At 37.4% G+C, this 131,404-nt stretch overlaps 4 protein-coding genes, 1 long non-coding RNA gene and 1 pseudogene across 5 annotated transcripts; 5 read left to right on the top strand and 1 right to left on the bottom strand.

The window, feature by feature from the left end:
• The first annotated feature begins 10,386 nt into the window (after positions 1-10,386).
• On the top strand, positions 10,387-76,588 carry LOC109091191 (unconventional myosin-X-like). The gene is made up of 40 exons (XM_042757868.1): positions 10,387-10,706; positions 28,190-28,288; positions 41,761-41,919; positions 49,299-49,486; positions 49,861-49,995; positions 50,112-50,236; positions 51,948-51,961; positions 52,181-52,265; positions 52,382-52,488; positions 52,601-52,730; positions 54,644-54,762; positions 54,895-55,041; positions 55,123-55,223; positions 55,418-55,484; positions 55,655-55,747; positions 55,850-55,918; positions 56,008-56,090; positions 56,203-56,311; positions 56,510-56,590; positions 56,710-56,834; positions 56,921-57,050; positions 57,207-57,313; positions 58,414-58,696; positions 59,727-60,518; positions 60,765-60,888; positions 64,957-65,200; positions 65,341-65,436; positions 65,524-65,617; positions 65,700-65,755; positions 66,377-66,519; positions 66,715-66,909; positions 69,442-69,599; positions 69,717-69,840; positions 70,036-70,333; positions 70,444-70,651; positions 70,766-70,902; positions 71,071-71,194; positions 71,933-72,412; positions 72,675-72,866; positions 73,146-76,588. Exons 1-40 carry the CDS (start codon positions 10,686-10,688, stop codon positions 73,248-73,250), a joined length of 6,147 nt encoding a protein of 2,048 aa, XP_042613802.1. The 5' UTR covers positions 10,387-10,685; the 3' UTR covers positions 73,251-76,588.
• LOC122145274 lies at positions 44,199-49,282 on the top strand. The gene is made up of 4 exons (XR_006160221.1): positions 44,199-45,005; positions 45,483-45,603; positions 45,897-45,927; positions 46,163-49,282. It is a non-coding gene; the product is annotated as an uncharacterized LOC122145274 (long non-coding RNA).
• Positions 76,589-78,705: 2,117 nt separating the features above from the next.
• On the top strand, positions 78,706-85,035 carry LOC109086338 (pituitary tumor-transforming gene 1 protein-interacting protein-like). The gene is made up of 7 exons (XM_019100759.2): positions 78,706-79,045; positions 79,561-79,613; positions 80,595-80,703; positions 83,215-83,317; positions 83,549-83,614; positions 83,961-84,007; positions 84,520-85,035. Exons 1-7 carry the CDS (start codon positions 78,910-78,912, stop codon positions 84,564-84,566), a joined length of 561 nt encoding a protein of 186 aa, XP_018956304.1. The 5' UTR covers positions 78,706-78,909; the 3' UTR covers positions 84,567-85,035.
• Positions 85,036-85,886: 851 nt separating this feature from the next.
• Positions 85,887-89,792, top strand: LOC109086325 (small ubiquitin-related modifier 3-like). Its single transcript, XM_042757867.1, has 4 exons — positions 85,887-86,042; positions 86,970-87,098; positions 87,308-87,379; positions 88,703-89,792. The coding sequence occupies exons 1-4, from the start codon at positions 86,022-86,024 to the stop codon at positions 88,763-88,765; spliced, it is 285 nt and encodes a 94-aa protein (XP_042613801.1). The 5' UTR covers positions 85,887-86,021; the 3' UTR covers positions 88,766-89,792.
• LOC109090229 (multidrug resistance-associated protein 1-like) lies at positions 89,714-113,870 on the bottom strand. The gene is made up of 31 exons (XM_042759181.1): positions 113,449-113,870; positions 112,254-112,430; positions 111,690-111,815; positions 108,501-108,638; positions 106,656-106,775; positions 105,381-105,442; positions 105,142-105,273; positions 104,465-104,663; positions 103,409-103,585; positions 102,891-103,052; positions 102,637-102,729; positions 101,466-101,669; positions 101,159-101,305; positions 99,949-100,036; positions 98,827-98,896; positions 98,594-98,720; positions 98,145-98,321; positions 97,794-97,961; positions 97,508-97,700; positions 97,316-97,397; positions 95,020-95,128; positions 94,719-94,926; positions 94,322-94,634; positions 93,989-94,186; positions 93,584-93,710; positions 93,194-93,295; positions 92,888-93,034; positions 92,385-92,543; positions 92,099-92,265; positions 91,741-91,935; positions 89,714-91,205 (listed from the first exon to the last, which is right to left on the bottom strand). Exons 1-31 carry the CDS (start codon positions 113,488-113,490, stop codon positions 91,097-91,099), a joined length of 4,518 nt encoding a protein of 1,505 aa, XP_042615115.1. The 5' UTR covers positions 113,491-113,870; the 3' UTR covers positions 89,714-91,096.
• A 17,160-nt stretch (positions 113,871-131,030) lies between these two features.
• The window catches only part of LOC122145226, a 2,193-nt pseudogene continuing 1,819 nt past the window's right edge, over positions 131,031-131,404 (top strand).

Genomic DNA, 131,404 nt, shown 5'->3' with positions numbered 1-131,404 from the left:
ACTTAATGAATTTCTTCACTGATAAAATAGATAGCATCAGAAATACAATAACAAATGTAGAATCAACAGCATCTTGTAACTCAGCTTCATAAATTGTACCCAAAGAAAAACTGCAGTGCTTTACAGTTATAGGTCAGGAAGATCTAAATAAACTTATCATTTCATCTAAACCAACAACATGTTTATTAGATCCTGTACCCACTAAATTACTGAAAGAGTTGTAACCTGTAGCAGAAAAACCGCTTCTCAATATTATTATCTCGTCATTATCTCTTGGTCATGTCCCAAAACCATTCAAGCTGGCGGTTATTAAGCCTCTTATTAAGAAACCACAACTAGATCCTAATGAACTGGCAAATTACAGACCCATTTCAAATCTTCAATTTATGTCTAAAATTTTTGAAAAAGTTGTGTATTCTCAATTGTGCGCCTTCCTGCAAAAAATAAAAATATATCTATGAAGAATTTCAGTCAGGTTTCAGGCCCCATCATAGCACAGAAACTGCACTTGTTAAAATTACAAATGACTTGCTTCTTGCGTCAGACCAAGGCTGCATCTCATTGCTAGTTCTACTTGAACTTAGTGCTGCATTCGGCACTATTGATCATGACATACTCATAGATCGATTATAAAACTATACAGGTATTCAAGGGCAGGCTTTAAGATGGTTTAGATCCTACCTTTCCGATCGCTATCACATTGTCTGTTCAAATGGGGAATCATCTCAAATAAATCCAGTAAAGTATGGAGTGCCGCAAGGATCTGTCTTAGGCCCTTTGCTATTTTCAATATACTGTACATGTTGCCCCTTGGTAATATTATTAGAAAATACAGGATTAGTTTCCATTGTTATGCTGATGACACTACAGATGAAGACCAGATGAAACTTCTAAATTATCTAAACTAACAGAGTGTGTTAAAAATGTAAAAGACTGGATGACCAATAATTTACTCCTATTAAATTCAGATAAGAAAGAGATATTACTTATTGGACCAATGGATGTACTGTTACTTCCTCTACAGTCAAAAATGTGGGTGTTACTGTATAATAGACAGCAACTTGTCTTTTGAAAATCAAGTTGTCTATTGTAATGCACTGTTAGGTGGTTGTCCTGCATCTTCAATAAACAAGCTACAGTCCAAAATGCAGTGGCTAGAGTCCTTACCAGGTCAGGAAAATATGATCATATTACCCAAATTTTACAGTCTCTGCACTGGCTACACTGATAAGTTCCGTATAAGTTACAAATATTACTACTAACTTTTAAGGCCCTTAATGGTTTAGCTCCTGTGTACCTAACTAGTCTTTTATCATGCTATAATCCATCCCGCTCCCTAAGGTCACAAAACTCTGGACTCTTGGTAGTTACTAGGATAGCAAATTCCACTAAAGGAGGTAGAGCTTTTTCACATTTGGCTCCCAAACTCTGGAATAGCCTTTCTGAAAATGTTCAGGGTTCAGACACACTCTCTCTGTTTAAATCTAGATTAAAGACACATCTTTTTAGCCAAGCATTCACATAATGTATCTCATAACCCTGTACATCTGATCAAATGCACATTAACATTCTTTTGCTTGGGTTGAACACATAATTTTTTGCTTAGTTTGGTTTGAAGATAATCTAATTTTTTTTTTTATTTATTTCTTTGTCTGTATTTAATTAAGCTTTATTTAGTATGGAAATCTTACAATTACATGGGATTGAGATAGAAAAATGAGAAGAGATGATGCCAACCCCTCAGACGACTTCAGATGATGTCAACTTTCAGACAACTTACAAAACTACCAACTTTTGCTTTAAGTTTGGTCGCAACATATAATCATTGCTACATTAAACTCTGTAAAATGTTAAGTTGGTCGCAGTGCCATACACTTAATGCCTCATCTGTGGTCATTCTTCAATAAGGTTCATTACATTAGTTAAAATATAAAAAATAACATAAATAATAATGAACAATATTTCCACAGCATTTATTAATCTTAGTTCATGTTAATTTCAGCATTTACTAATGCATTATTAAAATCACAAGTTGTGTTTATCACAAGTTAAACATTAATGCACTCTGAACTAACATGAACAATGAACAACTCTATTTTTATTAACATTAACAAAGATTAATAAATTGTGTAATAAATGTATTGTTCATTCATGTTAGTTAATACAATGTTAACAAATGACATCTTATTGTAAAGTGTTACCATTAATATTTATTCATCATACTGTTGAACTTGACAGTATTTTCTCTCTTGTTATTTCAGAGGAGCTTCAAAGAAGACAGAGAAAGCCACGGTCTTGCGCCCTGCGTTTATCAGTATCCTTATGTTCGTTGGGTGAAAAAGAAAACCTCAATAAACAGTAAAAAATAATTTGACTGATATCTTTCCCCCCAAGGTTTCTTAGATATCACGATAAATCAATATTGTGAATTCTTATGGCCACAATAACTGTGATATGAAAAATCGAATATCGTGACAGCCCTAATACACACCATAGCCCATATCTCTCCCTCTCACACATGATCTTTCAGGTTAATTTTTTTTACATATTTAATTTAGTTAAATGTGTCTGCCATGTGGCCATAAACCACCATTATTATAAATTAAAAAAATTGTTCTGATTATAAATCATGTAAATATTTAGTTAGGGGGCCTATACAGTTATCCACACTTAAAGAGATAATTCACCAAAAAATTAAAATTCTGTCATCATTTACTCACTCTCAAATTGTTCCAAACCTGTTTGAGATATTTTGAGGAATATGTGTAACCAAACATTTGACAATAGCCATTGATTTCCATAGATTTTTTTCCCCATACTCCATACTTTTTTTTTTTACAAAAACGTTAATTAAATCGAATATAACATCTCATCCATTTGCAATTTATTTCAATCACTTCTCATTATGTACATGTGGTTTTATTAAATAATAGATTGATTTACCTCAAATTCAACTTTAATTTATTATTGCATGAGGAAAATTGGATCAGGAAAATTGCATTACCTTTAGAAAAGTGCTGTAGTGGTGTTTGCAGCAGCACCAACATTTAACACGGATGAGAAACAGGATTTATGATTGTGGTTGTACTGTATTTCTGCATGATTGTCCCGCTGACCTTTGTCCATGCATTAGTGATATTGAGGACTGATTCAGATGAAATTCTGTCGTACTGATTGACAGGAGGAAGGAAGAGAAATGGGGGTAAGTGAAGACCCCTCTTGCTCAGAGATGAAGTCATTCCTCTTGGGACCCTTAATTAAATTGAATTCATGCAGGCTGCTGGGAACCATATGCATCTATACACACATACTCTTACCTACTGCATCTATCACAACCCATATGAGCATTGCACAGTTTTTTTTTTTTTTTTTTTTTTTTAATATTCAAATTTATAGTACATTAGGAAGGAACTAGAATGTTTAGATTTATTCATTTAAATATCAATGCATAATTATTTACTTTAAGCCATGATATATGTTTGTGTTTTTATGTGGTATTATCATATTTATATTACCATATAGAATGGAATTGAACATTTTTGTATCATATGTAAATTGTCAACTTAGCTGGTTAATTAGTTAGCATCAAAACAGAAAGAAAGAAAATTATCTGATTAATTTGACGATTGTTGCTTTGATTAGACACAACTTGCTTTCATAGGGTTAAATAAATTGTGACTTGATATTGTAAGATTTCTGAGTAGGCATGGAATAGAATTAACTAGACATAAGGTTCATAAGGTGCATAAACACTCAAAGTGCATCAAAAATCAGTGAAAGTGTCAGAAAAGTCCCATCATACACAAATATGCAAAGCAATATATTCAAAAATGTCCAAGCAAAATTGAATGTATTTACAATGCCAAAACTAATTTTGGTCAAAAAATAACTAAATGACTATTTCAAACAAAAATACCATCGTCTTCATCAGGATACAATCAATGGCTCAGCTAAAATGTTACTTTAGAAAAAATAAATAAAATAAAGCTTTATTAGATTTGAGATATTTATCCTTTCTTTTTCTCTCTTAGGATGCTGTGTTACATCAATATTTAACACATTATTTGAATATATGCACATATTACTAAAAATGTACCTGTATGTTTTTGGGCAATTGTTAGTCTTAACAGTTATTAGAAGTAAAAAAATAATTAGAACTCTTAAAAGAAGTAAACTCTACCTATGAATACGGACAAATGAAACTAAAAAAACAAACAAACAAAAAAAAACATTTAATGTATCTATTTACAAATAATGTTAGTAACATGTAAATAGATACTAGTTAATCTGGAGTAAACTCTGGCCCTCCTCTCTGGTGCATGTCTAGAACATTTCCTGTTGTCTGTGCTTCAGTCTATGGAGAAAAGTGTGTAGATGTTTGTGAGGGAGAGATATGCTTTATACAGTACTGTATATCACTGGGATTTACTGCTTCAGACATTTTCATATTAAAGATTGAAAAGGATCAAGGTGCATATGAATTTATAGAAGAGAGGGTATGGTGGCGGGCAGATTCCTTTTTTTTTGTAATAAATTTGAAAGATTGGATAATCTTGGATTTGGCATGGGAATGAAGTAAAGATAGCAATGACGAAGTGTGTGTTTTTGTCTTTGAAAGTGGTTTATTAAAATTTGGCAGTGCAAAGCAGCAACATCTTTAATGGCAGATCCCTGGTGATGCATTATAACAGTCCATTAGATACACAGATTAGAGGTTTGTTTTGGTCATAGTGCTTCATAAATTAATTAAATCATAAATCCACTCACTTTCTGTTCACAATGATCTTAAATCCTGTGATGATCCAAGGACTCTCAACGTGATTCCTTCCTCATAGCTCTCTGTTAACACAATAAACTTATTCATTTTCCCAAGGATGTTCTTCCTGTGGACCAGTTATAGTTTTAGATAGCATGCATATCCTTTAATGCAAGCCATAATTGAGGATAGACTTTTTGATCTTTTAATGCATGTGCAAGATGCAATACTTTGTATTTATGTTTTAGTGTAAAGTTTTATACAGTACTGTAAATGAAAAGTCATGGCATTGCATAACCATTGCACATTATTTATTTATTTTATTTATTTATTAACAAGAATTAATGTAAAAGGAAACAAATCTAAAAGCACTGTAAGATTTTTTTACAAACTCACCATGGCGATCAATGAAAATGATTTTGGCATCAAAAATATACCCTCCCTGTCTATTGCAGAACCATTATACCTCCAGACACAACACCCAGCACTTTACAGTCTCATGTCTGTCTAGCTCAATAATTGTAATTGATTTATCCAAGATCAATAGTGAAGAAGTGCTCTGGCTTATTTCTCTAAAATGTCTACAATTCCATCAAAAAAATTAGAATTTTTGTTGTCAGTGGTGCTTGGCTAAGCAATTGTCACTATACTGCTTGGGTTATGGATCTGAACAAACCCTTAACCCCTATTAAACATTTTCTTTTTCCAAGTGATCAGTTCTACCTTGTGAAGATTGGAGAAGAACGAGTGTTTAATAGACTTACACTGGAAAGACCCAAACCATATCTAGAGATCAGAAAATGACTTGGGTCTTTTTTGCCTGTTATTTATTTTATTTTATTTTTTTCAGATATTGTGTGGACATTTCTGTATTGAATGTTTATTTTAATCATATTTCTGAAATCACCATATTACTTCTTTAAACACAAATAGTATGCTTTGTACGCTATGGATAGGGGTGTAGTGAGATTTTAATCTGTTCCTATTCTATAGATAAATAAAGGAAAATCACTAAAGCCTCTGTTTATTCACTGAATCAGAGGGATTTATGGTGATGGCTATTGGCTAGTGCCTTTGACTGACACTAATCTGTTTCTCACCGAATGAAAACAACAGTATCGACAAGTTTTTCTTTACTACTTTCTGATTCCGTACTAAAACGCTGGACTCCACAAAGGAGAGAGCATTTTCAAGTGATTTGAACTCGATGGGGCTGCAAAACTGATAATCTATCCCTGCAGTGACTCAGATGGAACCTTGGACAGTCAAACGGTAAAATAGAAAAGTGCATAAATACTTCCTTATACAGAACTCCCCACTTCATCAACAACCTCTCATACCTGAAAAATGCCACCTGAAGTCAACACATCACAGCCCTGTTACAATAAAGGACTTATTTTATTGGCATAACAACACGGTTATTATGGTTAACTTGTCAGTGGTGCCAAGATGCTATGATGATTGTCTCTTTTTTATTTTTCAAAAACATGTCGAGCCTAAAATTAGTTTTTCCACCGTTTAGGCAAAATTCAGAATTGAACAGTTGACCCTTTTTTCAGTTAACAAGTTGGAATTTGAATTTAATTGACCACACCTACAAAATGTTGAACTGGAATTTGAATCGGAATGCAAAAAGAGGAATGTACTGTAATTGAAAAAAATCCAAATAAATTAAATCATAAAACATAGGGATTTATGCAACATGTTTCCATTAAATAATATTTACATGTAAATGGTCTTACATATGTAATGTATACATAAAGTAAAAACTAAAATAGGTGTCATTTTGAAACACTAATTATTAAAATCATCTAATGTTTCTGAAAATAGGTTATGTGTATATGTTTTATATATATTCCATTTTCATTTTAGAAATTAAATGTAAAATTTGAACAGGTTTTCCATTAAAAAAATGTTCTTGCTAATTATATAACATACTGTACATTAATACAAATATCTATAGGTGACATTTAAAACATTGATTATGAAAATCATCTAATAAAAACTGGATGTAAATTGAAATTATGCTGTGTGTATATCTTTATGGTGTTTACTCTTTTAATTATTTTAATTAGTATTTTGATTTGTGTTTTTAATTTTGTTTTTTTTTTATTTTGTTTTTTTATTTGGAATTTTTATTATAAGTTATTCTCAATTAAATATAATTGTTAACTATTTAAATTCAGATTATTCAATTTAAAATTAAAATCTAAATTCTGCATTCCATTTCCATAAATTTGAAAATATGTGGAATTTAAAAGAATTGTCAGTTAAATTCTAAACGATGCACAACCTAGTAATCCCTGCAAATGTAATCTGGTTCTTTTACACAAAACCAGTTGTGCAGAACATTGGTGATGGTCCAACCACATGGCTTGTCATTTAGTGTATCACATTTTTCTCATCCGTCTATTACAGTGACATCACCCTGAGAGTCCGATTGATGTCACATTAAAATGTCATTTGATTCCTAACTACACTTTTGGGATAAGCCTCTCAGTTTTCTAGTTTCCTCTGTCTCTTATTTGAGTTGAGCCCGGAGCACTATTAACCGGATCTTGCTCTTCAGTTTGTGGCTTTATTGTTTTATTGTTTATTTAGACTTTATGAGCATCATGCAACAAATGCTTGTTGAAAGCAAAGCATCAGTTGAATGATTAACAAGTCAAGCCTTTTCATGTCAAATTAAGTTGTCACAGTAGGGGAGTGATGATAGTGGAGAGGGAACCATGTGGAACTGGCCCCAACACTTAAAAATAAAGCAGCCTCATTCAGTAAGATTAAACAAAAGAGATAAGCTTCTTCTGAACGTGAGGCTCTGTTACAGTGGTGTGACCCCGGCCTGTGTCCCACAATGGGAGGCAAGGGATAAAAGGCTGGAGGAGACAAAGAGGCGACTGCACTACAGGTAGTGTGCTGCAGGCTACACGTCTTACTAGGAGGCCCCTAAGACCTCCAAGGCCTCCATGAGGATACAATAGAGAGGCCTGGAAAGGGGAGGCTCAGACTTGGCTAGAGTAAGGCGCATGGGCTCCATAGTCTGACTGTCTGGAGCACAGACGAACATGCTTCTTGCCATCACATGAATGGATAGTTTTGGCAAGCATAAATGGATGATATATCTATATCTATATCGTATATATATATATATATATATATATATATATATATATATATATATATATATATATATATATATATATATATATGCTATCAAAAGTTCCTTGTTCATTAAAAGCAAAAAAAAAAAAAAAAAGAAATTGCCAGTAAGCTCTGTGTCAATACTAAACTTATCAGTATGAAAACCCGTTTCCACCACAAAATAATAAAATAAAAATGGTAATTGCAACTTTTTATTTTACAATTCTGACTTTTTTTCTCACTACTGTGAGTTTATATTTTACAATTCTAATATGAAAAAATGTGGCAATATATCTAAGCACCTGAAATAATGTCATAAAAAATGATGTAACCCCATTCTCTTTTTTTTCGAATAGGCCGCAGGTTAAAAGCCATAATGGAACAGGTGGTGCCACGCACAGCTTAGTTAATACTCTATTTGACAAAAGAAAGAAAAATAACCTGAAAAGTGTTTGTGTATGTGTGTTTGCTTTAGGGTGTAAAATTAGCATGTCTTTTATTTATAGTGATGTATGTGACCACAGGGATTTCACATTGTTGTCTTCACAGCTTCTTTTGTCAGATGACACAGACATCAGTCTTCAAAGTCTATCTGACTCAAACACGCATGCTACAATGTATAGATCATACTTAAACACTTTGGTTTTTTTTTGTACTGCTGATTATTCACACTTTCATCTGAGACTTTCTGACACCTTCTGAATCTGGAAGTTTTTGTTTTTGTTTTTTTTTAATCCAGCTGAACAGTTACAAGTTACATTTACATGGAGGCATTGAATTTTAGCAGTCTGATGACTCATCTTCAAATAGGGTATGCAAAAAGAATTAAAGTCGCTGTCTACAGGTGAGGTTAACGTTCAGGAATGTGAAAGAATGCCGTCACATGTAAAATAAAACCTCTTACATTTATCACTGTCTTCATTTTTGATGAAGATAACATGCTACTGCATAATATTTTATTTAAATAAAGCTATTAAATGTATCCATCAGTGGAGTGAGTTGTATTAGCGTGTTTTTTAGACATTGTTGTTATCTTAAATATAGGCTATCACATCAGCAACAATCCATGTGACGTGTATTTCTCTGTGTATTATACAATATAACAAACTACATTATAGCACAGAAATGGGAATTTTAGCAAAAGAACATTTTGATAGACTGATTTAGCAGTTCTCCTGGGCTCCCTCTCCTTTTCAAGACATTACTGGTACCCAGATTTTCCCCTAGCATTTTCAGTCAGTCTCATTTCCACTGTAACTTTACTTCTAACTTCAACTGTTCTCAGATCAGCCTCAACTTTGATTGGTTCTGTTCACTAGCTGTGGTTGGATCTGCGATTTTATTGGGTCCCTCTCTTTTTTGTAGCTGACTGAGCTGAAATAATTAATAACCATCAGACTAAAGCATTTTATAGAGAAGAGAGAGGAGATATTTGGAAAGCATTTTTAACTAAATTGCATGTTTTGGATTTTTTTTATTTTTATTAAACTCTCAGGCATACAAGCTGAATATATACTAAAATGATTCAAATAAGAGTAAGGGAATATATAGCATAACTACTGGATTTAGTGGACCCCTTGGGAAATGTCATAAGTTCATATCCTGGAAGAGGTAACCCAGTACTCATAATAATACTGCTCAATATATTTATGTGTTCAGGTCAGTAAGTCTCTTAAAAATCATATAATTTTCCATTTAATGACACAGTATTGCTTTTTATATAGTAAAATATGTTTCAAAAGCTTTTTTTAATGTAGGCTAACTATAATGATTATGTGTCCTAATGTTTTGACATGTAAATACATTTTAAAATAGTTAAAAAAAATGTCAGTGACAAATAAACAATTTCATAGTCCTTCTTAGGATAGCTCACTAATGTCTGTTCTGTGTTGGTTACAGAATCCGGATTACATTTTTTATTTTTCAAGCTGAGAGAGATGAGAGTTTAATGATTTAATACATCCACCATCTGCTTTACTTGACTTTCATGCAGACTGGCACTTTATGTAGTTTGAAGATGTTGCAAATATGAACTTGTTTTTCGGAGTAATAAGCCTGCAGACACTGCAACACCTTCTATAAATGTGTATTGATGAGTGAATCTGCTCTACTCCACCCATTGCACGAGTGTCACTTCAGATGCGCGTGGCGCATGCAGAAATATGTGTTAGAAGTGAAACCCATCGCAGTACCACATCAGGCACATGGGATTTCAGATCATACAGATAATGGAATCTAAAGCATATTGCTCTTTATTTAACGTATAACGCATTCGTTTTTCATGTAGTGTATCAATAACGAACGCTTGACGCATCCCAAACTCACTGATTATAGCACTATTTGCTTTATTTTAGATTAAATATATGTCATATGTCTGCGAAGGCACATTTCTGTCATCTTACTACCGGTATGCACGGTAAAAAAAAGCCGAACTTGGGGGGGCTGGTTTTCGCTGGCGGTTCTCCTGGCTTTGGGGGATGTGCGAGCGGAAACTGGATATTTTGGTGTGGTGCGGACACCGGAGTCAGAGAGGCATGTGTCTGGACACCGGCGTTTCGATTAAGTAAAAAAGACACTTACAGAAACCAAACACCTGAGCGTTTTCTTTTCCAACCGCCATCAGTTGTTTGAATTGCCGCTTCACGCAGGACTGCAGCGCCCTGCTCTTCGTAAGCATTCTTGAATGGAAAGCAATTGCAGAACAGACATACATCTTGTCAAACGTTTCTGGAATCCTCTGCAGATTTGTGATTGATTCGCTGGATCGTCTTGCATCCTTTCAGGGAAGATGGAGACCTTCTTCGCAGAGGTGGGCTCATTTTCTAATGAGGGAACGTGTCATTTCATCTGTTGTGCTTTCTGTGCAATGCAAAAACAATAGATATTGTGCTGTATTTGTGAAATTATTCCTCATTAATCTTATGATGTGAAAACCGGTGGATAATTCTCATTGCCTGCACCCCAGGTTGTTGCATATATTGCTGTCCTCCTATAACAGCGCAATTCCGTTAAAATACAGACGTTTTACTGTTTATCATTTAAAAGTGCTTCATTAAAAGGAACCAGTGAGTTATTTGACACGTTGACAGTAGTTTATGGTGATGTCGCGTGCAACGGTGTCTCGCGCTCGCCTGGGCTGTGGCGCGCGTGAGGGGGGAAGGGACTCGCGCATTGAAGCAGAGGCAGGGTCTCTATCTGAAATTATGTTTCTGGAAGGATGCTATGCAAGGATTTCTAAACCTCTCAGATTTTACAGATTGTTTCATGCATCTGCATTATTTGTTTTGAATGAGATTAAATGTCTCTGATTCCAAAACCAGCGCGTGACTGTGTTGTGAAGGCTGTCCGGATATAAATGAGATGATTACAGAATTCCATACTCAGCATTCACCTTGAGTCTGATAGGAACATATATGCAAGGGCTCATAATGAACCTTTCACCTTGAATGCATTTGTGGTTTTGTTTACATGATCTGTATTCTGCAAAACAGGCCCCACAGCAGCTTTTTTCATCCATTAGTTTCTCTCTGCATCTCTCTCTATGTCAGTTGCTTATCTCTTTTATAGTACAATTAGATACTTACAACTGCTTCTTGATTGGATGATTTGCTCATTGCTGTCCTCTCTATCTGTTAAATGCACACAGGAACACCTGCATTTTATCTAATACTGAATTACAGCATTACCTTTAAGCCATTTTTCCTCTTGAGCAAATGCTTTGTGTCTCAAATGGTTTTAAACAGTTAGCAGTTACTTTAATCTGTAGAAGAGTAGACAGCACACAAAAAGGCTTAGTAAGTAAATAACATTAATTGATGATGCAGACATTCTGGATATTGTATTTATCAGATAGAAGAGAAAGACATTGCAAAAAATAGGCATGTGATGGCCCATAGAAACAGAGCAGGAGAACTTGATCTTTGGATCTTCATAGACATCTGGAAGGGCCATTAATTTAATTTATGAGGCATTTACAGTGAAATCTGTCTCTGTGTAGGTTCTAATTGCTGGTTTTTCCAAGTGGTTCCAAAAACAAAGATGGTTGTGATACATCAGCTAGAACGAGTACAGCTAGATGGTTCTTGCACATGCAAAAATGGCTGCCAAGTTGGGAGTTGGAGGTGGCTGGCAGGTGGTTCTAAGGTGTTTTGAGTGGTTTTTAATGTATTGCTGTGTACTAAATCAACAGAAATCACTCTTGTCTTTTGACATTATATATATGAAGTAAATATCAAAGATTTTAAAGGGGTGCTATTATGCTTTTTCACTTTTTCAACTTTAGTTAGTCTGTAATGTTGCTGTTTGCGCATAAAAAAGATCTGCAAAGTTACAAAGCTCAAAGTCTACTTCAAAAGGATATATTTTAATTAACAGAAATCACTTTTTAAAAACTACAACGAATGACTCGTTTGGACTATAACACATATTTTCCGGGATTTGTGAGATCCCAAATATCGAGGAATGGGACAAGACCTGATTGATCTGCACTAAGGCACCAAGTGTTATCACTATGTCAGAGACATGCTAGCATCCGGGTTTAAATCGCACTCAAATTGATTTGATTTTGACGCAATATTTACACTGAAGCTTACAGCAGGCTGCTATGCTAAGGGGTATGACATTTCCCGACCAGGTGCCGAGTGCTGCCAATCAAAACACAGACTGGGTCAGCTAACCAATCACAGTGCATTTCGTATTTCAGAAGGCAGGCCTTCATTCGATACAGGAACTATTCCAGCCATTCATGCCAGACTGGGGAGAGAGGTGTTGTAATAATTTAAAATATGTGCAAAATAATGTGTTTTTCGAACAACCTAGTATGAGAGCCTGTTTAAGTACACCCCCAAAACAAAATCAAGACCTTGTAAAAGAGCATAATAGGATCCCTTTAATAATAATGCTTGCCTTAGTCAGTGTTAGTGTAGGGGTCAGAGGTCAAACTTTTAAATGGGGTAATATGTGTTAGATGCATGCAGTGGAGCACATAAGTCCCCAAAATACAGACTTAACCCTCCTACTAATATCCTTGTCTCTGGCTGACATCCTAATGTGTCATCACCCAACATCGTCTCAGAAGCCCAGGGGTGTTTCTTGACATCTTGAAAGCTCAGTGACCCTTTAAAGCACAACACACATGCACAAACTGCTCTTGTTTCCATTTTATTCTCCCTCTCTTTTAGCACCCATTTCTCTGCTGTCTGCTCTGTGGTGACAGTTCAGGTTATCATTTTGGTGACTCAACAGTTCACACCTCCACAGCAACATTGGAAGGGAGGCATGTATTGCTGGGTCACCCCATGCTCCTAGTGCTGGGTATTTAATTTTTGAATCTCGAGCATATGGCTCGGAATTAACTAGATTTTCAAATTCAGAGAGGATTGAGATTTCATAGAAAAACCTAAATGTTTATGATTAAGACATGTTATGAGATGTGTCATTGATTTAAAAATATTACAAAATCCTATGCTAATTATATTGTGGACCCACTTTTCAAGGCAATTTTCTAATTTAGGCCAGAGATTAAATATAAGTCTCAGTGCTGACCATTGTAATAGCTCTGTTCAGATGAGAATTGGATGAGAAGGCCTACATCTTTACAGGAGGTTCTATTTTTATGCACCGGTTTTTAAAATCTCAGTTCAAAAAACATCCTCAAACTCTGTCTATTTGAAGTCATATAGAAAATTGTATTAATAAAGCATATCTAATTGGAGCTCTGTTTTATCCAAAAACCCATTTTTTAAAGCCAGATCTACAGCCACTGTATTTCTCCCAGTCTTGCATCCTGTGGTCACAATCAGCCAACTTGGCAAACCCAACCTTGACCTTGCTGTCACATATTCTTGACCGTGATGAAATTTAAACACTATGTGAGAGTAGTATAAATCCTAAAATGATGAATTTTGCATCAGAGTGTTAGAGAGGATATGCAGACAACACTCAAGTCCATTTAAGTGTGTGTGGGTTGTTGTTTTTTAGGTAAAATGTAAGGGTTTGGATGGTTTTTTAATAATTGAAGGAAAAAATATTCCAAATAGCTTTAATTTAGTTTTCATATTGACATTTTCATTTAATTTTAATTTTGTTTTATTTTCAGTATGTCTCATTTTATGTAGATTTACACACACACTTACACCTAGGGCCCTATGAATTCCCCAATGCGGAAAATGCTGATGGAATCGCGGAATCCAGTCATAAAAACGGAATTTACAGTTTAATGCGTAATGTCACAGAATTTGTCAAATTTTTAATGAATTAATCAAAAGTAGGTCATTACACTTAAATCAAATTGCGATATGGACTAGTATCTGTAAATATTAAGCCGGAAAAGTCGATTCAATATGAATCCTGCATGTTCTGCATGTCTCTGTTAATGAATATTGCAGAAGCGCGGTTCATTTATTACACACATATGGAAGCGTGCGTGATGCTCCCTGTGTTTTCAGCATCTGCCGTCTCACTAAATGAGTATGTAAACACATGAACAACATCTCCAGAACTGTTCTGTGAGTGACCTCATGAGCATTTGACCGTTTGATTTGAGTAAAACTGGCGTCATATCACAGACACAGAACTGTATAGGTATTCACAGCAACCTGTCAAAATAAAAGTCTGGTTTAATTTAATAAAAACAAGTATTTGCGAGAAATGTATTACTATTGTTCAGCAGAATGTACATAGCCTACTATTACTAAAAAGAAACAAACATTTTTTTTAAGGAATAATCACACAACATTTCTTCCATGTTTTAATTTTAATAGTAAATTCCCTTTGTTTACCAAAAAAATTTATTTTGCTTAATTTTCAATAATTAAAAGATAAATTAAATTAATGTTTTATGCCTTCATTTGATAACCCAAAAAACTTTTCATAAGGCTATTTTAAGAAAAAAAATAATAAATTAAGTTGTTTTTATGCATTTAAATAATTAGACATACTAAAACACAGAATTAGGTAACAATAAAACATATGGTGAAGAAAAAATAAAACATTTCATAGGGTCCTAAACATGAAATTTTTGTTAAAGTTTTAATAAATTGATGTGAAAATGAAAATTAATGAATATAAGTTTCATGATTTTAATTAATTAGATATGATTTTTGATTAATACAATTTAATTTAACCATTAAAAAGGAGTCAAGAAAAATTAAAACAGAAAAAAAAAATGGAATCGAGAAAAATTAAAACAGAAAAAAAAATAAATAAAACAAAATGTGGAAAATGAAAAGAGAGTGATTCAAAACGTGTTCAGTCTTAATTTTTTTTTTTTTTGTCAGGTCACAGTTTTTCAAGTCAGATTCTGGCTTTAATATAATTCCTTTATAAACCTTTTGTGTCTGTTTGCACTTTAAAATTACTAATAATACATGCGGAAATGCTTGCAGACACAATTGTGCCACTATGGCATGTCCACAATCTGAAGTAATGGTAACTGGAGAGTGCCAACCCAAAATGTCTCTCACCAAACACAGAGATCTATTTATAAACATTGGCTGGGGGGAGAAGTAGAAAAAGGACAGAAAGTCAGAGTAAAGAGTGCTGAAAGATTGAAGAAATGAAAGAAGGAATAAAAGGAGAATTCACATCGATTGTCTCTGAATTTCTGAATGTAACGGATGTTGGCAAGCCATTTACATATTTATGGCTTTTAGCTGTTACTGTATAGGAAATCTAATATAGGACCTCATGATGTATCATATTACCAGTAAATGTTTTATCTGTATTGGCCGGTAATGCATTTTTATTGCATGCTCATCTCTGACATCATCCAACACCAACATATAATAATAATATGGATTCTTGTGAAGTTATTGGTAGATAAACTGTGAGAAAGTCTCTGTGATTTGCTGACAGGTGGCAGGAGCTTCAGCAGGTTTCACAGAGCAGAAACTAAAGATCATTTGAAGTCTCGGTTGAGAAATCTGTATCATTCTTTATTACATGCATTCCAGGTCAGAGCAGAATTCACGTTGGCATCCTTTCCTCCTCATGGTGACATGAATGGGGTGTCCTCTCCCACTGTCTGTGGTTCTGTTGCTGCATGGATCTCAGAAAATCAGCCACTGGAGATGTGTGACCTATATTTCCTCAGCAGCTTCATTTGAAGCGAGTGCCTTGATTCGTTCCAGTGTGAATCTCCCGCTTTTCCCTATCTGTGTATATCATTCTCTCTTCAACATTGCTGTCTCACTGCTGTCTCCCCTGTCTTTTGATTCATCCATTTCCACAATGCACTAATTTCACAGGTTGTTTGATGTAGGAGGCTGTAACATTGACTTTCTTCTGTAAATTATCTTTTGTTATCACAGACTGTAGGGCTTAGGAAAAGATTGGTACCATCAGTTTTCATTCCCCTTTTCTACATCATTTTTCATCGTTTTCCTTTTCTTTACCCTGTTTCGGTTTGAGTGTTCTGTGTTTTCATAGTACTGAAGGAAGCTCTTAGAAAAATTCTCTCTGTCTTGTTTGATTTTTTTCCCCCAGCACCTGTTTGTTTGCTTTTGAATAGCCTAAATGAGGTATGATTGTTGTACTGTGTGCATTACAGCTACATTGTGTGTATGTGTGTGTGTGTTTACTGCCTCTTTTACTGGAAAGATTTCCTTCCTTCAAGGAGATCACTATTGATCAGTAAGTGTCAGATTCTCATTTTCAGATTAGAAATTGCATTCCTTATGGATTCTTCTGAGGTTTCAGTTGAAAGTTGCCCTCTTAAACTTTAATAGCGACTAACATTAGGGAAAATGGTGGACTGTTGAAGCAGCATTGTTCTACAAAGTGAATTTGAGTGCATTTTTATATTGGTCTAATCTGTATATTTTTTAAGTGTTTAGTAGCCATGTAATAAGCAGGATAATGTTTCCTGATCAACCCTGCCAGGATTTATTTTGTGATAATGATTGGCTGACTGCATATTATCCCTCCCTTAAAACATTGCAGCCATACTTGGTTCCAGTTCACCTGCATAACCGTATCATGAACAGGATATACAGTTACTATGAAGGCTCTCAAAATCAGGATGGAGACAGAGACATAGAGAAAGACTGAGATTTAACTGCATGTGTGCGTGCTTGTGTTTCAGTTAGAGAGGCCAGCAGAGAGAAGCAGTGAGCAAAGTTCTCTCTTCTGACCCAGATCAGCTGCCTCCGCCTGCCTGTGAAGAGCAGATCTGACAGACTGCTCCAGGAAAAAGTGCAAATCTCTTTCTACCACAGCTGATGCACTTGTGCCCCTTCCTGTGTCCCCATTCTTCATTTTCCTCTCTCTCTCTGTACATTCATGGCATCATTATATGGTCTATTCATTGTTCTGGTCCATGGTGTATAATCAGAATGGTCTCTCATGAAGTCTCGCTCGTCTGGAGTGATAGCTTTTTCTTTTATTCAAGTCATTGTCTTTGAGACTGTCAGAATATGAACTAAACCCTATGCGGAGAGGAACCAGGGTGCCTCAATCCCAACATTAAGTCTCAGCCTCTGATCATTGCTAGGATGCAGGGTTACTTCAGTCATGGAAAATTAGGGATACTCTCTGTTTCTTTTAGGAAAATATAGGTTTGAAGTGTCTGTCCGCATGACAATGATATTAAAGGGATAGTTCACCCATAAATGAAAATTCCGTCATCATTTACTCACATTTACTCACATTTATTCACATGTAAACACATTATTTAAATAATAATTAAATCTATTATTTATTATTATTATCTATTAAGCAATCGTATTCATATCTCTTCACAGGAGTTTCCCACATTTTCTTGTTTATCCCTCTAAAGCTGCTTTAAAACAATCTGTATTGTAGAAAGCACTATATAAATAAAGGTGACTTGACTTCATTTGTGTTTCAAAATTAACCAAAGTCATATGGGTTTGGAAGGACGAGGTGAGTAAATAATGACAGAATTTTCATTTTTTTTAACTATCCTTTAAGATTTTTAGTTTAGCATTTTTTCAAGCGTTTTTTATCATTTTGTGTTTTTACTGGGAAATTTGATGGACAGACATAAAAACTAGAGAAAGAAGAGGTACTTAGTTAATACACAAAAAACATCCACTAGATATGCAGAGAGATTGGAATGGACTCAAAGTTTAATTTTGTTGGACTAGTGAGGGTACAGAAACTGTTTCTGTAGTTAAGTGATATTGGGTCAGATCATGGCTTATGAATTTTTTAGATGCTTTCCCCCCTCATTTTAACCTATTTTGTTTTATAAGTATTGCCAAAGAAAATAATGTATCAAATTCAATATGGTCTCACTTGTTGAAATCTGACAGGTTCATGATTTATGCATTTATTCAACAGCTGAAGTGTGAGTCTTCTCGATAGCATTTGAACAGCACACCATGTTTGTGTTGTGTGTTTGTGAAGGTTTATTACAGTATTTGCGTTGATATACAGCAGTCCTCACCTGAGACTCATTACAATCTGTTCATACCAAGACCAGACTGGAAAAATGCAAAAATAGGAAAAAATAAGTGGGGAAGGTAAAATATTGATGATATTATAAGTGGTATTAGGGGTACAGTTTAATTGCGCTTGTTTTACTGAGATACATATAGTCCACCATTTGGAATTTATCTTCTGTGGTTTACATTTTGTTTTGCATATTCACACTTTTGACAAAAGTGTAAAACGCTTTCTCAACTTAAAAACTCTTAAGTTGAGAAAACCTGTAGCCTAAAACTTAAGTGTTACATCATAAACATCATAATATCATATGGCTAATATTGTAAATATTTATAGTTAGTTTTGTAATACAGTGTATAGGTACACTACTAAATAGTTTGGATTTGGGGTCAATAAGAAAGTGACAGTAAAGATATGTATAATAATAATAATTATATATATATATATATATATATATATATAATATATATATATATATATATATAATATTTTCATTATAAATAAGCACTGTTATTTTAAAATTTCTATTGATCAAGGAATTCGGAAAAAAAACTTTTTTTAACTTTTTCCAGCATTGATAATAATCATAAACGTTTCTTGAGCAGCAAATCAGCATATTAGAATGATTTCTGAAAGATCATGTAACACTGAAGACTGGAGTAATGGCTGCTGAAAATTCAGCTTTGCATCACAGGAATAAATTACATAAAATGTTAAATTGTAATATTTCACAATGTTACTGTCTTTACTGAATTTGGTGAGCATAAGAGACTTTTTGAAAAATCTCACCAATCCCAAAATTTTGAACAAGGTATATGGTACTTTCTGTATGTTCAAGATGATGAGCTGAGTAAGGTGAGAGGAAAGCCTCAGAATACATGCAGAAGAATATACTGTATGTGTGTGTAAGTGAGAGAGAGATGTTACCCATAATAAATGAAGTGAGGTGGCTTACGCCGACAGTACACACACACAAACATGCTAAAAATACACTCCCGTGCTGCATTTGACATTTCCATACAACATGCACTAGAATATTTTTGATCCGCTGCAAAGGCATTAAAAAAATCAATCCAGTGTTTATCTTTATTCATCTGTGTATTGAATCAGTCCAATTCCCCAATGCAATATTTCAACTTTAATATATAACCTACTGCACTGTCCACTCCACTATTGCCCTAGTTCACACCAAACACCTGCAGCCAAAACTCTTCCCCTCTGTTGCCATGGCAGCCGTGTGCTTGTGCTAAACCCTTTGATGGGGAGGTGGCAGCTCGAGCTCTGTGGGATTACTGTAACGCAGTGGGTTATTATAGTGATTATAGTGCCCTTATAACACTCACAAAGTCCAGGGTCATCTAGCCGAATCTTCATAGGGAAATCTAGTTGGAAATTACTTGTGTTATGTCTATGAAACTGGACAAATTGCACAAGCCTCCGTGCAGCCCTTTGGTAGATTATCAGCTTATGTTTTCTCTATATTGCTGGCTGTATTAGCCTATAATTATCAGAACGCAAACAGCTAGGTGATGCAATTAACTCCTTTTGTCATTAAAACTGCAGCTTTGGCTTTCCTGATTTAGCATAGCTCGTTTCCCCTGTGATGTCACCCTGCTGTGATTAGAGCCAAAATAGTTGACTTCACGAGTGTAGCATGTTAACCCAGCACTTTTTCGGGTCACTTATTATGAGACACTTACTTGCACCCTATAATGCCCATGTCACATTTTATAGCAAAATCAAAAGAAAAAATCATTTTGCATCAAGACAGTTAACCATATTCTATAACAGTGGGTTTAATTTTTATATTATTGGATGTCAATTCTATAAAATCCCATGATTTTAATCTATACAGACATGGTACTTTTTTGTAATTTCAATTATTCTCAGTGGTGAATCTCATTATACTGTAATCTCTTTACTGTAATACTGTAATTTTTATATGTTTTAAATCCACATATATTAGGTATAGAGTACAAACACAACCATTAGGTATAATACTAAAAAAATTAAAAAAATGTAATTGTCCAAAAATGAAAATTCTAACGCCATTTCCTCACCCTCCTTCACCTTGTTCCCCATGGTCTCAATCATTCACTCATGAATTATACTTATCTGGTTCTCAAGTTCTCAAATTCAACTTACAACTGACTTATATGATTACGCAGCAGTAAAAGTAGGTCGATTGTTTGGCACTGTAAAGACATAATGCAGCACTGATGGACTTGCAGAAATACTGCATACAGTAACATCTGCTCTGGTCTGTACCTGTAGTCCATAAACACATATTCCCACCCCGTCCAGCACAGAAACATATATCTTCCATTGATGAACAATTAACTCATCTACTGCCATGGTGAACCACTTGACCGTTTAGATCTCTGTCTCGCTCCTTTTCCAGATGCATAAATCTGTCAGTGGGTCGTAAAGAAAGACATACAGGCATGACAGAGAGGGGGTCTCCAGACAGGTGTCTTATTTCTTGGTTTTCCCTATTGATGTTTTTAAATCAAACTGGAGCAGAGGGGTGAGAGGGAGGAATGGAGAGGATGAAGAGAAAAGAGTGTGAAGATTGGGACTAAAAAACAGCTCAGGAGCCATACCAGCCCATCACAATCCATAGCGGATAATCCTGCATTGTATATATCATATATTGTATGCGTATCTGTCTTTAATATCTGATATTTATTCTTTTATTTAAAAAAACAATAACATTTTAGACACATTTATTAGCTTTTGTCAAATAATATTTAAGGTTTGGTTCAAACCTTAAATTTTGATTTAACAATAATAATAAAAATATATATATTTTCCCAAAGACAAAAACATTAATGCAAAAAAAAATATCATTGTTATTGACCTTGTTCAAGCTGAGAATAAAATGCCCCATAAAACCAGTGTGTATGTATGTGTCTTTAGTGAGTGTTAGTACAGTATGTAGGCCATAAATTAAAGGAGGAGGGGAGAGATGTAGCAATGTGTGACAAAGTCTAGCCTCCTCATTGACTCTCAGTATGGTGGGAATCTCTCAGGCACCACTTTAAGCCTAACAGCTTCATCTATCATTTATTTCTCTCACTCTCGTTCTCTGTACTCTCTCGCACTCCCTCTCCTTCTGTCATGTATATTTGATAGCTGCACAGGAAGTGCAGTGTAATGGCATTTTCACACTGGTATGTGTGAACATACATGAAGCTAGAAGACGAGAGGGAGATAAAGGAAATAAGAGAGGAGGAAAGAAGAAAGGAAGGAAGTGGAAGGTATACCGATGTATAGCTAATCATCAGTTTCATTGAGCAACTGTTTATAAAAGATTTGTGTGAAAACAGCAAAAAGGAAATAGTGGTAGTCTGTTTGTGTGGTCTACATAAAATATATAAATTTGGACCACTTTATTTTAAATATCTCAGCTGGTTTTATTGAGAAGTTCTTAAGTATTTCATGTTATCTACATAAATGTGGAAAGCTTATTTATTTAGCAATAAAATTATAATTTAAATTTCATTTGCTGTGTAATTAATTATCAGTGTTAATTATCAGCAGAAAAAAGCAGAGACAGGAAATATTTTGTATCAGCAGATGTTGTTGTAAATAATTGGATATTGGTATCATCTCATAATTTCTTTCTTTCTTTCTTTCTTTTTTTAATGTTTTTGGCCTTTGTTTGAATATTTAAATTTTCCATTTAATCCAAAGTGAACCCAAGTTCAGTTTTTTGTATTTGTTTTAAAAACTATTTTAGGCACCAAAATATCTGAACTGTTATTTCTTAAAAATTTAAAAAGGGTACCCAAGCTAGAAGCTTATTTGTTTATTTTTTCATTCGTTTGAATAGTATATTTTTGTAGTCTTCAATTGTATGCACTAAATGTGCCATATCTGTAAAATTAACGGTAAATTAACTGTCTGAGCTGTAAAAATGTTTTTGAAACGAAAAGGGGTACATTGAAGCATAAACCTAATAAAAGTCCATAATGATATTCTTGTAGACATTTCTCTTCTGTGAAGTAACTTAGGAAAATTCTGGAAAATAAATATAAATGTGGTTATTACACTAGCTTTTGCGTTCTTTCAGACTTCATTTTAGTGTGGATAGCAGCAGGAATGAAATCCTGACAGGAACTCACAGAGTGAATCATAGTCATTTGTGTCTTCAGGACAGTGTGCCAACAATATGGAAAGAAGCTGCTTTTCAGATCACCTGAGCAGCTAAAATTCTGCCTACAGGGCAGAAAGATGGGTAGAGTGTTGGCATAATAACTGAGTGATGCCTAAAACGGAGCAGAAATATCTCAGAAGGTCATGTTGCAGTAACTGAGACTCCAGTGATGAACACTGAAATGTCAGCATGTTTAGGGCCATAGATGTGGGTGATGCGATGCAACATTTTTCCTAGTGGGATTATTTTCCCTTTACAGTCAATACACTCCTTTCTTTTGCCGTTTGTCTCTCTCCCTGTCTCTTTGTCCAGCTGTATCATGCTTGATTCATAATATCCACACATATGTTCCTATTCTGCATTTCAAACACATTGCCAAGTGTGCCACAATGCTATATTCATCTTCACAGAATCATTCAGGCACTGTTCCACACACAGCCTCTGTTTCTCATTGTCAATGTTATTGTCTGGTGGAACTGGTAAATTCCCCCACTGATGGGTGGTAAGAGGTTGAGAGGCTGTCTGGTGATGAATTACACTGGTCATTAGATGAAGGTTAATATTAATAATGGAAAGTATCTGTGCAGAGAGATTTTTCAAGGTTTTGTAGACTTTAAATAAAAGTTACTTGATGGGTTTAATGAATCTTTGTGCTGTGTTTTACATAGTCGTGGAAGATGACAATGCGTGAAGATTTTCCTGATAAATGTTGCGATTGCAATTTAAAATGCAATTTAAATTTAAAAATCCTAGATTTTCTGTGCTTGTTTGTAAGGCTAACAATTTGGGCATTTTTTTGTGATTATATATTAGTATGGCTATAAAATAATGTAATGTAATAATAATTAATATAATATAGTAAATGATATTAAATAATATAATAATAATAATAATTAGTAGTAGTAATATTAGTATTATTAGTAATAATAAAAACAATATTTTACTGAAATAAGAAAAATATAAAAAATAAAAACAGACCATAGTATATATTACAAGTATGGGAGGATGTTAGCCCATTTTGCATAAAAAAAAAAAAAAAACTACACAGACCAGATGCACAGATGGAGTTTGTGGGAAGCAGCGTTTACTGAGAACTGAGTCACTATGAGATGCTGAGAACAGTGGCGGATAATGAGCTGCTCATAAGAATAAAGTGCCATCCTTCAATACAGTGCATGTATTTATTTAATTAAATCGCAGCCTTTGCTAATTTTACTAGTTAGGGCTGGGCGATATGACCTAAAAAAAAAATCCCCGATTTTTCCACCAAAAATCCGATTTACAATTTAAATCGTTCCCCGCCCCCTACAATATTCAAATGACAAAGAAATTGTTCAAAACAAGTTTTAATATAATTCTTTATTTATTATTTACCAGTCAAATTTATAACTGAGAAGATGAATTAAAAAAAAGCAGTAACATTATTACCTTAATGCTGGAAAGACCTTTATTTATTTTTAAATTTTTTTTTAATTTAATACTAGCCCATCATGCATCTAATCATCCACTCGGCGTTAAGAGCTGTTAAGATTAAAACTGGCAACTACGCAGTGAGTCTTTTTTTTCTTATATAAATTATTTGTAAATAGAGCAGACACTGTCTAACTGTGTCTACACCAGACGTGAGAGTTGTTGTTCCGTGCCCCACTGTGCTAAAAGTCTGTCTAAACTTGACATCACACTACAGTTGCAAATCATCTGAACGTAGTGTCAGAACATTTCGTCATAAATAGAACGAGCATCAGTTTACTGATGGGAATCGTGTCGCATCACGCCGCGTCCAGTGTAGACAACATCACAGGGTTCTATTGTCTTTTATCGGATCGCGCCACTCGTGTCCGGTGTAGACATTGCATGCGTTTTTTAATGGGTTATGTCACAGCCCTGCTTGTTTTTAATGTTTTTATTAAATATCTGTATTGACTGCATGATCATGTCATCATATTATTTACTGCCATGCGAGCCACAAAAGTAAAGCTTGGTGAGCCGCGCAATGAGCATTGCTGCATGTTGCTTGTTGGCGGTTATGCTGTGCTTGTGCTGCCGCGGTCTTGTTCATTTTGTAGGGCAAAACATCTCTCTCACTCACAGTATGTGAGTGGAGTGGAGCGGCAACTATTTCCCTCCACGTTCTGAGCATTTAATAATCACTCCGCTCCAGCTCCACTCTGCGCTCACTGATACCAGGAACACAGCTCCGCCTTCGCTCCGTGGCTAAAGTATTTCAGTATGTTTGAAATGTTATGTTCATAACGTAGCCTATATTAAAATTAAAAATAAATGAAATAACAGTAGAGTTTCAAAGTGGCTTAGGCTATTGTGTGCAAACTTTTTTTCCTACCACATGCCAAACTAATTGTCAGCATTAAAAGGTATAATTGCTGCTTTCTGCTGTGCAAATTTTGTTTGTGATGAAAACAGCAGTTCATTTTCATCAGTTATTTTATCTACAGATCGATGCATTTCTTACAGATTTCAAAATCAGATAAAGATGAAGTATTGTAAGATTACATTTGTTTGAATGCATTATTGGGAAAGCGATTGCGTGTGAATTTGCTGTATCTGTTTAAATCATGCTTTAACCCTAAAATATTCAGTAAAAGGAACAGACAAACTCCTTGAGAACTAGCCTATAACTTCCCGCTCGGTTATTGCCCTCATTATAATCTTCTTATTTGAGAGATCCATCTGTATCAAGCTATAGCTAAATACGTTTAACATGTGAATTATTGCTAAATATGCAGTTATATTATGGGCCGTTGGCATGAATTGTACTCGTGATGGAGCAGTGGAGGAGTGCTCTTGGAGCGAGTGAAAACCACGACGCTCTGACTTTTAAAAAACCCGCGCCTCGCTCCAGTCAAAATCACACCGCTCTACTCCGCGCTCCGCAGAAACATACTCTGCTCGGCAGCATATCTCTATATGGCAAACACGTGGGGGGAGGGTTGAGCCCAATCGGAACTATGGGAGCCCTGAGTGGAGCGTCGGTGGATGTTAAAAAGAAAACATTTTCATTCAAACAATCCGATGTAAACTACACATCCGAGTTAATCGATAAAATAGATTTTTCACCCATCCCTAGTACTAGTCCATATCACAATTCTGGGTTTATTTAATCGTACAGCCCTGTGGTCAGGCCGTTAATGTTGCTGGTTCCTTAGGGTCTGCATCTTTTATTTAGACCCTCTTGCGTAACCTCCTCCAGTAAGAGCATGTTCTCCTTATTCCCTCACGTGCATGTGGTTATTTTTCAGCAAATGAAGCCATTTTCTACTGACAGCTGTGCAAGAGCAACAGCAGAGTTATCTGTTGATGAAGACGTTGCATTCTTCCATCTCTGTTGTGTTCATGCATGATTACCCTCTTCTGCTCTCCATATATGGTCTGAGCTCTCATTAATGTTTTGTTTGTTCAGATCGGGACAAACGGCACAAACCAACAGCCTCTGCATCTGTGTTAATTAGCAGCTCCTGATCCCTGTTAGAGATGCTATCTGCGGCTGTGTAAAGCCAGGAGCTCCTGATAAGAGCATGAAGAATGCTTGAGAGGGAGACAAGTCAAATATCAAAGTCATTTTTAATTTCTGAATTTCTTCCCATGCACACAACACACAAAGTGCCATGTGTGTGTAGGGCTGCATGATGAATCGAAATTAAACTGAAATCGCGATATGTCAAATTGTGATTATCAAATTGCTAAGACTGCAGTTTAAATGAATAAATGCATGCACTGTGTGTTCCAGAGTGAAGTGTGGCACTGTGTTCATTTACTCGCATGTAGCTCATCATCCAAGTCTTGAGCGGCGTGGTTTACAGTAAATGCTATTCCACACAAACTCATCCCTGTATCTGCTCTGAGTTTTGGTTTCTATATAATGTGCATTTAGGATGCAACATGCACCAACCATCTTCCCAAACATTTAATGAGAAGACTTGTATTAGAAAATTCGCAATGGCGTTTTTCCCCCAAAACTATGCAGCAATATATTTTTACTGCTGTTCCACTTGTCACAGTTTCTTCCAGACCAATTGCTGTTTTTAGTACTGTACCATCTTTATGTAAATGACCTTTGTTATAATAGTGTCTGTAAATAGCCATTAATATTAGTTATGGGTGTGATGATTTGATTTCTGAATAACCCATTTTTGGTTAAATAAATAGTTTGTATAGGCTGTGGAGGGAGTTTTGTGTTGTGAATTGAACAATGAATATTTTTCCCCAAAAGAGCAGGAACATTTGCTTTCCATGATGTTTCTCCTTTTAATGTCTTCTGATGGGAATGAAATGTGTAAGTGTGCATTGCTCAGCTGTCTGTTGTGAGTGTTTTTCTGCCTGTATGACTTGGTTCCTTTACCCAGGGGCAGAGCAGCCTGTCTTTTGTCTTCACCACTGTAGTTCCTCTGACTGGAGGTGGGACAGCCCGTCATAGTCAACCATCTGTTGACAAAGAACAGCTTCTATCTGTTTATCAGTCTGTCTCCCAGTCTGCCTGTCTGTCTGCCTATTTCTCATCCAGAAATTCAAAATTCATGTGTAATAGAGAAGGTCATCTGCTTCAGAACTAGTAGGGCTAATGTCCATGTCTGGGAAACTCACACTCATTTTCTGATTTGGGGTGGATTCACAAATTATTCTGTGTTTGTTTGTGGGCAGGAGTGAATTTATGTATGTCCAATGATTCAATTTCAATTACATGGTTGTGTTGTCTAGCAGTGGTTTTCTAGGTTGGTTTCAAACATTCAAAATCCTCTTTAATAAAGTATAATAATATTTGTGAATACTGGCGTGTTATCATTGTGACAACTTACCTCTTATACTGTGAGAATTATAGAATGTTGTCACAAAATAATACTGGAAATGTAAATGGATGTGTCTTCTGGGCCATTTAATGCTTCGGAAGTAATATGTGATTTTCTGTTGGAGTTGGTGATTGTGTATTGAGTTTCCTCTTTGAAGCTAGGGGCTTATTGATCCGTTTCCCAATTATTAGTAGTTAACTTCATACAGCTAGCCATAATTCTGTCCAGCGCTCACATGAAATGGCACTTTACTGCTATGGAGAAGAACTGGAAGACACAGCAGAAATGACATCATTGCTCACTATGCTGGGTGTTATTGCATTTACAAATTATAACGTGGGGAAATTCAGTAAAGCAAACCTCCCATGATAAATCTTCTTAGTCTGAAAACCTTTCATACTTCATTTGTGATTGTTTAATTCTGTTATACTGTGTGAGAAATGTAGTTGGGTCATTCTATTAAACATGCCTTGCCCGGTCTGATGGTGAGAAGTATACTCTTTGAAGTATACATTTGGAAGGTTTTAAACATTTCTTTTGTCATGTATTTTTTAAGTGTAAATAAATTGCCTTGAGTAATTTGAGATTAATTGAATATATTTTAATGTCAGAAAATAATGTACAGTACACTGAAGAAAAAAAATGGTGTAGGATTTACTTTAAACAATTTTTTAAAGTTGGCGTAGGATTTATTAAAATGGTCTTTTGTGTCTAAGCTTTGTGTGTGGGCATCGATGAGTGTTTGTAAATGAAAAGCCACCCACAGGTCACCCTGAAAGTCATACATTTCGATAGTGATTGACTACATGAAGATTTTGTGTTTTATTTTGTGTTTTATTGTTCTATGGCTCTTACAAGCAACTGGGAAATATAATCTGGGATTGTGCTGATTTGTGTCCGACTGCTTTTGTGTGTGTTTTGCAGGGTTCTCGAGTGTGGGTGAATCATAAAGATCAGCTGGTTCCGTCTACAGTGAACTCCTGTGGAGATGGAACCCTGGTGCTCACCACCGACTACGGGGAGGTAAGACTCAGCAATCTGTCATAAACACACACACATGCAAACACGCAGATGTTGCCCTTTATGGCTGAATGGGTGTTGTGTGAGTCAGAGATTACGCTGGGTTGATATTGTGCTCTGAATGTCATCATAACAGGGCTGAGGAGCTGTGTGTGTGCATATGCATGTTTGTGTGTGTACAGAATGTCGGCCATCTGCACGTCTGAGGCTAAATCAATGCATTCACCCTCCCATAAATGTCCATGTGAAAAACACTATATCATATAACCAATCATAATGCACTTCACCAGTCTACATGAGCTTTTGGCCTGTTCTGGTGCAATGTGATATATGCAATAATCACAGAAAAAAATACATCATTGAAAGAGAGACAGTAGAAAAGAGAGAACACTCTTCTTTTAATGCAGAGATATCCACTAACACATGCTCTCATGGTAACAGGGTTTCTTTTGAAAGGTGATACAGCTGGAGAAAACTGTATCAGACCATTTGTATGATACCCAACAAGCCATTGCTTATAACCAGCTTGTATAGCTGCACATGCAACAATGTCATTTAGAGACTGAAAAATTTCTGTTGTATTGTCATATCACTTTCACACAGGATTGCAAGGTGGTGCAGTTTAAGCTTCTATTTGCGCTGCACACTGAAAGAAAGACCTCTGAGGGTCTTTGCATAGTTTATAATAGTTTTAATATGTGCCTCATTCTGTCATCTCAATATAGAAATAAAATTAGCAGCTCCTTTTTATGTCATAACCATTAAATGGTAGCCTATTTGAACTTTGCAATAGTGAAAGTACAGTTAACCTGCCGTGAATTGCATCAGGGACTGAAAGCAGTAGCCATCTTTTGAGATGATCTCAATTCAGCACGCTTTAAATGTTATCTTAGTTTGCTTTGTAAATATATCATAATTGCAAATAACTCTCAAAATTTTGCAAACATCCAAAAAGTACTTGCTTGATAGCTGTTTTGCCATTCTTGTGGTTGTGAGCAGATGTATGATGTGAGAGCCTTATTATATTTCCTTCATAAATGTCCCACTGGTCTTTTGTTGTATTCCCTGTACGTAGCACTATTCTGAAATCTCAAAATGGAAAATATGGATTATATTATCTCATGTAAAACACACCTCAGAGAGTTTGTAAATAGTTTTGTCAATGTTTTGGAGTCTGTTCACCAACCTTTTAGTGTCTATTACATTTCCTTACAATTCAGTGAGCAGAACTGCCTCTGTTTCAAGGTTTAATTGTAATCAAATGGTTGTATTAGCAGTTAAACTCCCACACACACAGTGCTGATAGAGGTAAATAGTTTTGTGATGACTGTGGGTTGTTGGAACTGGCAGAGCTGTGATGTCAGGCTAATAATAACAGCTGTGCTGGCCTGGATTCAGCTCAGAGAGAGAGAGACTGCACAGCAGGGAAGGGTTATCTGGATGTACAGATGCATACAGGAAGCCTGTTTGCATTTGTGTTTTTGTCTACAAACATTTGTGTTTGCATGTGTGTGGTGCATATATGTTCATATATGTGGTGCATATATGTGTGTGCTTGGTAGGGGTGGGCAAGATGACAAGAATATCATATCACAGCTATTTTCAGGCAAGATCACGATCCACAATTTCACCACCATTCTTTTTCATGTTTGTTTAAAGACTATTTTGCAATACTGAGCAGTACAGCCAAACTAAATTCCAATATAGCCCTACAAGGTAACAAAACATAAAAGATAAAATAATTGCAGACCACTTGGTTGATATGACCAGGTGGCGGACTGTGCTGAAGTCCTACATCTGTCATCTAGAATGACTCTTCTAATGACTCCTAAACAGACATTAAGGAGATATTTTCAGCTGACTAACAGTTAAACTCAGTCATTTATGATTATCATTTTTTAATGATTCCCAGTGTCTTTGTAAACCACTGAAGGGGAATTCACACTTGATTTTGCAGCAACAAATGTGATTTAATTTCAGTGAGATTTGGGTTGACATGAGCTGTTGGCGAACAAAGTGCTTGATCAACTTTATGCAAATGGAAGTGATGTCTACTAATGGAAGTTCATGTGATCTGCTACAGTGGACACTGCATTTGAGATTGCTGTAACTTAATGCTCAATACTTTCTCCAATCCCAGTTTAGTATAGAGAGGCAACAAAGTAATTTCTTAATTGATTTCATCCATTGCGACCCGCTTGATATATTAACATTAACTTAACCAAGTTTGGGGCAGGACTTCCATTTGACCAACCAAATACAAATGGAGGGAGATATTTTGAAAAAAAAAAAAAAAATAATAATCCTATACAGTGAAAGTCAGTAGGGTCCAATGACTTCCATTATATGGGCATAAACAGTTGTAACATTCTTCAAAATATCTCCTTTTGTGTTTCATAGAATAAAGCCAGTCATTGAAACAAAGTAAGTGTGAATAAATTATGACAGGCAGAACTTTCACTTTCAAAATAAATTACTCAAAAACATAGTAATAAGCAGCTGTTACAACAATACTCCCAATAAATCAAACTAAATTACTAAACACAACCAATCTAGGGGTTTTATTTTCTAATCATCCGTCATAACACAAAGCAAAAAGCATGTGTAAAATGCTATGTAGGAACACTTTTAAATGTTGACTCACATGAAGAAGTGATATTTTTTTCCCACCAGTTATTTGAAATGGGCATCTGAGTGAACAGAATCTCTAAAATGATTCAGACTGTCCAGTTTGCATGAAGTGAAGTGACGTGACATAACAGCCAAGTAAGGTGACCCATACTCAGAATTTGTGCTCTGCATTTAACCCATCCAAAGTGCACACACACACATACCGTGAACACACACCAGGAGCAGTGGGCAGCCATTTATGCCGTGGCACCCGGGGAGCAGTTTGGGGTTCGGTGCCTTGCTCAAGGGCACCTCAGTCGTGGTTTTGCCGGCCCGAGACTGGAACCCACAACCTTACGGTTAGGAGTCAAGCTCTCTAACCATTAGGCCATGACTTCCCCACGAGAGAACACTCTTCTTTTAATGCAGAGATATCCACTAACACATGCTCTCATGGTAACAGGGGTTTCTTTTGAAAGGTGATACAGCTGGAGAAAACTGTATCAGACCATTTGTATGATACCCAACAAGCCATTGCTTATAACCAGCTTGTATAGCTGCACATGCAACAATGTCATTTAGAGACTGAAAAATTTCTGTTGTATTGTCATATCACTTTCACACAGGATTGCAAGGTGGTGCAGTTTAAGCTTCTATTTGCGCTGCACACTGAAGAAAGACCTCTGAGGGTCTTTGCATAGTTTATAATAGTTTTAATATGTGCCTCATTCTGTCATCTCAATATAGAAATAAAATTAGCAGCTCCTTTTTATGTCATAACCATTAAATGGTAGCCTATTTGAACTTTGCAATAGTGAAAGTACAGTTAACCTGCCGTGAATTGCATCAGGGACTGAAAGCAGTAGCCATCTTTTTGAGATGAATCTCAATTCAGCACGCTTTAAATGTTATCTTAGTTTTGCTTTGTAAATATATCATAATTGCAAATAACTCTCAAAAATTTTGCAAACATCCAAAAAGTACTTGCTTGATAGCTGTTTTTTGCCATTCTTGTGGTTGTGAGCAGATGTATGATGTGAGAGCCTTATTATATTTCCTTGCATAAATGTCCCACTGGTCTTTTGTTGTATTCCCTGTACGTAGCACTATTCTGAAATCTCAAAATGGAAAATATGGATTATATTATCTCATGTAAAACACACCTCAGAGACTTTGTAAATAGTTTTGTCAATGTTTTGGAGTCTGTTCACCAACCTTTTAGTGTCTATTACATTTCCTTACAATTCAGTGAGCAGAACTGCCTCTGTTTCAAGGTTTAATTGTAATCAAATGGTTGTATTAGCAGTTAAACTCCCACACACACAGTGCTGATAGAGGTAAATAGTTTGTGATGACTGTGGGTTGTTGGAACTGGCAGAGCTGTGATGTCAGGCTAATAATAACAGCTGTGCTGGCCTGGATTCAGCTCAGAGAGAGAGAGACTGCACAGCAGGGAAGGGTTATCTGGATGTACAGATGCATACAGGAAGCCTGTTTGCATTTGTGTTTTTGTCTACAAACATTTGTGTTTGCATGTGTGTGGTGCATATATGTTCATATATGTGGTGCATATATGTGTGTGGTTTGTTGGGTTTGTCATTATTATATGTGTATCATATCACAGCTATTTTCAGGCAAGATCACGATCCACAATTTCACCACCATTCTTTTTCATGTTTGTTTTAAAGACTATTTTGCAATACTGAGCAGTACAGCCAAACTAAATTCCAATATAGCCCTACAAGGTAACAAAACATAAAAGATAAAATAATTACAGACCACTTGGTTGATATGACCAGTGGCGGACTGTGCTGAAGTCCTACATCTGTCATCTAGAATGACTCTTCTAATGACTCCTAAACAGACATTAAGGAGATATTTTCAGCTGACTAACAGTTAAACTCAGTCATTTATGATTATCATTTTTTAATGATTCCCAGTGTCTTTGTAAACCACTGAAGGGGAATTCACACTTGATTTGCAGCAACAAATGTGATTTAATTTCAGTGAGATTTGGGTTGACATGAGCTGTTGGCGAACAAAGTGCTTGATCAACTTTATGCAAATGGAAGTGATGTCTACTAATGGAAGTTCATGTGATCTGCTACAGTGGACACTGCATTTGAGATTGCTGTAACTTAATGCTCAATACTTTCTCCAATCCCAGTTTAGTATAGAGAGGCAACAAAGTAATTTCTTAATTGATTTTCATCCATTGCGACCCGCTTGATATATTAACATTAACTTAACCAAGTTTGGGGCAGGACTTCCATTTGACCAACCAAATACAAATGGAGGGAGATATTTTGAAAAAAAAAAAATAATAATCCTATACAGTGAAAGTCAGTAGGGTCCAATGACTTCCATTATATGGGCATAAACAGTTGTAACATTCTTCAAAATATCTCCTTTTGTGTTTCATAGAATAAAGCCAGTCATTGAAACAAAGTAAGTGTGAATAAATTATGACAGGCAGAACTTTCACTTTCAAAATAAATTACTCAAAAACATAGTAATAAGCAGCTGTTACAACAATACTCCCAATAAATCAAACTAAATTACTAACACAACCAATCTAGGGGTTTTATTTTCTAATCATCCGTCATAACACAAAGCAAAAAGCATGTGTAAAATGCTATGTAGGAACACTTTTAAATGTTGACTCACATGAAGAAGTGATATTTTTTCCCACCAGTTATTTGAAATGGGCATCTGAGTGAACAGAATCTCTAAAATGATTCAGACTGTCCAGTTTGCATGAAGTGAAGTGACGTGACATACAGCCAAGTAAGGTGACCCATACTCAGAATTTGTGCTCTGCATTTAACCCATCCAAAGTGCACACACACATACCGTGAACACACACCAGGAGCAGTGGGCAGCCATTTATGCCGTGGCACCCGGGGAGCAGTTTGGGGTTCGGTGCCTTGCTCAAGGGCACCTCAGTCGTGGTTTTGCCGGCCCGAGACTGGAACCCACAACCTTACGGTTAGGAGTCAAGCTCTCTAACCATTAGGCCATGACTTCCCCACGAAAGTTTTACAGCTGAATCCAAGGTGGGTTCCAAAAACACATAAAAAAATCTAATTTAGGTTTTATCTAAGTCTGCATTTCCCCAATATTTCCTGTGTGCTGGTATGATTCATGCCCTGAACAAGAGAGCTTGTGCTGACATGAGAATATTCAGTAGCATTCTCTGCAGTAGTCCAAATCCTCCATAAATCAATACACTGATTCAACGTTCTACTGGGTCTCAGGCAACCTCTTCAGGAAACCCCAACATCTTCCTGGAGGTCTTCTCACCCATTGTTTTGGGCCAGAGCTAATCCTAAGGTCTTGGTCCAAAGGGGTAGAAAAATAGTTTTGCATGTGTGGGAGATTCGTTTAGATGTGGCAACCCTGTTGGAGATTGCTGAATTTTTTTATGTGGGTTTTAAGGCATGGTATAGTACAGGGGATGGATGCAAAATGACATCTCTCTCGCTCTTTCACTCGCTTTATTTCTCTCTCTCGCTCTTGTTTCTGATTTGGTTAATAATTTAGTTAAGGGTGGGTGTGACCCCATTCCTGCAGTGGTTCTGACCGAGTTACTGGGACAGGATGCATGTTATGCATGCATGCTTGTGTGGACTGTACATGTGAATTGAAACATTTTAGAAATGTACTAGAAACAACAACTAAAATATACAAATGTAACCAAGGCCAAAATTCAACCATATGCAACCTGATATGTTTCTGCTAAAAATATGAAAAATGCTGCAAAACATGAACATAATAAAAAGCATTTATAATACAAAAATATATTAAAGGAATAGTTCCCCCCTAAAATAAAAATTTGCTGAAAATATACTCACCCTCAGGACATCCGAGAAGTAAATGAGTTTGTTTCTACATTGTAACAGATTTGAAGAAATTTTGCATTACATCACTTGCTCACCAATGGATGCAAGTGAATGATGCCATCAGAATGAGAGTTCAAACAGTTGATAAAAACATCCCAATAATCCACAAGTTCACACGACTCCAGTCCGTCAGTTAAAGGGGTCATATGATGCAATTTCAAGTTTTCCTTTCTCTTTGGAGTGTTACAAGCTGTTTGTGAATAGATAAGATCCATAAAGTTGCAAAGACTAAAGTCTCAAAGCCAAAGAGATATTCTTAATAAAAGTTTAGACTCGTCCACGTCCTCCTAATACGCCTTGTTTAAACAAGCCCCCACATGTCTACATCACGATGTGGGAAGATTTGCATAACGCCGCCCAAATGTTCACGCAAAGAAAAAAGGCGCAACTTTGATTCTTGCTGTTGCCGCAGGCGCCATGTTGTGGAGACACTGTTTCGTTGTGAAAGCAAAAATACTTTGTTTGGCCTTCCAAAAGAGGACACAACTAGAAATCAGTGGTTAAGTTGTATTTACAACACTGTTCCAGAATAGTTCAACCCAAATATTCAGATGTGTGCAGCACATTTTATGGAAGACTGTTTCCTGATCCTGGGAGAGTAGACTACAATGCCGGCTGTTCTGACTCACAGTCTGTAAGTACGTTTTCATATGTAACGGATTTGCCACTGATGATTCAAACGCGATTTTTGAGCAGTGTAGAGTAGCGCTTGTTGTTTGTCGTTTCTCCAATCACAAATGCAGACATGGTTTTATGTTTACACGGCGCGATGCAACGCAATGCGTAAAAACACAGTATAAGTCATTATAATCAGTAATTATGTCTCCGCTGGATGCAACAAATGGCTTGTTTGTAATGGGTTTTATTGTTTTTGTCTTGTCTCGCCGGTGTTCTGACCGGGACACGCATCACAGTATGGCAAGGGGCATAACATTTCCGTCACACGCTTGAGGCATTTGGCCAATCACAACACACTGGATAGCTGGCAAATCAGAGCACACCTCGCTTTTCAGAGCGATGAGCCTTGTAAAAAATGACACGTTTCAGAAGGCGGGGCATAGAGGAGAAACAATAATGTACAGTATGTGAAAACCTTAAACCGCGTAAACACATTTCATTACACCAAATACACAAAATAATGTTCTTTTTAGCAACATCATATGACCCCTTCAACTTTTTTGAAGTGTAAAGGTGTGTATTTGTAAGAAACAAATCCAAAAGTTTGGCCAAAATATCAGTCAATAATCCATAATAGCACTTCCTCCTGTGAAGTCCATCCCCTATTGTCCTCTTACATTAAAATATATATTTTGGCTGTTTTTGCTTATTTGCTTATATTTTGGTGCTCTATCTGTGCATTGGGGCTGGGCAAAAACAAAATTATTTTTTGATTAATAATTTTTTAAAAAGAGGTCGATTCGATATCGATTCTCAAAAGCCGCAAATCGATCTTTTCCAGTATTTATTTCAGTAAACATTTAAAAGAAGATCTGATTAATGTGAATCTTTTCATTGGTCTTCTCCACTAGAAGTCACCCTCTTATTTACCTTGCGCAATGTTACAACAGAAAGTCTGTCACTCATTTAGTGCTTATTATGGCGGAGATACTGTTGACAAGAACCAAGAACAAAGCAATATGTGTGATTTGCAATGCTCAGGTAAAATTCTTTCGTGAAACTAAAAATTTGCGGAAGCATTTGACATCACGCGTAAATGTGCCATAATTTCCGCAGTGAATGAATGAATGGCAGATGGTGCAATGCACTGTTTGTGTTTTCAGCTTGCGGTGTTTTCAGCCTCTGTCGGCTCACTATGATGATATGAACATGAGTTTCATCCCCAGCTGCTCTGAGGAGTCACTTCATTAGCATTTTACCATTTAAATTGACAAAACTACCATCATATCACATACACAGCAGCTGCAAGTTCCTCACGAAAACCCGTCAAAATAAAAACTTGAAGAAATTGTCAAAAATATATTACTATTTAGCAGTCTTAAGACTCAATGTTGAAACAACAATGCTACTACTACTACTACTACTACTAATCAATATTAATAAATCTTTTTTTTTAAAGGAATAATCACATTTGTTTTCTTTTTAATTTTAACAGTAAACCTCTAATGAAAAAAGAGTTTTTCATTTAATTAGGATAAATTAAATTGTTTTATGCCTTCATCTGATTACCAGAAAAATTAAGAAAAACATTTTATATGGCCCTATTTTAAAAAAGGACCCTGTACAAAAAAAGAAAAGGTTTAAAATACTGGCCTGTGGCACTTAAATTCCTTTTGTAAATTCACCATTTGTAAACTGATGTTTACTGTTCTTTTTTTAGAAATATCAATAGCACTTGTATTAAAATTATATTCACTGAATTTTATAAAAAAAAAAAAAAAAACACAGAATCAAACCAATAATCGAATCGGGAGCTTGTGAATCAAAAGCAAATCGAATCAGGACATCTGAATTGATACCCAGCCCTACTGTGCATATTTCTCTTCTGATTCAAATTAGGCTTTTTCACTGGGGAAAGAAATATTATGGAAAGAGGTTTTATATTTTAGCCAAAAGCTACATCGTAATGATGAATTTGTTTATTACAGCTAATTTGTTTATTAGCTTTTTGCTTCACAAGACGTTAATTGATGGACTAGAGTTGTTTGGATTACTTGTGGATTTTTGTGATGTTTTTATCAGCTGTTTGGGCTCTCATTCTGACGGCACCCATTCACTTCAGAGGATTCATTAAAAGAAATCAACCCATCCACATGTTGAATGGCCTGTGGGTGAGTACATTTTCAGCAAACTGACATTTTTGGGTTAACTATTCCTTTAAGGGAATATTCCTTTAAGTGTTATCATAACCTTCTCATGACTTAAAATGTCAAAAATACATAAATATCATAAATGCCATGACTTAAAATGACATAAAATGTTTTTGTAGTGTAGTAATTCTAGCAGGGTTCTTCTGACTTTGTCACAGGGCTTTATTGTGTTGATAGAGTTTAATTCCGTCATATAAGTTTGCATTGTCAGCCTTGTCCTTTCAGGTTGAATTTGAGGATGTGAAAAAGGTCACTTATAATGTCGGTGGTCATAATGTTGGCCTTGTCCTTTCAGGTTGAATTTAATTCAAGTCAACGTGTTTGTATATTTTGTCAGCATATCAGTAAATCTGGTGAGTTTTCCCATAGTCCCCTGTATCAGCTTGAATAAATGTGTGTGGGTTCTTTTTTTGGTGGGTGTGTATCTGAGTGTGTGCCCTCCGGAGCATTGGTCAGTGAGTATCTCCTTCCTACCATTCACGCTGAGGTGATTCTTCTGCTTCAGTGTTTCTGTGTGTGTGTGTGTGTGTGTGTGTGCAAGTTCACTTAAAGCGTTCACAGGTTCATTATAGGATTTAAAACTCTGAGGCACAAATATAGACGTGACCTAAATTACAGAAGTTAACTATATGAGTTCACATGCAACTCTGAGCTACAGCACTCGAAGGCATCTCACCCACCCCCTCCTGAGATGGCCTTTCTGTGTGTCGGCATGTATGTGAAAGCTATTTCTAATACACTTCACACTGAGAAACATCAGCAGATGCTGAATCTAAGCTCAGTGGATGAGATGAGATGAAAATGGAACATGCCTGATTCATGCTTAATTAATGGCCACCAATCAAATAAAACTGTCAACATGTTGAATATGTTAATAATTTATTGCATTTAATGACATAAACACACATTACCATTCTAAAAGCTTGTGGTCAGTACAATTTTTATTTCAAAAGACTACATCATATTCAGCAAGGATGCATTAAATTGATCACATATGACAGTAAAGATATTTATAATGTTACAAAAGATTTCTATTTCAAATAAATACTGTTATTTTAAACTTTCTTATGATCAAAGAATCCTGAAAAAATATATCACTGTTTTCACAAAAATATAATATAAATAAATTATATTTTAAATTATATTAAAATAGATTGCATTTGTTTTCAAATTGTACTAATATTTCACTATATTACTGTTTTTAATGTCTTTTTGTTCTAAGCATAAGAGATTTTTGAACAGAGGTGTAATTATTTGCAGTTAAAAGGCCAAAATTCAAATAATTCAAATAATACATTTTTGTGACAGATGAATGCACTGAATAAACATGACAAAAATGGCTTTAAAAATCCATATATTGTTGTTTTATTTCCACATCACTGAACATAATATGGCTAAACACATCACTGGCCTACAGTCCCCAGCAATCCAGCTGTTTATCAGATTGTCTAAAGGTAGACTCAGAGATTATTCACACAGGACATGTTCTTTTATTACTTCTTAGATATCACTTTTGGTCTGTGTGCACAGACAGACAGATGTATTTAACCATCATGTCAAATCTAATTTTTATACAGAGTCTCACTCCATGTGGGCCTTGTTTTTAATTCAAAATTAAACATGCATCTCTGGACCCCCACATTCTGTTGCACTTCTGTTTCTCTATACGTGTGAATTTAGGTCATTGGTGCTTATAGTCTTTCTCTCTCATGCTCTTTTTTCAGCTTTCGTCTGAATCATGCAAAGCGGCTTCAAACATCAAACAGATTTGCAGGAATATCCATGCACCGAGGGGAGAGAGATGGAGCGGCTGTGTGCTTGTGTGTGTGTGTGTGTGTGTGTGTGTGTGTGTGGGTGTGGGTGGAGAAAATGGAGCATGAAGACCTCCTCATCTCCTCTTTTCAGCTTCTAAACTTACAATCATCACAGACTCACAACAAAACACTGAGACTTTTACTTTTTTTATACCATTTTTACAAATGAGGATGACCTGAAAAGGAGGTTTAAAGAGATTTTGTCAAGTTTAGTTCACTTCTGGGTACAATTTTGTCCTCAAAATAAGTCGGTACACATCAGATACTGCCCAGCCAACAAAAATATGTTCTAAAAATGTTTTGCCAACGTTCCCATTAAGTTATAAAAAAATTATTTCTGAATGTTCTCTGAATCTTCAACATCTTTCTTGGTTATTCAAACTTTCAATTTATTATTTTGCGTATATCAGTGTTACTTTTGAATGTTCTTTGAACAATCTAAAACAAGCAGTAACATTTATAAAACGGTGAATGTCCAACTTTAATGTTTCCGGGGAAAAAATGTATAAATAATGTTTTTCTGCTAATGTTATTAAAGACAAGATAATCAAAGAGAACATTATTAATAACTAGAAGTTTGAACAAATATTCCCATTATTTTTGCTAGAACCTTTATTCCTTTGCCAGAACTTTTTGTTCCTTTGCCAAAATTCTGAGCATGTTTCCTGTTTGCTGGGTATATGTTAGTTATATATGATAGTTACTGTCAAGCTCCAAAAAAACATACCGTAAAAGTATACTAAAAGTAGTAAGTAATAGGCTTTTGTGCTATATTTCAGGTGTTCAGTAGCTTTGACTGAATGTTAGAAGTGGACTTCAAATGTTATTTAAGATGCATTTTAGATAAGCATCATAAGCTATATGATCAGACACAAAGGTATGAATACTAGCAAATTATCTAAAGCATACACAAGTGATATAGAGATTTGACAATAGTATGTCTCTTAATTCTGTGCTCTCTCTTCGAAACACACTCAAATACACTGAAATTATGTGTTATTTCATTCAAAATCAGGTTTGTTTCTTTATTTCTAACTAAGGTTTGATTCTGATCAGGATTCTGGAAGGACAATGTCATTATCCTCAGTTGTATTGATTAGCAGCAACTTGTCTCAGCTCATAAACTTTGACATTTCCTTCTCTTCAGTCTGTCAACCCCAATTTAACAGCATGTAACAAATTATGTAACAAAATTCTCTCTCTGACTTGCTCTAGTGTTGGGGTATATGTACATGTGTGTGCACTTAAAAAAATTGTGGCTAATTTAATGTGTTTGAATGGAAACAGCTCATAAATCCATACCTGAAGTAAACATCACACACACGCACACACACACACACACACACACACACACACACACACACACACACACACACACACACACACACACACACACAATGCTGAGGACGAGAGAGATAATGTCTCCTCCTTTTGTTCTGTCCACTCAAATAAAGCAAAGAACCCTTTATCAAATTTAATGTAATTTACATGGATATTAAAGCTGAAGTGTGTAATTTCTGCAGCAATAGCATCACCAAATTGCAAAAAAAAAAAAAAAAAAAAAAAAAACATTTATGACTCCTATTAAACCCTCAGACCCTAATTTTTGAGGAAATCAACATACAAATTAATTAATTATAATTGTCTCTTGATACTAAAGTCACACTGTAAAGGAAGTAGTGGCAGATGTTTTCTTCTGTATTGTGCATACAGCCTATTGTAAAACTGTAAAGAGATAGTTCACCCAAAAATGAAAAATCTGTCATTTACTCACCTTCAAGTTGTTTCAAACATTTATGAATTTCTTTCAGCTGTTAAACACAAAAGAAGATATTTTGAAAAATGTTGGTAACCAAACAGTTGACGGAAGCCATTAACTTCCATATAACTTCTATTTCCAGTATGGAAAAAATATGTCCACTATGGAATTCAATGGCTATCCCCTTAATATAAACACTGACATTTATAAGCTACTTATTACACATGCAAAAACATATTTAATGTTAACTCCTGCATTATTAAGACTTAAGACTCTCTACTTGGCAAAACGTCTGGTGTTTTTGTCAAGAAGTGCCTGGTGGGTATAAAAGGTAAAGAAAAGGTCTCAGCATGCTGAAACTCTACAGAACAGAAAAGCGGGAACCCTGCTGCCTGACTAATGTATTATTCAACTGTAGGCATTCCCTTAAGTGGCCCAGGAAGGATCCTCTCCCCTTTTCTGATATACTACTACTCATGCATCTGTGTGTGTATCAGCAGGTTGGTGTACATGGAAGCTGTGTTATTTTGTAAAGCCTACTCTGTCTGTTTCTGTCTTTCAGACAGTGTACCTGCAGCAGGCAGAGGTGAACAGGGAGAAGGTGTCCCCCATGCACCAGAGCAGCATTGATGGAGTGGAGGACATGTCCGCGCTGGCAGAGCTCCATGAGGCCGCCATCATGCACAACCTTCATCAGCGATACCAGAAAGACAACATCTATGTAAGAATCTTATAGACACTTGCCCGCACGAAAGACCTTATCAGGGTTATTATTGTATGCTACAACTTTGCTACAAATGTCTTTAGGTTTGTCCTGTCCTCTTAAAAACCGTTAACGCACCTTAGATATCTTAATCTAAACCACATTAAAATTCTCTATAATGTTATTGTTAAGCCATATGATATTTTTTCTGCTTTTATCTGTCTACTCTAGGGATACACATTTTGGTTCATTTTCCCAACTGACAACTGCTGCTCATTATCCAAAAATTTACCGTTAACTGATAAGATTATGATATTAAATTAGTATTAAATAAATAATAGAATGGACGAGTATCTGTGACCCATTAAAAATACAAATATGTTTTTAACACACTAAGATGACAAAACAAAAACACACACTGAATCTTAAGCATAAAAATAAATAGCGGGTCTACCTCAGTGGGCAACTTGTCTAGTTGTCCACTGAGAGTCTGGAGTGCAGCCTGTTCCGTGGCAGAAAACACCGGTTTCGGCAGCGTTGAGCCTTGTTGCCAATCACAGACATATCTGTTGATTTCGTGAATGAAATGGCCAATCAGAGGAGTTAGAAGTTAGAATCCATTGACCGCTAATAAAGCAAGAGTTTTGTTTAGTGTTTCTGAGTTGTGGATGCTCGCGAATCCTCTCATTAGTACACATGATGTAGATAGGAGATTAATTGTGCAGTAGTATAGAGCTTTATTGATTATAATGAAATCTGTGAGACTGCAAAGAACTGAGATGAGTGACAGCTTTTTAATCATTATAAGGGGGAGCGCTCTTTGCACGCTTTCTAGGCTATAACCCATTCAGAATTTGAATACATTCACCACGGATTCACTCTCTGATAACTATTTATCCAATATTGCCTTTTTCCATTGTGTTGTCTTTACTTCTTCAGTTTTGTGCAGCGAAATATATAGTCACGTTTGGTTGCATGTATCCACATGCCCCCTTAAGTTAACAAATATGTATATTTGTAATATTTTTCTTTACCAATGCAGCAAATTTAAAAAAAAATATTTGGGGAAAAAAAACTTTTAAAACCCTTTAAACCGTTTAACTGACAGTATTAATCGGTTACAATTCTTACTGTCAGTTAACGATTAAAGCATCCCTAGTCTACTCATTAAAAAAACACAGGACCTCTTCCAACCAATGAGTCACTGTAGATCAACTACACTTTTGACTTCACCACAGACTGTTTTTATTTGTTGTACAAATAAATCACAGTCACCATGTCTAGCTTTGACAAGATTATTTTAGATGCAAATCTTAAAGAGGTCATATGATGCTGCTAAAAAGAACATTATTTTGTGTATTTGGTGTAATGAAATGTGTTTATGCAGTTTAAGGTTAAAAAAACACATTATTGTCCACATTATTGTTTCTCCTCTATGCCCCGCCTTCTGAAACGCATCAATTTTCACAAGGCTCATCTCTCTGAAAAGAGAGGTGTGCTGTGATTGGCCAGCTTTCCAGCACATTGTGATTGGCCGAATGCCTCAAGTGAGTGACGGAAATGTTACGCCTCTTAACATATTGTGATGCCTTGTCTGGCCGGATTGACGAGACAAAAACATAAAACCCATTATAAACGTGATATAAACATGATTTCTAGTCGTGTTTTCTTTTGGAAGGCAAAAACTAAGTAGTTTCGCTTTCTCAACGAAACAGCGTCACACACCGCGGCCTTGAGTGAGCGAAGGCCGGAGGCCTAGAGTGAGCCGAACACTCCAAAGAGAAAGGAAAATTTGAAATTGCATCATATGACCCCTTTAATGTTCTTTTGATTCCTCAACTGATTCCTTAACTATAATTACTAAAGCTAAAATTGAAATATACTAGTTTGGGGTCAGTATGATTTTTGATTTTAAGTTCTTTTATACTTTTATTCAGCAAAGACACATTAAATGGATTCAAATTGACAGAGTGAAAAAGATAATAATGGTACAAAAGATTTCTGTTTGAAATAATTGCTGTTCTTACACAAAATATGAAGCAGCACAACTGTTTTCAATGTTGATCATGATAATAATAATAATAAGAAATGTTTCTTGAGCACCTAGCTTATTAGCATATTTGAATGATTTCTAAAGGATCACGTGGCATAGACTGGAGTATGATGTTGAAAATTCAGATTTGCCATCACAAGAATAAATTACTTTTAATAAAAATAAATAATAAAAATAAATAATAATAAAAATATTTGGAAAACTGTTAATTGTAATAATAATGCACAATGTTACAGTAATTACTTAATTTTTGATCAAATAAATGCAGCCTTGGTGAACATTAGAGACTTAAAAAAAAAATTTTATTAAATTTTACCAACCCCAATTTGTTGACCAGTAGTAAATGTAAAGAAATAGAAATGTCCATAAAATAAAATCTAAACTGTAAAAAAACAAAAAAACAAACAAACTAAAAGTTAAATATATTTGAAATTACTATTGAAATAAAAACAAATTTGAAAATGCAAACTATAATAACTTGAATGCTATACGTCTCTTACATGCATCTCATGTATATATTAGTCAGAGCTGTGGCCTTCGCACTCTAACACAATGAGCTATGGTTCTAATGTGAGCACTGTTAGTTTGAGTCAAGTTGCGGCAGTGGTGTGGCCAACATTTGTAGGACTGAATTGCAACATGGCATCTTTCTGCTGTGCTGTTGGCTGTGATAACCATAAATCACAATGGCTTATTTACCAAGAGATGCGGATGTATGGGATCATTTTGGCTAAATATTCCTTGTAAGCATCGATGCACATTTACATTTTAGTATTTTACTTAGTAGGCACTCGTAAGCTCATTAAGGAACGTTCAAAAAGTCAAATTCGTCTGTGAGACTGCAGAGAAAGGAGCTTTCTTGCTTTGGCCGAAAACTTTTGGTGTGCTTACCACCTAAAGCTAATACATGAACGAGATGTTTTTGATCTTTGATCTAAGTACGGTTATGTTTACGCTGCCCTAAACTTTGACGAGCAACACTCCGATCCGCAAACAAACAGATGATAAAGAAGAGGAGGATGATGACAGTCCAGAATATACGAGGAGAAAGGTTTGTATTTTTAGTTTCAACATTCTTATTTTTATGAATGTAATCCTAATAGGCAAAACCTGATTTTATTTCATGTTACTTCAAGGAAGTTAGAGTGAAGAGGATTTGTTTGTACCATTAGTATTATAATTCTATAGAAGATTGGTGTTTTAAAATAAACTTAGTTAACTAAATACCAGTGATTTTTATGATAAGAATGTACTGCAATCATATTAATATGCATCAGTGAGTCTGAGACCATCTGCAATAGATCTGTCCTGCTTTTATAGGTTCCTAAATGTAAACAGACTTGTACAGGTGCTCACCTCTGCTAAAACATATGTAACTGACTACAACACAAAACACAGAATCAGTTTATCACTTCTGCTGCTAGTTTAGTTGCTTCTTCACTCAGCATATAGAGTTAGGAATAACTGATTGCTTCTCTTAACATGCCACAAATTGCTTTTAAAATTTCTCTGTGTTGTAATATTCAAGAAGAGAAGTGTTATCATCGCTGAAGAAATGGCAGACACCTGTGAACACTGTGCAGTGCTTGGAGTTCAAGTGGACATCATACTTATTATACTTCTCTGACTGCTCTAAAGCCAATGAGAAAGTAAGTTCAAGTATATGTCTGCATTGACCATTATACCACGTAATATTCTGCAACAACTGGGGGAATCTTAACTGAAGAGACTAATTAACCAACAGGAAGCTATTGATTTGCTGAATGTGTACTTTTCAAGTATTTTATTGCAACGCTCATCGTTATCTTTCTGAACAGTGATGGCTAGTGGTTTTCTACTAATTTACTTAAAATATAGTTAATCAAGAATTCTGTCATCATTTACATTATTACATCACTTCCCTCTCATGTTTTTCAAACCCCTGAATTTTGTTTTTCTACAGAACTCAAAAGAAGATACTATGAATCATGCAGGTTGGTCATGTGTTGACAACATGAGGGGGAGTAAATCATTTTCGTTTTTGGGTGAACTATCTTTAGTTAGGATGATACACCCTTTTAAATATTAATCATGCTGTGCTCAGCTACTTAATGTACTGATCCGTCCAACAACGTACATTACGATAAATATATATATAATTTTATTCATTTCAGTGCATTAAGTTAGACCTGTAGTAATAGATACTTGTATATTATTTGCTCTTTGCAGGTGCAGAAATGAAAGCTCCCAAGCAAAGAACCTACTGAATTAAGTTTTTAATGTTTTCACCTTTACTTGTTAAATTTTACAATACAAGTATAAGTAAATGCATGGATTATTTAGTAAAATGTGTTAAATATTTTATCTACACTTGTTGTTTAACTACTGTTTTTTTGCTGTAATTGCATGGTTTTGTAAATAAATTGTTGTGTAATAAATTTTCCTCATGCCAGCTTGATCAAGCGAGTTATTTAATGGATTTTAAAATTGCATTCATAATAATGAGATGTTTACAGATTTGTTAAGTCATGTTATTTATGCATTATAATCTATATAATTAAAATGAAAGTAAACATTTTGGCTATGGATTAAATTTGTAATGAAATATTAATGAACAGTTTGGATGCTTGGATGCTGCAGTGTCAGCAAGTTAACGGCTGTCGCATGGCCAGATTTATTCGGCTCAGAATCAGGCAGTGAGTACACAGGCATCCAGGCCGGGTGCGGCAGATGGAGCCGGGCCGAGCCGATGGTAAGACTCCGGCAGATGAGAATTTAACTGAAACTGGCCCAAGTGTATTTTGTTATCTGGGTCATCGGTGTATGGAGAGGGATTGTAGATGAGGTAGATGTAAATATCAGCAAACGTCAAATTTGACAAGTTTTTACTAGACCTGTTTTTACTGGCAGTAAATAAGGATTTAATCCTAAAGTATCTGTTTTCTTTAAATACCGTTGTTTTGCATTGGTGGTGAAGTGTGCTATTTTGGTTTATGATCATCAAAAAGAGGCTACACAAAGGTCCTAAAGATGGCGGCCACAATAAAAAAGTCATGTGCCTGAAGCCCATGAATACTGTACTGACCAATGTAAGTGTTGAAAACTGAACAAACAAGCATCTAGGCATTCTACATCAAAGTGTTACTATCATTAATGTCAATATCCTTAATATATATATAAATTGAGATTTCCAAATTTTCTCCATTTCCCAATTTTCTGCCAGTACTTTATGAAAAAGTAGGTCAGGATGGGGTTCACTCCTATTTCCTGTGTAATTAATCCTGTGTTGTTTTGTATTCTTAGTTTGAGGGTGAACAGCAATCTGTCTGGCTGAGAGAGGAACCGGAGTTTCCTGCCTTAGTTTAGCAGAGTGATATAAACTCAAAACATCTTGGCCCGAGACTGAAAGGAAACCCTGTTTGATTAAGGAATTTTCCTTCTTTAAGAAAAACATCCAAAACATAATACATCACAAACTGGGTTTTCAGACAAAACCGATATGAAAATATGTTCTGTGAATGATAGCCCAAACGTGTACATGTTTCAGCGTCTGCTTTTATTTCTATTGTTTAAAGTGAGTTTATCAGCCTAAATACAAACAGAAGATTAAAACTGTGTTCTGCTAGTACTCAATAGACATAATTATAATTAGGGAGTAGAATTTGTGCTAAAAATAGCACTGGGTTTTATTGTACAAGTGAATTGCAAAATCCAGAATCTGACCATTAACCATTTGTTCTTAAATTAAACTTGCAATAATGCTCTTATATGGGTAATTCATGTATGTACTGTATATTTCACACACTGTAACAGCATCTGTGTGTGGGTGTGAGACAGAGAGAAATCAAAGAATAGGCCCTCTGGACATGTTTAAATAAATGTGTGCCACTATAGGGTCTTACTGATGATTTTGACAAAGAGAAGGGTCATGTGATTGGGTGGTGAGTGCAGGCTGGAAGCTCATTGGTCTAAACAGAGCCATACATCCCAGACTGCTGGTTTAGAGTTGTAGCCTGGAGGGACTGGAATGACTCGCTGTCTGCATTATGATCCAAACATTCCAGCTTGACCGTTGCAAAATCCATAAAAAGAGACCTTAAAGACAGTTTTTACAGGCACTGGAACTATTTATAAAGTCTCAGTCCCTGTGTCAGAGGTAATTGGTAGCAACAGTTGTGAACATCATGTCCTGCGCTGTTTAGTTCACTGTAGAGGGACAGTCATCTACACCCAAAACACATCATGAAATCTAAACCCATTTCAGTGTACAGTCCAATAATCTGCTTGAACAAGTGAGATAATAGCTGTATGGATGTTTATTTTGGTATATTTGTTCTGGTAATGAAATGGAAAGCTTTTTGAGACACGGTATGATGAATCAGTTTAGTTTTCATATGCAATACAGAATATTTTGAATAGATGTTACTACGATTAGCGAAAGCCAGTGTAATGCTTTTTATTAGAAGAGTTGAATAACATTTCACCATCAGTGCCTGAAAATAAGTTATATCAATTTCCCTATCATTTAAATAAAAAATCAAACAGCATCTGAGGCTTCTTTTTGCAGCTGTATTGTTGATCTTGCTTTAGACTGCAGATTAGTGTTATGTTGTGCTTAATGGAGTGAATGTGATGGTTCTCTCTTATCCCATCTTGGTAAATGGATACTGGAATTCACCTATCCCAGGATGCATTGCATTGCTAGCATCTGAGGTTGATGACTAATAGCAGTGGTTATCTGATTTATCTGAGACACCAGGACATAGTCATCCTGAATGAGAATGACTCTTCTCACTTGCGCCCTCTTGGGGCAGTAGCAACAAAAAAAATTTTTGTAAACATCGACACAATTTCAGATCTACAGATAATATACTGTGATTTTTTTTACATTTGTGTAGTGTCCATAATGTTGGGTCTAGATGTGTTTGCTGCCTCTCCAGTTATCCAGTAATGTCTCAATTTAATCTCATCACTGCTGTTGCTAAGATCAGTAAATCATATTACTGCCAGTCAGCATGGGTGTTGTTAGCCACAGTATATGAAAATTACAATCACACACCCACACATAAACACATTAATAAGACCATTCGGTCAATATTAAATGAGATGGATTTATGTTGCCACAGTGCTCATAGACAAGGACACACATCATCCACAATCCTCTCACGACCAGCTGTGAAATAAGACCAGATCACATAATGATTATTAAAGTTCCCTTGAAATGTCTCTTCATCTGTGGCTATAGATTAAAATATGCACTGATCACAAATGTGTGTGCATTTGTTTCAGTATGCTGGTATTGTTGTTTTACTGTTTGGTGGCTTTATTATACTTGATTTACTGCCAATTTTTCTCTGTCTCTCAGACTAATATAGGTTCTATCCTGGCGGCCGTGAATCCTTATAAGCAGATCAGAGGACTGTATGATCTCTCCGCAGTGGAGCTGTACAGCCAGCATCATTTGGGCGAGCTGCCGCCACATATCTTTGCTATTGCCAATGAGTGCTACCGCTGCTTATGGAAGAGACATGATAGCCAATGTGTGCTAATAAGGTAATATAAGACCTCCAACCGCTTAATTTGATCTAAATAAGCAGACAAACTTGTCAAACATGAAAATAGTAAATAGGAGATTTTCAGTAAAATGTGCTCATGAAGTGCTAAAAGTCTTGATTCATTCAATGGCTGGAATGAGCATGACCATACAAAGAATTTATCTTTCACATTTGGCTTTACTCACTGGCTGATGGGGATCCATTATTATCTTAGTTACTAATCTAATTTGTGCTAAACCTAAAGGATGAGTTTGAGCAGTTGTGGCTTAGACCCACAAACTGCTATCAGATTTCACAGCATTGCAAATTCAATCAGGGTAACACAAATGTCAGTGAAGGTCACAAATGAATGTGTGCATGTGTGTTTACCAGTGGTGAGAGTGGAGCTGGGAAAACAGAGAGCACCAAACTACTGCTACAGTTCTTGTCTGTCATGAGCCAAAACTCTGCCGGGACGCCACCTACAGAGAAGAGCACACGCGTGGAACAAGCCATCGTACAGAGCAGGTAAAACACACTCCTTGACACACACACACACACACACACACACACACACACACACACACACACACACACACACACACACACACAAATCCACAACCTTTATATTTTTTCTTTTGCAGCCCTATCATGGAAGCATTTGGAAATGCCAAAACAGTCTACAACAACAACTCCAGTCGCTTTGGAAAATTTATTCAGCTTCATTTCTCTCAAAGCGGGAACATCCAGGGAGGATGCATCGTTGACTGTATCCTTCTCACAGCACACAGGCTCTAATAATACATAGTTTTTTTATACTTAGACATTTTGACCTTTATGAATGGTACTATACCCTTGTGAGAAAGACGTTTGCTTAATTGTATTGAATGTGCACTTGCAGTGTACTTATAATCTTAAAAGTATATTTTTTAAAAACTTGAAGATAATTTTTGTGAAATAAAAGACAACTTATGTATACTTAAAGAAGAATACACCTTCATGACTGTTTCTTAACACATTTATGTATACATTTTAAAGTACACTTTGTAATAATGTCAAATTCAAAGTTTTACCTGTATTTAATATTATATTTATGTTGTACTAATTCAAATGTACTAATTTGCAAAATGATCATTACACATGTGTAATTAGTCCTACATGGGTAGGTCAAAAAAGTTCAACTAGTTGCATTAATATAAATTTAAACTATAAAACATTTTCATGTAATTGCAAATAGCATGCAATTAAGTGTCAGAAAATCCCAGTTACCATAGTTACTCATTTATTTTCTTTGAAAAGAGTGCACATTAGAGGCTGACATTTTTTCGGGAATCCCGCAGGATTGGAAACAAAATGGGGATTGGGACGGGACAGGAAAAAATGTCAGCAGGAGTGGGCGGGACCGGAAATCGTAATAACACTTTGATCCCCAGCTTTACACATAAATATAGCCTACCTTTAAAATAAATAAACTATAAACTGTAGGCCTATATTTTAATTTTGAACTCAATTCTAATTGCCCTGTCTCTTTATGCTCTCCTCCTGTTTGCTTTGGTGTGGCTGGTTAAGTGAATGACATACGTGTGACGGACAGATTGTTAATGGCTGGTCTATGTGGTAATACAGTATACATTGAGCAGGACATCCAAAAGCCCACCTATCATTCATCGACCTCAAATATAGCTTTTCATCTAAAAGATGTATTTAGTAACAACTTTACATGACCGCTCAGTCTAATGTTAACCTACAGAAATGTGTGCTACTTAAATGTGTTTGGAAACTGAACAGCAGTGCGCTCACAGCAGGACAGATGGAGGCACCGTTGCTCTCACTTTCTCTTAAAATACTCCGTAATGTTTGGTCATACAGATAAAAGTAATTAATCTTTCAAATCTGTAAAAACTCTATGTTTATTTGTGTGCACTTAGAATAACAAAGAAAGTTGCGCTTCTGTAAAATAAAGCAAACAAGATGCGCTTTCTGCCGTCTCGATCATGTGAACTTTAGCAAGAAACTTCGAAACTGTGTATGAAAAATAAATCTATAGAGAGTGAAATGTCTACTTCAAATAAAAAAAATTAAATAAAATAAAATAGAAAACTTGTGTGTTAGCATGGATGATTTAATGAAGTTTAATGTGTGTGCAATGCACAATGTGCATTGTTTAAGATGGCTTTCAGTTCAATAAAATAACAAAAACTACATTTTTATTTTATTTTTATTCAACTAAAGTGGGCATGCTGTGATCTGTACTGTATTTTTTGAAAATTCACTCCTGTGTCACCCTCGAGTGCACATCAACCATTTCAAGATTTGCCAGGTATTGAAAATTGTCCTGTGGTGTCAGTTTGTAATTGTAATGAATGGGTAACTTGGTAACCAGGATTTGTTTTTCCCCATGCTTAAACATGTTTACTGTACAGTGTACTACAAGCTGCTGTTTCAACTGTCTGCCTTTCCCTTAATTTGTGACCCTTCAGATTTGCTTGAAAAGGTAAACCTTCCTTCTGCTGCTGACTCAAACCCAACAACCAGAAATCAGTCTTCTGTGATCAGCTGTTCACAGTATAAAACAAACCATTGTTCTGTTAATACGATTTGGCACTGGATATCTTGTCAAAGGCAGAATCGCTCCGCCATTTTGCAGAGAAAGAGTGTCTGCCAAAGTGAGATTCTCGCCCACTCAGCATCTGTGATCTAATCTGTGTTCCAGAATCGAGTGGTAAGGCAGAATCCAGGGGAGAGAAACTTCCATATCTTTTATGCTTTGCTGGCCGGGGCCAGCAAAAGCCAAAAGGGTGAACGAACGCACAATCCACATAAACACACATGCGTTTACACATATTCACAAATGCAGATGTACCATCATCAACCTAAGTACACTGAATGATTAGATATGTCCATCTCTTTTTAGAGACATATTTTCTGGAAGACTCCCCTGAGTTATTTCACTACCTGAGTCAGTCAGGATGTGTGAAGGACCGCAGTCTCGATGACAAGCAGCTTTTTGACGATGTCATGGTACAAAAAAATGGATTAGACTTTTGTTGATCTGATAATAAACATTCTTGAGGTGGACAAAAATCTAAGTGCAGCATGATGAATCGTTCTCTCTTTCTCTTTTGGTCTGCAGGAGGCTCTGAAGGTCATGGAGTTCACAGAGGAAGAGATCAGAGATATGTTTAAACTGCTCTCTGGAGTTCTGCAGCTTGGCAATGTGGAGTTCATGACAGCAGGGGGCGCTCAGATCACCACCCAACAGGGTGAGAGATGCCATTCCTCTCTTTCTAATAGATAGACTTCACTAATATGCAGTGCTGGGTACTAACTCATTACAGGTAATCTAGATTATGTTATCAGATTCCAAAAGTTACTATTAGATTATATTGCACTATAAAATGCTCATCATAAGATTACAATGACTTTTTAATGGATTACATTATTCACACAATTGCAGTAAATTATTCATAATTTATTGATTCGCCCCCGTTCTTTTTTTTTTCTCTTTCTAAATGAACCTACCGCTTATATACATGAGACTAAAAATGATGCAAGTTACTAAACACTGAAGATGCATAGCTGTGAAGTAGGGCTGTGCGATATGGACAAAAAAAACCTATCACGATTTTTTGATCAATTTTGCGATTTCGATTTTAATTACGATTTTGACACACACAGACATGCTTTACAGTCATAAATGCATTCAGTATAAATTTGAAACGTATTTTCCAAAAGAAAACCAATGAGAGCTTTATCAAAAAGTTGTAACATGCCTCTAGAACATACATAAGTCAAAATAATCACTAAGTAAAGATGTCAAACAAAATGTCGAGACATATGGTAAAAAAAAAAAAAAAATAAAATAAAAAAATAAAACCCGTGTCCAGGGCTTGTTCATAGAGCTCGTTGTAGCGGTGCCTCAGGTGCTGAAATATATTTATTGCCCAAGGTTCACACGTACTCCGTTTACAGTGTGTATACAGTATGTGTATTTCAGAAGCAGCAGCGAGAGCGCGTTATTGTAACGCGAAAGCACATTAAAATAATGCGCGAGCGCGAATCTCTCCACTTGCACGCATATTTCCTTTGCTTTGTCACAAAACCAGACGCGATGCTCAGATACACGCTGCTTTCGTCCGGAGAGAGTGCATGCACTTAAAACATGTCTCCTCTCACTCACTCACAACTCTCTATGCTCATGTGCTAGATATTCATTCTTTTCGCACCTTTCGATTTCTAACCTTTTCTGTTCACATCTTTTACCATGTGCATACGTTAACATGGCTCGGAAAAAATATGCATCACAGACAGAGTGTGTGAACCTGGAGTTAGGCATATGCCCAGTCTGTTCTGTTCTCGCGCTCCACTTAGGTGCGCTGCATTCTGATTGGATCGGATAGCATACTGCGGGACGGCCGGACCGCAGAAAATCGTGCTATAAAGCGATTTAGAAATCGCGCACGCTCAAATCGTGATTTTATTACGATTTCGATAAATCGCACAGCCCTACTGTGAAGTCTTCATCATGCCCAGTGACCTTCACTAATTATTATTATTGGAGGTCTGAATGACAAAATGTTTTTAAAATCTGGAAGACTTTGGCCATATAATGTCATGTTTTCATGTTTATTACTGTTTGTTCATGTAATGTAAGGATTCAAAAGCTTTTTATGTGAGCTGAACCCCTTTGACCTAACATACTTACTTGAAGTGAGAATTATAATAATAAAATTATAATAATTTAACAACATATTTGTATGTTCACGGTTCTCTGACTGTCACATTGGTTTCACTGATACCTTTAAATTTATTTAAATTTGATATTTTTTATGATTTAATCAATTATTGTTTTTTCCATCATGAAACGCAGTTTGGTAAAACCAGCTGTAATGTAATGTTTAATGCATTTTATGATATAAATAACAAAGAATAAAATATATACTTTGTTGTTTTTTTATCAATATGGTACTCAGTAATTCCACTGGAGTCTATGTGATAAACGATTTCAAAAAGTAATCTAAAAGCAGTCAGACCACATTACCTAATATGTGTAATCCAGATTGTTACAATTTGCATCAGGTAATTTATAATCAGTAATGGACAACAGTTCGTAAGTAATGTACCCAGCACTGCTAATATGTGTTTGGTAGTAATTCTCTTCTCTGTTTTCCTGCAGTTGTCACTAATGTGAGCGAGCTCCTGGGTCTGGACAGTTTTCAGTTGTCTGAGGTTCTGACCCAGCGTTCCATGATCCTCAGAGGAGAAGAGATCTGCTCTCCTCTCACAGTGGAACAGGTACAATCACATATAATTTCTCATAATTATATACTTTAATTAAAAAAAAAACTTGACTAGTTTGGCAATTCTTCTCTTCTGTCTCAACTTGCTCAAAAATGGGCATTTTCTTTTATCATGCTTGATTGACAGGCAATAGATTCCCGGGATTCAGTTGCCATGGCGCTTTATTCTCAGGGCTTCTCGTGGATCATCATGCGAATTAATCAGAAGATAAAAGGCAAAGATAATTTCAAGTCTATTGGAATCTTGGACATCTTCGGTTTTGAGAACTTTGAGGTGTGAGGCCACATGGATCACATGATCATGCACAGAGGCACATTTTTATCGAGATCTAACCTAAGTGTGTGTGTTTTCTGGGTGAACCATTTTGAGCAGTTCAGCATTAACTATGCTAATGAGAAACTGCAAGAATATTTCAACAAACACATCTTCTCTCTGGAGCAACTAGAGTATAACAGGTAAACACTGACAACTGTGAGAGCATGACAATTTGTTCGGCAATTACATATATACTATGAGAAAAATATATCCTAAGTGTCTAATCACACTATTTTTTTTGCCTATTTTTTACGAATGCAATTTAAGCATTAAAAAAATATTGTTAAGCTTGTACAAGTTTTTTAAATTAAAACTGGTGAATTGTGTCATACAGGGAAGGCATTCACTGGGAAGCCATTGACTGGATGGACAATGCAGAATGTCTGGATCTGATTGAGAAGGTAGAAGAATCATGGTCAGCTGTCAGGAACAATTATTTAATTTAATTTAGTCTGACTGACACATAATTATACATTCCTTCAAACAAATATTAGTTTGATTATTGCAATAATTGAAGTTTTCAGTTGTGTATTATTTAACACTTACAGTATTTAATGTTGTGCTTGTGCAGAAATTGGGCATGTTAGCTCTGATCAATGAGGAGAGCAGATTTCCCAAAGGCACTGACTTCACCCTGCTGGAGAAACTACATGGCAGACACTCTGTGAGTTAAGCTCTCATCTTGCAAAGACATAATATAATTCAACCAAGCATTCAGTGTAATAACATGAACTCACTAAACACATGAGGTTGTCTTTTTCGACAGACTAATCCCTATTATGTGAAACCCAGACTGGCAGACCATCAGTTTGGGATAAAACACTATGCTGGAGAGGTATATGAAATGTCCATCTGTCTGTCTGTACATCTATCTATCTCTCTGTCTGTCTCTTTTCTTCATATTTTTTGTCTTCCTTTTTATAGGTCTTGTATGATGTGAAGGGGATTTTAGAGAAGAATAGAGACACATTTAGAGATGATATACTGAACATGCTAAAGGACAGTAGGTAAGACGCAATCACACAAATGCACAAGCTCACACACACACACACACACGCTGAGGCAGTTATTCTGTGTGTGTGTGTGTGTGTGTGTGTGTGTGTGTGTGTGTGTGTGCAGATTGGATTTCATCTATGACCTGTTTGAGCAAGTGAGCAGCAGAAATAATGAGGAGACCTTGAAGATGGGCACGGCAAGAAAAAAGCCCACTGTCAGCTCCCAATTCAGAGTAAGATAAAACTCCCATATCAAGACTTTTATCCTTATAATAGACCTTAAATTGAACATGCTAAATTGCTGCATGTTAAAACAATAAGGAACTAAGTCACTAGTCATTCAACCCTGTTTCTTGTTGACATATTGCCTGCAGTCCCATCTCACTTGTCAAACTTGTCAAATTTGATTGGTTGTCACTTCTTTCTCTCAGGACTCTCTTCATGCCCTAATGGCGACTCTCAGTGTTTCCAACCCCTTTTTTGTGCGTTGCATCAAACCCAACATGGACAAGGTGAGAGAAGACACATCAGTCAATGAGAATGCAATTTAAAAATAAATTCTGGGGTGTAATTCTACACGTCATAAATTTTAATAATGCGTTTTGCTTTTGTTTGTTTTTTTGTTCTTTAGACCCCAAACAAGTTCGACCCAGATGTGGTTCTCAATCAATTGCGGTACTCTGGCATGTTGGAGACAGTGAAGATTCGCAGAGCTGGATTTCCTGTCCGACGCACCTTTAAAGACTTCTTCTGCAGGTAGATGTTAAAACGCATACAGGTGCATGAATATTTGTTGTCTCAGCTCTTCTTGAAAACTATGATTTTGTGGTTGTATACATCAGGTATAAGATCATTCTTAAGGAGAAGGAAAAAGCTGCTGTGGCTTCAAATGGAGATGAGAAAAAGAAGAGCACAGATTTGCTGACACTCCATGACAGGACCAAAAAGGAGTGGCAGATTGGGAAGACCAAGGTGAGTGACCTTTGACCTCTCGCTCTATCGACTCTTTTTCTCATCTTTTTCTGTCTGTTAGGTTTTAAATGTAGATTCACACATGAACATTTTCTGTCATGTATGTGCACTTGTTATGTTTGATTGCACTAACCTGACATCATTTTTGACCCCAAGGTGTTTCTGAAGGAACTCTTAGAACAGAAGCTGGAAAAGCAGAGAGATGAAGTGCGAAGCAAAGCTGGACTGATTATACGTGCCTATCTTCTGAGATATATAGCAAGGTGTGTGTATTTCTTAGCTTTTGCACAGATTTGCTTTGATTACATTAGGTATAGTTTCCAAAAAATGTTCAACACACAACATCTCTTTAATCTCCTTTTGGATTTGAACATGTGTCACCCGCCCCTTCAAAACACACACATTACATATAGTTTTTTGACCTGTTCTGATTATTTTTTTATGGGCATCTTTTCATCCTATATCACATTTAGGTTTTGCTCATGTTTCCCATAATAAAGTAATTGTTTTTTTTTTCCCTCAGAGAATAATACCAGAAATGTTTAAATGTAGTTTTCAACAGAAGTCTCTTATGCTCATCAGGACATTTATTTGATCAAAAATACAGTAAAACCTTTAATATTGTGAAATAATGTTGCATTTTAAAATAACTGATTTCTGTTGTAATATATTTTAAAATATAATTTATTCCTGTGATGACTAAGCTGAGTTTTCAGTTTCCAGCATTACTTGATCCTTCAGAAATATGCTGATTTGGTGCTTCAGAAACATTTCTTCTCATTCATGTTGAAAAAAATAATAATTCTTTGATTAACAAAAACAGCATTTGTTTTGTTTGTTACATAATAAATGTCTTTACTATCACTTTTAGCAATTAAATTTGTCCTTTGTGAATAAAAGTATGAATTTCTTAAAAGAAAATCTTACTGACCCCATACTTTTGAATGTGTATAAAAATAACATTTATTTACAGTGCATCTGTCAAACTATACACAATCAATTGTTGCTTAAAATGTGTTGTAAAAAAAGCGAACTGTTAATAAAAATAAAGTTAACAACAAAACAAAACACAATTAAATTAATTTATTTAAAAATAGGAAATTAATTTCCTATGAATTGGTTTCTATGTGCCTTCTTATCACAAAGTTGTCTTTGTCCAGCCCTAGGCAGTGCAGCCAAATAGCAAGGAAATAATTAAAGCAAAACTCCCAACAGCAAAGGTTTTTCATTCTGTTTGCTTGTTAGTGCTCATGTATAGACATGATAACAATTAAGTAGTGTCTTAGTGACAGCTTTTAAATACTGTTCTTTACCAGAGACAGTTGCTTATTCTAAGCGATCTTGAACTGTGTACTAACTACAGAAAGAACTTTAAGAAGGCTCTGGACAGCATTGTGACCATCCAGAAGAACTACCGCGCATATCTCTATCGACGTCGGTTTCAACGGAAATGCTCAGCTGCCCTTGTTCTCCAGAAACACAGGCGAGGGCAAGTGGCAAGAGGAGTCTGCCACAAACTACGAGAGGAGAAGAGGAAGAAAGAGGAGGAGGAAAGGAAAAAGAAAGAGGATGAGGAGAAGAAAACAGAGGGAGACCATGAAAAGAAAAATGAAGAGGATATGGAAAGAGGGAAAGGGGCAGCAGAGGTAAGTGACTTTAACAGTACTTTTAAAAGCTTGTAGACCATCTATAGCTTTGTATGTATTTTAGAGCAAAATTCCATCTCAACCCCTTAAAGTCACTATTGGGGGGATTAGTGTTTCTTTTTTGTTCAAGGTATATTTAACAAATTATCAACAATTTTTTTTTATCTTACTCTTATCTTACTCCAAATGTTTAAATTTTACGTCAATAATATGCAACATGTATGTTTAGCTAAGCTTTCAAATGCAATTTTGTCTGATTATGATGATTGGTTGTGATTTTGTTTTCACATAGCTTTGTCTCTATTCTATATAAGCCCATTTCTGCCACATAAGAAAAAATGCTTTGGAAAATCATAATAATGACACAAAAAGTCACATTGATCACATTAAAAGTTATAATTATGACATAAAAGCTTAAATTATGACAAAAAATATTTTGAAAAAAGTCATAATTATGAGATACTCAAAACATAACATACTAAGTGAATATTCTAAGTCACAATTATATTATGTCATAACTATGACTTTTTATCTCAGAATTATGACTTTTGTCAAATGTTTGACTTATAATTATGACTTATGCCACATTAGAAAAATGCATTTGTAAATCATAATTATGACATTTAAGTATTATGACACACTAAGTTATTATGAGATAAAAAGTCTAAATTATGAGATTAAAAAGTCATAATTAAGTATAAGTCATATATATGTTAATATTTTATCATAATAATTACTTAATATCTAATAATTTTGACTTTTTAGGATTTTTTTCTTATGTGTAGGAAATAGGCTACCATACTTTTCAGCAACATTTTTGACAGACAGTTTGTAGAGCAACATTTTATTTTTAATGAAAACTTCAGATTCCTCAAAAACATACATGTTTATGTGCAGGTAACCAGTCAAATATATATATATATATTTTTCAAACCTTCTGACACTGAATCTAAAAACCTGTCGTCACGTTATCAATGTTTCTTTTCTCTGACCAGTGTTTCTGTATCATTCCTCTCATGCCCTCCTTTAGTCTCCTTGCTCGGCTGAGGAGGAGCACCGTCAGATGGAAGAAATTCTGCGTTTGGAGCGAGAGATTGAGCGTCTGCAGAAGAAAAGAGAAGACGGTGTGTCTATGCTATGTGAGAGCTCAAAACAGGAACTCCGCTTGCGGCGTGATGCCGAGATCCTGCGCCAGAAAAAAGCGGCTTCTCGTGTCGCCACTGAATTCCTTGAACTGCTTGACACCGGAGGCCCAGAAGTCATTCCTGGTGATGCTAAACCACCTGCCTCCAGACAGGCAGCCGCCACTGAGGAAGAGGTAGATGAAGGCTTCCATGCTGACGAAGAATGCATACCACTTCAAGAGTTCCCTCCTCCAGTGGAAGGTCCAGTGGATCAGGAAATCTTAGCTACTCTACCACCTCCTCCTCCTGCCTTTGCCGAGGGCACGGTGGCTCCATCTGCACCCAACGTTCCACCTGGGGCTCCTCCCCCACCTCCTCCTCCTCCACCACCTCCTCCCCATCTCCCTGCCGATGCCAAAAAGGAAGTTGGAAAGCCTGAAGAGGCTAAAACAGTTAAAGAGGTGGATGGGAAAAAGGAGGGAGAGGATGTGGGTCGCACTAGCAGGCTGACTGCAGCGGAGTCTCTTCCGGACACAGAGGAACCCATCTACAGTGTACCTGGGGATGGCGAGTCAGACTATGACCAAGACGATCTAGAGGATGGACAGAGCAGCATTGCGGCGACAGACACAGAACACACACGCAAGTCCACCTGCACCAATGCAAGCCAGGAGTCTTATAACCGCAGCTCGGATTCAGTGAGTTACACAGAGAATACGTGCCCTAAGGGTGCAAATTCTTTACATATAAAGCCATTTATAAATAGTATAATCTAACCCCAACAGAAAACTTTCTGTATTTTTATAATTTAAAACAAATACTTTGAATTATAACGTATTTACAAATTTTACTTTGTCACTAGTTGTCCCTAGAAAGGAGGTTTTGTCAGGTTTAGCTCACTTCTGGGTACATATTTGTACTCTCTGTCTGTCTCTTTTTTTAAGTATGCTGATAGTGATGATGAGCATGATGGGTATGTGGACACAGATGAGGAGGTATCCAATGGTAAAGTCAACATCTTGAATGGGAACGGACCTCCGTATTTCCACAGTTACCTTTACATGAAGGGTAAGAAATCAGAGATTGAATCTTTTTACAATAAATAAAGTCCCTAATGCTGTGGCCCTCAACCTTTTTAAATTCAAGGCTCCTATTGTCAAAGATAATATTCAGAGGGCCAAAATGGATCTGGTACTTCTGCTGTAATGACAGAGCTACTTATTTTAACACGTTCACACAATGTATTAAAACAACAAAATAATGATTAATAATAAATACAGATTACATAATTCCAAAAGTTTCAGTAAAAAGTAGAGCATGGCACTAGCAATTCCAAGGTCATTGGCTTGATTTGCAAGGAATGCATCATTTGATTAAAAACAATATACTTTGAATGCAAAGTAAGTCGCATTGGAAAAAAAACCAAATGCATAAATATAATTTTTCTTCACTTTTCTTTTATGACCAATTCATTTAAATAGCTTTTCTAGTCTTTCACGGTTGTGGGTTTATATGTGAGTGTGTGTGTGTGTATTTATATATATATATATATATATATATATATATATATATATATATACATACACACACGTATATACAGTGGTGTGAAAAATTCCTGATTTTTTTTTTTTTTTTTGCATGTTTGTCACACTTTAATGTTTCAGATCATCAAACAAATGTAAATATTAGTAAAACATAACAACAGTGAACACAACATGCAGTTTTTAAATGAAGGTTTTTATTATTAAGGGAAAACAAAATCCAAAACTACATGGCCTTGTGTGAAAAACTGTTTGCCCCCTAAACATAATAACTGGTTGGGCCACCTTTAGAAGCAACAACTGCAATCAAGTGTTTGCGATAACTTGCAATGAGTCTATTAAAGTGCTGTGGAGGAATTTTGGTCCACTCATCTATGCAGAATTGTTGTAATTCAGCCATATTGGAGGGTTTTCGAGCATGAACCCCTTTTTAAGGTCATGCCACAGCATCTCAATAGGATTCAGGTCAGGACTTTGACTAGGCCACTCCAAAGTCTTCATTTTGTTTTTCTTCAGCCATTCAAAGGTGGACCTGCTGGTGTGTTTTTGATCATTGTCCTGCTGCAGAACCCAAGTTCACTTCAGCTTGAGGTCACGAACAGATGGCCGGACATTCTCCTTCAGAATTTTTTGGTAAACAGCAGAATTCATGGTTCACAGCAAGTCTTCGAGGTCCTGAAGCCAGACCATCACACTACCACCACCATATTTTACTGTTGGTATGATGTTCTTTTTCTGAAGTGCTGTGTTACTTTTACGCCAGACATAATGGGACACACACCTTCCAAAAAGGCCAACTTTTGTCTCGTCAGTCCACAGAATATTTTCTCAAAAGTCTTGGGGATCATTAAGATGTTTTCTGGCAAAACTGACATGAGCCTTTATGTTCTTTTTGCTCAGCAGTGGTTTTTGTCTTGGAACTCTGCCATGCAGACCATTTTTGCCCAGTCTCTTTCTTATGGTGGGGTCATGAACACTGACCTTAACTGAAGCAAGTGAGGCCTGCAGTTCTTTGGATGTTGTTGTGGGGTCTTTTGTGACCTCTTGGATGAGTCGTCGCTGTGCTCTTTGGGTAATTTTGGTCAGCTGGGCACTCCTGGGAAGGTTCTCCCCTATTCCATGTTTTTGCCATTTGTGAATAATAGCTCTCACTGTGGTTCGCTGGAGTCCCAAAGCTTTAGAAATGGCTTTATAACCTTTTCCAGACTGACAGATCTCAGTTACTTTCTTTCTAATTTGTTTCTGAACTTCTTTCGATCTCGGCATGATGTCTAGCTTTTGAGGATCTTTTGGTCTACTTCACTTTGTCAGGCAGGTCCTATTTAAGAGATTTCTTGATTGCGAACAGATGTGGCAGTAATCAGGCATGGGTGTGGCTAGAGAAATTGAACTCAGGTGTGATAAACCACAGTTTTAACAGGGGGGCAAACACTTTTTCACACAGGGCCATGTAGTTTTGGATTTTGTTTTGCCTTAATAATAAAAACCTTCATTTAAAAACTGCATGTTGTTTTTACTTGTGTTATCTTTGACTTATATTTAAATTTGTTTGATGATCTGAAACATTAAAGTGTGACAAACATGCAAAAAAATAAGAAATCAGGAATACTTTTTCACACCACTGTGTATATATATATATATTTCACACCACTGTGTATTTTTTTATGTATTTTTTTTTTTTTTTTTACACATTAAAATTTCTACCCAACAAAATATTTTCGAGTTTGCTATAACTAGAAAAGTATTCATTATTGAAATTTCCTTGATATTACAGGTCTAGAAATCACACTTTTTCATCACAAGTTTTCCAAGATTGTGAGAACCTTGGTTCCCTTTCAGTATTGGGATCTCGCTTAGAGAGACCAATCTACTTAGAGTGTAAATGCATTGGCATGTGATTATTACATCCAGCTGCCGCTGATCACAGCGTGAGTACAAGTAGGCAGCAGAAGCAGCGCATATTCAGCTTTTCGCTTCGGAGCCGAGTGGTTCTATCGTTCTGCTCCTTACCTTCTGCTTTGAGTCTACAAGACGAGTTCAAGCGAGTCCAAGGAGGTACCACCTGTATCTTCCATGGCTCGGATGTCGATCGTTGCATCAAAGGGTGAGCCAGACTTTTCTGGGGGGAAGATCTGTCAGCGCTGCTGCCCTCTGGGCAGCCAGCAGATCCGGAAAGGATGGCTATGCTTTCCCGGGCTGCTGAAAGTGTCAGGCTTGAGTGGAAAATTCCACCGCGTCCCGAACCCTCGAGGTTGGACGATTGGTTTCTCGGGGTGCCTCGCGCTGGTTCTCAGGGCCACACCCCAGTACCTTTCTTCCCGGAATTGTATGGTTGGCTTGCTGTGTTTTGGATGGCACTTTTCTCTGTGAGTGATTGGTTCAGTGGGTCATGGTATGTAACATTTCTTTGTGGGAGACTGCTAACATGTTTGTTAGATTCTATAGCGTTCGTGTGGAGCCGATATCCTCCTGTGTTCTCACCTCAAACGGATAGAAGCACTGAGTGGCCCTGGCTTCGAGTTAGCTTGCTAAAATCGCTCCAGAGAGTCCATATAGTAGACCCTGTTGAGCTCCTCTGTCCCCTCGGCAGCCAGACGTGGTGGAGCGTCCGGCAACAGGCCATCTCTCGATGAATCCATGAGAACCGGTAGAGGGCTGGGTTCCATATGTATAAAGTCCACTGTATTGCCTCAGAGCCCGTGTTTCCCCCGGCAGACTTCTGCCATTCCAAGAGGGTTACAATCACCTCCAATCTTCCATATGCACCTGAATGGATGTTCATATGTGTATTGCTTCAGAAACCTCCTTCGGGAAGGGTGGGGCTTTCACAACGTCCTTGTTCCAAGTGGAACGGGTACGTTTTCTCAGTGTTATCCAGTCTTACTCACTGTAGTGCCATAGCATCAGTAGCTGGTCCTCTTGTGGTAAGCCCTGGCCAACACCAAAAAGTAGGGGTGCAGGTGGCTTCCACAGGACACTGGAAAAGGGCAGTTGCAGTGGCCTTTTGGTAGGGATCCAAATTCGTTGGTCATCCGACGTGACGTCTAGAGTGACCGACTGAAAGGGAACGTCTCGGTTACGTATGGGAACCCTCGTTCCCTGAAGGAGGGAACGGAGATGTCCCGTCACCACAGCTCTTGTACCCCGCTGAGCGGCCAGGTCACCGGATCGGCTCCGAAAACCTGAATATGCGAAAACCTGAATATGCACTGCAACTGCTGCCTACTTATACTCACGCTGTGATCAGCAGCAGCTGGATGCAATAATAGCATGCCAATGTGCATTGGCTCGTTTAGTTTACACTCAAAGTAGATTGGTCTTTCTAAGCGAGATCCCAATTTGTTGGTCATCCGACGAGACGTCTCCATTCCCTCCTTCAGGGAATGAGGGTTACCATATGTAACTGAGACATTCTTAAATAAAAATGACAGTTGTTTAGAGAATGATTTAAAATAAGAAATAAGATGCCAGTTTACATAATTTTTAGCTTGATTTTTTGTGGCTTATTTTAAAGCTCGTTTTGTCATATTTTAAATCATTTAAAGATATCTTGAGACCTGTATAAAAGTATAAATCTTCTTTATCTCTTCCATAGCTGGCTTGATGATCCCGTGGCGCAGGCGTTGGTGTGTTCTGAAGGACGAAACATTCATGTGGTTCCGCTCTAAACAGGAGTCGTTTAAGTCAGGCTGGCTGTACAAGAAGGGCGGCGGTCTATCCACTCTCTCTCGCAGGAACTGGAAGATGCGCTGGTTTGTTCTGCGTGACACCAAGCTCATGTACTTTGACAATGACAGCGAGGAAAAGCTGAAAGGGACAATTGACATCCGCTCAGCCAAGTAAGTATTAGAGAAATAGGAAACAGTATCGTGGTATCATTAGGTGTCTATGTCAGATAGGAAGACAGTTTTTGTGATTGTTGTTTGCAACTTACACAAACCCTGGATCAGGTTTTATCAAGTTTTTTTCCTGTTTTTAGGGAGATTGTGGACAATCATGAAAAAGAGAATGCTCTGAATATTGTGACAGATGAGAGAACATTCCAGGTGTTTGCCGAGTCACCAGAGGATGCCAGGTATGCTGACACCTTCATCTCCATGTGTTTTCCAAAGTTGGAACAAACTGCTCGTCCTTACTCTTTCTTTTGCTCTCCTTCACTTAGTGGTTGGTTTACTGTGTTGAGTCGGGTCCACAATGCCACCCCAGACCAGCTGCTGGAGATGTCTCATGAGCAGGCCAACCCAAAGAACGCTGTAGTCAGTGTCCTTACACTTTGTGCACTTTCACCATTAAACCTCCTTTCTATTTCAACAACTGGCTTTGCTCTCTTTATCTCAGGGCACACTGGATGTTGGATTGATTGATTCAGTTTGTGCTTCAGACAATCCTGACAGGTGAGTGTCAAGAAGAAAACCAACGGCTGAAATTACTTACAGCACTTGAAGCTGAATTGTGTTATTTTTTTCTACTTCTATAGTTTTAATTTTTAATTTTGCATACCCATTTAATTCAATAGCAAAAGAAAAAATCCACAACAGCGTTTCTATGATCTTCCAAAAGAAAAAGAGATACATTGATTACAAAAGATTAATTGATTACAGTGGTTAGAAGACACTCCCTCAGCTGTTGTATTAGAAAATTTTATGTAGCAGTGTTAATTTTCTGTGATTTAATTAGAAGATAATATAATGCAAAGTATGGAGTTATAAATCAATGTAAAAAAAAAAAAAAGTAAAAATGTAATGAAAATTAAAAAATACTTTGCTACATTTACATAAATAACTGGGGAAGCGTATCATCATAGTCTATGAAAAGAGTCCATTATGAGTAAACCATTTTTTGGCTGTATCAAAATATTAATATTTTAATGCTTATGTTATGCTAATGGCACAGAAGTTACACACTTCACCTTTAACATTTAAATTTTTTATATGGCTAAATATCTGAAGATATAAAGTGTCTAACGTTACCATTTTTATCTGGTGCTAACACAAATTCTATTTCCTTTCAAATAGGCCCAATTCATTTGTGATCATCACAGCCAATCGTGTGATCCACTGTAACTCAGACCTGCCGGAGGAAATGCATCACTGGATCAGTCTGCTGCAGAAACCCAAAGGAGACTCCAAGAGTGATGGACAGGAGTTTCTGGTCAGAGGTGTGTTACTAATCTTTAACAGAGTTGTAACCTGAATTTGGGTACCTAATTAATTTTATTTGTCGTTGATTAGTTATATAACATGTCCATGATTATTTGGATTCAAATTGATATTATTGCATTAAGGACAGTGTATATTTTAGGTTCTGTAACTGGTCACCATTTCCTTAAACTGTGTGCTCTTTTGTGACACAGGATGGCTTCACAAGGAGATGAAAGCGGGAGCCAAAAGTTCTGCTCTCAAACTGAAAAAGCGCTGGTTTGTCTTGACAAACAACTCTCTGGACTACTACAAGTCTTCTGAACGTAATGCATCTAAGATGGGCACGCTAGTTCTGAACAGCCTGTGCTCTGTGGTGCAGCCGGAGGAGAAAAAGTTTAAAGAGACAGGTGAGTATGAATGTTCTTGATATGATGTGACTGAGTATGTTGTTAATAAAAATATAATATGGAATTACAGCTCATGTTGCTTAAGTAATAGAACAGAATATATTATATTACTTAATAAAAGTACTGAACCATGCTTATATATATATACAGGTCCTTCTCAAAAAATTTGCATATTGTGAAAAAGTTCATTATTTTCCATAATGTAATGATAAAAATTAAACTTTCATATATTTTAGATTTATTGCACACCAACTGAAATATTTCAGGTCTTTTATTGTTTTAATACTGATGATTTTGGCATACAGCTCATGAAAAACCCAAAATTCCTATCTCAAAAAATTAGCATATTTCATCTGACCAATAAAAGAAAAGTGTTTTTAATACAAAAAAAGTCAACCTTCAAATAATTATTTTCAGTTATGCACTCAATACTTGGTCGGGAATCCTTCTGCAGAAATGACTGCTTCAATGCGGCGTGGCATGGAGGCAATCAGCCTGTGGCACTGCTGAGGTGTTATGGAGGCCCAGGATGCTTCGATAGCGGCCTTAAGCTCATCCAGAGTGTTGGGTCTTGCGTCTCTCAACTTTCTCTTCACAATATCCCACAGATTCTCTATGGGGTTCAGGTCAGGAGAGTTGGCAGGCCAATTGAGCACAGTAATACCATGGTCAGTAAACCATTTACCAGTGGTTTTGGCACTGTGAGCAGGTGCCAGGTCGTGCTGAAAAACGAAATCTTCATCTCCATAAAGCTTTTCAGCAGATGGAAGCATGAAGTGCTCCAAAATCTCCTGATAGCTAGGTGCATTGAGCCTGCCCTTGATAAAACACAGTGGACCAGCAGCTGACATGGCACCCCAGACCATCACTGACTGTGGGTACTTGACACTGGACTTCAGGCATTTTGGCATTTCCTTCTCCCCAGTCTTCCTCCAGGCTCTGGCACCTTGATTTCCGAATGACATGCAAAATTTGCTTTCATCAGTGAAAAAGTACTTTAGACCACTGAGCAACAGTCCAGTGCTGCTTCTCTGTAGCCCAGGTCAGGCGCTTCTGCCGCTGTTTCTGGTTCAGAAGCACACGCCTGTGCACGGTGGCTCTGGATGTTTCTACTCCAGACTCAGTCCACTGTTTCCGCAGGTCCCCCAAGGTCTGGAATCGGTCCTTCTCCACAATCTTCCTCAGGGTCCGGTCACCTCTTCTCGTTGTGCAGCATTTTTTGCCACACTTTTTCCTTCCCACAGACTTCCCACTGAGGTGCCTTGATACAGCACTCTGGGAACAGCCTATTCGTTCAGAAATTTCTTTCTGTGTCTTACCCTCTCGCTTGAGGGTGTCAATGATGGCCTTCTGGACAGCAGTCAGGTCGGCAGTCTTACCCATGATTGCGGTTTTGAGTAATGAACCAGGCTGGGAGTTTTTAAAAGCCTCAGGAATCTTTTGCAGGTGTTTAAAGAGTTAATTAGTTGATTCAGATGATTAGGTTAATAGCTCGTTTAGAGAACCTTTTCATGATATGCTAATTTTTTGAGATAGGAATTTGGGGTTTTCATGAGCTGTATGCCAAAATCATCAGTATTAAAACAATAAAAGACCTGAAATATTTCAGTTGGTGTGCAATGAATCTAAAATATATGAAAGTTTAATTTTTATCATTACATTATGGAAAATAATGAACTTTTTCACAATATGCTAATTTTTTGAGAAGGACCTATATATATATATATATATTTCATTAACTAATGTTAACAAATGCAACTTTAAAATTTAAAAATGTATTGGTATTGAAATTAACACACTCTAACAAGGAACAATACTTCTACAGCTTATATTAACTTTAGTTAATATTACAAATGGAATCTTACAAATTGAAAGTTATCATTTCAAATAAATCCAAATAGTCATGCTTCAAAATGGCCATGTTTAAACATCTACACAAAGGCCATAGCACTGAAATTACATACATATGTAAATTGTATGAATACTCTCACACTTTATTGGCTTTTATTTTGGAACACTTGAGGATCATCCAATCAAAATAATAAAAAGCACCGAACAAAAAGCACAGAACCACGATAACATCTATAACTCATAGGCATCACACGAGTGAAAGTGACGCATCGTGTTCAGTTCATGCGGCTGTCCAGAACAGTTTATTTAATCACCAAACAGGCAAAGGTTCACTACAGGAATGAACAAAGAGAAGTCGATGAGTTTGTAGCAAAACAGAAAGAGAAAGCACAATCTGTACTGTAGCTGTCTATATGAAGCATACAGACTTTATTAGAGCTACAGAAAGACAAACATTCGCTGAAAAAGGCACAATACACAATTTTCCAGCCTTGGGTTAAGTCATTATACATACGAACAACAATCTTATTTAATTGACTTTTTTCTAATACAAGTATTTAAATGGTTGGTTATATGCCATTGATTTTGCATTTATTTTGAATAATGAGCATATGTTGAAAATGAGTTTTTCTCTCTATAAACTAAGCTACATGGTGAGGCTGATGTCTGTTTACACTGCAGGTTACTGGAACATTATAATTCATGGGCGTAAACATTCATACCATCTGTACACCAAGATGCTGAATGAAGCCATGCGCTGGGTGTCTGCCATTCAGGGCGTCATTGACAACAAGGCACCCATTGAAACGCCCACCCAGCAACTTATTAGGGACATCAAGGTAATCAATTTTCAAAACATAAGTCTGTTTTTTGCACTCAAGGTTAGAATGGATAAAACTGTTGCTAAATAAAAATGGTACATAAATCATGGCCTGCCTTTTCTGACATTTGTGTAGGAAAACAGTGTGAACTCTGAGGTTGTGGAACAAATGTATCGAAGAAACCCCATTCTGAGATATACCCAGCATCCCTTGCATTCACCTCTTCTGCCACTACCATATGGAGAGCTCAGCGAAAGCCGTGAGTATCGTCCATCCGCTAAATCACTCGCACATGTAAAACACGCAGAAAGTGACATAAGAAATGTACTATCATACACATCTAACACGGTAACCCTGTTTCCTGTTAGTGCAGAGAATTATTTTTTTTTTTTTTACTTCGTCCTTTTCTTACAAATTATCTTACTAACAGACCTCTTTCTCCTTCCTTCTGCAGTGCAAAAGCAGAAGGGTTATGGAAGCCTGCAGGATGAGGCAGTGAAGATCTTTAACTCTCTTCAGGAAATGGAGATAGTTTCAGACCCTGTCGCCATTATCCAGGGCATCCTGCAGACCTGCCACGATCTGCGGCCACTGAGAGACGAGGTGTACTGTCAGCTGATCAAACAGACCAATCACGTGCCCCAACCCAACAGCCCTGCAAACTGCGCACACTGGCACCTGCTCACCTGCATGAGCTGCACCTTCCTGCCCAGTCGCGCCATCCTGCGCTACCTCCGATACCACTTGAAGAGGTAACAGAGAGATGCTCATTAAATAGCATTTTGGAGTTGAATAATGGTTATATTTCCATTTCAAGGGCCATTTGAGAAACACTACATTCTTTCTGTGAATAATACCTCAGAGTTAGAGAGCGCTATCCTGGCACTGAGATTGAGAAGTATGCCCACTTCATTGGTGAGTCCCTGAAGAAGACAAAGACCAGGGAGTATGTGCCCTCTCAGGAGGAGATCGCCGCCCTGCTGAACAGACAGGAAATGACAACTACTGTGTACTGCCATGGTGGAGGGTCTTGCAAGATATCCATCAACTCACACACCACGGCTGGAGAGGTAATTTTGTTGATTTTATTAACATACTCAGACCTTTGCTTTGAAATATATAATGAAGTGACATAGCATGTCCTGCAAATTAGGATGAAAGTGATGTCTTATTTGTCTGTGTTGGTGGTGGAGAAACTGATTCGTGGTCTGGCGATGGAAAACAGCAGGAACATGTTTTCTTTGTTTGAACACAATAAGGTGGAAAGTCGGGCCATAGAAAGCCGCATAATTGTTGCTGATGTGCTGGCGAAGTTTGAGAGGTAATGAACAGTTCATATGGTCTATGCTGATTAGATGATTTTGAATGAATGCTTGCTCCGTTTCTGTATTTAAAACTATCTATAGCGTCTATAAAACCAATATTTCTGTACATGTTATTTCTGTTGGCTTTATGACTGAGGGTCATCTGCATTCCTCTGCTCTTTCAGGTGGGCAGGTAGTGAAGAAGAGGAGGAGGAAGGGCCCTGGAGGCTATATTTCAAGCTCTATTGCTTTCTTGATGTGGAAAGCATGCCCAAAGAGGGAGTAGAATTTGCCTTCATGTTTGAGCAGGTGAATGAATTATTTCTATTTTGTAAAATTATAGCCATTATAGAGAATTCTTACTATTGATTCACCTGATTTAAATCACAAAGTCAGACCCGCTTTAAAAATCTTTCTAATCTAATTAAATATGTTGGAAGGTTTTTTTTATTTTTATGGAATTTACCTAGAATATGCAAAACCTTATTTAAAGTCTTCACATCACTTTGACTCCAAAAATCTAATATTTCTCTAACAACAATTGGCAGAAAAAAATGCTTTGCAATGCCACACTTCATTTCAACAAACCTAAGAGAATCTTCGATCGTTTTTACAACTTTATGAGCATATTTTATAGAAATCTTAAAAATAATATTTTGTAATTATATATATATATATATATATATATATATATATATATATATATATATATATATATATATATATATATATATAATATATATAATTTATATATAATCACGCTACCTGCAAAAATCAAACAATTTACATTCTTTCATTATATAAAACTATATTATAGTAAAAAATAAAAATTTCACTTGTATTTTCAACAATTTAAACTAAAAATAACTAGAATAGAAGTGAAGATATGCTTCAGTCTCATGTTTTCCCCCAGATTTTCCCCTCATCTTGTGATCTAGCATGATTGGCCAACTTGGGCAAATGGGACCTGATTTGGGCATCTTTATGGCATCTTTATTGGGCATCTGATTTGGGCATCTTTATCTCTTTTTTCACCGTCTCTCTTAGGCTCATGAGAGTCTCATCAGTGGTCATTTCCCAGCCCTTGAGGAAACCCTACAGCACTTAGCAGCCCTGCGACTGCAGTACATCCACGGTGATGTGGCCCGTACACCCTGGAGCCTAAGCAGTGTCTACCCTGTTGGACGACTTCGCACACGCATACTCCAGTCAACTAAAGCAGGGGGTGCTGGAGTACCCGGCGCTGGTATAGTAGGGCCAGGAGGTCACACTTTAGAACGCCGAAAGACCAACTTCCTAGATGGGACGCTGAGACGCAGCTTCAAGACGGGATCGCTGAAGAAACAGCGTGTCGAGGAGGAACAGATGTTGGAGATGTTTGTAAAGGAGGAGATGTCAGCCACACTGGCCAGCGTGCTGGAGAAATGGAGCCGTCTACAGGGCATGCCTCATCACCAGGCCATGCTCAACTACATGACCGTCATCAAAGAGTGGCCAGGATACGGGTCCACACTGTTTGATGTGGAGGTATAAATCATAAATATATGGTTACAGCCTTGTAAAGTAGCAATATTTATCATTACTAACCCTAAGTCAAGCCCCAAAAGTGTCATGTTATTTCAAACTTGTCACAATAAATTTGTAACTAACATACCTATAATTCTAAAAGATAACTAAATTCTGACTCATTTTCAGTTTTCCTTAATGTTACAGTAAGTCTCAGAATTTAGCCACTGATGTTAATTGACATTACTAATTACATGTTTTGTTTTTATTTATCTGTCTGTAGTGTAAGGAGGGCGGCTTCCCTCACGATCTTTGGCTGGGAGTCAGTGCTGAAAACGTCTCTGTGTACAAACGGGGTGAACCCAAACCACTCGAAACTTTCCAGTATGAGCACATTGTTTTCTTCGGAGCACCTCAGCCCAGCACATACAAAATCATTGTTGATGAAAGAGAGATGTTCTTCGAGACATCTCAGGTAATACACTTCTGTGCCTCTGTTATCATTGCTATGTCGGACAAAATGTTGTATAATTGTTTGTTTCAATGGTCGAGGACCATTTAAATCTTTTGAGGATGTACACCAATTTAAATAAACATATATTACAACAGAAAATAAAGACACATTTTACAGTCTTTGTTCTAAACTGAATCTATAACTCTAGCACTTCTTATTTAGTCACTATATTTCCTTTTCTGTGGTAGGATTAGCATGTGATTTTTAACAAACTGATTAACAAGTTTGTTTTGTGCTTTGGTGGGTGAAATCACTAAGATCATGAAGGCGTACATCAACATGATTGTCAAAAAACGCTGCAGTATCATGTCCATCACCAGCAACAGCAGCGCCTTGATGAGGTGATCGACACCAACCAGCGCTCAAAGTGTCCAGCAACATAATGTGATGAACGTGAAGTATACTGCTGACCGTTATTGACTGGAGAACGAGAAGAAAGAGAGCAGAGAAAAAACAGACTTCACCTCTACAACGATGTACCTTAACCTACTGGAATCCTCTGTATACCTGTCCTAAATACAACAGCAAACGTTTATTTAATATTTATCTGACCAGTTTCACCTTTACAAAGCACAACAAAGCCTGGTAACCTGCTCACTGTTCCCTTCCCTCACTGCCAGCACCCTGACTGATGACCAAACTATTTTTGTCCATTACACACCCTTTTCTCCATCTTCAGTCTTCAGTCAGTGATGTTGTACCTAACCGACAGCCACCTACAACTTACCGGTAGTTTTACATAGGTGTGTATATTGTGCTTGTGTGTGAGATCACACACGCACACACAGGTGAATGCTTTGTGGAGCACATACAGAGGCATTTTGTAAAGCCATGACTGCTGGAGGCCATTCAGAGAGCAGGAGAAGAAAGCATTCCCATACATCTCAATGGCAGCTGCTCGGCTGGCACAGGACACCCCAGAAGTTGAATTCTGCCATCTTTGCTCATGACCCCTAGATTTCACATACAGGTTTTTTTTTTAGCCAATGACCTGAGCCATAAATGCCATGTGACTGGAGCCACAGGAAAACGACATCATGGCAGCTCTGATTGGCTGATGGCACTGCAGGGAACATGCACAGTTGCTTAAAATATATTAGTCATGAAAAAAAATCTGCTATAAAGAAATATGTTCAATGTATATGTTGCTTCAGAAAAATTTGCCTTGTGCCCTTCAAAAGTGTAGTTACGAAATCTACCAGCAGAAGCCACTTGGAGTCAGTTAGCCAATCAGATCGCAGTTTATCTGGAACCCGCCATATGTGGATATCAGCAGCGACTGTCTACTCATTTTTGAGACTGTTCACACATTATCAATGCAACAAACATCCTATTTTGTATTAAATGCCAGAGTCTATAAATACATATGCTGAAGTGTTACATTTGATACTGTCTAAATTATTTGTATTTACAGTAATTACGTTTTCTTTTTTGTTATTTTTTGCCACTGATACAAAGCTTGTGTAATTTTAACTGTACCAAGGCACAAATGCATACCCATTTTGACCAGATTGATAATTTAGAGTGTTCAGCGATTAACGGAACAGTTCCTAAGCACCTCTATTCGCTATTACAGAGATCGGATAACAGCTATTAAGTGTTATGCAAGTAGAGCCAGGTCTGCCTGCCCAGTGCAAGCAATAAAAAAGTACTGTATTAAGCAACAGCAGTTAAGATTCAATAAGCATGTATTTGTACTCTTACAACACGTACACGTAACATTAATTGTGGAACACTTATGTTTATTCTATGATTAAAGCACTTGAACTGTTTAGAGCCTGTTCCACTAAGACATTTAATGCAAAAATTATGGGCTCACAGAATGCAAGGCTAAGGATCTTACTGACCTTAAACTTTTGAATGATTTAAAAAAGATTTAACAATTTTATTCAGCAAGAATGCATTAAATTGATCAAAGGTGACAGTAAAGACATTTATAACAACAAAAGATTTCTTTTTCAAATAAACGCCATTCTTATGAACTTTACATTCATCAAATAATCCTGGGGAAAAAAGAAGCTGTTTCCAACTGATAATAATAATTTCTTGAGCACCAAATCAGCAAAATAGAATGATTTCTGAGAGATCATGTGACAATGAAAACTGGAGTAATGACAGCTGAAAATTCAGCTTTTTCATCACAATAATGAATTACAATTAGAAAATAGAAAACAATTATTTTAAACTGTAATAACATCTAACAATCTTACAGTGTTGGTATAAACAGTCCTTGCATACATTTGAAATCTCATTAAACTGTCAAATGTTTCTTCATATTTGACTGCACATAAAAACCAGCACAAACTGAGACAAGTGGGTCTTTGAATTAAAAAAAAAAAAGGCTTTGCTTAAGGAGCATAAATCTTTTGAGGATGTACGTAGTTTGCTGGTATGGACATTATACCCATTTGCCTGACTTGGAAAGCCCCAAATTCTTAGAAGTGCATCTTGACCAACTAGTGGCTACTCTTGTGTAGCTGCATATCTGTTCCCTCAAACCACAGGCAAAGTGACAGTCTTTTCTTTACATGAACTGCCTGACAAATTACCATAAACATCTCATATAAAACAGGCATTTTTATTTCACTTTCTGACAATTTATCATGGCCAAATCAGCCTTTTTGTGTTTCATGTCATGATGGAGCTCTGCTAAGACTGTTACCAGAGTGGCCATGTTGCCAGAGAGATGACAGACAGCAGACATAACAAAGATCTAAAATGGATCATAACACCAAGAAACATCATTCACTGACTCTCGATCAACACAGAATAAGTCCAAGTATGCCTGTTGTTTTTCTTTATGCGAGTATAATCCTACAACAGTACCTGTGTCATTTTGCTGTTTGATATGCAACTATATTTGTCAGTGTAATGCAAGTTTTTTTGTGAACATGTGTATGTCTGAATTTAATGATGAATTGAAACAAGGATACAATGTAATATGATTATGTGTATGGGGATTCCTATTATGATATTGTTATGATTATATTTATGAAACAGAATGGGAAGGGTTGGGTGAGGGTTTTGGTGTATTTATCTGTTATGATGGTGTTATAGTTGATAAGTGGAGAAATGAAGGTGCAGGGTCACCCTTTCATGCTGATCTCAGATTTTTCTCCATTCCCTTTTTTAAACCACTGAGGATCAGATCAGCATTAAAGGGCTGCCAACATTGTAAAGAAATGGATAGAATTGACTTGTCATGAGTAAGTGGAGAAGATTTGATGTGACGGTGTGTTGAAGTAACAAGCAGTATGTTGATGTTGCTGTGTGTGTGTGTGTGTGTGCGTGTGTGTGTTAAGAGAAGGTGGTGTCAGAGCAGCCGAGAAGACTCAGGTGGTAGCTTACACTCTGCCTCATACACACATATTAACACACACATGATCATAGACATATTAACACACAAAGATCAACATAAAACATGCACACAGATATAGCACGGTTGGTTCTGTCTCTCTCACACATTCACACTGGGGTCCTTGCTCAGCTGCAGGCAGCCAGTACAAGGCCTGAATGTATTTTTTTTTCTTCATTGTCATTGTTATCATACTATAAATTATAGCTTACTCTGAAAAAAAAAAAGAATAATTGTGCTTATTAAAATATTGAGAGGGTGAAAAAATGTGTTCTTTTGTAACTGGCTTTACAAAATGCTTTAATAAATTATTGTAATTTATCTCAAAGTAGTGGTTTTGTTTGTATATTAAATATCCTAAATGGAGCTGAATATTATTTGTTCAGGAACAGCTTGGCCAAGTATGGTGTCCCATACTCGGAATTTGTGCTGCATTTAACCCATCCAAGTGCAGCCCCCTATAGCCTATAAGAAAGTATTACTCATACAGGTGCTGGTCATATAATTAGAATATCATCAAAAAGTTGATTTATTTCACTAATTCCATTCAAAAAGTGAAACTTGTATATTATATTAATTCATTACACACAGACGGATATATTTCAAATGTTTATTTATTTTAATTTTGATGATTATAACTGACAACTAAGGAAAATCCCAAATTCAGTATCTCAGAAAATTAGAATATTGTGAAAAGGTTCAATATTGAAGACACCTGGTGCCACACTCTAATCAGCTAATTAACTCAAAACACCTGCAAAGGCCTTTAAATGGTGTCTCATTCTAGTTCTGTAGGCTACACAATCACGGGGAAGACTGCTGACTTGACAGTTGTCCAAAAGACGACCATTGACACCTTGCACAAGGAGGGCAAAACACAAAAGGTCATTGCAAAAGAGGCTGCCTGTTCACAGAGCTCTGTGTCCAAGCACATTAATAGAGAGGCGAAGGAAAGGAAAAGATGTGATAGAAAAAAGTGTATAAGCAATAGAGATAACCGCAACCTGGAGAGGATTGTGAAACAAAACCCATTCAAAAATGTGGGGGAGATTCATAAAGAGTGGACTGCAGCTGGAGTCAGTGCTTCAAGAACCACTACACACAGACGTATGCAAGACATGGGTTTCAGCTGTCGCATTCCTTGTGTCAAGCCACTCTTAAACAACAGATAGCGTCAGAAGCGTCTCGCTTCAAAAGGGACTGGACTGCTGCTGAGTAGTCCAAAGATATGTTCTCTGATGAAAGAAAATTTTGCATTTCCTTTGAAAATCAGGGTCCCAGAGTCTGGAGGAAGAGAGGAGGGGCACACAATCCACATTGCTTGAGGTCCAGTGTAAAGTTTCCACAGTCAGTGATGGTTTGGGGTGCCATGTCATCTGCTGGTGTTGGTCCACTGTGTTTTCTGAGGTCCAAGGTCAACGCAGCCGTATACCAGGAAGTTTTAGAGCACTTCATGCTTCCTGCTGCTGAGCAACTTTATGGAGATACAGATTTCATTTTCCACAAGGACTTGGCACCTGCACACAGTGCCAAAGCTACCAGTACCTGGTTTAAGGACCATGGTATCCCTGTTTTTAAATGGCCAGCAAACTCGCCTGACCTTAACCCCATAGAAAATCTATGGGGTATTGTGAAGAGGAAGATGCGATATGCCAGACCCAAGAATGCAGAAGAGCTGAAGGCCACTATCAGAGCAACCTGGGCTCTCATAACACCTGAGCAGTGCCACAGACTGATCGACTCCATGACACGCCGCATTGCTGCAGTAATTCAGGCAAAAGGAGCCCCAACTAAGTACTGAGTGCTGTACATGCTCATACTTTTCATGTTCATACTTTTCAGTTGGCCAATATTTCTAAAAATCCTTTCTTTGTATTGGTCTTAAGTAATATTTAAATTTTCTGAGATACTGAATTTGGGATTTTCCTTAGTTGTCGGTTATAATCATCAAAATTAAAAGAAATAAGCATTTGAAATATATCCGTCTGTGTGTAATGAATGAATATAATATACAAGTTTCACTTTTTGAATGGAATTAGTGAAATAAACTTTTTGATGATATTCTAATTATATGACCAGCACCTGTATATACAAAAAGTGTGTGGGGGATTTGTAAACTATCCTTGTATTGTCCTTTTTATTATTTAAAAGATTAAAACACTAGGGGGAAAAATCAGGAAATATATACAAGGCCTCTGGATTAAACAAGATATTTTTTGCTAGTGAATATAAAATTTAGCTGACAAAATAAAGAGGAATAAATTTTGCGAAATCATTCTCTGAAAAAGGTTTGCTGCTTAATAATCATGAGCCAGGATTTCGCCATTGGAAGATTACAACGCGAAGTCATGACCTACTTAATATTCATTTTTTAAACCATCTCCACTGTAAGGTTACAATGCAGCTTTTGTATTACGTACTTAATAAACCACGCCTTCGCCGAAGCAGGTATTGTAATTTAAGCCCCTGGCTAAAAGAATGTCCTGCGCCACTGAAGAGAACCAAAGCTACAAAACCTGTTCCTAGTTTCTGGTCGACTCGATGAAGTGTCTGCGCTGAGGTTTCAAACTGAAGATATTTGTTGACAAAATTTATTACAAACAGAGGAGTCCGTTTTATTTAGGTGTTCGTTCATTTAAAAAAGAGAACATGAGAGTTATTCCTATCGTCCTGCTTCTCTTTGGTTTGAGCTCAACGCTGGCACAGAATACAATATCTCCAAATACTACAACACAGACTACAACACAACCTACGAGTCAAGGACCGACTACAACACCACATCCAAGTAAGGCCAATAGACACTTCTGGCGAATACATTCTAGAGTAAAAATGACTGTTTTAGAACCTCTAGTTTCATAGGTGTTGAATTTACATACAAACAAATGTTATACTTGGTCTTTGTCCTTTGACTTGAGTTTACTGTGATTACAATAACCAGAATTATTTTTATAGCTGTTTTACTACTTAAACTAAATGGACAATAAATGATTACAAATACACTTTTGTATGTAGAGTTCAAACATAAGACCTGCTGTTTAATGTTAAACCATTTAATTCTCCTGAAAGACCAGTTTACTAGTAAATAACTGCCTTTATCTGATTTCCCATACTGCTTTTGTCTGGTTTCATAACTAAGGATGGCCAAGGCAACCACTGTCTCATAGGGTGTAATTGTTGCCTAATGTATTGAGTCAGGCTCTAAAGCTTGTAGTAGTGTTTAACACAGAATTTGTTTCATTAACGTGTCTCTAACCACAGTTAATTTCTACAACTAAATTGTCCTCTCTCACACTTTTCTAGGTTGCGAGACCAAGAGTGGTACAACCTGTGAGGAATGCTTGGCATATGTGGATGTGAGTTTGGATTAAATTTTGCCTCTCTCTTTGATGTTTGGAAATATTATTGTCTTTATATTTTTGTCTGTGGCTATAGTCCACAAAGCAGACTGGCCAGATTTATTCACACTATGTTAAATGGGTCAAAACATGTTGTTATGAACCATATAAATAAGATATAACGAGAACCAAAAACATGAGGACACATGATATTAGAAAGAGAAAAACAGAGTGACAAGGAAATGATGAACTCAACAAGCAGCAAGATTGGCAGGATTTTTTACTCTTTATCAGATCATCACGTACCTCACCTGTGGAACAGGTCTGGGCTGTTTTAGGTGTTTACAGCTTCACACTCTTTCAAAGAGCTCTGCGTCACTTGTGTCACCTTAAAAAGTCAGTCATGTAAATATTCATATACTGAGGTCAGCCTTTTATTTAGTGGTGTTTGTTAAAGTAAGTGTCACTGTTGCTGTAATTCAAAAATCCAACCCGGAGTATTAAACCTCAGACATTATTGTCTTGTAACATTTGTGTAATGGACACATAATACCTCAAATCCTAGCTTATTGTGAAGAGGTATGCTATTACTTTTCTAAGCAATCAGAGTTACAGTTTTCACCTGCTGTTATTTTACATTTTAAACTATTTCTCATGTGTTTACTCATGGTGCTACCAGGTCCAGCTATGCATTTGAATTGTTTGTGTATATTTTAGCTATCGAATTCAGTCTGTTGTTGCTGTGTGACGCTGACATTCTGTATTTAAGACACTCCCAAACAAACCTTTCATATACCACAGACACGCACACACAGCTGTTCTCACAGTTACTGACGTGTGTCAGTATCAACCCTGTAATAACTCGTCTCTACTGATGTCATCATTGTTTTTGTAACTATCTGCAACCCTAAATTCAGAGAATAAAACTTTGAAGCTTTGAATCCTGGATACAGTGGATGACTGTATATAGCGATCTTAATCTTCAATCTGTCTTTTTAGTGTCTGTGGTGCATTTCAACTAAAAAATGTATAACATATCCAGCCAAAACCATCCTGCCCCCCAACTCCCTCTGCCCACTGAATGATGCTCGATGGGGCCTTTGCACAAGTAAGAAACATTTTAAATTTTTTCTCTCACTTATTTTTCTGTTTATTTACGATTCTGGGTTTCCCAACCTTTATCACCTTTTCTTTCTTGTCTTCTTTTTAAGTAGACATAGCACAAAACAAAGATGAAAATCAATTGTGATCATTTAAATCACAAAACAATGATACAATAATAATAATTATTAGGAATGCACAAAATACAGTCAAGTCACCTTTATTTGTATAGCGCTTTATACAATACTGATTGTGTCAAAGCAGCTTTATGGTGTCAAACAGGAAAATAGTTTGTCAATAATGCAAGAAGAAAAAAAATCAAAGAGTAATTTTTCCAGATAAAGTCAGTTCATTGATGATTCAGTGATGTCATAAAGCATAGATTTATAATATTTATTGATGATTGGTTTTAATTGTTTATTTCAATAGAATTAAAATATCGGTGTTATGGGCTGTCCAGTATAAAGAGTGCACGGCGAAGGAGTAGAGCCCAAGTAAGATCTTTTAATAAACCAACAGGGAGAAAACAAGAACATTTGTAATCCAAAACAATAACAGACAGTGAACTGTGTAAGACACAGGGTTTATATACATGGGGAACAAAATCAAGATGAAAACAGAACAGGTGTGGAGCCAATTCAGGAGTTTCAGTAAGCGGGTGTGAAGCAGGCGAGGGGCAGGTAACAGGAATAGGGGACAGTTCATGGAGCCAGGCAGAGATCTAGACTGCAGCCAGGACAGCGGCCAACGGTGGAGATGCTGGAGGGAGGAGCCATGGTGGAAGTAAGGCTGGTGACACCAGGGGGCCAACAGATGGAGACAGAGCTGATATAAGAGGAGCAATGATCTGCTCTGGCTGGCTGGTCTCTGGATCTGGAGTGGGGCTGGAGATGTCCTCAGTGGGGCAGACGGAGAAATATAATGCACTTTTCTCCGGCACCCCCTCTAAAAAGAGCAGCCAAATTCTCCTTGGGACCGTTTGCTGGCAGGCATGCTCAGTCTGGTTTAGTAAAAAAAAAACAAAAAAAAACAAAGCATAGTGTGTAAGGCACACCAGATATAAAAAGTCCCTGGTTTGGTTCTCCAGTGAACGGTCCATCTTTTACAGGCATAGGAGCTGAAAGACTGGTATATCCATGCAGGAGAGGGGAGAGAAAAAAAAACTAAAAGAAAGAAAAACACTGCAATTCTAATCTAAATTTTCTAGTTTTGAGGGTCTGCTATTTTTTTTTTTTTTACGGCCTGTCCAGTATAAACAGCTCACGACAGAGGACTAGAGTCCAAGTAAGGACACGTATATAGCAGACACGTAACTGAGGAAGAGACAGGGTTTAAATATATGGGGAATGTAATCAAGATGAAAACAGAACAGGTGTGGAGCCAATTAACAACTAAGTGAACAAACTAGGGAACTAACGTAGGGGAACAGAAATACAGAGAAAACTAAACCAAAATGAATCAGAACAGAACATAAATGTGAACATCGTGATTTTATTGCTGTCTAATAGTAATTTTCTGTCAATGTTGTGACAAAAAACAAAGTAAAAAAAAAGTAAAACAATCATTAAAAACTTTTATGTATAAAAGTGGTCAGGCACTTAACCCTCATAATGCATTCAAATCTGTGTATGTGGATTCTGGGTCTGTTTGGACACAAAAAAATAATTGTTTTATAAAACAACTTTAACTTAATATATGATCAGCAACTTCTCATTAATGAGTGAATGTGAAAAAGTTTTGATTGTTACTGCTATTACCAAGTTATTATTTTATGTACCCCTTTTTAATTAAAAATTGCAATTAACCCCCCCCCCCCCCCCCAAAAAAAAAAAAATACTATGCAAATTTTATTTTTCAATATTGATGAGAATTTTTATTTGAACATATCATTGTATAAAATTAAGAACATATCATCTGAGAATTCTTAACCCCATTGGAATTAATGGATTTCAATTCAATTCTTCTCAATTTATAACTCATGATTGTTCAAAAACTTTCATAAAAATTTATGAAACCTACATTTTTATTTCTAACAAAACATCAAAGATACATAATTGTTGTATTACTCTGTAAAGTTTTTTGAAACCAAGTAAATTCATAAGTATTTTGACACCTAATGATACTTAATACATACGAAACGTAAAAATTTTGAAAAAAATAAAATGCCATCTTGATTTGCAAAGTTTTGTTCCCTTACTAAAAACATATTAATATGTTAAATTTGTATGTAACTCTTGATCAAAACAGACCCAAATGCATTATGAGGGTTGAACATAATTAAAATTGGTATCAGTCATAAACAAGCTATATAACAGAACTATCTGTAGTCTTTTCTCTAGCCCAAATTCCAAATTTAACAACTAAAAAGCAACTACAGTACTTAATCAATATTACCATAATCACATATTGCCTTGCCATAAATGTTATATGAGTTGATACGGTATCACCTAGAGATAATGTTTTAACACTTTCTATGACGTTCTCTTTTTTTTCTTTTTCCTTTTTTTGTGGAATTCAGTAAACTTCCAGATTTTGATCATTACATTGTCAGTGGCTGCAGCGCTGCTCATCATTGGTTTTTTGGTGTGTATTTTCTGCTGCTGCAAGTGTGAGAACTTTGGGTAAGTCTGAACATACGAGATGTGTTTGACCTATTGTATGTCACATTAACTTTTATTATATGGTTGACAAATGAGTTGTGAAAGTCAAAATACTTAAAAACTTAAAATGTGAATATTGGTCAACCTCTCTGCATCGCTGCAAAATGGTAGAGAACCAAGAGACCTCTAGATCATTAAAGAAAGATCTCAACTACTCAACTTTCTCAATTAAACAAACTTTGTCTTTCACAGATCTACTCGATTCCAAAACAGGATGAACCGGCAATCAGACAAGACAAAAACAAAACAAGAGGAGAGGTAAGAGTAACTGACATTTGAATATTCAAAATGGAGATGACAGACAGTAGGAGGTGCAAGATAATATGCAAAACGAGGAATAATTGACGTTTTCATTAAGTACCTTATATTGAACATCAGCTTTTATCTATACATTGATGTGCATGTAGATGCATCATGGGTAGTGTATCAGTGTTTGAATTTTCAAAGCAGACCAAAGATATTATGTTATGAGGAACTAAGATGCGACATAATGTTCTATGAGAAACCTGTTCTACAGCTGTAATGGGTACTGATCGTCAACATGCCTTTAGGGTGTGAGTGTGATTTCACTAGGAATTTATGTTCTTGTGTTCTTGTTTCACAGAAAAGCTGAGCTGAAGATTAGACATGATGAGATCCGACAAAAATATGGTGAGTCAACGATTCCCTCTTCTCAGAAACAGCATAAATAAGTGAATTTGAACTGATTGTTATGTTGGCAGTGCAAGAAAAATAAGTCATACTGTCTATCAAAATAAAGGTAAGGAGCACATGACAGTGTTTCAAAAATAGGTCCAGCCTAAAGGTTTGGAATGTTTTCAAAAAATGCTGCAAGGGATTGTTTTTTTTTTTGCTAAGACTAGTCAATTTTGCAGTCTAGTCAAATTCTTTATGAAGGTGTGCTCCCTCTAGTGGTAATTATTCAATTTGTCCTCTTGTGTTTATTCAGTAATATCTCCTGGACATGAATCATGATGAATGTATATGTATACATTCAGATTATTTTTGTGTTCATAATATGTAACATTACCAAGCAGTGTCTTTAAGATTTTATTCAGTGGCCTTTTGTTTAGAAATGAAAAAGTTACTATATGTTTGATTGAAAGGTATATTTGATTAATTTATATAATTTTCTTTTTTTTCTTCCTGTCTCTCTCTATCAGGTCTCAGCAGGGCAAGTCCTTATGCTAGATTTGACAATCCAAGCTAAAATGATGGATGCACTGTTATAAAGATGAATACTTTGACTATCTGCTGCCTATTTGAAAATGATTACAATAGATGAAATAATATGATTCCATTGTGCTTAAAATGATGATTTTCAGCTTAAGTAATATTCAACTTAATGTCATTTCTGTTAATTTATTTTATTTACTACAATTTTCCACAAAGTATTCAATCAATGTAACCCCCCACCATCATAATATGAAAGTAACTTTTTTTGTACATATATAATCAAAGTTAAGGTTTCACTGAAATAAAAAATATTCTTTATAAAAAGCATCTAACACTCTCATCTGAATCCAAATCAGCATCTGCTAGGTTTGGAACCGAGTGAAGGATTGCTTATTAGTCCATGAGCCTTATAGATATCATAAGATAATAGATATATCTGATAAATACCTGCCCATGTAATATACACACTTTTTGAATAAGATAATAAATAATAATAATTAAAAGTTGTTTGTCTGTGTTTCTTGACTTGAATGTAATTGTAAAGGTTTTTTTTTTGCTTCAATAAATTGTCAGCTTAGAGGTGCTTAAATGTTCAAATGTTGATTGACCTTGGGATATGAGCGGTTTATTTAATTTCACTGTTATTATCTTTATTATTATTTTCTATAAGGTCTGCGATATATATGTCTAAATATAGTTTTTTTTATAATATAAGTTTAAAATATAGTATATAGTTTTTAATCAACTAACACTTTGAAATCTATACAATTTGACAACATGTATAAAAACGTTAAAATAAAAAATAATAAAAACTACACTAGAATGGGAAGCATTGATCAGAAGTCACTGATACATTTTTAAAAAAAATATTAAAATCAAATAAGATTATTGGGTTGGATAAGGATTGGATACAGCTAAATATTGTGTTTTTTGACTTTTCTGACTGTAAAACAAGAGGCAAAGGGCAACTGGGACAATTCTGCATTTTGACACATGACCTGAGCATTCCTATGTAATATCAAAATGCATTTACTTTCAATCCCTCTTTTTACATTCAATACTTGAATTAGGACTATTTTACTAACAGCTGCTGTGAAAAACCTGACAACTTCCTATTCATCACATAACAGAACTGGGCCAGAAAACAAAGAGCATCATTATGTACAAATTAGGAATTATGGAATTAATTTAATAACTATAGTTGTGCCTATTGTTAAAGCAATATGTACATTTTCATTAAAAGTAACTAATTAATTAGCCCTGATGTCAGGGCCTGAAAAGCACAAGATTATCTTCAGAAATTTCGCGGGAGCTTTGCTCGCTCCCGCGAACGACAGGAGCATCATGTGACCAGAAACCGACCAATCGTTGATAAAGTAGGTAAAGGAAAGCGCGTCCCCGTCTCGGCAGCTGTGTTTCTCTACAGTGTGAAGAGCGCATCTTGTGTTCAGCGTATTTCCACAATACAGACCAAAAGACACCTGCAAAAATGTCCGAAGACAAGCCTAAGGTGAGCGTCCGATTTGTAATTTTGCCGTGTTTTAAAGCTTTACTTAAAACAAACCGCGTGAGGCCGAGTTCCAGTTTCATTTTGTGTAGCCTTGCTGTGATAGATTGCGCATTTATGCGGGAGAAAGGCGGTCGGCACGCAATCATTGTCTTGTTTTTATGCAAACGCCATCCGTTTTCAGTTTGTCGGCTGATGTTTTTATTAATCCGTGTTTTAAATGGTCCGTTAAGTAGATGCTCATTCAAAGACGCCATTATTTTGTTTGTACCGCGCGTTTGCCCCGGTGTAATTCAGCGTTTGCGGGTTTTTCTTTGTGAGAGCGGAGTGGCGCTGACCGGCCACGTTACGCCATTAACGTAAGAAAATGCCGCAAGAACAGCGGAACGGAATATAAAAGAGCGTCGAAGTAAACAATTGTCGTCCGTCATTTGGATGGTAAACAAACGGACACCGTGTGTTTTCCACGCTAGTCAAAAGAATTCACCAAAAAAGTTTGATTTGATTAATCTGTCGGTTACGGGTTTTGAGCTCTGAGTTGCACCTCGCTGCGCCAGATGCTTAAAAATGGCGCACAGAGCCGCAGCAGTGTTTGAGTACACGGCTAATATTTGCTGCTGCATGTGCATGTCTGTTTTTGTACGTCTTGTTCGGTTCACTACTGCTGTTATAGTTGATTAGCTGGATGTACTGAACGTAGTTATAATTTCCCCCCTCATTTCACTTAGTTCTTAAAAACTTAGCATCCACTAGGCCTTGCTGTTCACTACTGAAGTGTTTGCCCTCCTAAAAAGAGCCCTCCCGGGGCCTCCTATCAAATCCCAGCGCAGGATACCTTATGTAATACATAATTGTGTTTCATGCATGTCAAATGTATACATTTTGCACTCTTTGATCTCCCCGTTCTTCACTTTATTATTATTGTTTCAGGAGGGAGTGAAAACTGAAAACGACCACATCAATCTGAAGGTGGCGGGACAGGATGGCTCGGTCGTCCAGTTCAAAATTAAAAGGCACACACCACTCAGCAAATTAATGAAAGCGTACTGTGAGAGACAGGTAAGACTTTTCCAGGCATTTCCACTAGATAAATCAATTACGTGCTAAGAGTCACTGGCACTGTAAATTTGGAATAATTCTGTGTGAAATCACAATACAAATCACTTGGAAACCACTTTAACTAGAACTTAATACTGCTTTTAATCATTTTTAAAAATCCTATAATATAGCCAGTTCCAAGACTGATGTAAATATTGCTTTTCTTTCAGGGTTTGTCGATAAGACAGATTAGATTTAGATTTGACGGGCAACCAATTAATGAGACAGATACACCGGCGCAGGTGAGTGAAATGTCCAGTGTTGTTTTAGTGCAATTTATATACTGATATAATGTTTATTAACAGTTTTTTAAATAACTTTTATGTTTGTTTTCATTTTAGTTTTAGTAGTAGTGTTTTTGTCATTTTATAAAAGAAAATTGTTTACCTTTTAGTAATTTTAGTCCTTTAAACAATTTAGAAATGTTGCCGTTGCAACTAACTAAAAGACAGGTTGAAATTTTTCCTTTTTTTTTTTTTTTTTTTTTTTTTTTTTTGTTTTCCCAGGTTATTTTTAAAGTTAACAAAAAATGGAATTTCATAATAGTTCCAATTTTAATTGGATTTTCCTGCTGTCATAAAAAATCGAACGTGATTTTCATGCGCATCTCTTCAGTAAAGGCGCTCCTGTGATTAGTAGTATATCTCCAGCGTTCAGATCAGGATTGCCAGGTTTTCAAAACAAAACCTGACCAATTGCTTCTCAGAACTAGTCCAATCTCGTTTCAGTCCGGGTGATAAAAATACACGTTTTTGGCAGGGTTCCCTTGGTAATATTCACATTTTAGGGGCTAAATATCACGTTATTGGTATTGGGGTCGCTTCTTCCCGCGAACATGAAAAACAACCACAGACTTGGCAACACTGGTTGGCATTTACTACACAGAGCCGTAATTCACTGACAATCTACACAAAATAGATTTTAAAATTGCAGGTGATTCTTTGTCGATTTTGAAGCGACCCCCAATACCAATAATGTGATTTTTAGCCCCTAAAATGTGAATTTTACCAAGGCAACCCTGCCAAAAAAACGTATATTTTAACCCCAGGATGCAATTTATATCGGGGAACCTCCTGGAAACGCGATTGGGCTAGTTTTGGACTAGTTTTGAGAAGCAACTGGGCAGGATTTGTTGTGAAAACCTGGCAACCCTGATCTTAACGCACGTGCTGGAGATATGCTACTAATTACAGGAGCGTCTTTACTGATGAGATGCGCATGAAAATCATATTCGATTTTTTGCACAGCCCTAGTATTTTGCATGACCAGGTGATGATTGATTAATAAATTTGATTTTTATAACCTAATTAGTTTTGTTTCTTTACCGTAAGGTTTCATTTGTAACATTAGTTAACAAAATAATACTTCATTTAATACTTCAAAACATTTATGAATCATGGTTGAAGTTAATTTCAACATTTACTAATACATAAGATTTTCAGATGTATCTGTTAATATTAGCGCTCCCAACCAACAAAGAACTTTACTAATGTTAAAGATGAATAAAAACTGTATTGCTTGTTGTTAGTTAATGCATTAACTCATGTTAACTTTGCATTTGTTAGTTGGAGATGGAGGACGAAGACACGATTGACGTATTTCAGCAACAAACTGGCGGCTTCTGCTAAAACTCCACACCTCCTGGACCCCACACTTATCTATTTTATTCCTCATGATGTTTCATTCACATTGTTTCCCCTTCTCTTTCTCTCTTTGCCTCTCTTCTGTCATCCCTAGCTTTTCTAGAGTGGGCATCACAGTTGTGTTTCCAGTAATATTTATATTCGCAATGGTTAGACAGCTACTGTGGTGGAGGAACAAACTCGTGAGGGCTGCCAGAGGGTGTAGCTGTTCAGATTATCAACACCAGCCAACATGCACCATGGTTTAACATTGCTCAGAACACTGATTCTCTCAACAAGCCCCGGGAACCGTTGACCCCTCCATAGTATATTCGCCCAATAAAAAGTGAGGAAGCATAATTTTTTTTTTCTTCACCTTTCATTTCGTAAGAGCTTTAAATAGGCCTGTTTCAACTCCGATTCTATTTGCCTGTATGTGTTGTAGAAATATGTTCAACCAGTGTTGTATTCATCTGCCTTTTTTAATGGGGCCACTTCTCGTATGAGCTCACTGTAGGGACGGGATCTGTGAACCATCTCGTCGGTCGTTTAAAAATTAAGACTACTTGGCATAATTTACAGTGACCCCATCTGGACCAAAACCCAAATATGGTACTCGATTAGCTGATGAGGGCAGGATTACACCAACTAGTTTATACTTTTAAATATCTGTTGAAATATATCCATATACCATTCCCCATTTCCTCTTTTGTGTTGTTTGAGGAGACAGGAACGATCTAAAAAAAGACCAATAGATATTTTTTCCTGTTCATTACTCCCACCCCCCCACCCCAGGGTCTTGAAGCAAAACAAAAGGGAATCCTTTCTGCAAGGACTGGTCTGATCTCCTAACATCTCTTGCCCTCCCACTAAAACTCATATGGCTGAAAGGAAGAGAAGGTTTTAAGGGTTAACTCAAAGATTTCCAGATTTTGGCATCCCTCTGTACTGATGTCCTTTTTTTTTTTTTTTTTTTTTTTTTTTTTTTTTGTGTCCTTTACTACTGTAAACAATAAATATAGTTTGGTACTCATTTTTTTTTTGCAGATGCTTTTTCGTCATGTCCAAAGAATGCATTTTTTTTTTTTTAAATCATTTAACATTTTTAGTTATCAAATACGAAGCCTGTAGAAAATCTAATAGAAGCACAATGACGCATCCTTTAACAAGATGTCAGAAGTTTCTTTGTACACAGTTATTACATGTATAAACATACAGAACATGAGATGAAGTGTCAAAGATTAAATATAAAATATAAATAACATCTGAAGTGTCACAAAGGCACTTGATTGTACATGTCACACATGTAGCTTTTTGCATTGTCTTAGAAGACGAGATGCAGTGTCTTCATGTCCACGTTTAAGGTTAAAATATATTTCTAAAAATCTACAGTAAGTTACAGAGAACAAAATGCTTGTAAAACACTTTTCTTAAACTTAAGTGCAGAACTGCTAAATAAAAAAAATCTTGCTTTCAGAATGGTGGTGAACAATATTTTCTTGAGATTTTAAAAATATTTGACCGGTCAGAAGTAATGAAGTTATGTAATACTCTTATTGTGTGCTTTAATGTTGAATGTTCCTTTGCCCCGCCATTATTGTCCATTTTATTTGTTTACTTTGGCTGAAACGAACAAACACCGCAACCTACTTGGGCGACAATACTGTTTTTCTCCAAAAGCCCTCTCGTAAATGCTTTAGTGTCTGAAAGGGAGACTGGAATTTTTCAGCTCAAGTATATCTGGCAATATGTTTGTAAACACATTTGTCCTCTTTCTTTTACGTGAATTTTCACATAACTGATTGTCTATAAAGAGAACTAAGAATCCACTAGAGCTTATAGAATTGTCTTCATTGATTTGTTAGTTACCTGTACAACAACTCTAGCATGTTAGCTGCTCTCACATTCATGTTCTTTCTCCATGGATGCTATGGCACAGGCAGAACAGACACTATTTTGTGTGTGTGTTTAATTAGGTGCTGTATTTACAGGTTTCCATCAGCTACACCTTTCCGTTCTGTAACCCTACAAATAGCATTAGAAGCGTTGATCTTTATCTTTTGGCAGAATACAAGAAAGTTTTTTTCTCATTCTTCTTAAGAGCTGTATAGAGTTACTATGCCCATGGAGATGGCTGTAAACCTGAGTAAACACATTTTCAAATTTATCCATTTTCGTTTGTGGGGAGCAGTGTAATTCAAGTGTCTGGTCTTTTTCCCTTGTGAAGCACCAGCTGTGTTATTTGGATGTCTCTGTGTTCTGCACGAATAGAGAGTCTGCAGATTCTTTGCTTTCGCCACAAGGAGGCGCAAGAAGACAGTCGATATGTAATGTGCCTTACAAGAGCCCAGCTTCCCGGCACATGTAGTAAAACTGGCCTCTTTTTGCAATAAGGTTACTGGGAGAATCCATCTCGACGATATGCCCTTTATCCATGACAATTACCCTGAGAAAACAAAAAATAAGGCTACTTTTAAAACATGTATGTGTAACAGGCAAATACAAAACAATCTGAAGAGGTTCCCAAACCGTAGTGACGTCCGCAAAGATATGTATACTTCTGTCATTTGAACAATAATAATAAACACTTTGGTTGTCAGATAACCACGTTACTGTACATTAGAATTGGGTCACACAAATGAAAATGTGGTGAAAGACAAAATTTTATGCATCCAAATTATGATGATAAGGAAAATCACTCTTTTTTTTTGTTATAGCGGCAGCAACTGGAAATGCAAGAATTACTGTTTCCAAACACGTCTTCTTTCTGGTTGGTCAGCATGGTGAAATTGCTTGATTCCGATGCAAAATCTACATGAAGAAATATTTCGTCCTCATGCGAAATTCCCAATCCCCTGGAATCCTATTGAAATTACTGGATTTCACACAACGGTGAATGTGACCCTATTGTTTTGGACCACTAGAATGCCACAGAAAAAAGTTTGGGAACCACTGTTCACTGGGTTTGTATCATGACATACTTTGTGTAATCCATAATGGTGTTGAGGCGGTGTGCGATGGTAAGAACAGCACAATCCTCAAACTGGCTGCGGATGGTAGACTGGATCAGGGTGTCTGTCTCTAGGTCCAATGCAGCTGTTGCCTCATCCAGCACCAAAATTTTTGTCTTTCGGAGAAGAGCTCTTGCTAGACATACCAGCTGCCTCTGACCAAGACTGCAGGAAGAGAACCACTCACCATTGTTAATCCAAAGTCTCTACTGATTAAAAGGTCATGGCTGCAAATTGCAGGCCATTGGGGAAATTGAAATAAAAAGACTTTAAACCAATTTTTAGTTATTTAAAATAATGAAATGATAGCACGTTTGGAAACACATACCTGATATTTTCTCCTCCTTCTGAGCACTCATGATTGAGTTTATCTGGAAGTTCAGACACAAAGTTTTTAAGATGAGCAAGTTCCAGTGCATTCCACACCTCCTCATCTGAATAGGCATCGAAGGGGTCAAGGTTCATACGGAGAGATCCAGAGAACAGCACTGGGTCCTGAAAGGATATATAAAATTGCAAAACAGACTGGTGAGGCGTTCATAATAATTTGCCAAATGTGAAGACGAAATGAAGAGTAATTTTGGTTCCAGGTGGAGTATCTCAGTTGTACACACTTGTGGAATGATGGTGATGCGGGATCTTAGATCATGAAGCCCGATCTCTGCAATGTTGATTCCATCGATGTAGATCTGTCCTTTTGCTGCTTCCAAGATCCGGAAAATTCCAAGAGCCAAAGATGATTTTCCTGCACCAGTTCTTCCCACAATACCAATCTGAAAGGATAAGGAACCAAAGAATAAGACTGCAGGAGCTTTTTCAACATTGCTTGACTTCCAGACACAGAAATCATGGAACGATTATCAGGAACATTCTGCATTACTACAATCCCACCAAATGTTTGTCATGTATAATTATAGTAATGTACAGTAATGAACTTCCACAGTATATCCTAGTTAGAACATTACAATGGCTATATATATATCTTTGTGAGTAAATGATGACATTTTTGAGTGAGCTACTCCCTCAAGGTCTACAAGAATATAACCTTAATAATAATAAAATAATATTTTAGAGTAGTAAATGCTGATGTAGAATATCTCAAAGTCTTCACTTGTACCTTCTCCCGCTCTTTGATGTGAACAGAGATGCCCTTCAGGGCCAACTCTAGGCCTTTACGATACTGAAGGCCATAATCCTGAAATTCAATGGCCCCTTTTTGAGGCCATGATGGCGGTAAAGAACTTCCCTCTATGCTCCATGCTGCCTGTAAATAATGATATGGACAGTAAAAATGCTTGCTATTACTGGCCAACAAAGAAAAAATTATTTACATATGGAAATAAAGGCTGATCAAATTAACTATTAAAAAAATATATAAATTTTAATGGATTTAATTGTAATTATGCTGTACAGCTACACTCACCTCTTTTGGTGTGTCTGCATACTCTTTCACTCTCTCAACTGACACAATGTTGTTCTCTACATCTGTCCACGACCTTACAATCCAGCTCAGGAAGCCTGTCACCTGAGAGACAGCAAACACATTTAAGCATTAAAACAGTCACCACAGATGGGATCTGATTTGTCTGATCTAACACAAACTATACAAATAATGGATTTTCCGTGGATTTCTTCTATGCTTTATAATTTGAAAAATGCTAACCACAGTAGATCTTGTGCAAGAGTTAAAAGCTTTTTTGGTTTAAGGGTGAACGTTGCAAGAGCAAGCCTACCACATGAAATATCTGTGGTAGCTCTCATAATATTTGTGTTAGTAATGTCGGATTCTAGAGTCAATTGAAATGATTCACACCTGAAGTGAATGAGACACGGCCAGACCGACCATCCCAGGGCTCAGGGTTCCTTTTGCCATCACAGAGAGAATAGAAGCAGCAAGGACAATTCCATTACCCAGGAACTCCAAATTCACACCCAGCCACCTGCACAAGAAGACATCCCAGAATTAAGTTAATATCAATGTCAAGCAATTAATATCTATGTTACAGGATGCCCACCACAGTAGCATAGAAAGGTCCCATAAAAGGTGGCATTGGCACTGAATGTGCAGAATTGCATCAGCACTGTTTTTTAAATGGCTGTCCCATTCCATTGCACCCACCTAGTTGTTTCTGAATACAATAACGCTTCCAGTTTATGATATTTTTCTGAATGTAGATGTTATTGTGATTGTGAAACTGAATTTTGAGCAGTGCCTCACCTTGTGGCTACAAAACGGGGAAAGTAAGCAGTTTGGTTATGATCCACCTTGTGATTGGCACCCATGATGAAGCGTGACTGCTCATTGAATGCCCGGATGACACTTGCTCCCTGCACTGTCTCGTTTAAGTGCGTGTAGATGGGAGAACGACTCACTGACTCCAACCGCCGCAGCTGGCAGGATGTGGCAACATAGAAACTTCAAGGTTAAAAAGAGTGAGAGAGAGATTATAGTCAAAACCCAAGCAAGTGAATGATTTCGATCATTACTGCTGAATTCAGGTATTGTTGGTTAGTCTTCTTTCCTTAACCCCATAAATGCAGATTCAGGCGCACCTGTATGAAACCATAGAGGAATGCCATAGGAAGAATGATAACGGCTGCGAAAGGAGTGGCCATCAGCACGATGATACAGACTTCCATGAGTTTAAAGAAGTAACCTAGCATCATTTTCAGCCCATCAGGGATCATATTGTCTATGGCATCTATCTCTTTAGCAAAACGATTGAGGAGGTTTCCACTGGGAGTGGACTCAAAGAACGACATAGGGGAGTGAAGCACGTTGTTCAGAAGGTCCAAGTGAAGATGGCGGGAGGCGATGATGCACCCTAATGAGATGGCCAATGTGGTCCCAAATATGGCAATTCCTAAAACACAAGAAATTCAAATTAGTTTAGTTTACTTGAATCATAACTTGAGCTGTTGGTGTAAAACACTACAACTCTGCTGACCTTGTGCAAAGCCGAGAGCTCCATAGACTCCCAGTTTCAGATCCACGTTTAATTGAGTGCCGTTGATGACAGGCTGATCAGCCCACAAGCTTAACCAGTAATTATAAGACAGAGATGCTGCTTGTTGGAAGGCGTATAGGAATACAATGGAAACTATTAAAGGCAAACCAATGGTGCGGAAGTATTCAATGTACATCTCAAGTTTGACCTGTTGGGACAGAGGGAAAATTGAGATCATAAGCCAAAAATATATTGTTAATAGAAAGACAGTGTCATCAAGTTTTAAGATAAATGATCTTACTCTGCCTATCCGTGCTTTATCAACCTTAGTTAGTTTGCCCAGGTCTTCTGGGATGTGGTCGTCATCAGAATCGGCCAGTGCCTCAATTGTAATACTGTTTGTGTCACCACTGAAAGAGATTTGAGTTTGAATCAATCAACAGTCATTATGCTTCTCATATTTAGTGAAGAACTTGTGCACAAAAGCAAATATTAATTTAAAATATATATATATATATATATATATATATATATATATATATATACAGGTCCTTCTCAAAAAATTAGCATATTGTGAAAAAGTTCATTATTTTCCATAATGTAATGATAAAAATTAAACTTTCATATATTTTAGATTCATTGCACACCAACTGAAATATTTCAGGTCTTTTATTGTTTTAATACTGATGATTTTGGCATACAGCTCATGAAAACCCAAAATTCCTATCTCAAAAAATTAGCATATTTCATCCGACCAATAAAAGAAAAGTGTTTTTAATACAAAAAAGGTCAACCTTCAAATAATTATGTTCAGTTATGCACTCAATACTTGGTCGGGAATCCTTTTGCAGAAATGACTGCTTCAATGCGGCGTGGCATGGAGGCAATCAGCCTGTGGCACTGCTGAGGTGTTATGGAGGCCCAGGATGCTTCGATAGCGGCCTTAAGCTCATCCAGAGTGTTGGGTCTTGCGTCTCTCAACTTTCTCTTCACAATATCCCACAGATTCTCTATGGGGTTCAGGTCAGGAGAGTTGGCAGGCCAATTGAGCACAGTAATACCATGGTCAGTAAACCATTTACCAGTGGTTTTGGCACTGTGAGCAGGTGCCAGGTCGTGCTGAAAAACGAAATCTTCATCTCCATATAGCTTTTCAGCAGATGGAAGCATGAAGTGCTCCAAAATCTCCTGATAGCTAGCTGCATTGACCCTGCCCTTGATAAAACACAGTGGACCAACACCAGCAGCTGACATGGCACCCCAGACCATCACTGACTGTGGGTACTTGACACTGGACTTCAGGCATTTTGGCATTTCCTTCTCCCCAGTCTTCCTCCAGACTCTGGCACCTTGATTTCCGAATGACATGCAAAATTTGCTTTCATCCGAAAAAAAAAGTACTTTGGACCACTGAGCAACAGTCCAGTGCTGCTTCTCTGTAGCCCAGGTCAGGCGCTTCTGCCGCTGTTTCTGGTTCAAAAGCACACGCCTGTGCACGGTGGCTCTGGATGTTTCTACTCCAGACTCAGTCCACTGCTTCCGCAGGTCCCCCAAGGTCTGGAATCGGTCCTTCTCCACAATCTTCCTCAGGGTCCAGTCACCTCTTCTCGTTGTGCAGCGTTTTTTGCCACACTTTTTCCTTTCCACAGACTTCCCTCTGAGGTGCCTTGATACAGCACTCTGGGAACAGCCTATTCGTTCAGAAATTTCTTTCTGTGTCTTACCCTCTCGCTTGAGGGTGTCAATGATGGCCTTCTGGACAGCAGTCAGGTGGGCAGTCTTACCCATGATTGCTGGTTTTGAGTAATGAACCAGGCGGGGAGTTTTGAAAAGCCTCAGGAATCTTTTGCAGGTGTTTAGAGTTAATTAGTTGATTCAGATGATTAGGTTAATAGCTCGTTTAGAGAACCTTTTCATGATATGCTAATTTTTTGAGATAGGAATTTTGGGTTTTCATGAGCTGTATGCCAAAATCATCAGTATTAAAACAATAAAAGACCTGAAATATTTCAGTTGGTGTGCAATGAATCTAAAATATATGAAAGTTTAATTTTTATCATTACATTATGGAAAATAATGAACTTTTTCACAATATGCTAATTTTTTGAGAAGGACCTGTATATATATATATATATATATTTTTTTTTTTTTTCTGAAAATGGTCTGTGGTTGTCATGGAACTTAAACATCATCATGCCAAACAGGACAACCCATCTACTCACTAATCTGCTTTTATAGCCTCATCATTTTTATAATCATGCTCTTGCTGAATTCTAACTCACACTTTGCAACTTGAAATTTTTAATAAACCAGTTTTAAATAAAAATTGAAAGAGTTGTCATAAGCTTAGTGGTGGTGACGTTACAGTCATGCGAGCATTACTTGGGCTGATTGTATTTAGGTTTCAGCTTCATAAATGTTTTAGCAATTATACACTTTTGGGTTGGCCTACAAAAATATGGTTCACTGCAACACTCTATTAGTCACCCAGCTTTAACTGCAGTCATGCTGCACCACAGTATCAGTGTCAGTTCCTGTTTCTGTGCCATTTAAGTCATATTCAGTAGCATTGAATAAATGTATTTAAAATCCCATACCCAATGAGCTGCTCTTGGGACAGGTCCCTGGAAAATGGCATGTATTCAGTAACACTCAATCTTACTGACAGTCTTCTTGAGCCTGCAAGTGTATGGATTAAACATAAAATAATCAATAATATTGAATCCATAATAAGTTTTTTTTCACATTAAAGCAACAATTAGATTTGACACACACCACAGTAATATTACCTCTCTGGGAGGCCTCTGAAAGGCATTCTTTCCTTTCGGAGCTTGCAAAGGTGTGGATGAAATCGGCAAAATCACCATTCCGGTTCAGAAGTTCTTGATAGGAACCTCGCTCACTGATCTCCCCATCCACCAGAACCAGAATCAAATCGGCCTGAGGCAGGAAGCTCATTCCATGGGTCACTAATACCCGTGTCTTAAAAAAAAAGTTGAATGTTAGATGTTGGAAATGCTGAAAGCAAGAAAATTACCCCCCACTCTGTAGGGTAAACACTACAGTGATAGTCACCTTGTCTCTCAATATGCCCTTAGGTCCAATGACTTTGTTGAAGATGTGTTGACCAACATGTGCATCCACAGCAGACAGGGGGTCATCAAGTAGGTACACGTCAGCTTTCCTGTAAACAGCACGTGCCAGGCTCACCCTCTGTTTCTGTCCTCCAGACAAATTTAAACCCTGTCAAAAGACAATGCAGAAACTATTTTTATCTAGCTGTATATCAAGATTTATATACATATATATGCTCATTCGTGATCGGTCTCATGGATGCTTATTGATCCTATCGAATCAATCTAAATCATGGAACTTTAGCTCATACAAGCTCAGTCCTCTACTTTGGGTAAAGTACGAGGGTCTCACCTTCTCTCCGATCTCAGTGGCGTCTCCTGCAGGCAGATTGTCCAGATCTGGCAGCAGGGCACAGGCTTCCAGCACCCGCTGATACCAGCTTTCCTTTTTTTCCTGTCCAAACAGAATGTTGTCCTGCAGACTGGCATTTTGGATCCAAGCTTGCTGGGGAACGTAGGCAATTGAGCCCTATATTGACAGGAGCAAAGAAATGCTAAGAAGATTATTTTGCACTTTGAAATTTGATAAGTGTCCTTGAAATTATTTCCAGATTTATATTTGATTTTCATTGTGGTCTCAGACCATTGTACCTCATGTATTTTTATAATTGCAATATATGATTCTACTTTGAAAGGCAGGGCTGTCATTGTGGTCACTTTGTGTATAATCATAACATGCCATTCAAAATCATATTTAATAAAGTATATACAATAAGAGTTATGGTTGATTAGTTTAAGTACCTTGACTGAGACGGCCCCACTTCTTTTTTCAGTCTCCCCAAGCATGGCAGAAAGCAACGAGGATTTCCCGCTGCCAACATGGCCGACAACAGCAACCAGTGAACCACAGGGAACTCTAACGCTGATCCTGCTCCAAAACACAGAGTAAGTGAGGGGGAAGCTGCTTAAACTTGGACACTTATTGCCTGATTGTGTATTCAGGAGCCTTGTGGAAACCTTCTGGATAATAATACCTTTTTAGACACGGGGGGCCATCCTTAGACCAGCTGAAGGTTCCATTTTCAAACACTACACCATCCACATCTGACAAGTAAAGAGGAACAATGAAAGTAAAAGTAAATCATGTAATATCATGCCTTCATCACTTACCATAACATGCAATTTATGAAGGAAGACTATCTACACAAACACAAATTGTTCTGGAGAAAAGTACAGTTGAAATTACAGAGATTGCTTCTGAGAAACTAGATTTCTTCTGCAGCTTGTGAAATTATAGACTCACTTTAATTACACACTTTAATAAGCATTATCTTCACAATAACAGTTTTCACAAGCTATCGTGAACAACTTTGATGAATGCCGCCCACCCTCATCCCCTAAGCAAATGTCTTTGTATAATGACCGCTAATCTGTATGTTTGAGCATTGTTCATGTCAACACACCGGCGGAACTTTAATATCTCTCCTATCATTTTTTTATACCAACATGTATTTTTATGTTTCAAAAAATAACTTTAAATACAGGAAGATATGTTGCATTGTAAAAAATAAAATACAAAATATTTTAAAATGATATAAAAGTTATAAATAATATGTTGACTAACAAGTCCATATAAATGTAACTTTGATTGCAGAGTAAATAATTTAATTTAATACTGTAATATTGTAGTCACAAGGCTAATTATTTTTTAATGGACTGTTGTTTCTGTCTGAGGTCTATTCTGATCTACAAGTAAAAAAATAAAAAAATAAAAAAATTAATTATATTTATATATATATATATATATATATATATATATATATATATATATATATATATATATATATATATATATATATAAAATATACATTTTACGTAGTAGGCTACACTGCATTCACATGCAGGTGATCCACTGAGTTTTCAGAGATCTCTAATTTTTTATGCCAGTGAAAGGAAATGAGACATCACTGGCATCTAACTGTGAAATTTAGAGGCTATTATCAAACTTTTGTTAATCTCGCTCTCACTCATATTTTTACTGGCAGACGCAAGTTAGGGGCAGAGGAAAAGTCTCACAGGGCACAGACAACATTAAGTCTGTTTTTAGACTTACTAAACTATTACACAGTAATGTTTGTCAACGAGTGATCTCTCACCAGATTTAAAGGATTCCCTTGTCACATTGTCTGGTTTGAGTTCATCTTGACAAAGAAATTTCCCCAGACGCTTTAAAGAGACAAGAGCCTGCAACACAAGAATAATTTGTATATTTCATTAAAAGATCAGTAAGAAATAACTGAATACAGACACCATCATTAAAGAGCAGATCATATAGTATTTTATGGTGCAGGTCATATGGTACATACGCTGTCCTAATGTTGTGTTGGAGTCCCCTACAGCAGGTTTAAATGCATCTAAGGTCAGACAACACTGTAATTTTCTCAGAATATAAATTTATTATTAGAATAATTTTTCAATGATTTCAAAACGATTCGTTAGAAGCAGTTCTGAACTTAAGGTCTGTAAACCCCTCCCTTCCACAAGCCTACTCTGCTCTGATTGGTCAGCTGACCAAGTCTGTTGTGACTGGTCTTTCCGTATTTGGAAACAAAACCCCCATTAGCATAATTAATTTTTTGCTCCGGAGGGTTACTTGTACACAAAGATGCTATAAGGTTACAAAAAAGGATGATACCGATGCAGTCCGGAAACTCCATCGCAAGCAAGACTTTATCAGGACGTTTCTCAGTGATAAGTTTAAACTTTGTATGTGGTACTTTACGTGATGTGACAGCAATTGTATTGCATTCATTATTATTATTGACAAGCGTTTAGCGAATCCAGTGTGGAACTCCCCAAGAATAGAGAAGCAGTCCTCTGCAAAATGACGAGTACACAACAAAATGTTTGAATTGTATTGCTGTGGTGTCGTGGAAAAAATTCATTTTAAGCACTGATTCTTCACATCATCATCTTTCGGCAGTGAAAACAAAACAAATTTGCTTTCACAGAGCAGAACATGTCTTCTCAACATGATGTAAACACACTAATGTGGGCAGGTCAGAGGGTTCGTATTTCGTGGGCAGGCGGGGATTATGCAGATGTGTTACCGTGTGATGTATATAGGTAACAGGCAGAAGATTCGAAAATATGACGACTCGTTAAAACGGTTCAGAGTCGACTCTTTCTTTTGAGAGACAATATCTTTATTAACCATCCACTTTTTTGATTAACAACTTTGCAGACTGTTTACATTGAAGGATAGCTACGTTACAAACTGCAAAAAATATATTTTTCGAAAACCCATATGACCTGCACTTTAAATAATCAGGGTAGAATATAATGTTAGAGTTAATGCATTCTCACCTGCATGGTTGTGCTCATGGCAAAAGGAAGTTGGCTTAAGGGAGTTTTCAGTATGTTGATGAGAGCCATTGATACAAAGATTTTCTGAGCATCCAGAACATTCTTATCATCAATGAGCACATAGACACCAAACATGGCAAAAGCAATCTGGCAAAGAATGGAAATTGCAGTCAAAAAAACAATATCACATCCTGACTTTGGTAATATATGTTTACAATCATTACTTAAGTATAAAGTTAACTTAGGTTTAGTTCTTTCTCAAAAGTGTGGCCTGAAGCATTAATTAAGAATCATGTTTTTAGCTCACCAGGAAGGATGAGGAGTTGAAGGAGGCGAGAGACACAGAATATAAGATCTGTGATTTCTTAAGAGTTTTTAGCTCCTTCTCTCTGTATCCCAGGACCTGCTCCAGAAAAGCTTTTTCCCAAGCGTAGAACTTCAAGATCTTGATACCATTCAGAATCTCATTCATTAACTTGACCCGTCCATCCATGTACTTCATTTGTACCTCCTGTGGAATGACCAGAAAACAGGAAACTGCCATTAAACATCACAAGTTTTGTCACAAAACCACTAAATAAATATTTGAAGTCTGGCTAACCAGCTGACAAAAACCTCCATAGCTGGTTATCAGCATATGTTTTGTTTTGGATACTGGTCTTCTGATATTCCTATAAAGCCTTTTTTATCTAACTGAACCAGAATGGTTAACCACCATTACCATTAAACATCTTAATCAGCTATGATTTGCTGATGAACAGGATAGTTATACTAGTCCACCAATTGCCATCACATCAGTTTGGGCTGGTCTTTTCAGCAGGATGATCTCACACCAGAATGACTGATACTGAAAGAGGCAATAAATTCCTAACTGCATGTTAAGATATTCTAGAACACAATAGCTATGAGCTGAGAGACTGACTCAATTAGTGGCATGCCAAATGTCTGTTGTTTTCTGAGAAGAAAATTTAAGCTTTATTGCCGTTTGCAAGCATTGTGGTTACTTTGCTTCGGAGGAAGCATGGGTAACTTCAAAGGAGGAAGAGAAGCTAGAATCCAACCCGCACACCCACGCTCTAAACCAGCTGTGGAGCCTTCACGCTGACTTTCTTTAGCACTCATTCATAGCTCTCCTCTATGGTCTCATGTCTCAGAAAGAACTTTAGTGGGTGAGATAAACATATTTTCATCTCCTTTAATGAGAATATAATTCAGATATAATTCAGATGCCATAAATAAATGCACTTGCCTCCAAGAACTAAAATACATGGCACAGCCATTGCTTGCAATGCAACATATTTAGAAAACATCCTTCAGGTATAGAACTTGCAGTATGTTTTATTGTAGAGTACCCTCTTATATATCTGTAAATGCATGTATCAAGGACATTTTTGATTTCATGACCCCTCTAAGGAGTCCAGGCCTCAAAGAGTAGATGAGTGACAACACATGGATCCTGAGTTACAACATTAAAGTACCTGGAGTTTGCTTCTCTGCCTTGCAATAAATCCATTCAGTGGGAAAATGAAGATCACAGTGGCAATGCCTGCTAGAGCAGATGGTCCTAAATGCTGAAATAAGTCAAATAAGACATGTCTCATTTATTTCTCTTGGAAAGATTAAAAAGCTATTCAACCAATATCCCTAAATGCTTAGAAAGAAATTCAGATTTTACTCAGTAGAATGGAGTAGAATGAAAATAATGAAAATAAGCAAACATATGCACCCTCACCTGCCAAAGAAAGAAAAGACAGAGTGTGACCTCAATGGGTGCTAACCACACCGCATTGAAATACACCACAAAATCCATCAGCTTCTGGGTATCAGCAGAGACCAGATTGACGATCTCCCCCACTGTGCATGTTCTACGTGCTGCGCTGTTCACAACAAGAGACTGAGGAAAAACAAGATGCAGACACAAAAGAAAGAGAAAAGGAGTTATTAAAAAATTTGATTGACTCCCTTTCATAAGTGCATTTGAATTGACTTGAATTGGTCAAGTCAATTGAATTGTAATGACAGTAATTTAGTTGAATGAACAAATTCAACACAACATTGCATTATCAGGATGTTCAGTAGTTCAACCACAAGATGAGTCTACGAAATAACATGGCATGGTCCATAAAATGTTGGTAAATTAAACTTAATATATATATATATTTCTGCACATACTCCCTTTACTCAAAAATCAAGGACCAATCACAGAATCATAAGTTCTAACAAGGCTTTTGTGCTGGTTAGATTGCCCACCTTTCTGTAGACCAGACCCATGACAGCTGTTTTAACCCTCATGCCCACAGTAAAGCAGGTGTATGTGTACTGGTGGTTGAAGACAGACTGAAGGCAGGACAAGAGGAACATAAGAGAGGCATAGAAAAAGCCCTTCCACATCGGAGCGTCCTCGTCCTTCATAAAGCCTAACAACAGCTTAAATAAAAAGAGAAAGAAAGGGGTTTGAATGAAGGCACTATAAAGTACGAAGAAATTTGCTGATTTCTGATGTAGCTAAGCATCTGGCTAGATTCCTCTGTAGCAGACCACATCCAACCATTATGGTTAGGCTCAAGGTTTACAGTAGCACTTAAACCCACAGCTTTCTTTGAAAATGTTTTGAAAATGAAGAATGGTAGATTTGTTGAGCCTAACAAGAGGTAGCATGTTCAACTGGGAAAAGGTTTTTCTGAATGCTAACCAAATGGTACAAAATCCACATTGGTTACCTTGAATGTTTCCCCAGTTCCCATCAAAGTCCACCTTTTTTGACAGTGGATCCCAGTACAATAAATGTACTTGCTACAGTTTGGATCTTCCAGCTACAGCCTGACTGAAGCTCCCATTTAGCTGGCTGCTTGCCTATAGTAACCACAACCCCGACAGTGTTCCTCTACCCTCCCCGAAGCTAACACGTCTACGGTGGACAGAATGCTGTGGTCATCTCTCGCTCTCTCAAGCTTTCAGACTTAAAGCCATAATTGCTTCTCTGTGGGCATAAACAGCATGTTCTCTGTCTGGATGGCATGGCGTCTCTGACTCAAGCACCTGCCTCACACCGCCACTTCCTGTTTTCATCCCAAGATATTGTGAACCGTAAGATGTCTCTTCTAAAAATATTTTGATAACCTAGCAAGCTGTTTTTAAAAGCACAGAGAGGCCATCTGTGTTTATTTGAAGGCAGAATTTCTCATAAACACAGCCCAAATCCTAACTTATCCTAGATATACCAAAAGCTCAAAGTTTATTAACTTAAAACTAAGGACTGGGCCAAGATGACTCATTAAATCTGCTTTGACTTTCTCACCTTAGAACCTGTGGAACTGAAAACATGAAGGCATCGTGGACCATGAGGCACAGCGTCCCATTTAGGAAGTAGGGTCCGAAGCTACGCGCAAGTGTCCGTAAGAGACAGAATCCCGAACTCTGCTCTTTCTGAATCTTCCTGAGAAACTGGGCCTGCTCTGGTAGTCGAGATCCCAAGGCAATACTGGTGCTTAGGTGGTTCTCCTGCCTGTAGATGGAGAAGAGGCAAACGGACATGTGCATAAGAAATTGGTGCTAAAGCCTAAATGCAGTTGTTAAGCTTTTTAATCCCTCTTTGTAAATTGTAATTGAAAACAGAATGACATTAAAACATCCTGTGCCACAGCGCAAGTTTCCACAAATTGTAAAATGCATGGGACTTCTGACATGTGAGGCCTTAAAAGAGGATTTCAGATGACTTGAAAACACTGTATGTTCAAAACAGAAAAGTGTTAACAAGCCAACCAATTGACACAATCCTCCTGTCTCGGCCATGTACGCAGTAGTGCTCCTTTTGACTTATTTTAGGTCTGTCGCTTTTGTGGGCATCTTTCAGATGGAAATGTGATTGCACTGATTAATGCAACATGAGGATCCACAGCAACGTCAAGAAACAATATAAATGTACATGTGCTTCAAAATGTCACGTGTGGGAAAAACTTGTCTGTTATATCGATGGAACTTACTGCTGTAACTTGGTGCGCTCCGCTGTCCATTCTTCTTCCAGGTCAGATATTATCTTCTCAGATGTATCCTCTTCCCTCAGACTCCACAGATCTTCTGCTTGCAGAGGAGAACGGTATCCCTTAAAAACTAACCTGGAAGCACACACAACATAAACTAAATGCATTACATTCACTGGACCAACAAGTATTTAAAAGAGTTAGAAATTAGAAATGGTATTCAAAATCATTTAATTCCCTACCCGCTAAACCACCAGAAGAGGATCTTGGATAAAAATGATGCATCTTGAACAGGACATGCATTCTGAAAAAAGAACAAATACACTATATGTCCAAAAAGTACAGAATGTGGATATGTGTTTAAATAAATATGAAATAAAATGCCTATGTGCTTACAAACTCTGAGTAAACATTTTATTTTTGGGGTTTAACCATAGGCAAACTAGAAATACCACTGGGTCCATCATCCCATAGTCATTTGGCTATAATTCAGTGACTAAAATATATTTGCCCACTTTACTTATTGCCCCAGTACCATTAACATTAATTGTCTAATACTGATGCCTATGCAGTGTCTTCTTTGGAATAACCAAATCAAACTTGTTAATTAAAATATGATAGAGGTACAATTATATCATCAACTATAACAATGATTGTTGAAAACAATTATAACATCATACACAATAATAACGGGGTGTAAAACTGTCAACAGTCAGTTTTAGAAAGAAGAGTTTCACAGTTTTGCTTTCTTGGATGGAGAAAGCAGTGGTTAGAAATCATATTTGGCTACAGTGAACTCAGAGTAAACAGAGAAACTGTGTGAAAATGCCTGTGAGTAAGAGTGGTAGACCTCTGTCTTTGTGTGTGTGTGTCTGTGCCACAGTAACACACTGCTGACCTCAGTGCTGCCCCCTTGCCTGTACAGCCATCCACCCAAACACTCCCTCTCTCTCCAGCCTCCTCACCGGAGGTCTCACTCTTCAGGATGCTGTAAATAACCCTACACAGGAAGTGATTGGGCCAGGAGGGGATCAAGGGGTGTGGCACCGACGTCTGTGGCTAGAACCTCATCACTAACACACTAATTCCTCTCTGAGCTTGTTTCCCTGTTTTTCTCTGGAGGAGAACAGTCAGATGGACCACTATCTCACGAGATGTCTGGAGATTAGATTCTGTGTTGCTCTGCTCTGTGTGTAACTTGCATACATAACAACCAAACAGTGGGCAGAATGAGTCAAGAATTTAGTTTAAAAAAAGGATATATCATTATCCGGGAAGGAGGACCACAGAGTGTCCATGTAGATGAGTCAAGCTGACTGCTGAAAAACATCTTTTTTATCCAATAGCTAATATCTAAGTGCTACATGCGGGAGACAAAAGTTGCTACCACCATTACCATAATTCACTTCAAAATGGTGTTATATATTATATAAGAACACTAGTAAACAACATCAATTCACCACAGAATTGTTTGTGATGGATTATTTTAGCTGATGAAGAGTTTGCTCCATTCGTACCTTGAGGGCAGCTTTGCCTGAGGGTGCCCGGTCTGCAAAACAGCTGAGGAAAAGTTGCGCCAATTGCAGGGCGAAGTACGAGAAAAAGGCTAAATACCGCACAATATCTGGAGATAGACCCTGAAAAGAAGAGACACCAGTATCAACAATCACATACAGATGACAGAAAAGAGAGTGCGCAGGCAGACTTTCTATTTTAAACGAGTACCACAACCAGAGATTTCCCATAATGCTTCTGTGATGTTAATCCCATCCCGATCCGCAGACTTCCCAACATGTTGTTTACATGCTGAACATTCTGTTCTTATGGAACTCTCTGGAAAACACCTTGTTGGTGATTATCCAGCCCAAGACTACATCTCCGAATGAACCTTGAAGGGCTTGCTTACTGAGGACATTTCAAAATGTTGATCAAACTGTCATGCGAGAACTCCCAGACTTCATAGAAGAGCTAATTGGTGGAGAAAGCAGGAGACATGTTGTTTACATGTCAGTGATGTCATGTCCCAAATTAAGGATTAATGTAAAATTTTGATCTGTTGTTTATTCTGTAAAAAATCGTGCAGTGCTACAGTGCAGTGCCCCTTCTTACTTCGCCTAATGTCAGAAGACATGGGTGTGCACGAGCATTAACAACATAGTAAAGCTTATTTTGAACAGTTAAGGCAAATCATGGTGAAAACCAAACTCTTTAATGGCCTGCTTTATATAAATGAATTACGTATGAAAAGAGCCATAAAAGGCCTCAAGTCACGCTACAATCTGGAAACTCATAGATTGCTGCTATTTGCATAAACCACTATTTGCTGGTGATGAGCCAACAGTAGCTATATTTATGTTACAAATGCTTCACATGTGCTGTTCATATGCTGCTCATGCATTTCTACACATATACTAGATTCTAAGTTTGTCTTTCTGGTGTCCTGGATATAGCGTCCTGGCTTCACTATTGGAGCGCATGCCATGTTGAAACTAATCTGTAGTAAACATCCTTTTGGCTGTGGAGACCCTTGCCAAGATAGAGGCTTTATTCTTAAACACACCACAAAATAAAAAACAAGGAGACAGTGGTTTCGGTGGTCACAATGTAGGTCAGTCAAAATATCTTCCCACTCTTATTCAAGCATGCCAGTGAGAAATATGCTTATCTGTCTTTATGTTTGACCCATTTTTGCATGACATAGGTCAGAACTGCCTCGTTTCATTTCTAAAACTGGTAAACCTGTTTTCTTGTTAGCTGTGTTTTTGTCCTTGGGTTGAAAAGGACTGTGTGGAATAGGGACTGGTTATTGACATGGCACTGTGAAAATGTTTACAACTTTGAAATATTTAAAGCATTAGATTTTTTTATTATTTAGTTAAATAAAATAATTTGCTTAACCCAAGTGAGTTGTTCACCTAATTTACATTGAGTGAAGGGGTTCATACTGTAAGATCCAGTATGGGCAAAAGTCCGATTTAAACACTTTCTGAAATATGTTTCAAACTAACACCTACTTGGACTTCACCTGAACTTATGATATGAATGTGACAAACCAAGTCCAAACCTGGAAAAAAATCAACAGTGCTAAAAGTAGAAACTGCTGGAATGCTGAGCTGCTGTGTGTTTGGGAGAGCGTGCTGGGATGTATTTGCTTGTGCATGTGTGGATATGTATCTACTGTATGACCATGTATGCATCTGTGTTTGTCTGTATGTTTGAGTATGAGGATGTTTTCATGTGTGCACCTGTGTTTTGTTATATACATCCAAATGTGGAGGAGGGTTAGTCCAAGGTTTTGCGAATTTACCATGAAACTGATATTTCCCAGATTTGGGGTCTTTGTTAATTGTAATTTCTCTTACCTGATCCACAGCCAGCTGGACCTTTGCATGAAGTGGAATAAGGGAACAGACCACGCCCAACAGCCAGAAGAAGAACAGGAAAACAGAGGAACGGCATCCCCGCATTCTCTCCCAATGAATCACGCACACGGCTAACACCTGTCAAACACACAGCCGTTAATCACATTGTTCTCATCTGCTAATATTACAGTATGTACAAAACAAGTGATAACTTTAAAAAGAGGCTTAAATACAGAATGCCCTCTTCCTGATGAATATCTACTGAATGATGCTGAAAGTTTACTGTGGTGTTGAAGCGTGTTATTTTTTTCAGTGCTAAAATACTTTCTCCTATCCCGGTTTAATACATTTGTAGGCTCCGCCCCCCGAAAGGGTAAACACTGTGGTTCTGTTCGAGTGGTCAGTGGTGTGAGTTTGAGTTGGGGGTGAGACTGTCTGTTTGGCCGACCAATGGAAAACTGGGAAACTTCATTACGTCATACTTTTTGAAATTACACATTTCACCTTTACTCTAACTCACTGTACAAGACTTTGAATAGATTTAATTACATTTAATAGACTTAAATTACAAATATTGAGGCATTTAGAGAAGGAAGAACAGCAAGCAAAATTTCATCCTGTCAAATGAACACCCAACCAAGAAGAAAGCTATGAAAAATCATAGTATACTGTACATGCAGGTTGCATGCAGGTTAATTCAGTCAGTAAACAGCTTTTGCAAGTATATGGATAAAACATAGAACATCTGAGAACTGAATTTTAGTGGATATGGACTTTACTTTTAAAATAATACTATGCTTTCTTGATGACCTGAAGACTAATGCATCATTAAATTTGTTTTGTTTTCGTTTCAGCAGTTTTGTGAAGGTTATATTGGGATTTCCCTGTTTACCACCACAGCTGCCTCCTCTAATAAAAGAACACATGTTAAGTGTGGCCTCTGTTGATCCCACATTTCTCTGAATTACTGTGATTTTTCTTCATCCAAAACAATTTGAAATTCTCAAAACCAGACTGTCAACCAGTGGGTCTTGCTGATCCCAAGCTTGATGTGATGTTCATTTGTTGCTGTATCTCCTAGGTAGCGCAAAACATCATTTGATTACATAAAAAGCAGCCTCCTGGTGTGGTACAGATGAAGGATCAGGACTGGACCCAAAGACGCCTCCACAAAACCAAGCCAAAGCCATATAACCTCAGATAAATGAGGTGAAAACTTTAAAAGAAACTCTTAATCACATCCTAACAAAACACGCCTGCAGAGGTTTTTGCGCTACCTGAAAACAGAACACGTAAACCTCATGTAACATCTGCATTGTTGATGTAGTGTTTAGACATTACGTCTTACGAGAATAAGCCATTACTTCTCCTCTGGACAGTGGGAGGAAGCTAAAGCTTGTAATTATACTGGAGAGTTAAGAGCGATAGAAGACAGAGACAGATCTGCTTCCTGCAGCTTAAATGACAGCACACAGTGAAACCGGCAGCAGCTTATGGTGAGTAAAAAAAAAAAAAAAAGTAGCCAAGCATTACAGCAGACTTCAGCTCCACACAAAGACATAAACCAAAAATTCTATAAAAATAATGATCAAATGATGAAGAGTATTTTAAAGAGCCATTTCAGTTGTTTAATCTAGTGGACTAATGGCATACAGTCCCAGGAAAGTCACATTTTCTAACCTGAAAGATGGGGAATTTGGGCAAGTTTGGTATTCTTTTACTGATTCAGGTGCTACAACAAACTAGATGGCATGTGTAAATAAAGTCCAATTGACTCACCCTCTAGGTTCAGTAAAAGTGTAGTGGTTATTGCTTTCTAAACTGTTCATTACATAATCCCAAATATTACGCAAGTATACCCACAGGTGGTAAAGGAGGTTGGGCAAGGCAACGAAGCAATATTTCCATAATTTAAAAGCAATATTTATGCAATTACTCAATAAAATCTCCAAAACGGTTGTTGAGATTTTAAACCTACATCCCAGCACTTTTCCAAGCTATGACAATGGTTTATTTTACTCTTTGACCAATTAAGATCACAATCTTTTAAGAAAGAGGGCTTTTAGGGAAAAGATCACACTGATTAACTCTTTAAGTGTTTTTTCTTTGGCATTAGCCGATGTTGACTTGGGTGTCTGAGGAGACCACAGATGGGTCATGAGTCTCTGCAGGATGCAAATGGAACATGCGGACAGAAAACGATGATGAGATTGTGTTCATTAGGCAGTGTGTAGGTGTGCCCCTAACCTAGTTCACCTCAGAATGTCACAGTCTATTAGATGAAAACAGCTCATGCTGTGTAAGGGATTAGGAGCCATTTTGCAGACATAAGCAGGTGTGTTGAGAAATGAATTATGGGTAAGGAAGGCTTGTAGGAGGGGAATGAATGAAGTTTAAATCTCCAATGTACATTTGTGTATGTGGGCCCATGCATCCATCTTTAAGTCTTAATATGGGACGCTGGTGTCCCCACTGGGTTTCATAACTGTCATAAAGTAACGATCCACACTGCTGCAGAATCCCACTATTCTACTTAATGAAGATTCTCTGGATCAAGAGAATGTTCTGCCTTCCTAGCTTCACCAGGAAGACTTCCTTGGTCAACCAGCTTCAAAAGAAAAACACACTAATTGATCAGTCTCACTAGCTAAGATTTACTTTTCTGGTAACCCTGCTATACAAAAGTGTAAATCAGTCTAAATTACAATGGAAATTCATTTCAGTCTAAACTGGTCTTTTCAGCAAGTTGGACAACAAATTAAATTTTAAAGGTGCATGACATGAGCAAAATTTTGTGGGTAAGAAAAAAAGGATTAAGTCACTTTCAAACCAAGTAGTTTACAAACTTTATCTCGCTGCCAAATCTGTATGGGGAAATCTTTCACCCTCATGCGAAATTCCTGATTATGTAGATTTATATTCAGATTGAAATGAATGGATTTTTCCTGCACCTATTTGCTGAACAACGGTAAATGCAACCACACCTTAAGCCTAGGCACCAATCTTTACCATGTGAAGATAAAAATCAGAGATAAAACCCAGAATTGTTTTGTTCCTTATGTTCATTCAACGAAAACAACAGATTGGAGCTCATTTTCCATTAATAACCAGGTCTATACAACTTTTTTTACGCTGGATTTTACTTGTGTACGTATTTCTTATAAGTATGAAACCTGGGGGTTACATTACCACAGTGAGACTACGTATGATGGGACTGAGCAAAAAGACAAGGTGTTGCTGGATTTCCTGTCTTCGTTCCAACAGGATGTAGAAGAATTCCACAAAACCAAAGGACGCCAAGAAGAACCCCAACAACTGCAAAAGAGCAAAGAGGAATACAATTCATAACAGGGTGAGAACTGAGTCACTCTCCCGGGAGCTCCGGTGGTCAATGACTGTAGAGAAGAGATGCGATTTACATTATGATAGGACTGGATTGGAATCTGTGTGACTCTGAACAAACGGAGGAACAACTGTATTTCAAACAAAAGATTTTTAGAGCGGAAGAGTGAAAAGTGACATCACAGCTCACTAGAGTGTTAACCACACTCACACCACCGAGGTTACACACATCACTTTCTCTTTTACGGTCTTCCTTTACTAAAGCATGAATTCGATCCCTCAGTTTACCCAGACCACCACGTTCACTTTTGTTTTAACACTCTGGTTTGAGTTTTACAGCCCACAAAGCTGGTACTTTTGAGACCCGGACAGGCTTGTATAACATTAACAGGTCTTAGTGGTCTTTCTCACCAGTTTGGCACTGCAGAGTGAAGAGAGGGGTAGCCGACCTCGGCCATGGCAGTACAGACGAAGGCAGTAGAACGGAGAGAGAACCCACAGGTAGATGCACGGAGCCCACACCAGGACTGTGTTCTGGAAGCAGTTGCTTAGTTCAGGGTTATGCGTGTACCATGTCTGGTTCCAGTCCTAGAGATGAAGGAGAGGGTGTGTTTAACTTTTCATTGAGTTATATGATAATTGACCGTCTTCATTCTTATATTGGATCAACATTTTCTTGATCCAAACCCTGTCCACAAAAACCAGATATGATCTGAATGTTCCAGAACATCTAAAATGAGGTTATAATTTTGAACATCTCATGCTTTGTTTACCATGTTGGTCAATTTTTGCTAGTTATTGTTTATCTTGGCCAAGCTCATCACTGACCTTTTCTTGTATTTTTCTATTGCTGGGTGAGAAGAAGAGAACTGAGATTCAATTAAGTTTTGAGATTGGACTAAATCAGTATCAGTAAGAACAGATCTGCCAGAAATTACAAGTGAATAAGCTTGTGAATCAATGTATTAAATTTCCATCTGCTAGCTTGTTTAAAATATTAAATGTCATGTAAAGTAAATCACATTCTAAACTTTGACCACAGTGCATCTTCTTAACTCAATGTGCCACATTCATTAAATATTCCAACTCTAACTGAAAAGTCATAAAATGCAAGTACAGCAAAATAAATAAATAAATAAATAAATTCTGGTTCTCAGGTTCTTGGCATTATATAATGTTTATATTATAATGTCATTACATGTGTAAATGTGACATATACAATATAAATTGAATGATATATGATTAAATGTAAATTAATGTATATATATATATACATTTTAGATGCAAAAGCCTCTAAGTGACATCTAAATTTTTCTTCTAAATTGGTTATTTTCTCAGGCTCCTATGTATATGTTAAGTTATTTTACTTTAATGGGAAAGAAAAGAAACTATTCATTGCCATTAAAGTGAAATTACTGAACCTACCTGTAGGTGAATAATATAAACATAGGAGCTTGATTTAAATTGTAATTTTTGAACATAAACATAGGAGTCTGATAAAATTAAAGTGAAATAACTGAACATAAACATAGGAGTCTGATTATATATATATGAAAAAATCTTGAAAAACATTCAAGATTTAAGGTCACATAAGACGTTTGCTCACCCATAGAGGGTCAAGTCCACTTAGACTGCATAAGGTATCCATTCACTCGTCTGGTCCTGAAGCTGTACCTATCCCTGCTGTGTATTCTGGTTCTTTAGACTGTTCTGTTACTCTCTGCTGTTTTTGAGTCAAACTCTCCCTTCGTCCTGGGATCTCCTACACACTCTCTTTCACTTTTTGTCACTCCTTATTTCTGAGAGTGTCTGGAAGTGTCTGCTTTTTGACCACCAGTCACAACAGCAGTCTAGGTGGGTGGTTATATTCACTCTCTCCTCCCAGCAGTCTTCCTTAAACTCTCTGTCTCTCCCTCCTTCTCTATTTATCTTCCTCTTTCCCTGACTCCCACGTACTTTAGGTTCTTTATCAAAACAGTACTGTGGTTTTTGCAAAGTTCTCTGACACCATCTGAAAAAAATAAAATCCCCACCCTTCACACAGTCTTCTCCTCCTTTGCTTCCTATAAAACATTATAACTCTCATTTTCCCCCAAACAGTCACCTCTGCCTCATTCCAAATGCAGAAAGTGCTGCTAGTAGCACTCCAGTGCTATTTTTTGTCTTTATAGAAGTGCTATCTTTCACTTTTCCTGCATGTACTTTAGAAACACTTAGTAAGATCACACACAACCACGCACCACTCTCCACCTTGTGCTATGCATTATGTCCAAAGGGACTCACTGTACACTACACTTACTGCACACACTCAGTCCAAACTGAAATTCAGTACCTTGCATAATCTCTAGTGGAACAATCTTTCAGTAACCATTTCATATCGAGGCTAGTAGTTCTCAACTAGGGAACTGAAAACTGGGTTGCAAGTCTGTTCTGCACATCAGATAAAAAATTCTAAATTTCAAAATTAAAATGATGAGTGCCCTCATCAATGACACCTATGAACAAAACTACAGAAGGTTAGAGAAAGAAAGAAAATATGAACCAAACTACAATAAAAACAGGTTATATTGTGAAGATATTTTAAATAATTGTATATTAACTTTTCTACAATAAACAATTCTGGAAGCTGTACTGGGTCACCCATTGTCCAATACTGGGTCCTGGGGCAAAACCAGTTGAAACTCGCTTTCGCCCCAGTTAAGGGTGTAGATTGGTCTCATTCACTAATTATCCCGTACAATTTGCGTATGAATGTGAGAAGCAAAAAGTTCTCAAATTTCCTCCATATTCACAACAAGTGCTCAAGCATTTAAATAGTTCCTCGTTTTATTGATGAAGCCGCGTTCTAAACTAGGAAAGCGCGTGCCCGCGGCTAGTCATTTGCAGAACGCACTCCGTATACAGTATGTCCATAAAAGGGCTTTCCGTACAACCTTACCTTACCTCTGTCTCTCTCGCCCGCTCGCGTTCTCTCTCTCGCACGCAGCCTTGTCTGAGAGCATGCGCAGTCGCAGGTCTTTAATACAATAGATAGGTTTTATAAAGGACTACGCGCGTTCGTGATTCGCCAGCTGTGGATAGGCTTATAGCCTACTGACAGTTTTTCTTCATGTCAATTGTATTCTATTTAAAAATAAATAATACTTTTTAGATCCTCAATTATTAAATTTCTATCAGTATAAAATGGCATAGCCTAAAATTGTAAAAAAAAAAAAAAAAAGCGCTCAAGCGTTCTGTTGTAAATAGACCAAAAACGATGCATAGGTTTAACACAGACATACTCATGTATTGCAATACATGCACATTTTCACACACAAAAACTCATTCACATAGGCACCCAGACATTCTCACACACAAGTTTGTATTACTAGACTGGCACTAGTTAAACAGACGGTCAGACTGATATTATGTCTGTCTCTTTTGAAGCTCTCAGTAGTGTGTTATGAAGTAACATCAGTCCAACAGAAACCCTGGAAAAGGCAATACACTGGTGGAAAATTTTAAGACGACCTCAGTCAGGGATCTTCTGCAGAGACATGGAAAGAACGATGGATGGACAAACCTTACCACAAGTGCTCCCTGTGGCCAGTCATATGTGTGAGGAAAGCTGTATTATGTTATTCCTCAAGGTGAAAGAATATTTATACATTCATTTATACATTTCTTAAAAGATTACTCTTTTGCTGCTCCATATAAGGTCCAATTCTACTCATAAAACACATTAAAAAAACCAGTTCTCATTTCTAGTCTACTCACACACATTGATCTAGGAACCTCAAGAATCATTTCTAATGAGCAGAAGGTCTTGTAAATCGCTCAGAGTACCCAATAAAAATGAGACCTCTGAAGGGAGCTCAAAAGAAAGTGATAAAATGGCAGCAAGAAGCCTCACTGCTCATGGCGATTATGACTTGGAAAGGAGACAGATATAATCAGTCCTGGTTTGCTAGTTGCCGATTTTGCCTCTTAGTTTTCATTGCTTTTAGAGAAACTCACAAACCAAGCAAGCACTGGTGCAAAATGACCAAACTCTAGACTGATTTTCCAATTATTTTAAAGTCATTGTTAAGGAATTAAATGTTGTGGTCATATATTAAAATAGGAAGACACCTAGGACTAATGGTTTTGAAAGCCCAACAGAGAGAATTTTCATTTTTGGGCAAGTTTTCATTTGACTAAGGTGGCAAACAGCAGTAAATTATTTTAAAAAGTCTGAGAGCTGCTCTCATGTATAGATGTTTATAAAATTTGCAAACTTTTCATATGCACTATCAACTCTCACTTGGAGTTTCAGTGGCCAGACCACCTATAGAAAAGCCAAAATCACAAAAACATAGCATTATACTGTCAGGACAACTAAAGAGAGAGATGAACTGATGCATTCATCCTGGTCAACCATGAATCCACCAGGGGTTTGGCAAACGGACTCCAAAAAACAATGACCATCTCATTCTGTCTATAGTTTTGAGGACAGCACTTATGTCAGTAAATGAGCCGAAAATGTCACATTGCTCTATTCCCCGATAAAGCTGTTGCTGATGAGATTATTTACATGTGACTGTACCTCTCAGAACAAACAGCTGTCAGTGTTTCCCATTTAAAATACTCAAATCAGCATGGCTGCCCACTTTGTTTTTGTTAATCAAGACCAGACAGCTAAATAACAGTCTTACAACCAAACAAGTCAAAGTGCCATTTTCTTTTTATGCTGTGTGGTGGGGCCAAACTGTTTCCCACAGCTGAATTGTGTGTATCAAAGGTACACTACATATAGTGTTGTGCATCATGTCCTGTGTTGACCGCCTGGACATACACTTTGTTATGACTGTATGTTGGGTAACTAGTCTGTGGTGTTGAGTGGGAAGCCAAAAATATCCAGGATACCAAAATTAAACATAGACGTCACTTAGCCAGAGAACTTTGCACTCCTAAATTTATACAATATGCATACAGCAATTTTAAGGGGGAAATATATTTCATATATATTTCAAATGCATATTAAACGTAGCAAAGTTTAAAGAAATAATTTTCGTTTAAACCCTGAAATTACAAAATATGCTTCAAAGTGTATTTCAAGAGGATAGAAAATCCTAAATGTATTTTTTAAAATATATTTTGGATAACACAAATACATTTAGATCGAAAATATGAACATGAGACTGAATATTTGAAGAATGGTCAAAAACTTAATGAGAAAAGATAAGTATCTAAAAGGTACATAAAATATTATTTAAAATAATACTTTAAAAATGTTTAAAATATTAGCAATATATTTAAACATACCTGAATATGATATGGAGAGATATATATATATATATATATATATATATATATATATATATATATATATATATATATATATATATATATATATATATATATATATATATATACTGTAGCGTGAAATACTTTTCAGCGTGAAACATCTTCCCATATGGATATATATGTATACATATATATATCCATATGGGTAGATGTTTCATGCTGAAAATTGTCAGCGTGATTAATTAATTATATTTCTGTAATAATATTTGTTTTTATAGTATATTTCTAAATATAAATGTTACAAAAGTACTTTTGTATATTTTTAAATATATTTCAAATATATCTGAAAAAAGTATATTTTTCAATATAGATGTGATGTTTTTAAAATTGGTTCCATCTTTCAAATTGAAAATTGTCAGTGCATTCATTTAGTAATAATATTTGTGTTAAAGCACATAAGTATCACTGAAATGGGTCAGATTTTTACAGATTCAATGATTTAGGCTTCTTACTGGCATTTTTATGTCAGATGTGCATATGCTAAACAAATTAGCACAAAGCCATATGGACTACAGTAGATAGAGATTTAACATTATTGGAACAGGAAGCTGAAGTTAAAGCAGTGCAAAGAAACTAGGATTGTTGCAACTTTCAGCCAAAAGGAGTTTGTTAAGCTGGTATACAGGAGAGACCAGAGTGTCTGTCTCTATTCCAGTCTGGCATAAATAGTGCCAGAGTATTGGTACACACCAGTCAAACTCCACTCCATTTCATCTAGTCCCTATCTTTCTCTATCTGTCTCTCTCTGTCTTTCATTTATTCTGGAACAAAAACTGTCTAGAGAAAATAATGCTGTCATTTTCAACCTACTCTCTCCAGTGCAGATAAATATAGCTCTGGCCGCAGGGGTGCCAAACCCATTAAGACACAGCTTTTGGTAGGAAGTAAGAAAATATCTTCTTTTTTCTTTTAAAGAACCATCATAAAGTCTGTGGCAAAGGGCCAAGGAGTGGTAAATCCAGATGTGTCAGCCTACGCATGCAATTATGACTTGTGTTGTTTTCTGCCACGCTTTCCCCTCCCTCCTTCCACCCTGCTACGTCGTCTGCCCCTTCTCATGATTCAGGAGGGATCAAACGTCTAGCTATGTGCTGTCAAGGTCATCTGAGTTTATGATGTCAAGATTATGTCTCACAGGATTCCGCTAACCTTGCTGTGAGTTAATTGCCACCAGGCTTTTCTGAAAACTGAATTGTAAGTTTAGACATCCATAAACGGGCAGTGTAGCTTATAATATGGAAACACACACACACACAAACATGAGATATATATACATATTGGTTACTTAAATATTTTATTTAAGTTTTGCTGATTTGTAAAAGATTACTTGAGTGTGTTTTACAAGAATAGATTTTGTCAGTTTATCTACTTCAAAATTTTACATTTAAATTTAATGTATTACTTGCAGTTTCTTAATTGTTTGAGAAATTTTAGCAATTTCTGAGTGAAAATTGTTTCAACACCAATTTTTTTTTTTTTTTTTAAGAGTACTAGACCTTAAACAGTGTTTCTTCTTCTTCTTCTTCTTTGGTCATGCTCTTATCTTGCCAGAGCATGGCACCCCTGCATGAAAATAATTAATATTGCATTTTTAGTCACAGTCTGGGGAGAGAATTTCATCTTATCACAATACTCATCTAATGTGTCAGAGATCATTATATAACTTTTTTTTTTTTTTTTTTTTTTTTTTGCTGATTAAATGGATGGAATTCCATGGTAAACACAAAAGGAAAACCACAGAAGGAAAAGTAATTGCCCGCTAAATTGCAGACAATATAAATGGAGGGTACCTCTGTCTGGATTCCTTTGAATGAGATGATAATTTGCTCAAACCGGAAGTGGATGCGTCAAGATTTTCATCACTCCTAATTACAGGCTGGTTAAACAAAAATGTATCTTAATTTTATGCGAGTTGTTAATCTTTCTGACACTGCCACCTCTACACCCCAAATATACAGTATCTAGGCCTATACTGTATGTACAGAAGCAAATGAAGTAAGATGATATAAGAGTCTGTTTCTTTTGATTAAAAATAGAACAAATTAGCCACATTTATAATAAGAATCTTAATTTTTAAGAAACTACTTCATGTTTACCTGTCATTGTACAGACCACCGACAAAATCTTCTTTGACATTTAGGGGCCTGTGAACCCCATGGACGGAAACCTTGGTGTTAGAGCATTATTACTTTTTTTGTAGAGTAAATTAGGAGTCCAAAGCATTGGTGGCCCTCCCTCACAGCAATTAAAAAAACATTTAACACTTCCTCAAAGATTATTACCTATTATATTGTCATTCTGCCCATTAACAAATACGGAGAATTGCAATTTTTAAGGGGCACAGTGGAAGGCAGCATGTATGGGCCACATCAGGATGATGCATCACTGTGTCATTAAGGCTATTGCCTCTTATTATTCCCAAACTGCAGATCAAAGGCCAGGCACATGGTCAAGAGTCCCTGATTGAAGACTGATTGAAGATATTGCATCCATAAGGAAAACCTGCATAGTACGCTTGCTAAAAGAAGGACAATGCTGTGGCAAGACTTTGAGTAAACATCGTCCAATTACTTTTAACCATTTTTAATAGGATGCTGTGGCTTTTTACAAACTATAAGCAGGCCGTCTTGCTCCAAAATAGAAGCTTGTGGAAATCCGTGGGATCGGCCCGCAGACAGTTCACTGGAGTCTGTCCTTTAATCTAATGGAGAATACCACCTACTCACCCCTGCTCAGTGACGTACATTTATTCATGACATAATTCATGGTACCGACTCATGCTGCACAAACACGACTTAATGTTTATTAGCGTACTTTGGCTAAAAATATTTTTGCAGGACTGTGGAATAAGTGGGAGGCATGAGTCCTTTATGAGTGTTTCACCACAAAGAGCGAGAGTGTTTAACGAAACACAACTGAGAACAAAAATCAACATTTTTTTGAACTGTCATCTGAATATATTATTTTCTTACTTTCCACAGCTAATTGGGATCAGATGGAGCTCTAAAAATATTTTCAATTATTAAACCATTTTGGGTTTGGTTTTATACCGTCAACGGCACTGAGAATTTTTTACACAGGGTCTGATAGTTACAGTACTGTACATATATGTCTCCATACACACAAAGCTGTCCTGGAATGACTATATCAAAAAGACAGTTTTAAAACAATTGTATTTGTTTAATTAAACATAAAAGGACTGAACTTGTATTTTCCAAAATGATACTTTTTTACTTTCTTTGTTTTTTAGGGTTCATGGTTTTGTTTATAACATATGGCACAGCTGTCATCCAGATGGGCCATACGCAGTCTGTATAGAAGAGGAGGGACAGCACTGTAACAGAGAAAAACCTTTAGCAGGCCGGGTATACAGTACTTGCAGCACCTTCACAAATCAGAATACATTTTCTCTTGTACAAATTTCTGAACACATTAAAGCAAAAAACATTAGGTCATGATTTAAAATAAGATGTTATTGAGAAGTCTCAGTTCAATGAGCTCACTGTTATGAGTGCACTTGTGCTGTATTAAATCATCCAGAAAAAGATATTTAAGTTTTCTATTATGACAGAGATGCTCAGGCATCTCAGACACACCCTGACAGTCATGGCAAATTAAACTGTAGGTTTTCAGAAAAAAAGACTACCTTCAAAATTGCAGCTTTTAAACATGTCAGTGGCGGAGTGCATGCACTTTGGAACAGTATGACATAACCGGAAGGTCATGACCCAACAATGGGCTGCATGTCTGTTCTAATAGGGAAGCAAGGGGGAAAAAATGCTAAGTGCAAATAATATAGTGTAACTAAACACATAACTGTAAATACGGAGGTGAGACAAATCACTTCCCTTACCTTTGAAGCTGATGTTAAAAGCTGCACATCAAACTCTATTACTATATATTTTGTCACAAATTCATCTGTAACTTAAAACCAAAAGATAAAAATAAGTTTCACCATCGCTTCTGGCCAAAATGTGAATCCATAATCCATAATAATGCTTCTTCCAGTGAAAATTTCATCCACTGTTGTCCTCTTACATCAAAATCCACCAACATATTTGCTTAGAAATAATTTGGACTGTTTTTGCTTGTAAATGGTGCGTGATCTGTGCATATTTCACTACTTGTTCAGACAAGCTGACTTTTCAACTGGAGAAAGCAATATTATGAATAGAGGTATTTTAGCCAAAGCAATGATTTGAAATAAATAAAAAAAAGGCTTCTTACCTTACAAGATATTAATTTATGGAATGGAGATGTGTGGATTACTATTACTACTAGTTTTTATCAGCTGTTTAAACTCTCATTCTAACGGCACCCATTCACTGCAGAAAATCCATTATTGAGCAAGTTATGTAATGCTAAATTTCTCCAAATCTGTTCCGATGAAGAAACAAACTCATCTAAATCTTGGATGGCCTGTGTGATGGCTCGTAAAAGAGGAGGAGGCAAATGCAGGCAATCAGAAGAAGTTTATTGATAATAGAGTCCAGTATGTAGGCAATGGTGAGAGAGAAGGTCTACGGTGGCGTGAGAAGTGCTGATGGTGAAGTCGGTGGTGAATGTGAAGGCGGTCGATGGATGAAACCAGGAACAGACCGGAACACTCACACGAAGACGACAACACGAACACAATCCATAGAACACGAACACGGGAGACGGTAATCCAACTGGGAAGCTGAGACATGAATGAGGATCTGACAACAGACAGAGAGATGAGTGAGTTTATGTAGCTGAGTGGAGATGAGGATCAGCTGGAGCGAGACAATCAACACACAGGTGACAACAATCAACCAAACGAGCACATGGAGACTACGTGAGTACAAAAACAAACACAAAACATGACACAGGAGGAACCAATGGATTTCCTACCGTGACAGTACCCCTCCCCTAGGACGCCACCTGACGTTCCCCAGCCTGCTTTACCTGTAGATTGTAATCATCAATAAGGCGGTGATCCAGTATGTCCCGAGCAGGAACCCACCCTTCTCTCCTCCGGACCGTAACCTTCCCAATCCACCAAGTACTGAAATCCGCGTCCCCTCCGTCTAGAGTCCAGAATACGATTAACCAAATATGTGGTTTCCCCCATTAACGATACGAGGCGGGGGGGAACCGGGGCAGGCGGGTTAAGACGGGAAAAAATCACCGGTTTAATTTTGGACACATGGAACACGGGATGAACCCTCCTGTACGCCGGAGGAAGGCTAAGACGCACTGTTACCGGATTAATGATTTTGGTAACAGAAAAACGGCCAATAAATTTTGGGAGCAAGCTTATTCGAAACGGAACGCATCTGAATATTCTGGGTTGAAAGCCACACTCTTTGACCGACGACGTAACGGGGAGGCTTCGACCGGTGGCGATCGGCCTTAGCCTTGGTGCGCGACCTAGCCTGGAGCAGAGCTCTGCGAGCTCTGGTCCAGGTGCGGTGACACCTCTGGACTAGTGCGTGTGCGGAGGGGACCAAAACCTCGGATTCCGTACTGACAAAATTAGGTGGTTGGTACCCTAAACTACACTTAAATGGAGACATGCCCGTAGATGACACTGGCAAAGAATTGTGTGCGTACTCCACAATTGAGAGTTGCTGACACCAGGACGAAGGATTATTGGAAGCCAAACATCGCAAAACCCTTTCGACATCCTGATTGGCTCGCTCGGTTTGACCATTGCTCTGGGGATGGAACCCGGAAGAACAGACTAACAGTCGCTCCTAACAATTTACAAAATTCTCGCCAAAATTTGGACACAAATTGGGGACCCCTGTCAGAAACCACGTCTGTCGGAAGGCCATGTATACGGAAGACGTGGTCAATGACAGCTACCGCTGTTTCCTTGGCTGATGGTAATTTGGGCAAGGGAATAAAATGAGTCGCCTTCGAGAACCGGTCCACTACGGTTAAAATCACCGTATTGCCCTTAGAGGGCGGGAGGGCGGTAATGAAATCTAGCGAAATGTGGGACCAGGGTCTCGAAGGGACAGACAGCGGTAAGAGTAACCCATCTGGAGGTCGATTGGAAGTCTTACCAATAGCGCAAACTGAACAAGCCAAGACGAAGTCGTGGACGTCACGAGCCATACCAGGCCACCAAAATCGTTGCTTGACTAGAAACCTAGTTCTACTAACCCCTGGGTGACAAGCAACACTGGAACAATGACCCCACTGGAGAACGTCTGACCGTAACCCCTCCGGCACAAACAATCGGTTCGGTGGGCAACGAGCCGGGGGCGTTACCCCTTCTAAGGCAGTCAACACCTTCGATTCGACCTCCCATCTGAGCGCGGAGATAATGATGGTCCCCGGTTTAAAATGGGCTCGGGGAGTAGCAGTACGATCGGAACGCTCAAAAAGACGGGATAAAGCATCGGGTTTGATGTTTTTGGAACCCGGCCAGTAAGAAAGTGTAAAATCGAAACGACCAAAAAACAATGCCCACCGAGCCTGCCTGGAGTTAAGTCTTTTGGCGGTTCTAATGTATTCGAGATTCTTATGGTCCGTCCATACAATGAAAGGTACACCCGACCCTTCAAGCCAGTGACGCCATTCTTCCAGTGCACGTTTGACTGCCAACAACTCTCGATTGCCAATGTCATAATTAACTTCTGCAGGAGATAAACGGTGAGAATAATACGCGCAAGGATGCACCTTTCCGTCTGAGGATGCGCGTTGGGACAACACTGCTCCTACCCCCACCTCTGACGCATCGACCTCCACTATGAATTGACGTGAGCGATCAGGGGTGACGAGAATGGGAGCTGAAACAAAGCAGCTTTTCAGTTTGGCAAACGCAGCCTCGGCTGCGTTTGACCACCTGAACGTCAAACTAGGGGAGGTCAAGGCGGTCAGAGGAGTGGCTAGTTGGCTGAAATTGCGAATGAAACGCCGGTAGAAATTGGCGAACCCCAGAAATCTCTGCAGGGCCTTGCGAGACTCTGGGGATGGCCAATTTACCACAGCCTTAACCTTCTCAGGATCCATGCGAACACCCTCAGTCGAAATGATGTGTCCTAGAAAAGAAACAGACTGTGCATGAAAAAAACGCATTTCTCCGCCTTGACAAAACAATCCATTCTCTAGCAACCGCAGAAGCACTCGTCGTACGTGTTGCACGTGTTCCTGGAGAGACGAAGAAAGAAAAAAACAATATGTCATCCAGGTAAACATATATGAACAGATCGACCATGTCTCGCAAACACGTCATTAACGAGTGCTTGGAAGACTGCCGGCGAGTTCGTTAGCCCGAAAGGCATCACGCAGTACTCAAAATGGCCTCTAGGGGTGTTAAAGGCAGTCTTCCACTCATCCCCCTCCCTGATGCGGACCAAATGATAAGCATTACGTAAGTCCAATTTAGTGAAAACTGATGCTCCCTGCAACCTCTCAAAAGCTGAAGACATAAGCGGCAAAGGATAGGTATTCTTTACCGTTATGTTGTTCAGCCCTCGGTAGTCAATGCAAGGTCGCAAGGATCCGTCCTTCTTTCCCCACAAAAAAAGAACCCCGCCCCCGCTGGAGAAGAAGAAGGGCGGATGAACCCCATTGCTAGAGAACTGGATATATATTTCTCCATGGCCGCCGTCTCTTGAATAGACAAAGAATATAACTTGCCCTTAGGCGGAGAAGTTCCTGGCAATACCTCTATCGCACAGTCATAGGGACGATGAGGAGAAGAGAATCAGCACGAGACTTACTGAACACCTCCTTCAGGTCGTGGTACTCCGCGGGCACGTTAGCCAAATCCACTGCTTCCCCCTGAAACACAGACTCAGAAACATTAACACCAGCAGACAAAAGACAAAGACCAATGACACTCCTCGCTCCAGCTAGCCACAGATCCGAGGCGCCAATCGATCCTGGGGTTGTGTTTCTGGAACCAGGTGTGACCGAGAACAATGGGAGATTGAGGTGAGTCCGTGATGTAAAATGAAATCTCCTCCGTATGGTTGCCAGATGTGATGAGAGAAACAGGTAAAGTGGTCTGTGTGATGACTGGCAGTCTGTGTCCGTTGAGTGCAAAAGGGGCAATGGGGTGTTTGAGGGAGGTGAGAGGAATGTTGAGTCTAGTAGCAAACTTAAAGTCCATGAAACTACCCTCGGCCCCAGAATCCAACAAAGCGTGATGATCGAGTGCGTGGGTGGACCACCGTAGACTCACCGGAAGGAGTGTCGATGTAGATGAGGTCTTCCTGGCAGAGATCCCACCCGATAGTAGCCTCCGTCTTACTATCGGGCTTGGTCTTTTACCGGACAGCGCTGGATGTGATGTTCTTGGCTGCCGCAGTATAAACACAGTCCCAGGGATCTCCGCCTGATCCTCTCCTCCCGGGAGAGCCGAGCTCGCCCACCTGCATGGGTTCAAGATCTCCCGGTGGGCTGACCGCAACCTCTGAGCGCTGACGCTGAGCCTCCGGTCTGGTCGCGAGAACTGTTCTCCCCCTCCGTCTGGCGGCTTGGTCGAGTCGGTTGTCTACTCTGATGGTGAGGTCGATCAGGCCATTGAGAGAAGTGGGGAGCTCGACGGCGCGGATCTCCTGTTGGATGCGGTCAGCCAACCCATGCAGGAAGTGATCCCACTGCGCCTCTTCGTTCCACTTACACTCCGCCGCCAGGGTGCGGAACTCAATGGAATAGTCGGATACGGACCTGTCTTCCTGACGTAGGTCCGTGAGAAGTCTAGCCGCCTCCCTCCCGGCGACGGAGCGGTCGAAGACCCGTCTCATCTCCACCGAAAGGGCGTGGAACGAGGCACAGCAGCTGTCTTGGTTCTCCCACACCGCCGTCCCCCAGAGGGCAGCCCTCCCCGTCAATAGTGACAAGACGAATGCCACCTTCTTTTCCTCGGTGTTAAACGTGCGGGGCTGCAGGGCGAAGTGCAGAGAACAATGAGACAGAAATGATCGACAAAACTTTGGCTCACCCGCATATTTCTCAGGGATGGGGAGGCGTGGTTCGGACTGGGAAATCCCCCCCGGAGACGATCGGCGGTGTGGGTGGCGGGGAGGCGCAGCGGGTGGCGGTTGTTGTTGTTGTTGAGCCTGGAGAGCGAGCTCGGACACCTTCGTCACCATTGCTTGGAAAGCTCGACCCATCTCATCTATCGCCTTGTCTTGGCGATCCATACGACCAACGGCTCTCTGCAGGAAACTCCTCCAGATGAGATGGGGAGCGATCGCCTGCTGCTTCCATGATGGTCAGATCCTACTGTGATGGCTCGTAAAAGAGGAGGAGGCAAATGCAGGCAATCAGAAGAAGTTTATTGATAATAGAGTCCAGTATGTAGGCAATGGTGAGAGAAGGTCTACGGTGGCGTGAGAAGTGCTGATGGTGAAGTCGGTGGTGAATGTGAAGGCGGTCGATGGATGAAACCAGGAACAGACCGGAACACTCACACGAAGACGACAACACGAACACAATCCAGAACACTAGTGGTGGAAATTATGATTCTTTCAAGAGATTCGTTCATTTTCAGTTCGTTCACCAAAATGAATCGTTCAGATTCGTTCACTGATTTGTTCAGTGACCATTTCTTCATATTACACAAAATACGCCAGCAGGTGGCGAAAATGAGTGTCTTATGTGTTGTCTTAAGGCAACGAATGTATTCACTTGTTACAAAAACTGATTTGGCTTTATTAAAATGTGTGCATAATCGCATTCAATAAATAAAAAAAAAGTCTAAATAAGTTGTTCAGATGAACAAAGCACAAGGTTTTCTTGCATAATTAACATTTTAATTGTTTGGTCAGACAGTTCATATATTATATATTCACATTCATAAATCGGGGATTAAACGTGGAGTTATGTTCTGTATGCTAAATATGAAAACCTATAACTGCGCTTTGCTTTTTGCGAGATTGACAGATGGCTGACCCGGTTTACTCTCATTCATTTCATTCAGGAATGAGATGTATCAATTCATTAAACTCGTTCACGAACGACATGTACCAGTTCAGTCATTTCATTCATGAACGAGATGTACCAAATCATTCAACTCGTTCACGAACGATAAGATCTCTCGATTTGGTTCAGACTCATATGAAACTCGTTCAGTGAAGGGCGTATTCGTTCACTACATTCAACAAATCACATGCTTAGTCACATCTCATACTCGAAGGCTATTGGCTCGAGGTTGAGTAACTCTTTGACAGGATGAAACAGTTCACAGAGCTACGGTTCACCGAGCTGCGCATGCGCTGCTAATAGCGCCGCGCTGCTGTGAAGGGAGGAATTTCAGTGAACGAGAAATATGAGTCAATGGTTTACATGAACGAGAACGATTCGTTCACCTAAAAGATTCGTTCAAAAAGAACGATTCGTTCAAGAACGACACATCACTACAGAACACGAACACGGGAGACGGTAATCCAACTGGGAAGCTGAGACATGAATGAGGATCTGACAACAGACAGAGAGATGAGTGAGTTTATGTAGCTGAGTGGAGATGAGGATCAGCTGGAGCGAGACAATCAACACACAGGTGACAACAATCAACCAAACGAGCACATGGAGACTACGTGAGTACAAAAACAAACACAAAACATGACACGGAGGAACCAATGGATTTCCTACCGTGACAGCCTGAGGGTGGGTACATTTTCAGCCAATTTTCATTTTTGAATTAACTATTCCTTTAATAACAATCAATCAATCAATAAATGATTATTAACTCAAATTGTCTCACTTAATAACTGCAAAGGGAACAAATTTCAAATCAGACCCAACAAGAATACTGTGACTTCTTCAAATCTATACAGAATGTGTATACAAGCAAAATCGGGTCAATGGACAAGATCTCTAAAGGTGAAATTTTTTTCTGTCAATCTTAATATTATTTTAAGGGCATCTTTCCCAACAGCTGCTGGTGCAGACAGAATCAACTATGTTAGTAATAAACATTTGTATATTATTTTGTTGGTGATATGCAGACTATTGCTTGCCAGCTCATTGTGAAATGTGATTCATTCCAGCCAGCCACAGAGAGGTTTGTCTGAAAATGAAAGAATGCACCCCACAGCCAGGTGCTGATGCAAAACATGCTGGACAAGCCCCTGACACCTTCTCCTTCAGTAGTCAACTTGTTACAAGTGCACAGACAGACGCAGTGGCATGTATTAACTTACATCAGCCTGCTGAATTCCCAAAGTCTGCAAGTACAGCCTGTTTTTAAGCGGTTTAACAAGGTCTGCAAATGAGAAGAAACATTTCTGAGGGCAAACTCTTCTATACTGGCGGTAAAGCTTCTACTCTCCCTGCTTAAATAGTGGACTATAAAAAGAGGTGTGCGTCTATTGGGAGACAATGCAAATTTAAACCTGAATTTGATTCTTGTGCTGTTGTCATTACTTTTATGAGCTGGTTTGTCTTTTCCAGGGGGATACCAATGAGCAACAATAAAATAAAAAGTGTTGAGCCAATTTTTGAACTTGCATCCGGGTTATATAACTAGCGCAAGCTAGTAACCCAGTTCCTGACCACAGACTACGCACTATTATACGCACTAGATTTTCCTGAGTCTGCTGTGCTACGCCGGTGATTTTAAATCCTTCAAAGCCACTTTATATTAAGTGTCTTTAATTTAATAACATTTAAATTAATCATAAGATACAGTGCACTTATTGTGTATACATGTATTGACATTGTACTTATATTTAAAAAAATCCTGAACAATTTGCTGCAAAGTAACTCACCCTCAGGCCATCCAAGATCCACTTCCACTTGCTCACCAGAGGATCCTCTGCAGCGAATGGGTACCGTCATAATGAGCATCCAAACAGCTGATAAAAGCATCACAATAATTTACAAGTAGCCCACATTACTCCAGTCCATCGATTAATGTCTTGTGAAAAGCTGCTTGTTTGTAAGAAACATATTCGAGATAAAGGCATTCTAACTTCAAACCATGATTTCATGGCCAAAATATGAGTCCATAATCCAAAACTCTTCCTCCAGTAAAAAAAGTTGTCCTCTCACATCAAAATCCACACACACACATACACATATACACACACACACACACACACACAAAAAAGTGATACAACACTGGGTGATGTTTAGATGGTATCTGTTAAAACAGTTTTCCTTCTAAATAACTCCTTCTAAATTCCAGAGGCTATACCTCAATGTATTGAGCAATGGAAGTTGTTCATCATCCAGAATCATTTAATTATACACTTTGTGCATTTTGTATTAAGTGGCTACAACACACTGACTTAAAAATGTGTTACATTTTATTGTATTAGTTAGTAAATACTTGAAATTACAGTAATCACAATTATTTGTCACCACTGCAACACAAAAGGGATGTGCAAAAAAGTTTACATACTGTATTTAATCACTTAATGCATTATAAGCTACTAATAAAATTACTCACTATACTCTTGATGTGCTAAAATGTCAAACATTTTGAAAATGAATACATCACATGACCCTCGACATGTCCCTGTCCCTCATCATTGCAAACAAATAAACTAAATTTAGCATGAAGCTCTTAGACATTACTCCACCACAGCTATGTCTAAGGCTGTCTGACCAGAGACTTGGAACACATTATTTCTTTCTGCACTTATGGACATTACATGCCTACAGGTTTTGAAAACTCACTTAAAGATTTTATATATTATTTGTCTGGGTAATAGCATAAGCTGGTCCTCTTCATATCATTAATCACGCTGAAGATGTCAAATACCAGTAACATAAAATATATACAGTAGGTGTGGTGCTTAAATTACATGTTAGCTTCAACCACAAACACCTGCTAGTGCATTATTCTAATATATTACACCGCAAAATGATGGATATCTCATTTTACGTATCTTGATTAAATAAAAATGAATTTGAAATATAACAAGTGTTAATGCTGGACTACTTTTTGTTGTTTCCTAAGGCAAACGCTCTTTTCCCTTTTAAAGTTCAGATACTGTATCTCAATCGTTTCATCTCACAGTTTTTACATTACATCATACCCCATTTCATAGGCTGTTTAAAGCTGAAATGTTCTTGTCATGTTGACCTTGCATCAGATTCCCATAACTAACTCACAGTGTTAACTTTACAGAGCGACTTCTACCTACAGTTCAATGTTTATCTAATGCCAGTAGCAGTTCCATAGCAGTCAGCACCTTCTTTCTTCAGATGTCCAAGCTCCATTTTTATCACTGCAGTGAAATTTATGCAGTATGTCTTAATCTAAGACATAGCTACAGAAGCCAAAGGCATTTTACTTTACCAAAAGCATGTACACTGGACACCCACGGTTTACACACCAAGAAAATGACTTTGAGAATTCATTTACTGGTTTACTAGGCTGTTCCACTAATTACAAAGGGTGAAATACAGCCTGCCAGAAGTTGACCCTAAATGCAAAGGGGAATTGTTTTTGTCTACGCCACTGAATTGCATCATTGAATACAACTGTGCAAGTAAAGGAATAACATTTAGCTATGAGAAGCTTTTACACTGACTACCAACTCAGGTGGAAAAAAAAGTCTGATGCTGGAAGTAGATGATGCACAAATGTGTTCTGTACTGCTTCTGCTTTCATACATTTAGTAAACCAAACTCAAAGACTTGTTGGACTCATTTGTGAGAGTGCCACCTATGGGGCTTTGAGTGAAAAGTGTACACTATAAGAGTAATATTTTGTGATACCTTGTCTTTACAAACAGTTTTCTTAGTTTGTTACCGTTGTCTCCACAAACAGTTTTCTCTTTGACATAATATAGTCCATCAACAATAACACCCGACGTCTACACGTGCACAAACGTAGGGACGCAATGACGTCAATTAAAAGCACCGCAACCTTCAGCGCGAATATATACCTTTTCTCTTTACAGTTAGATATATAATTTTATAATTTGTAGACATGCAGAGAGCCGCGAAGTGTGCTTTGAGACTGGACCTTAGTCGTGCTTTCTGTCTGTCAAGGTCAGGAACTGTCGTGCAGTAAAGAGAGGTAAACGTGAACGTGTGCATGTTAGTAACACACTGAAGTCAAGTAAACAATTCCTTGAACTTGAATAAACAATTCCTTGAACTCCCTTGAATCTGTTTAAATGATGGCTTTAAGTGAATGCCTTAACCTGAGTATAAGACGAATGGTGAAAAAATTTCAAACTTTTTTCAAAGGTTACAATGTTTTGATTTCTGTGACATAATTTATTATTATTTTTATTTATTTTATTTTTTTTGAACATTTGTAGGTCCTCTCAATGTTTGTAATGCATATAAATTGA

Source organism: Cyprinus carpio, chromosome A6 (genome assembly GCF_018340385.1).
Source record: "Cyprinus carpio isolate SPL01 chromosome A6, ASM1834038v1, whole genome shotgun sequence".
Taxonomy (NCBI): domain Eukaryota; kingdom Metazoa; phylum Chordata; class Actinopteri; order Cypriniformes; family Cyprinidae; genus Cyprinus; species Cyprinus carpio.
The sequence above is the reverse complement of the archived record's forward strand: the minus strand, read 5'-3'. Positions and strand labels throughout refer to the sequence as shown.

Coding starts and splice junctions, on each gene's coding strand:
- LOC109086338 (XM_019100759.2), top strand. CDS start 78,910: ATGAGAGTTATTCCTATCGTCCTGCTTCTCTTTGGTTTGAGCTCAACG. Junction 79,614..80,594: donor AATGCTTGGCATATGTGGAT/GTGAGTTTGGAT, acceptor CTGTCTTTTTAG/TGTCTGTGGTGCATTTCAAC. Junction 84,008..84,519: donor TGAGATCCGACAAAAATATG/GTGAGTCAACGA, acceptor TCTCTCTATCAG/GTCTCAGCAGGGCAAGTCCT.
- LOC109091191 (XM_042757868.1), top strand. CDS start 10,686: ATGGAGACCTTCTTCGCAGAG. Junction 58,697..59,726: donor GAGGGAAAGGGGCAGCAGAG/GTAAGTGACTTT, acceptor GCCCTCCTTTAG/TCTCCTTGCTCGGCTGAGGA. Junction 72,867..73,145: donor TGTTCTTCGAGACATCTCAG/GTAATACACTTC, acceptor TTTTGTGCTTTG/GTGGGTGAAATCACTAAGAT.
- LOC109090229 (XM_042759181.1), bottom strand. CDS start 113,490: ATGGATACCTTATGCAGTCTAAGTGGACTTGACCCTCTATGG. Junction 105,443..106,655: donor CAGGCAAAGCTGCCCTCAAG/GTACGAATGGAG, acceptor TTCTTTTTTCAG/AATGCATGTCCTGTTCAAGA. Junction 100,037..101,158: donor CCATGAGCACAACCATGCAG/GTGAGAATGCAT, acceptor CTTGTGTTGCAG/GCTCTTGTCTCTTTAAAGCG.
- LOC109086325 (XM_042757867.1), top strand. CDS start 86,022: ATGTCCGAAGACAAGCCTAAG. Junction 86,043..86,969: donor TGTCCGAAGACAAGCCTAAG/GTGAGCGTCCGA, acceptor TTATTGTTTCAG/GAGGGAGTGAAAACTGAAAA. Junction 87,099..87,307: donor AAGCGTACTGTGAGAGACAG/GTAAGACTTTTC, acceptor CTTTTCTTTCAG/GGTTTGTCGATAAGACAGAT.